General features: G+C 51.3%; 1 protein-coding gene, 1 long non-coding RNA gene and 1 pseudogene across 2 annotated transcripts in view; all 3 read left to right on the top strand.

Annotated features, from left to right (window-relative positions):
• Positions 1 to 35,189: 35,189 nt before the first annotated feature.
• On the top strand, positions 35,190 to 78,291 carry KLF13 (KLF transcription factor 13). The gene is made up of 2 exons (XM_065905860.1): positions 35,190 to 36,248; positions 72,554 to 78,291. Exons 1-2 carry the CDS (start codon positions 35,654 to 35,656, stop codon positions 72,841 to 72,843), a joined length of 885 nt encoding a protein of 294 aa, XP_065761932.1. The 5' UTR covers positions 35,190 to 35,653; the 3' UTR covers positions 72,844 to 78,291.
• Positions 78,292 to 104,807: 26,516 nt separating this feature from the next.
• Positions 104,808 to 104,928, top strand: LOC136147719 (U4 spliceosomal RNA; annotated as a pseudogene).
• Positions 104,929 to 136,715: 31,787 nt separating this feature from the next.
• The window catches only part of LOC136147165 (uncharacterized), an 11,585-nt gene continuing 5,590 nt past the window's right edge, over positions 136,716 to 142,710 (top strand). Inside the window, exon 1 of the long non-coding RNA XR_010659120.1 lies at positions 136,716 to 136,893. This is a non-coding gene — a long non-coding RNA (uncharacterized lncRNA). The remainder of the gene's footprint in view (positions 136,894 to 142,710) is intronic.

The following is a 142,710-nucleotide window of genomic DNA, read 5'->3' on the forward strand; positions in this document are numbered from 1 at the left end:
CCTCCAGACATCAGGGTTCCTGAGATGCTCCAGGGAGGCCTGCTGGCCTTCATGTCTTGGGCTGAATTTGTTTGTCGTGTCTCTCTTCTACAACCAGCAATCTCAAAGCAGTCAGCCCCGACCCGGATCCTAGGTGCCTGACGCCTCCCCCAGGCAGTCGCCAGATCCCTGTCTATCTGCTGTGTCTGGGCTCAACCTTGGTGAAAAGGCTGAGCCCCCCCTTGGCTATGTCACATTCCACCCACTGCCTGTGCTCAGACCCTCTGTGCCAGCCAGTGGCAAGCGATTCCATGCAGGGGATGCACCCCAAAAGTGTCAGGAAGGGAAGAGGGCAGAACAGGGCAGAGGAGAGAGGGACCCAGGATGTCACTGCCTCTGAGGCCTCGGCTGGCCCTATAGGCGTCCCAGGGCCTCTGGAGCCACCCTAGAACAGAAGGGTGCCAGCTTCTGTACCCATGTGACAGCAGGTCTTTGGTGGGGTGGGGGGGCATACATGGTCTTGGGTGGTCTTTTTCACAGGGGGTGGGTGGAGTTGGGGGCTCTCCAGAAGGAATCTGAACAGGACTCTCTGCTGTCTGTTTCCAGGTCAGCACAGCTTTCCCTCTGCCTTGAACTTGATTCTCCCTGCTGGTGTGGCTGCCTCGGGCTGCCTGGGGTAAACGCCTGACCCAGACCCCTCCAGTTCTGCAATGGTTCCCCAGGCAGGGCGCCCAGCACTCTTAGTCTTAGAAAGGCCCCAGTAGACATAGCCAGTTGGGTGTGTGCCACCCCTGCATGGGCCCAGAGCTTAGAAGGGACCACACTTGGGGTGCAAGTTTCTACAGTCATCTTCTTGAAATTCTTAACAGTTTTATTCTTGAATTTGTGTTTTGTGAGTGAAGTCAGTGGAGGATGTCAGGTGCTCACGCCCTGTGGGGCCCAGGCGGGGTGTGGGGAGGGTGAGGCACACACCCACCACACACAGATGTACAGAGTCGGGGCGCCTATGAGGTTCTGCACTCCTCCGCCAGGGGCAAGGTCCGAGGGAGACCAATATTAAAGAGAAAATGCTGGAGAAGGAAATGGCAACCCACTCCAGTATTCTTGCCTGGAAAAGTCCATGGACAGAGGAGTCTGGCGGGCTGAAGTCCATGGGATTACATGACTGAGCATGTGTGCACGAGGGTGGAGGGAAATGGATTGGTAGCAATAAAGTGGTAGAACTAAAAAAACTTTAAAAAAAAATAAAGAGAAAATGCTTAACCATGACAGGTTGACAGAGAGACCATGGAAGAAAGGAAAACACATTTCCACTGCTTTTTGAACAAAGGGCCTGCACTTGGTGGTGGTGGTGGTGATTTTTCTGTGTATTTTGTTCTTTTTTTAACATCTCCACCTAGGTACCAATTACTTATTAGGTCGATACATTTTTGTTTTTAATTGGAGTATAGTTGCTTTACAATGTCATGTTGGTTTCTGTTGTACAAGGAAGTGAGTCGGTTATACGTATACGTATCTCCCCTCCCTCCCTCCCATCCGCCCAGCCCACCCTCTAGGCCATCACAGAGCACCGAGCTGAGCTACCCGTTACACAGCAGCTTCCCCCAGCCATCTGTTTCATACATGGTAGTGCAGGCATATCTGTCCTAATCTCCCGATTCACCCCGCTCTCACCTACCCACACCATATCCACACGTCCATTCTCAGGGCCTGCACTTTGATTTCTCGCTGGCCCCTGCTCTGAGCTCTGCACCCAGATCTGGAAGCCCACACAGCCTTCCTCACCACCCAGGCTCGGTCTGCAAGCTACCAGAGGCAGCCAGCACAGCCCCTACAACTGGCCAGAGAACCTCAGCTTCTTTCCAGGATGTTCTCTTCTTCATGCAGAAAATGTACGGAGCATGTTTATCCTCTGAGCCCCAAACTTACAAAAATGATTCCAGGACCCCATGCTCTTCACCTGGGCAGAGTGGGGCTTAACTTGGGCTCACCAAGGATTTCTGCGCTTTTCTGATATTAATAGTACAGATGACTGATCTGGGAAAACTTGCAGGGAAACCAGTCACATCCCACCCCACCAGTCCTGTTCCTGCAGCTTCAACGGTGACCAGATCATTGATGACGCACACAGGTACATCAACACCCACGTGCAAACCCTACCCACCCCCCCCCAGCCCAGACTTTTGTAAGTGCCAGCTCACAAAAGGTCTATCACTGGCTCCTTGTTCTTGGAATGGTGTGTTTGGAGTTCACAGACTGTAGGTTTTCCTTCGGGGTGTGACAAATGAGATGTAGCCCCCAGTACCAGAAGTCCAAACAGGGTTGGATTGGGAGCTCAGGGGGTCCTGAGGATGCCCGACCCTCTTCCCCATGTACTCAGAGACCCTAGGGCCCCATGTTTGTTTGGGTGAGAGTTCTGTGTTTGTCAGGCGGTGCAACAGCTCTGAGCAGAGAAGGCGGTGCCAAGTGGGTAGCCAGCAACAGCTGGGCACAAGCTCCAGATGACACATGCTAGGCGGGGGTGGGGGCGGGAAGCCCTCCCCCGCTGCCGTCCTGTCCTGGGGGAGCCGCCTCCCTGATAATCCCTCCCGCGGCTCCCCCGGGAGGTGGGAGAACACAGGATGATTGTCACAGATCATGTGCTGGGGAGAGAGCCACGCAGACCTGAGGCGGGGGAAAGGGGGTGATGAAAACAGCCTTTGTCCTGCGCCCGTTCCCTGCACACTGGGCTTGTGTTTCTTGCTTTATGACAATTGGGTGAAACATTAGACCCAGGCATCAATTATTCAGATTTCACCGCGAGGTCAGAACAGCAGCCCTGTCCTGCCCCCTACTCAGAGCGATGGGATGGGAAAGCACAGGCGATTGGTTCCAGGAGGGAGGCTGTGGAGCTTCAGATAGACTGAGGGCCTGAGCCCCTGCACCCCCAGGCCTCAGCTGGCCACCCTATCCTCTCTAACCCTCTTCTGCCAACTCCAGTCAAACCGCCGGTCAGGCTTTTCTAGGCACTTGGGACGCAATGAACTCCAGAAAGCATGACTCCATCCTCATGCCAAGGGCTCAGGCCCCACCCCCACCCCTGCCCACCACCAGGCACCGGCTCACCTCTCTGGCTCCTCTATTTGCTCAGGACCCTCCGTGTTGAACCCCATCACTCTGCCCAACCTGTGTCATCCTTACCCTCTCCCAAAGTTTCAGGAATACAGGTGTCACCCACCCATCTCCCTTCTTTTTTTTTTTAATTTTTTAATTTAATTTTTTTTGGCTGTGCCCTTTGGCAAGTGGGATCTTAGTTACCCAACCAGAGACTGAACCCTTGCCCCCTGCAGTGGAGGCATGGAGTCTTAACCACTGGACCACCAGGGAAGTCCCCACCTGTCTCCTCTCTAATACAAGTCTTTAAAGTCCTCAGTTTCCCTCAAAACACTATTTATCTGTCTCCTAAGATTTTTGATAGGTTGTGTTTTCACTATCATGCTATCCAAATGACTTTTTAATCCTCTTATTTCTTCTTTTTCAGGTGGAAATTTTAGGAGTGTCCTGTGAAACTTTCAAATTTGGGAACTATCCAGACCCTTTCAAGTCATTGATTTCTAGTTAAATTCCACTGTGGTCAGAGTACTGTAGTACTACCTTACTATTTCCAGCTTTTTAAAATGTACTGAGATCTGGCTCATGACCCAAAACACCATCTCTTATGGTGAATGTCCCATGTACACACGAAAATAATGTGCCTTCTCCAGCTGAATGATTAAATGTCAATTAGGTCAAGTAGGTCAAAAGCATTGTTCAGGTGTTCTGTATCTTTAATGCTTTTCTGTGCAGGTGGTGATGAAATCTCCCACGAATAAGAGATTTGTCTGTCTCTCTTTTCAGTTCTATTTGTGTTTGCCTAGTATAGTTTGAGTCACTCAGTGTGTGCATATGCATTGAAGTCTGCCTTAGTCTGCTGGGGCTGCATCACAAAAAGCACAAACTTGGTGCCTTAAACAACAGACATTAAATCTGGAGGCTGGAAAGGCCAAGATCAAACTTCATCAGGGTTTGGTTTCTGGCAAAGACTCTCTCTGCTCAGTCGTGTCCAACTCCTCGTGACCCCATGGTCTGTAGCTCACCAGGCTCCTCTGTCCATGGGATTTCCCAGGGAGGGATCTGGAGTGAGTTGTCATTCCCCTTCGCTAGGCTATCTTCCTGACCCAGGAATCGAACCCATGTCTCCTGCAAGTCTCCTGCATTGCAGGAGGATTCTTTACTGCTGAGCTACTGGGGATGCCCAAAGACTCTATCCTAGCTAGTCTTCCCTCTGGGCACATGAAGATAGAGAAAGAGAGACAGTCCTGATCTCCTCCCCTTCTTACAAGGTCCTAGGGGATCAGGGCCCCATGGTTATGACCTCACTGAAACTTTTTTTAAAGGATTTTTTTGATATCAACAATTTTTAAGGTCTTTATTAAATTTATTTTATTGCTTTTGCTTTATATTTTGATTTTTTGGCCACAAGGCATATGAAATCTTAACTCCCCAACCAGGGATCGAACCCTCAGTCCCTGCATTGGAAGGAGAAGTTTTAACCACTGGATGCCAGAGAAGTCCCCTGACCTCATTGAAATTTAATTGCCTCCTAAAGACAATCTCCAGATACAGTCACACTGGGGGGTTAAGGCTTCGATTTATCCATAGTAGATGATTACATCTTTTTTGGTGAATGGATATTTTTATTAACATGAAATGCTCTTCCTTACTTCTAGTACTATTTTTTTGTATTCCACTTTATCTCATATTAAGGAAGCAATTCAAATTATCTATGATCAGTGTTTGCATAATATATATCTTCCCATGCTTTAACTCTTTGCCTTTCTGGGATTTATATTAAAAGTCTATCTCTTATAGATAACACATTATTTGGGTGTTTTTAAAAATTCGATACAATGTTCTCTGCCTTTTAACTTTGTTCATTTATTTTTTTTCATTACTGATATGGCTGGCTTTAAAATTTTCATCTTGCTATTTGCTTTCCTTTTGTCTACCTGTTCAGGGTTTTTTCCCTCCTTTTTTAGATTTGTATTTCTAAATATTCTATTTAATCTCCTGTGTTGGCTCATTGTTGTTGTGGTTTTATTGTTGTTTAGTTGTATGACTCTTTTACAACCCCATGGACTGTAGCTCACCAGGCTCCTCTGTCCACAGGATTTCCCAGGCAACAATATTGGAGTGGGTTGCCATTTTCTTCAGGGGATCTCCCCAACTCCGGGATTGAACCTGTGTCTCCTGCGTTGCAGGCAGATTCTTTACCACTGAGCCACCAGGAAGCCCTTGTTGGCTCATTAGTTATGTCTATTATCTTTATCCTTTTACAAGTTGCTCTAGATTTACAGTGTCCATTGCTAACTTTCAAGTAACATTCTACTTGCTCAAATAAGATGTAAACCTTAAGGACTTTCCTGGTGGTCCAGTAGTTAAGACTCCATCCTTCCAATGCAGGAGAAGCAGGTTTGATCTCTGGTCAGGAAACTAAAATCCCATGTGCCATGAGGCTCAGCAAAAAGTAAAAAGAAAGAGAGAGAGAGAAAACTAAAAATCACAGACTTTCATCTCCCTCTTCCACCCTTTGTTATCAGATATATTACATTTCCATCAGTAACAAATCCCATAATACATTGATATTATTGTTGAAATTGTCAGCTTCTTCTGAAGAAACGTTTTCTATGTTCCCTGGCCCCCAGCACTTTAAAGACCTTCATTTGACTGTCCTCTGTGCCTTTATTCTGATGAGCATTGTTAACTTTGTTCTCCATACATAGTGTGTCTTTTATTCCTTGTTGATTTTAAGATTTTCTCATTACAGGTTTTTAGTGATTTGAATAAAATGACCTTTGCTGTGACTTTCTTTGCACTGACTCTTCTCAGTTTTCATAGCACTCTTTAGATTTGTGTGTTTATATTTTCCCTTCAGCGTCCTTCTGTTGTCCTGGTCCTGCCCATCCTCCTTCATACAGGTAACGCCCATCCACAGATGAACAGAAACCATGTGCAGGTTTCCAAGTTTCTTTTCTGCCTGGATCCCTCCTACTCAGATCTCTACCCCACAAATTCCAGCTTCCCCAGCCTCCCCAAACTCCAACCTTTGTCTCCTCAGTTCAATGGGACTGCTGTTCTCTGCTGGGGTCCCCTTTCTGCCCTAGTGTCCAGTAAATGCCTATAGGCAAGAAGCCAGGTAGATTATGTGACTCGTTTTATTTGTTTAGCTTCTCTGAGGGATCATATTTCCTCTCTGCTTGTTGTCCAACGTCTGCATACACTGGTTTTATATGTTTTTTTCCTCCAGTTTTCACCTTGTTTATAGCAGGAGGGCTAGCCTGCTACCACATGCTCTGTCATATCTAGAAGTGAAAGTCTATTTATTTCTAGTGGAATGATGGAATTATCTCACTGCTTTGATGCCACGTAGACAAAGCTCTCAACAGTTTTTTTTTTTTAATATTTTATTTATTTGTGGCTGTGCTGGGTCTTTATCGCTGTGCATAGACTTTCTCTAGCTGCAGAGATCTGGGTCTACTCTTCACTAACTACACCAAAACCTTTGACTGTGTGGATCACAACAAACTGTAGAGAATTCTTAAAGAGATGGGAGTACCAGACCACCTTTTCTGCCTCCTGAGAAATCTATATGCAGGTCAAGAAGTAACAGTTAGAACCGGTCATGGAAAAACCAACGGACTGGTTCTAAATTGGGAAAGGAGTACGACAAGGTTGTATATTTAACTTGCTTATTTAACTTATATGGAGAGTACATCACATGAAATGCCAGACTGGATGAAGCACAAACAGGAATCAAGATTGCTGAGAAATATCAATAACCTCAGATATGCAGATGATACCACCCTTATGGCAGAAAGTGAAGAGGAAAGAGTCTTGATGAAAGTGGAAGAGGAGAGTAAAAAGTGGCTTAAAACTCAACAATCAAAAAACTAAGATCATGGCATCCAGTCCCATCACTTCACTGCTCCAAAATCACTGCAGATGGTGACTGCAGCCACGAAATTAAAAGACACTTGCTCCTTGGAAGGAAAGCTATGACAAACCTAGACAGTCTATTAAAAAGCAGAGACATTATTTTGCCAACAAAGGTCCGTCTAGTCAAAGCTATGGTTTTTCTAGTAGTCATGTATGGATGTGAGAGTTGGACTATAAGGAAAGCTGAGTGCCGAAGAATTGATGCTTTTGAACTGTGGTATTGGAGAAGACTCTTGAGAGTCCCTTGGACTGCAAGGAGAGCAAACCAATCAATCCAAAAGGAAATCAATCCTGAATATTTATTGGAAAAACTGATTCTGAAGCTGAAACTCCAATACTTTGACCACCTGATGCAATGAGCTGACTCATTAGAAAAGACCCTGATGCTGGGCAAGATTGAAGGCAGGAGGAGAAGGAGATGACAGAGGATGAGATGGTTGAATGGCATTACCAACTCGATAAACATGAGTTTGAGCAAGTTCTGGGAGTGGGACAGGGAAGCCTGGCGTGCTGCAGTCCATGGGGTCGCAAACAGTTTGACATGACTGAGTGACTGAACTGAACTGAGGGTTACTCTTTAGTTGTGGTGCATGGGCTTCTCATTGTGGTGACTTCTCTTGTTGAAGAGCAGTGGCTCTAGGCACAGTGGCTCAGTAGTTGTGACATGTGGGCTTACTTGCCCCGTGGCATGAGGGATATTCCTGGATCAGGGATCAAACCCATGTCTCTTGCATTGCAATGTGGATTCTCAAATACTGGGATACCAGGGGAGCCCCCTCAACAGCTCTCTTAAATGTTACTCAATGAAGGAGACAGTATCGGAAATTTAACTGAAGTAATTTTTGTGCAGTTGGGTTCCACATAAGAAAACTTTCTGGCTTATCCACATAGAAGTGCCTTATGAAGACCCAGTGAAGCTTTTGGTTAGAAAAAGTTTGCCATGCCCTAAGCAACTGCTCTGTAATAATATTTGCAAAGGGAATGAAGAAAAAACTTGTATTCCTTATTGTTATTACAAAAGTAATACTTATTCATCTCAGAAAACTTAATGGTAATAAAAAAAATGAAAGAATCAGAACTTCTCTGATGGTGGGATAAGAATCTACCTGCCAATGCAGGGGACGTGGGTTCGATCCCTGGTCTGGGAAGATTCCATATGCCTAGGAACAACAAAGCCTGTGTGCCACAACTGCTGAGTCCACACTCTAGAGCCGAGGGCTGAAGCCCACTGCTGAAGCCATGTGCCCTAGAGCCCATGATCCCCAACAAGAGAAGCCACCACAATGAGACGCCCAAAACTGGAGAGTAGTCCCTGCTCTCTGCAACTAGAGAAAAGCCCATGTGCAGCAAGAAAGACCCCGCACCGGCAAAAATAAATACAATTTTAAAAATAACAAAAGAATCAGTCATAGTCCTCATCATTTAGCAACTGTCACCTTATTGTAACGAACAAGCATGTGTACTCTATCATCTATATACCCATACAAATAGGTTTGGTGTTTTGGTTTTTTTTTTTGGCCACACTGTACATCATGTGGGATCTAGTCCCTGAGCAGAGATCAAACCCGCTCCCACTTGCATTTGAAGGCAGAGTCTTAACTGGACCGCCAGGGAAATCCCATCCACACAAATAGTTTTATATTAAAGCTGACTTCCTTTCTATGAATTGTGCAGATATTTTTGAGGTTTTCTAGCAAGATGGATCTGATGGAAGAACTGGGGAGAAGTTTGTCAGCCATGCCAATTTGCCAGCAAGGTATCAACAATGCAAATTTGCCAGCAAGTTATCACACTGACTTGAAGCAGGCTGTGCCTGCATCTGGGTGGTGGCTGGATGCTTGTCAAGAGTGGATGAATTGACTGAAAAGCCACTAGGACTGAGGTCACCGGGATGGCAGGGGAGTGTCTCTCCTGGGCGTGCAGCAAGGCACAGAGACACAATCCTTAATCATGTCAGCCCCACCCCGTCACCACCCGCCAGGAGGCAGGAGGGCAGACGGGGACACTTAGGGACCATCTGTCCCAGCAGTCTCTAGAACCCTCTGGATTCACTCATTTGTGATAAGTTTATACTCATTTTGCCTAAATAACAATGATGTTAAGCAGGTGAAATTCAAATCAAAGATACAAATTTAAGAAAGCTGTAGGGCACAGATAATTTTTTAAAGGCAAGTTGTAAGAAGACATAGGAAATACCAACTCACTCGTGTCCTTGCCTGGGAAATCCCATGGACAGGGGAGCCTGGCAGGCTACAGTCCATGAGGTCACAAAAGAATCACACACTGACTGAGCAATTGAGCATATGCACGTAAGAAGACAGGATAATTCTACTTGGAAGCTTTACACAAAGACTAGCTGCTGTGAATAAGTATAATCACTTAAACCTGACCTTTTTGGCAACCAGGGCAAACAAGAAGGAAAATAAAGCATATTACAAAGTTCCTGCTGTTTATCACAGTTCCACTGCTGCTTATCAGAAGGCTTGGGGCAGAAGACTTTTCTGAATTCAGAACATGTGAATTTTAGAACGGGAATAACATGCATATGCTCTATGTTAAGTTATACCCTTACAAGATTTAAGACAACAACCCATTATGAAGTGCATTTCTATATCTGTGGTGAAATGGGTAAACTCTCACTCTAAGACATTAACAGACCTTACACCTGACCAGGGCAGGTTTTCCCACCAAATGAGTGGCCACTAATTTATGAGGAAAGTCTTGATTTTTCAGAAGTATTTAGACTTTGGAACGGTGCATGAGAGACTATGGGCCTGTGATAGCTGTTAATTAATCTCTAGAGAGAGAGAGGAATGTTTTCCTAGATCAGAATTCTAATTACCCATGGATCTCAAGGATGTTACCTAACAAAACAGGCAGGTTTGCTCATGGGTGTTTTACAAGAAATGCATCCTTCCAGCAAACTCTACTGAACACCTCGGAGGTGTTTGGCCTGCAGCCTGCGCTTGGGGGGCAGGGGTGGGGGAAAGCAGGGCATGGAATAGGTAAGAGATGACCTCCGCCCTAAGGGATGCATTGGGGAGTGGCTTGGGGCTGATCCTGGGAGGGGGCAGAGCTACCTGCTGAGTGTGCCTGGGTTGCAAGTGAACAAGACCCAGGCTCAAGCTGGACACAGCGGCCGGAGACAGACCATTTCATGGCAGGAAGCACAGGGAGAGGAAGGGGTAGCAATGAACAACTTATGCCAAGCCCGGTCCTCCTCAGGGTGTGACTTCAGCCTCAGCTGATAAGAGATGTGACATCCTGACATGGCAAGTTCTGTGAGGCTATTTTAGCAGAGAAGAAGCCTTCCCTGGGGACTCCCAGGAGACCTGCACTCCTATCTTGCTGGCAGGACAGAAAGGGGCTGAGGGTAGGACAGCTGCCATGAACCTCAGGGTTGACCCCCAGGTCACCAGGGAGAGGAAGGGGACCCAGGTCAAAACTGGCCTCAACTGGATGGTAGGCAATCCCTGTGCACTCAAGGGTTGGGGAGGACCAAGAAGGAGGTCACTTCTAAAACTTGAGGACAGTGTGCAAAGGCCTGGGGTTAATGTGCCTGGAGGGCATGTGGCAGGTGCAGGGGCCAGCACCAGGGCCTGGGACTCCAGGCTGGAGCTTCTCCTTCCAAGTGCAGAAGGAGCCTGGTCTGGCCTCAGTGTCAGCACCAGAGGAGGAGGGCTGGGGAGTGCAGCCCACAGCTCAGGCAGCAATGCCCAGGGAGGGGATGGGCTTGCCAGGCAGAGATCCTAGCTAAGCCTGCCTGCTCTGCATCCTAACGTGGAGCGTGACCAGTCAAGCTGGATACACTTTTTTTTTTGGTGGAGGTAGGGGTTATTTTTTAATTAGTTGGCTGCTGGAATCTTAGTTCCATGACCAGGGATAGAGCCTGTGCCCCCTGCCATGGAAGCTCAGTTTTAACCACTGGACCACCAGGGAAGTCCCCAGACACACTGTTGATGAAACACCTTCTAACCACTCACCTTGACATAAAACTGCCTGGATGGTCAGGCCCAAAGGGAGCACCCTGGACACCCAGCTCAGCCCAGGGAAGCAGCCTGGCCTGACCACACCTGCTTCTGATGGCCTGGGAAGCAGGTGGGGATGTCTGGCAGGGAACTTGAAGGTCCCTGGTGCTGATTTCAAGGGGTGCAGGCTCTGGGTGGGTGTGTCCACCGCAGAGAGGGGCTCAGCTGGAGAAGAACTCAGGAACAGGGTCCTCCTGGGGTTCTGGGGGTGTGGGGCACTGACCTCCATAGTGTGTGTGACAGAGCAAAGAACAAGAGGAGGAAGGGTGGGGGGCAGAGGAGGATGCTCCAGGCCAGAAGGAGGGCAGTAGCCTCTTCACCAAGACGGGGTCTTCAGAGACAGAGCTGGGGGTGTATGCTTTTCACATTGGCTTGTATTTGTTTGTAAGTGCTTTTTCAACCGTGCAGTATTCCATGGTGAGAAGGGGTTTCAATACACCAACTGTCCCCTCGTCATTCCAGAGTCTGGAAAGGGAAGGGCTGCTATGGCGGGTGTATTCCCCCTGGGCTCTGGAGGAGCCTCTGCCTTTTGGTTGGAGTATTTGGGGTCAGCTTGCTTTTCAGATGGTGACCACCCCAAGCAGATCTGGGGGCTCCCTGCAGAGGTCAGCAGACACAAGCAGAACTGTCTTACTCTTTTCTGTTGTGTGGAAATCTCATTCCTGGGGGGGTGTCACCTCTGAGGGGGCCCCAAGTTCAGGGGCTCTGTTTCCTTCCTGTCTGCTGAACATGGTGTAGGCTAGAGGACCCGGGTCAAAACCCCTGTGCCCTGGGAATGGGCAGGCTTGTGCCCACAATGGACCCTTGGTGATCCCCAGCCCCGCTTTGTGCCTCAGGTCAAGGCTCTGAGGGTGCTAGATTCAGAGTCCCTCTCATGGAGAAGGCGTCAGGGTCAGAGGTCAAAGGACAAGGCCCAGATGAAGTCCAGGTCCGGGTGCTGGCACCGCAGGAAGAACCCCCGTTCAAAGGCTCTGGACAGAGGCCCTCCCACAGACACAACCCTGGGTTTTCTCCTGTCCCCATGGCCCGCGGCCAGGGCTCCTGCCTCGTGGGGTCAGATGCAAGGAATCAGGGCCCAGACCTGGAGGAAGGCCATGGGGCACAGCCGCCCACCCTCCACCATCACGTGCTCGCCCACCAGGCAGAGGCCCACAATGCGGCTTTGTGTGGCAGCTGGCTCAGTGCACAGGCCGCGTGTCTAGGGCAGCCCTGGCCAGCAGGCGGTGCCAGCCTGAAGGCCAGAAATGCCAGGCTGGGGAGGGAGGGTGTCTCCTGCTCAGTCCTCCAGGGTCCCAGGCCAGGTGCCGCCCAGAAAACACCTGGGCTGGCCTCGCTGCTTCCCCAGACCCTTGGGATCCTGGGACCCCAGGGTGGGGGGGCAGGGGTTGAGGTTGCATCCAGGGAGTGGGCAACCGCAACAGAAGCCTGGTCATCAGTCCCACTACTGGCAGGACCTGCAGGGCACTCTGGCACCACTAGGCCAGCTCAGCCTGCCTTTCGGGCTCCCGACAGAGCTTTCTGGTCTTAGGGGAAGAGAAAACCAGGGCAGCCTGGTCAATTTTTATAAAGCTAAATGTATCTATTAAAAAAATTTTTTTTGTTGTTGTTAGATGTAAGAACATTCTTTTTTAAAAAAATCATCATGGTAGGTAGAGGCTGTTTTTGTCACAATAACTTTAACTGACAACATAAGAATTTGGCAAGGACTTCCCTAGCGGTCCAGTGGTTAAGACTGCACTTCACTGCCGAGGCATGTTCGAACCCTGGTCAGGGAACTAAGATCCCACATGCTGTGCAACACAGCCTAAAAGAAGAAGAGGAAGAAGAAACTGGTGACTATTTTCATGCCTTAAAAAAATAATTTGGTTCACAGAGGCCCCAAATACTGACCCCACAGCACTGGCCAGACCTGGGTCTCCAGAACTGGTACTAGGGCAGGGGAGGGGGGTCTCCTGGGGCCCCGACTTTTCTCCCCTCTTTACCAGGGAGAGGGTTGACTGTTGGGGTTCCTCAGTGACGACTGAATCTCTGAGCAGGGCTGGGTGTAGATAAAATGTGTGCCCAGGGGAGATGGTGCCAGCTCTGCTCCCGTCCCTGCCCTCACCAGCCTCCATCCTGTGTGGGGCAAGTCTGGGAGCCGGTCAGAGCCAGGGCTCAGAGGTCCAGCCAGCCCAGCTCTCAGGAACACCCTGTCCAGTGGGACCCCTTCTCAGTTCTCCCCTTAGAGGACAAAGGCAGTACTGGTGGGCTGCTCACATTGTTCCCCCTCCCCTGACTTGCCTGGCTTCCTCTTTAAGTGGAGCAGGGTTGGGGGGAGGGGGGGGCAATAGGGAGATGCCTCGAGGCTGAGAAACAGCCTGGCTCTGAGAAAAACAGCTGTCCCCCTGCCTGCTGGGTCTGAATCTTCAGGGACTTAATAGGATCAAACCTACCTTATCAGAGCCAGAGAGGGTCCCACTGGAGCAGGCCCTCAGGAGGGATAGTCAAGAGTGCAGGGTTCTCAATAGAAGGCCTGGCAGAAAAAGGGCTTTTCATTCACTGAAATATTCAGGAAAGAAACGCAGGGGCACGTCTGTTCTGGTAACACCTCTCAAATGACATACTCATACGTCAAACTTCATCTAAGAAGGAATACCCTCAGATGTTATTGGATTGGATTTGCAGCAAGCTTTTTAAAAAATGCAAAAAAGGCCTTCCCACCTGGGCCTGAGAACTCATTTCAGTTCTGTGGATGCTTAGGAGGGGGCTGGCTGCTGAGACAGATTTCCCCAGCCCTGAGGGCCCCTCCCCCTAACACACACACACACAGAACAGCATAGCAATCCCCCTAGTCAGGGTGAGGTAAGTGGAGAGGTGCCTCTGGTTTTGAGGCACCCCCACCCATTCCAGACTGTTCTGTGTGCCTGGTGAGGGGGTGGGGGCACTGTGGGGCTGAGGGAGCTGCCATGAGCCCTGAACTGGGACTCCATGCCCAGCCCAGACCCCAGGAAGTCACAGCCTGGGAGGAAACCAGGGAAGCAAATGAACAGAAGACATCCCAGCTTGAAAGTTGCGGCGAGAGGAGTGGGCATAGAAGGCCCCAGAGCAAAAAAATATGCCCAGGTGTGCCATCCTTCCAGGCCTGGAGGAGGGTCCCTCATCCCTCACTGACCCAGTCAGGCTCCAATCCCCAGAGACTAGCCTCTGCAGAGCGAGGTTCACTGGCTCCTCCACGAGTGTGGAGAACCTGGGGGGCAAGAGAATGGGGTGTAGCCAGCAGGTCAAAAGTAGCCAGGGACCCCCTCCCTGAGCCAGTGTTCTCCTCTGTGCCATGGAGACCCCTGGAAGCAGTCATTGGGGTCTCCATTGGGAGGGAGGGGAGAGGTGTCATGCCCTCAGGACCTGGGTGGGAGGTGGGGGGCAGTGGAGAAGAGAAGGAGGAAATGGAGATTCCCCTAGCCGTGGGTGGAGAAGATGGACCTCCAGTGCCTAGCTGAGCTGGGGTCTGAGCCCACTCTCTGGAATCTCAGATAGGGACTGGTATGGCCCAGAGAAATGGAACACTCTTCCCAAAGCTGTGTAGGGTCACACTGCCTGGTGGCATTTAGAATGAAAGGAATATAATCTTTAAACAGGTTCAACTTAAAATAGAATCTTATCTCTAAATGACAGATGCTTCAATACACAGTGTCTCTGTCATTCGCTTGCGGCAGATAGTCTCCATTTGCTCAAGACCACAGGGATGTTTTATGATTGTACAGTGTAAAGGAAATCAATCCTGAATATTCACTGGAGGGACTGATGCTGAGGCTGAAACTCCAATGCTTTGGCCATCTCATGCAAAGAGCCAACTCATTGGAAAAGACTCTGATGCTGAGAAAGATTGAAGGCAGAAGGAGAAGGAGGTGATAGAGGATGAGATAGTTGGATGGCATCACTGATTCAACGGACATGAGTTTAAGCAAACTCCAGGAGATGGTGAAGGAGACAAGGAAGCCTGGCATGCTGCAGTCCTTGGGGGTCACAAAGAGTCAAACACAATTGACAGACTGAACAACAGTAAAAAGGGACCACACCTGAAATGTGACTGTGAGCAGCCCTGGCTCAAAGTCAAGCTCATGGGAATCACCCTCACTCCAGGAGTGTGTTATGCCAACAGCCCAGAGCCCTGTGCCTCACCAGGGCCCACCTGGCTGAGAGAGGGACTTTGGGGTCTGACTCCACCTGGGGGAGGGTGCAGATTGGGGGACCTCAGGTTGCCCCAAAGCCTGGTCATTCAAACCACTCTCCAGGCCAGAAACCCCCTTGAGAAGATAAAACTTTTCCTGCACTGATTGGGGATCATGCACTAGTACCGGTGTCTGTGAAAGACAGATAAGCATCATATCCCACCTTGGAGGCAGGGGTGGGAAGGGGCAGCAGGGAGACTGTTATTCAAATCCACCGTCGCCAAGGGCATCCTGCAAAGCCACCCGCACAAGGTGACACTTGACCTAGAACATAGTGTGAATTTTCCCCATTTCTCATAATCACTGTAGGAGCTGTTGCACACCAGCTGTGACCCACCGTCCCACTACCCTGAAACAGAGCTGGAGATCTAAGCCCCCACCTAATTCCAGCCCTGGTGTCTGTGTGAGTGAAGCACGGTGGGGAGGAGGGTGGACACAGGGTGTGGTGGGGGGATGAAGGCAGACAGTCTTGATAGGCTGTAGGGTGAGACAGCTGTGAAGAAAAGGGACTGGGAGGCGATGTCTGCAGCCAGCCTGCTCCAACCAGGCAGGGGTGGAGGGGATAAGGCACCCCCGCCCCCAGAGACAGAAAAGCTGCATTAGGAGGGAAGTAGACAGGATATCCCCTAAATTCTTGCCTGCTCCTGCCTGCTGTGTTGACCTACGGGGCTTCTCCATGGGGAAAGAATCCTGTGTGTCCTGGAGACAAAGGAAAGGCTGCCCACTGGACTGGGGTCACCATGCCCAGGGGTCAGAGATCCCCTGCAGCCCTTCCCAGCAGGGTCAGGCCTGGGAGATGCTGAAAACCAGAATCAGACCCCCATCCCCACCCCCCATATGGCTCTCGACGTACCAGGGGAGGTTAACTTCAGGCCATCAAGCTAGACAAGAGTGGGGGTGGGGGAAGGGTCACCTACTGGGGAGCCGGGGGCAGGGAGGGGGGTGAGGTGGTAGGATGACTTTGCAAATAGGTAAAAAAATGAAAGGACTAGGGTGGGGGTGGAGGCAAGGGGCTTGGGTTCAGGCAGCAGCCCCTGTGGGCGGCAGGGCCAGGAAGCCCCTGTCCAAAGCCGTTTGCCTTCTTCCTCTCTAGTCCTTATTTATCTGTTAGAGGCTCTGGGGACAGGAACTCAGGGCTGCACGCAGTCCTCTTTCACGAGGGCAATGGGGGACAGAGCGTGGCTGAGCCCTCCCTCTGGGCCTACAGTGGGAGGCTGACAGCCCTTGCATCCATGGAGCCCGCATCTGCTCTCATGCCCACTCCCAGCATTTCCTGAGGTGGCAGAGGCCACACGGGTCAGATCCTCATTTTACAGATGGAGAGTCACACCGCTGTGGCCACATGCACATCCAGGGTAACCCAGAGGCAGCCCTGCTGGGGCCTGCAGCCTCTTCCTGGGCTCAGGGCCTGCCCGCCTTCTGAAAATTACAATTGCCCACTGTTGCCATGGTGACTGGCTGCATCAGCCTAGCACTGCAGAGCTGGGTACGCCACCTTGCCCCCCAAAGAGTCTGTTTCTGCAGGAGAGACTCTCAACCTCTGGGTGTGTGTGTGTGTGTGTGTGTGTGTGTGTGTGCATGCACGCGCGCCTGTGTGTTCACTGTCCTAGCCCTACACGCCACCCTTTCCCGGCTCAGCCGCCCAGCTCCCTGGGCCGGTGGACCCTGGACCCCTGTGATGCTGGGCCCCCTCCTTTCCTAGGGCACTGACTTTGCTGTGCAGGGCGAGTGCTCCTACCAGCACACAAACGCATCCTGGTTCTTATTTCAACTGAAATAAAGTGAAAGTGAAAGTCGCGTCCGACTCTTTGCGACCCCATGGAATATAGTCCATGGAACTCTTCAGGCCAGAATACTGGAGTGGATAGCCTTTTCCTTCTCCAGGGGGTCTTCCCAACCCAGGGATCGAACCCAGGTCTCCCACATTGCAGGTGGATTCTTTACCAGCTGAGCTACAAGGGAAGCCCAAGAATACTGGAACTGAAGGGGACTCTTACAGGACTTCCCTGGTGACCCACTGGTTAGGACTTGCCACTTTCACTGCCCAAGCCCAGGTTCAATCCATGATGGGAAACTAAGATCCGATAGCCATGCCCTGGCCCATCCCCACCAAAAGAGGACGGTTACATGAGTGGACAGATCATAATCCATGTGACCGACCCCTGGAGGTGGACACTTGCATAGTTTCCATTCTCTGACTGCTGCAGACAAATCTGCAAAGAACACTCTTGAATGTGGGTCATTTTGTACACATGAGGACAATCGCAGGATAAATTCCTAGAAGTAGTATTACAGGAAAATGGGTGTTTGCACCTCTAAGTTTGATAAATATTGCCACATGTCTGTCCATCATTATCAGCCACTGCGTGCCTGTTGCGTGCTGGGCAATGAACTCAATATTTTATCTGGATTGTCCAATTTCATTTCACCAGGATTCTGTGATAGAAGCTATTCCCATCCTCATACAACAGGCTCAGAGAAATTTGGAAATTTGTGAACTCACCTTCCAGGCGGTTGTGCGATGGGGCTAGAGGGTCCCCTGACTGTGTCGACCTGGGGTTCAGGCCCCTCCCTGTGGGCATGCAGCCCCAGAGGTAGGGAACCGGCCCTCCTACCACCAGCTGTCTCCTCCTAGGACTGGCCATCCCACATCAGGAGCTTGTCACATGCTGTACCTTTGCCCACAAGGCCACCCACTCCAGATGCTGTCCGAAGGCTGGCCAGTGTGGCCTGAGCCCTGCCTGCACAGAGGAGCCTGGCCTAGTATTTCTGGCCAGTTGTGCAGTTCCCCTGCCTCTACTTTTCTCTGGTCCTGGCACCTCCTGGCTGAACCCAGAATCCCTGAGAGTCAGGGCCCGGGTGCCTCAGGGCTGCGCTGGACAGTGGTCACTAAGCCTGGCCAGCGGGGGTGGGCGGGTGGGAAGGGCAGGAACAACCTGCCTAGCACGGGAGGCCTTGTTTCATCTGCATTACAAAGGGGCAAGGATGGGGGAGGAGAGGGACTGTGTGCTTCCCCCCACCACCGCCACATCTGCATCACAAAAGTGGGGCCCAAAGTGCCCAGCGGCTTTGTTGAAAGCCCACGGCTGAGCCTGGGAGATTGTTCCCTAGCCCAGGTTGTCCTGAGCCTCGCAGCCACCCTGGCTGACAAAAGCCACATTGTGGGGCAAGCGGCAGCTGCCAGCATCTGCTCCTCGCGCCACCACCCAGGGGCCTCCCAGCTTCTCCGTGGGGCGAACACAGCCCGTGCGAGGGACACAGCCAGGGTCAGACCCCAGGCCCAGGGTCGGGGGAGGGGCTGACCTTGCCTGATGAAGTGAGGTCCGGGTCGTATGGTGACTCACAGTAACCTTAGACTCAAAGGAGGGAGGAACACTGCTCTGAGACATGCACCTGCCACACCCAGGCTGGAGCACAGAAGTATCTGGAGCCCCACTCAGAGCAGCCTTTTCAGATGGGGAAGCAGGTTCAGAGAGGTTTGCTAGCCAGCCTAGCGTCACACAGCAGAGCCAGGGACCCAGTCCCTCAGTGGATGGTCCTATCAGCTGCCCCCAAGACTCCGTGCCCCACCTCCTCCTTTCCTGTCCTGACCTCTCAACCTTTTCTCTCCCTCGCTCACCCCTCCCTCCCGAGGGAGTCAGCTGCCTGGGCCAGCCTGTGGACTCCCCTCGGAGCCCCCTCCCGCCCCGACCCCTGCCTGTGTGGACCCCCTAGCTCATGCCTCTCTGCCCTTGCCAAGCTCTCTAGTGCCCTGCCGCCATCAGCAGGCATCCCCTGCCTCCTGGAGTGCTGTTCTCCAGCCAGGCTGAACTTCCTGGCCCCTCAAGTTCCTCTCTCTGGTCCTCAGCTGCCTCTGCCGTCACCCACCAACCTTTCTTCCTTGGTGGACCCACCCGGCCCCTGGACACGTCTAATCTTCCCTGGGGGTCCTCTGGCTCCCCGGAGCTCGGCTGCCTTCTCCCACTCAGGGCCTCCGGGCCAGGCTGTGAGCCTCTGTGCTTTGGCGCCCTTGGTGCTGAGCCCGGAAGCCACACCTCAGTGCCTACCCTCGGCCAACATTCGTGGATCTACATCCGCTTTGCAACTGTATCCAAAGGAGAACATTGCAGCTACTCTGTGGGCGGCTCCAGCTAATCTGGAGGGTCAAGGGGCAGGCTGACCACTGAGGCAAACGCACCCACAAGCCCAGAAGAGTGCATGTGGCCTTGACAAGGACATGGGGCAGGGCATCCCCTTGGGGAAGTAAGAGCAGGCAAGGTCCTCCTGGGGCATGGGCAGTGCCTGGAACCAGGAAACAGCTGGGTGGAGAGGGCCTCCCTCAAAGCCCTGTTGGGGTCTGGCCAGTCTGCATAGACTCCAGGGGAGGGCCCCTCCTCTTCTCTCCCTCTCATTTCCTTCTGGGGATCATCCCCATAGTCCCAAACTGACCAGAAGCCCAAGGAAGGTGGAGGGGGCCTGGGATCCTGGGGCGGGGGGGGGGGGGGAGTGGGGGACCCACTGGAGGAGTCCCAGAACAGGGCCCCCTGTGGAGGCCTGAGCCCAGCACAGCCAACTGGATGACAAAAAGACATGGCCACAAGGGATATAATACCCATTGGTTGGGGAAATCAGGGCTGAGCCCGGGTCTCAGGAGGAGAAATGGGGGCCAGAGAGGAGCAGAGGCAAGAAAGGAGGTGGGCGCGGGGAGGCTGCACACAGAGGCTGCAGGTGGGTTGGGCATGGGAGAGGGCTAGTGGGCTGGGGAGCAGTGGGAGGGACCTGGTCACCCCAAACCTCAGTGTCACAGTGGAAAGGCAGTGTTTTGAGCAGCCTAGTCCCTGGGCCAAGAACTGAACTCTCACCAGGGTGATCCCGTGTAACATCATTCAACTTAGCAGGAGAAGGCAGACTGTGAGGCATAACTGAAGGAAGAAAGACCAGACAGTCCCCCATCCCACCCACGAGGAGGCCCTGAGGGGTTCCAACCACCTTGGCCAAGTCCATGGAGAGCTTGAAAAACCCTCCAACAGGCCAGCAGCTCTCACCATGAAAACCCTGGAACATTTAGAGGCGGGTCAGAGGTGTGGGATGAAAAACCCTCATCCTCTGTTCCCTTCCCACTAGGAAAACAAGCATCACACATCAAAGCAGGCTCATTTGTTAGAGATCCAATTAAACCTTACAGGCACTGTGAATTTCAGTGACTTCCTGGACTGTACCACCTGGTAAACACCCTAAATCAGAAAGCAAGGTCTAAAAAGGTGCTGGGAAGGCGGCGATAGCGACACAGGTGCCCCAGAGAATTGCTTCCTCAGTCTACCTAGAACTGCATGGCTGGCTAAGGTGAAGCAGAAATCCTACAGACCCTGAGGTTCTGCCTTCTTCTGTAGCCCCTTGCCCAACTTCTAGCTCCAACTGTAGACCTAGAGCTTTGACCAGTGCCTCTACAACAGAAGGCCAGCATTTAAGGATGGCGAAGGGGTGGGGAGAAGGCACAGGGTACCCATGGGCACCCTGAGCCACTTCTCCAGCCCTGTCATCTTTTCATGGGATACCCCTGTTTATTTAAGTGACAATTGCCTGGGTTCTGTTACTTATAACTCAAAGTATCTCTAACTGATCAGTTGGGCTTGGAATCCAGACAGGGCCCTGGGTGTTCCTGAGCCTCTGTGCCTCTCTGGGTGGGCTTCCCTGTGCAGCAGAAAGTTACCCTGCCTCCAGGTGTCTGCAGCCATGAAATTAAAAGACTGTTGCTCCTTGGAAGAAAAGGAATTGATGCGTTCAAATTGTAGTGCTAGAAAAGACTCTTGAGAGTCCTTTGGACAGTAATGAGATCAAACCAGTCAATCTTAAAGGAAATCAGACCTGAATATTCACTGGAAGAACTGATGCTGAAGCTGAAGCTCCAATACTTTGGCCACCTTATGTGAAGAGCCTACTCATTGGAAAAGACCATGACACAGGGAAAGATTGAAAACAAGAGAAGGGGACAATAGAGGATAAAATGGTTGGATGGCATGATCAACTCAATGGAAATGAGTTTGAGCAAGCTCCGGGAGATGGTAACAGGCAGGAAAGCCTGGGATACTGCAGTCCATGGGGTTGCAGAGTTGGACACCACTCAGCAACTGAACAACAACAGGCTGTTTCAGTCAACTCCAGCTGCTATAACAAAATACTGTAGGTTAGGTGATTCAGACAGCAAATATGAATTTCTCAAAGTTCTGGAGGCTGGATTTCCTAGGTGGCACAGATTCAAGATCTGGTGGGAATTCTCTTTTTGGTTTGCTGTGTCTTTATGTGGTGGGGAGAAAGAGATCTCTTATGTCTCCCCCTCTTCTTTTAAGGGCAGTAATCCCATCTTGGGAGCCCCACCCATGATCTCCTCTAAACCCAATTACCTCCTACCTCTTAATACATTGAGGTTGGAGCTCCAACAGATGAATGTGGAGGAGACAGAAATACTCAGGCCATACAGTGGAGCCATTTCAGGGACCAGATACAAGTGCATGGTGTTATCTATGAGTGGACAAACATGGACCATTTGCTAGTGATCACTGCTCTCTTCCGTGCATGATCCCCTTTCTTCTGAAGGGGATGCGTGTTCTCTTCTGTATTTGCATGCCTGTGTGTTTAGTCTCTTCGTCATCTCTGACTCTTTTGTGACCCCATGGACTGTAGCCTGCCAGGCTCCTTAGTTCATGGGATTTCCCAGACAAGAATACTAGAGTGGGTTGCCATTTCCTTCCCCAAGCGATCTTCCTGACCCAACAATCAAACCCATATCTCTTGTGTCTACTGCATTGGCAGACAAATTCTTTACCACTGTGCCATCTGGGGAGCTCATGTCTTTATGAGAGAAAATGAGATGGTGACCAGCTGGGGACAGGGGTACAGATGACTAGGGACTAAGGGCAGCCCTGTAGCTTGAGATAGATGAGGGCAAAGTCCCAGGGCTTGAGACCAAGCCAATTAAAGGCAGAAAACCCCACACCTTTATCCAGACTCAACTCCATCCCTTTAGGGCCGGATGAGGATGGCAGGGGGACAATGAGATATCCTGGTCTCTGGTGACTCCCTCATAGCGCCCCCCACCCAATGGGTAGGCTCCATAGAAACACCTGCAGTAGGGTGTGTTTGGGAGGGAGTGCAGCTTTCTCAGTTTGGTAGATAAAGAAGAGAGATGTGGCCAGAAAAGAGATTAAAATCCATTATAAACAATTTAAATATGGTTTGTATATTATGTAATCATCGTTAAAGGATGATGAACATTTTGTGTGCAACTATGGCTTCTTGGCTTCTCAAAGCCAAGAAATATTTGAGAGTAAAGTGTCAACACTGTACTTTCAAATGATTCAGGGAAAAATAGATACAGAAAGATATACAGAGAGAGAAAGAGAGGAAAGGACGGCAAAAACTCAACCACTGGTGAGCTTGCATAAAAAATGCTCATTTCACTTCTCTTTCAGGAAGAAAACTTTCAAAGTTAAGTGTTAGTGAGGAAAGCAAAAGGCATTTGGTCTTCTGCAGTGCCCCCTGAATTAGAGGAAGCCTGGGACACCTTGCCCTTTTGCCCTTCCTGCTACCACCAGGGACATCTCTCATAGGCCAAGCGTCACCCAGAGCCCTTCCTAATACTGAGGTGTTTATAGTGTGATGGAGAAGGATCCTTAGGATTTTAGGATGAGGATGCCAGGTGGTAGAGGTGTTCCAGCTGGGACTCCAACCCAGATAGACCCCACTCCACCCTGCTGGCTGCATGTCCCCGCTAAAACATGATGGGGCTAAGACTCCCTGGCTCCAGCTGCACGCTTCTCCCTATCCTCCCCCTGCAGCAGGCAGGTCTCAGATACTCACCTAGGGCAGCTGCTCTGCAGGCCAGGGCCCTGGGGACAGCTGCTGTGTGAACCACCCACCAGCAGGGCTGTCCCTCTGTCCATCGGGCCTCCTCCTGTTGGATCTGTCTCTGGAGCCTCAGAGGGGCAGCAGAGGGTGCTGAAGCCAAGTCACCTGGAGACAGCTGAGAGAGGAAGCCAAGGTGCAGCAGCTGATGTGCACAGCAAGTGGAGAGAGGCGGCCACAGTGCCTTCAGAAGGAAGAACCCAAAGGATGGACAGATGGCAGCTCTCTTGTCCAAAGATCCCGCTGCCGTGCTTCTCTGGGCCTGGTCCCTCCAGGCCAATACTACAGAGAGCACCCAGGGCCCAGCAGGCTCTGCTTAGGCATCCTCTCCTGGCTGAGGGACCATGCCCGCTCCAAGCTTTGCGGGAGAGAGGCCAGGAGCAGAGAGGCAGGCTGACTACACAGGAGAAAGCCAAGCCTGGCCTGATTCCTCCCCAGGGAAGCAGCCCAGAGGTTGGGGCAGGACAGGCATGGCTGCTCCCAGAGCCCTAGATTCCAGGCAGTGGTACACTGGGAGTGGAAGGCAACAAGTGTCCACATCTACCCATCCTGGAGTTTCCAGGACACCTTATCTCTGTGGTCCCCTTAGATCCCGTTGGTCCAGATGCAGTCAGAGGCATGCCCAGGTCCGAGGGAGGCCGGGAAGACCAGAGACTTCATTTTCCCCTCTAATGCAGAGACCCATCCAGGGCACAGTGGGTCTCTGCTAGAGTCACTCTCAGCACCGACCCTCTGGGAAGTGGCCTTGGAACCATCTCTCGAACTGCTGGAATCTCTCTCCCTCTCCCGCTGAACTCAGATTCCACAGGGACCACAGGTTGTCGTGGAGACCTACCTCTCCTTGACAGTGATAAAATGAGAGTTTATCTTTAAAGGGAAATAACACCTCTTTTTCTTGAAAAAAACTTTGTTTTCCTGGAAGGAAGGAAGGGAAATTGGGCTGCTTTTCAGGCCTCTGCCATGTCCTTCCCAGAGAAGGCAATGGCAACCCACTCCAGTACTCTTGCCTGGAGAATCCCATGGACGGAGGAGCCTTGTAGGCTGCAGTCCATGGGGTCGTGAAGAGTTGGATACGACGGAGTGACTTCACTTTCACTTTTCACTTTCATGCATTGGAGAAGGAAATGGCAACCCACTCCAGTGTTCTTGCCTGGAGAATCCCAGGGACAGAGGAGCCTTGATGGGCTGCCATCTATGGGGTCGCACAGAGTCAGACACAACTGCAGCAACTTAGCAGCAGCCATGTCCTTATGAGCTGCAGAAGAATGAGACACCATCCCACTTCAGCATGGAAACGCCTCTACTCTTGTTCCCAGTGGCAGGTTTCATTTCCGGAAGAATGCCACAGCAATACCTTTCACCCCGTATGCTCTTGGAGAACCTTGCCATTCACGCACCAAGAGCTGTCCTCCCCTTGAAGCAGGGAGGCCTTGTGACTGGCCTGGTACAGAGAGTCCTGTGGAAACACTGCTGTGTGACTTCTGGGTGCCAAGTTTGTTGTTGTTGTTTTGAGTGCGAGTTGCTCTGCCAGGTATTAGTTGTGGCATATGGGAACAATTTCCCTGACCCGGGATTGAACTCAGGTCCCCTGCATTGGGGCTTCCCTGGTGGCTCAGCAGTAAAGAATCTACCTACAATGCAGGAGCCACAGAAGATGCAAGTTCAATCCCTGGGTCTGGAAGATCCCTTGGAGGAGGGCATGGCAACACACTCCAGTGTTCTTGCCTGGAGAATCCCATGGACAGAGGAGCCTGGGCAGGCTACAGTCCACAGGATCCCAAAGAGTTGGACACGACTGAAGCGACTTAGCATGCATGCATGCACACACCCCTGCTTTGGGAGCGTGGAGTCTTAACCATTGGACCACCAAGGAAGTCCCAACAATAAATGTTTATTGCTATCTTGAACAACTGAGTTGTGAGGCATTTTGTTATGCAGCAGTCGTTAAGACAGTAAACAATTATCAATGACTGTCACAATGAGTATGTAGAGAAAACTGGTCTGTCATTGGAAAAGATGGCAGAAAGGAGTGAAGAAGTGATTCTTTTCATGGAGAGAATGGAGATTATTGGCAATGTTTACTTTTTAAGCTTTTGAATATTTTTCAAATCTAATAGTGTTACAATAAGGATGCTACTGAAGCCTGGAATTTTAGAGTGTGTGTCAGAGGAGCCAGGCTTGGGACAGTCATAGCTCTGGTCACCTTCCAGAGGAGGAGGTTGGGCTGCAAAGACCCCCAAATGGGTCAGGTGCCAGACAGAGGTGTGGCATGGATGGGGGTTCACACAATCACCTCCACCTGGCTTGTCAGAGGAGGGTCTGAGGAGGCTGGGAGCTCGCCACTGGGGTCTCTCCCTGACCTATGAGGGGAGTTTCAAGTCAGTCCCTAAGTCAAACACAGGAGAGGTCAAGTCCCTTGAAAATCCCACAGCTCACACATAGAATCCAGACCTCAGACCCAAGCCCACTATCTTGGCTTTTCCCTCACCAAGATGGAAAAAAAACCTTTTCCTTCCTTCTTTCCTCCCTCCCTCCCTCCCTTCCTTTCTCTTTACTGTACAACACAGGGAATACAACCAATATTTTATAATACTATAAATGGAGTATCTTCAAAAATTGTCAATCACTATGGTGTGCATTTACAACTTATATAATATTGTACATCAACTCTACCTCAGTTTAAAAAAAGAATGCAATTCACCTTGAGAATAAAAAAGTAACCAGATCACCACACATAGAGAAATACTTAAATGAATTTGATTTTTCTCATTATGGAATATTATGTTGCTTACAGGATCAAATTTTTATAAAATTTACAACAATAAGAACAACAAAAACCTTTTCTTTGAATGAGCACTAGGTCAGACATTTTGTGGTTTATAGGGGCCGTGTTTATTTCAGCTAACTTATTTTAGTTTCCCCGGTGGCTCAGATGGTAAAGAATCAGCCTGCAATGCAGGAGAATCGGGTTTGATCCCTGGGTTGGGAAGATCCTCTGGAGAAGGGAATGGCAACCCACTCTAGTATTTTTGCCTGGAGAATTCATGGACAGGCCCTGGGGTTGAAAAGAGTCTGACACAACTTTGCTAAAAGCGACTAACACACTTTGCTCCATAACAAATAACCCTGAATGTAATAGCTTACAGTAACAACACTTGATTCCATGGATCAGGAATTTCAAAAGGGCTCGGAAGAGATGGTTCGTTTCTGCACCACTGATACTTGGGCCTCATGGCTGCTAAGACCCTTCTACACTCACACGCTGGCTGCCAGGTCAGGGTGGTAGGACATCTTACATGGAAGCTCAGGGAAGTCACACCACCTCCCTTTCATCGGGCTTTGTGGACTGAAGCAGTCACCAGTGTCAAAATGTTCATGGCCTTTTTTTAAAACTGCGACAACACTGCAACAATATTTTAAAGCGCCTGGCTATCTTGCAACAATTTCTCCCTTGAAGAGAGCTCCCACAGGCAGCGCAGGTAAAGCTACTGTAAGTAGAACTGTGTGTATCACTGGGATGGTTCAGTTGATGAGCCTGGCTCCCTCCCCTTCAACCCACCCACGAGTCTGGGCTGCAGTCTCTGAGTCGGGCCCTCCCACCCCAGGAGTTACTGCTTCATAATGATGCGTGGGCTGATAAAGGTCTCTAAGGTGAGACTTCAAGGACACAGCAGAACCCGTCCCCATTCACTGAGGACTTGTCTGGGAGGGGCTGCACACCCTGAGGCACTGCATATGGCATAGCACTGTCCAGTGGCTGGCCCAGAGAGGTGGGCATCCGTGTCCCCTTGGAAAGGAGTCTTTGGAGGGCCTGCCTCCCAGTGACCTGCCGGAGTCAACACAGACCACTCAAAGGGCCTCTGTCAGCAGTTCCCAGTGGGAACTATTTCTGCTCTTTGAGGAACCGACTTCTGGTTGGAGATGGCAACCTCTTGGATTTACCTGAAATGTAATTAAAACGAATTTATGGGACTTCCCTGGTGGTCCAATGGTTAAGACTCTACACTCCCAATGCAGAGGGCCCAGGTTCAATCTCTGGTAGGGGAACTAGATCCTGCATGCTGCAACTAAGATCCAGTATGGCCAAATAGATAAAAATCAATACATTTAAAAAAAATTCATTTTCAACATCTCCTTTCTTTTTCCTTGGGGGAAAATATTTCTTTTTTTGTCACCCTGAAACATCAATATCCCTGGTTGTGCAGTTCTCTGCTTTACGCACGAAAGAAGTTTCTTACTAAAGACCAAATCCAAATCCCAAACCAGAAAATTCTGGTTCAAAGACCCTCGAATATAAACAACCAGCCCATACTACATTTGGAATATTTTAAATCAACCAGTTTAACTATAAAATCAGGTCTGATTGCTACTGACTCTCTCAATGTATGGCTTCCCTGATGGCTCAGTGATCAAGAATCCGCCTGGCAATGCAGGAGATGCAGGTTTGATCCCTGGTATGGGAAGATCCCTCGGAGAAGCAAATGGCAACCCACTTGGATATTCTTGCCTGAAGAACCCCACAGGCAGAGGAGCCTGGTGGACTACATTCCATGGGGTTGCAAAAGAGTCAGACATGACTGATAGACTGAACAACTACTCTAGATGTACTGTCCTACATAGGAAGCCCACAGTCCAGGAGACTAGATATGCATGTGAGGATGTGAATGATGGATGGATATTAAAGGTGACCACACAACCCTGGTCCCCATACTAAAGAGGCCACCTGACTGAGCATGGCCCCACCCCACTTTCTAACTGCCTTCTGCACTAACAACAAAAAAAATACTGCTTCCCTGTATCCCGTCAACCATCCTTCAGTCCTTCCCTAAGACCTACAAGCAAACAGCCAAGAATTAAGACGTCTTTATCCTACATTGTTCATGGCAAATCCGCCCAACCCTGTTAACAGGAATACTCATTAGGCAGGATTCCCCTGAGAGCCCAGAATGGGCTAACCTGGCTCTTATTTAATTGATCTGATAAATTCTCACATTAATTAGCTAGCTTCCCAGAGGCTGGGGATGCAGGCACCAGGACAGGCCAGAGAACCTGGGCTCTGCCCTTTGCTAGATGTGGCCTCAGGGAAGTCTCTGAACCTGACTGAGGCTTGGTTTTCTTACCTGTAGGGTGGGAAGGCGTGGCCCCTTTCTTGTGCCATCTCCAAGCCAATCAATAAGTCTACATGTCAGCGGAGCTCTGAAGCATTCCCCGGAGGCTGGGACTTACTGACCTTGACGGGTGCTGAGCAAGAACCTCAGAATCAACTCAAAAGGATTAAACGCAGCATTTGACCCAGAGCATCCACCAGGGAGGGGATTGCTGCTGCTGCTGCTGCTAAGTCGCTTCAGTCGTGTCCAACTCTGTGCAACCCCATAGACGGCAGCCCACCAGGCTCCTCTGTCCACGGGATTCTCTAGGCAAGAATACTGGAGTGGGTTGCCATTTCCTTCTCCTGGGGGAGGGGATTACAAGTTATGAATGGACATTTGGGTGTGTGTGTTGGGGGTGGGGGTGGACAGTCCCTGAAAAAACAGACAATCCCCACTGAGACCAGAGACCCTCCCAGATCATCATGTAGGAGGGCAGGTCCCATGTCCCTTGTGCTCAGGCATGGAAGCCATCTGCTCCAGGAGCCTGGAAGAGACCATCCATCATTTTAATGTGCCTTTCTCACACATTGTTGCTGACCCTGTAGATATCTCTTAAGTCTTTGGATAGCGGAGTCCCAGAAGCATTTCTGGTTTTCATCTCTCCCCCGTGTAAACCTGTACCAGATGTGAGGCTAGCTCTCATTGGGTTATTCTGCCTTCCGGCACCACTGGGAAACTGGATGTGAAGACAGTTTTCTGCTCCACCCCCATGTCACACAGTAAAGAATGGTTTGTTCCCCTACTAGCATGGCAAGCCATCAGTGACTCCCTGGTAAAGAGGAATGATGATGCCCAGAGTTGTCACCCCACAGCCTGGCTGCCACCAGGAAGCCAGCCCCAGAGGAGACTGCTATAGAACAAAACACAGACCTCACTCCGCCTGCCACCAAGCTCCTCTCTATAAACCATGTTCTGTTGTTCCCCTTCGGTCACCTCCTCCCACTTTTGTATTCATGAAGGTGGACTAAGTTACAGTAATAGGTAGGCCCTGGATGATTATGGCTCAAACACAGAGACCATCTGAGAGCAACCTTGGCTAGATTTCTGGGTTCCAGGTTGCTCTATTTTGTGACTCCATCATCCCCCATCCCCTAGCGTTTTGTTGACATAAGTATCCACTGGGCAGAGGAAGAAGAGAAGATACAGGAGGAGAGATCACTCTCTAAACGCCCACAGCCCCTCTGCTCACAGTCCCACCCTAGGGACTTAGTCACCTGGTCACACCTCACTGCACAGGTATGTGGGAAGTATGGATGCTCACTGCAGTAGAAAGGGGGGATGGATTTTGTGGATATCTTAGGCCAGTTGGGCTGCTGAAACACAATATCTGGTGTCTTATAAACAACAAATATTTATTTCTCATAGTTCTGGAGGCTGCAAGTCCAAGATCAAGGTTATCAGCATATTCAACGTCTATTAACCAGATTTTTGAGGAACTAATAGGACCAAAGAAACCATGTCCAAGCATTAATAGAGTTTGTGTCTGGAACGTAAGATAACCCTTCATCTCTAACCTCCTACAGGCTGGAAGCAGGATGGGGAAAGTGCTCAGCCCCCTAAGGGAGGCAGATTCCTGTTGCCCACCACCACCACCCCCTACTCCCAGGGCAGCCAAGGAGGATGATGGTGGAGGGGGAGCCGCTCGAAGTGGAGGAGCACCCCATGGTGACCTGGCCTCCCAGGGAGTGGGGCTAGATTGTTCACACACTCACTCCAGGATGAAGGGCAAAATTTGCCCAGCAGTGTTCAGAATCACTGAGAACACCATCTGCTGGGGTTGCCCCCTCCTCCCCTTTCTGAATTGGTCTGTTTGTTGTGTATTCTGTCCCTTTCCATCACTGCACACTGGGGTTGTGTATTGGGGCTGGGGGTGGGGTGCAGCAGCCTACAGAGGTAATGGATCTCCAGCAGATGCTTGAATCTCTGTCTTCCTGCCTGTCTCTGATCTCTGGGTCAGGATTTATAAGGTTTCCCACCAGGGGAGGGGGATAGTGTATTTTGTGTATGGTAAAGAAGGCATGAGGGACACTCTGGGTCCCTCTGCCATGGCAACCAGCAAGTTCTAGACAGAGGCTGATCCGTCAACTTGGGTGTCCCCAGGCAACTCGCGAAGGAAGTGTAGCATTGCCAGAAATTAACATTTGAGATTTATAGGCAGTCTCTCCTGCAGCATGGCCCAGTTTCTCCTGACAGGTATATGGATCTTGTCTACTTCACCTCCTGAAGAAAGTGTCCATGGAGCTTCTGCCCCACTCCAGCCTGGCTTGGTGCCTCTATGCCCCTCCCTTTCCTCCTGTGTTGAATGCCTCTTTCCTGTATCACACGCCTCCTTCTTTCTCGGTTGGCTTCTTTATTTTGGTGAAATAAAAATTTGAGTACTCATTCATCTCAAAGTACTTGATTTATACTTTTGCTGGGTGATGACTGGAGAATAATTTTTCTTTAGATCCCCAAGGCTTTGCCCCTCACCTTCTGACTCCTGACCATCTATCTGAGACCTGCTTCTAATGTCAGGACACTTTTGTCACCATTATCCTGCACTTCAACTGTGATAAGCCTTTGGGAAGAACTATTTTTTCCCTGTTGAGCTTCTTGTGGGCCTTTCAACACATGCTCTTGAGTTTGGGAGATTTTTTTAAAAGATGAATTCATTGATGATTTCCTCCCTTCCACCCCTGCCCCTGTGTTTCTCTGATCACTCTTTTGGGATTCCTATTATTTCATTAATGAACTTTCTGGATGGCCCGCCTTTGTTTTTTCTCTCCTGTTTCCCATTTTGGAGGTTTCTTTTTGTTTTGCTTTCACAGAGATTTCCTCAACTTTATCTTCCAATCCCTCCTGGCAGTATTTTTTTTTTTAATTTTGCATGTGCAGTCGCTAAGTCATGTCTGACTCTTCTGAGACCTCACAGACTGTAGCCCACCAGACTCCTCTGTCCATAGGCTTCTCCAGGCAAGAATGCTGGAGTGGGTTGCCATTTTTTCCTCCAGGGAATCGTCCTGATCCAGGGATGAAACCTGTGTCTCCTGCACTGACAGGCAGATTCTTTATCACTGAGCCACCTGGGAAGCCCTTTATTTCCACTACTTCAAATTTCCATGGACACTTTTTGTTTGTTCACCAAAAATTTCTTTATATATGGCCTCCCTTCATGGGTTGCTGTATTTTCTTTAGTTACTCTGACGACATGACTTCGATTGATGATTACATTGCCGTGTACTTCTCTCTGCACAGTCTCTGTTTCCTCCAAGATGCTGTTAAAAAATCTACTGGGGTTTTACATTTCATGACACAGGATTTCCTGAGATGCTGGATCAGCTTTGGCCACCTGTGAAAGCTGGATTAGAGACTCTGTATCTGTGGGGGCTCGGGAAGTGCAGCCTTCCGTGGAGTGTGGTCTGGTGGGTGGTTCCGCTGGACAGCTGCAGATGTAAGGAAACTAAGGTGTTCCCCTTGGCCTATTTTAATGCCCCAGGAAAGACCCTTCTAGTCTCTTGGCTGCCTGCATTCTGAAAACCCAGAAGGGAAGCTGGAACACGGTCTCAGTATCTAATATCTACAGGTTCATTTAACTCCTCTGTTCCTATTATGGTACCTCTGCCCTTTACTGTGCATGGTATCTCTCAGCCCAAGATGCTTCCATTTACCTTATTTATATTATTATTATTATTTCTAATTTGATTATGCCAGGCAGCATGTGGAATCTTAGTTCCCTGAACAGGGATTGAACCCATGACCCCAGTATTGGAAGCACAGAGTTTTAACTGCTGTACCACCAGAGAAGTCCCCTTTAACCTTCTTTAGATGACAGACATCCCATCTTTGGTCAGGATGGGGAAGGCAGCACAGATCTGCTGAGACAGTCTGGATGCTTCTTAAGCAGTTCAGTTCAGTTCAGTCACTCAGTCGTGTCCGACTTGTTGCAACCCCATGAACTGCATCAAGCCAGGCCTCCCTGTCCATCACCAACTCTCACAGACTTTCAGCCAATTATTATCTTAGCCCTCATTTAAACCCTCATCCAGAGGTGCCTACTGCCATTCATTGGTGGACCTATTTGGGGACTCCAGAGTTTTTTTTCTTGGCTCCCCACACCCTATCCCACACCTATACCATTTCAAGACTTAATTGTCTCAGGTCTGTATAGTATTCCAGCTTCAACAACTGTGTTGCAGTTACTTGTTCCCTTGATTGCCCTATTCTTGCCAATTTCTTTCTGACAACAGGCAAACACTGCTATAAAATGAGGTTCCACAAGTCAGAGTCAACACACACCATCCATCTGCCATCTCCAGTGGAAATCTCAACCCTCTTTCCAGCCCAGCCTCAACACTCTCCAGACACATCCCCATTCACTTGCTCTGGGCTGATCTTTCCCACCCTGAAGTGTGTGCTCAGTCCTGTCTGACTCTTTGCGACCCCATGGACCATATACCCCACCAGGCTCCTCTGTCCATGAGATTTTCCAGGCAAGAATACTGGAGTGGGTAGCCATTTCCTCCTCCAGGGGATCTTCCCAACCCAAAGATTGAACCTGGGTCTCCTGCAGCTCCTGTTTTTGTTTATTCCATTCCTTCCATCTGACACTTGATCCCCACCGACCCTCAGACATACAGAAGCCACATCTGTCAAAATCTGATGAAGCAAGAATAACACAGGCCAGTGGTTATGGTAAGATTTTCCTCTGAGGAAGAGAATGTATGTATCTGGAAAACACTCCCATGTGGGGCTGGGATGAGGGATGCTGGGCCCCAGGACCTCCTTCTATGAACAACCGTTAAAGGCCTGAGAAGCAGGCCAAGGGTGTGAGTTTTGTGCCCAGGATGCCCTGAGAGTGCAGCCAAAACTCTCAGGGGGGCTGCATCCATGCAGAGACCTGGGGACTGGTCTGGGCTGTGGATAGGGGTGGGGTGTGTGTGCCTGCCGAGGACCCTTGACCCAGGCCTACCTCCCTCACCCAGAGCAGAGGATGGTCAGTTGTAGCCCAATGCCTAGAAGGGTGCCTACTCCTAAGAGGTCTGCCAGGGTGTACCCAGGCTGGGGTGTGTCAAGTGGGGTCATGGAGCTAGTGGTACCTTGTAGATTTAGCAGAATCCTGCTTGTTGGACAGAGTGGGGAGGGGGGTGGATGGCTGCTAAGTTAGCACAGGGCCAGCTCCATCCTTAATGAAGTGACTGAGTGTGACATGTGGTGAGATTGCAGGAACATTCTGAACCATTATTTGGTCACAACACAAATCTCTTAAATGTCATCAACACAATTTGGCTGGGAGAAGAGAGATTACTTCCTGCCAGTAGGAGACCCTCTTAGAGGAGGAGTCTGACCCAGTGGCCCAGTACAGAGCCCCACCCCTGCAGAGCACACTGTGTGGTCTTCGCAGGGGGCCCCGACTCCACCAGTGAGCTGGAACTTTAGGGTTTTAATCACAGATTCCCAAGGTGCCCAGACGTCCACACAGGTTTACAGGTCACCACAACATGCAACCCAAAACGCGTTCGTCCTTGGTGACCTGTAAAGTCTTTTCTACCCAGGCCCCAAGATAATTTGGTGTGAAATGGCTGCTCTTAATTTTGTGCGCAGAACGACTCTGTCTCACCCACCCCTCTTCTCTGGTCCGAGGGATCCAGTGCCTGGGCTGCCTTCCTTCCACTCTCCCCGCGCGGGCAGCTAACACGTTTGAATGCCATTAAGGGCTGCAAACCACGGCCGGTCTCTCCGGGCCAGGGGCTTGCTGCGCTCGGCTTCAGCCTCTAACCTCTACGCTGATGGCCTAGGCCTGGAGAAGGGCGGTGGGGAGGCCTCGGAGACAGTGAGGGTGTGCTCGCCGGGGAGAACCAAGGGCAAGTGGGCGGGGCAGGGCAGGGAGCGTTTCCTCAGCGAGGCCAGGCAGTGGGTGGGCGGGGCGCTGTGGGCGGGGCCCGCGCTGTCGGTGGCTTCGGAAGCCTTCCCGGCGGGTGGGAGAGGAGCAGCCTGGAGAAGTTGGCAGCCGGCCTGGGGAGGGGAGGCGGAGGAAGGGGCCCCGCGTTCCATGAGCAGCGGCGCCGGCGCCCCGGCACGTAGTTCACTCCTGCGAGCATGGGACGCGGTGGGCACGTCACCCGCGCTGCCAGGCTAACCACCAGCCTGGTGCCAGTCCGCCTCCGGTTGACCCAGGCTCAAGGGCAGTGCGGCCGGGCCCAGTTCCCGGCTGCCCAGGACGATCGGGAGCTCTGGGTCCCTCCCGTCAGTGCAGCCCCTGCCCCACCCGAGACCCTGCTGGGCCGCGCCGAGCACCGGGCTCGGCAGGAGAGGAGTTTGCAGCGGGCGAGGGGCCTGAGTCTCGGGGCGCGGCCGCCCAGGAACCCAGCTTCGGCGGGGTGCGGCGGGGTTGTTCCGAGCTGGCCGGAGCGGACACGCCTCCTCTCTGGGCACTTCGCTCGGGAGGGGAAAGGGAGAAGCGGAGGCGAGCCCCGCAGGGCGCGCCCACCCGGCGCACGGCAGAGGCGGGGCGGGAGGGACAAAGGGGCGACCCCCTGAGCGCTCCGCGCCGGGGTTCAAGGCTGTCACTGTACAAAAGCTCCAGCAGGAAAATACCCCGCGGGGTCCCAGCCGCGGAGGGGTGGGGGAGCGACCCGCGCGGCCACGCCCCGGCCTGCCGCCCTCGGACGTGGTGCGTCAGCGTGCCCGGCTCACGGCTATAGTTTCCGCCCCTCCTCCCGCCCGCCAAGGGGACACGCCCATTGGCACGCGCAGGCCCCAGGCCGAGTGGGAGTCTCTCACTGTGAGGATTGGCCGGGCCCCGTACCCGCGAACCAATGGCGCCTGCCTTTGTCCTCGGCCACGCCCCTTCCCCAGAGGCGGGCGCGCCACCGCTCCAGCCCGCCGGTGCGCGCTCTGGGATCCCCGCCCCCTCCGCGTGCGCGGCTCCCAGCGGCCGCCGCCGCCGCCTGTAACCTGCGCCGCCAGGATGTGGCTGGGGGCTGACGTCGGGTCCAGATGTGGCCCCGGCCCCGCCCACCCCCGGGGCCGGGCCGCCCACACCGAGCCGCGGCGCGCACGGCTGCTGTCCCGCCTGCCACAATGCGCGGCGAGGCTGCGGCCGCGACTTGGCGCGGTCGTCCCTAACGTCGCCGCTCGGCATCCTTAGGACAGGCCGCCCCTGACGTCGCGCGGGGATCCCACTCGCCCGCGCCCCCCATGCGTTCACTCTTCGGAGCCCAGCCGGGCGGGCGCCTAGCAGACGCGGAGCCGCGCGGGTGACGGCAGAGGCGGCTGCGCGCCCAGCCCAGCCCGCGGAGAGGGCGCGCCTCGCCCCCGCCCCCCGCCCGCTCTCCGGAGGCCGTGGGTGCGGATGCGCCGCTGACGACTCGCAGCGACCAGCAGTGCCGCCCGTCCGCCGGCTGGATCCCGCAGCATGGCAGCCGCCGCCTATGTGGACCACTTCGCCGCCGAGTGCCTCGTGTCCATGTCGAACCGCGCGGTCGTGCACGGGCCGCGGGAGGGGCCGGAGCCCGGACCCGAGGGCGCGGCCGCTGTCGCCGCCACGCTGCCCCGCGTCGAAGAACGCCGCGACGGCAAGGACAGTGCCTCGCTCTTCGTAGTGGCGCGGATCCTAGCGGACCTTAACCAGCAAGCGCCGGCGCCCGCCCCAGCGGAGCGCAGAGAAGGCGCCACGGCCCGGAAGGCGAGGACCCCCTGCCGCCTGCCGCCCGCGCCGCCACCCGCCCCCGAGCCCACCTCCCCCGGCGCCAGTGGCGCGGCGGCCGCGCCCCTCAGCCCGGCGTGGAGCGAGCCCGAGCCCGAGCCCGAACCCGAGGCGGGGCTGGAGCCCGAGCGAGAGCCGGGGCCCGCGGGGAGCGGCGAGCCCGGCCTCAGACAAAGGGGCCGGCGGGGCCGAAGTCGCACCGACCTCGAGTCCCCGCAGAGAAAGCACAAGTGCCACTACGCGGGCTGCGAGAAAGTTTACGGGAAATCCTCGCACCTCAAGGCGCACCTGAGAACTCACACAGGTCAGTGGGGCGGCCCGGGAGTCCCGGGCAAGCGACCCGGGGCCAGTGCTAGTCTCCCGGCCACGCCCCCGGAGCCGCCAGCTGGGTGCGAGGGCGATCGGGCCGGGAACGGTCGGGGCCTCGCCCCTTTCCCCGCGGCTCCGGGCTGCGGGCGACCCTGCGCGCCGCGCGAGGCGGGTCCGTGCGCTGGTAGCCGGCGCCCGCCCCGCGACCGCGCCCCCGCCGGGCACGCCCCCTCATCCGGCGCGCTCGGGCGGGGCCGCGGGGGCGAGTGTCGTCATCGGGCCCGGGGGCGGGGACCCCGCCCAGCCCCGGGGGCGCGCGGGCAGGTGCGGGCGAACTGGGTGGGGGTCGCGGGTGGCACCCAGGGAGATTGGCGGCCGGGACGCCCGGGAGCCGTAGGGAACGAGTGTCCTCGCCCGGCCCCTCCCCCGCCGGCCGGGCGCGCGCTCAGCAGGGGCGGGCCCGGCCCGGGTGCGCGGCGGGCGAAGTTCACGCGGGGACAGGGCTTTCTCCAGCCACTCGGCACATTCTTCGGTCTCCTCTTCCTGTAATTTTTCCAGCGCTCTAAGGTTTAATTTGTCGAAACTGGAGCCAGCGGCTGCCGACGGGGGGGGGGTGGGGGGGGCGGTCCCGGGTCTTCGCCCGGGGCTCTTTGTGGGAGCCCCGCCCATCCGGTCGGCGGGGGCGCGCCGGACCCGAGGGGCTCTTTGGGGCCTCGGCGCTTTCTCCCCAAAGGAGCGCCCTGCCTTCTGGCCGCGGATCTGCGCCGCCTTCCTCCCGGCCTCGCTCTCACCTGCCGGGGCCGGATGCGGGCGGGCAGCACCTTCACGGGGGCGGGCGGCGGGAGTCGACATTCTGGGAGCCCCGAACCGCCGCCCGCCCCCCACCCCAGGGCAGCATTTTCCTCTCGCGGGCCCAGGACTTTGTCGTAGATTTCTCTGTGGTTGTTTTTTGTCTTTAAACACAAAAGTAGAAACAGTCTTTCAGTGGATGGCATGCTTTCTCTCCCAGTTTGGTTAAAGAATTGTGTATTTCCTTCGAGCCCACGCGAACTCTTATGGACCCAAGTCTTCCACTTTGGGGACCGGTTCAAAACTCTCATACAGTTAACTTTGTTTCAAAAGTTGAGGCGTCTCATTTGTCAAAGAGTTCATAAGCTGATTAAATGACTGATTTAAAAGCCGCAGTTTTCAAGAACCTAGAACTGAAAAGCTTTTTATCCCGAAAAATTTGCAAATGAAACGCCCCACGGTCTCCAGGTGTCAGGAACCGCGGATCTCACAAACTGCATCCCCGACGCGCGGCCCCGCATTTCTGGTCCCGCGCTGTGGCGGCTCAAACCGCTTGGCAGGTGGTGGGGTCGCGAGTGAAGGCGGGGCCATTTCTAGGCTGAGTCAGAATTCGGGCTGTGTGGACTCAGGGGGGTGGGGACGTTGCTGCAAGAGTGGGTGTGGTCGTGGGGGAGGGGCCACGCTGGATTCCGAGCAAGGCGTACCCGGTCCCCCAGTAGCGGGGCTGCGTTTGGTTTGTGGCTGGAGTTGAGCACTCGGTTGAGAGCCAGGCCAGTACCGAACAGGGGACTGTATTGGAATAGCTTTCTGAATCCTGTGTTACTGTGGCCTCCCAACCCGGTAAAGATTCTACCTGCAGTGCGGGAGACCCGGGTTCGATCCCTGGATCGGGAAGATCCCCTGGAGAAGGAAATGGCACCCCACTCCAGTATTCTTGTCTGGGAAATCCCATGGACGGAGGAGCCTGGTCAGCTACAGTCCATGGGGTCGCAAACAATCGGATGCGACTGAGCGACTTCTCTTTCTTTCTTTCCTAACCCCGCAGCACCCGGTCGAAAGATTCGCGAATTGCGGAGGGACCAGCCCCGGGGCGGGGCTCGCCCGGGCCTCCTGCTGGGGCTGCCTTCCGGATTGCCTCAACTCCCCTGCTCCAGGCTGCCTGTGCCCTGAGCGGCACGGGGCAAGATGGCTAGATGTTTAGGGCAGGGGCGCTGGGAACCCGCGCCTTCGCAGTGGGGCGGAAGCCAGCCTCTCCGGGGTGCCTGGAAGCCAGAACAGGATGAATCCATTCTTTGGCCTGCAGTGTGCTAGTCTGTTCATTCTCAGAGCAGGGAGCCGGCCCCGCCTTCCAGGTGTGTAGAAACTCGAATCTCTGCCTTCAGAGCAGATCTCCAAGTCTGGAGTGCACAGGGTCCCTTGGGGCCCTTGGAAATGTAGGTTCCCAGGTCCCAGAGGCTGACTGCAGTTTAAGGGGTCCCTTCAGGTGCATCTGCTTATGAACTAAGGATCTACCTGTGGCCCAGGGCCCTGGCCTCCTGAGCCCAGGAAGCCTGAGCCCAGGTGTGCAGAGCATAAGTAACTGGTGATCATAGAGGGTATGGGGGCAGCCCGCAGAAGGGAGAGGCTAGGCAAGCACTGGCTGCAAGGGCTGACCCAGAGGCGATTTGCGAAGACTCTGGAGGCAGACCCTGTTTGTGGGCTCCCAGAGTGTTCTGGTGGGGAGGGTCTCTGCAGGCAGTGACTCAGGTCATGCCAGGCCTTTCAAACTGTTAGGGACACCACCCCCCCCCGCCCGCCCCCCCCTTCCCCCCGCATAGTGATTGTATGGTGGGGGGCGTGAATACTAATATGATTTTTGCCAAGGAGGCAGTTGGAAGCTTGCTTTGCCTAGCTCTGTGACCAGGGACTGATTCCCATGCCTCCCTTGTCAACCTGGAAGGTCTGCAGGAAATGGGTGTGCATACGTGAAAATCCTTTGGGAGGTCCTGAGGTCAGCTTTGACTTCGATCTCCCACCACCACCCCTCCCCCCACTCCCACTAACTGCATGCAAAGAGCCACCTGTCCTGGTTAGCTGTGTAGCAGTGTGGTCCCCTGTTATATCCACCACTGGTCATCCACCGGACTGATGATCCTCTGTCACCTTTAGGTAACTGGTGTTAGAGCACGTGTATGATAGAATAAAACACACGATCATGTTTGCAATTGAATCCCCTTACTGTTTGGTTGATCATAACTTCCCAGCTCAGACTTGGGAAGTTTGCTTAACCTTGCTCTGGGGACTCCCTAGACCTGGAGCAGATTTTCTTGGAGGCTGAAGGGCTTTGATTTGAAAATTCAAGGACTTGGAGAAGGGAAGCACTGGATCCCTCTGAGGACACTCCCAAGCCCCCCTACCTGGCAAAATCCCCCATATAAGGGTTCCTGCCTGCTGGGCTTGGTGGAGCTCTGGCAGAGTGGGCCCAGGCTTTCTTGGCAGACACATCCCGGATCCATTCTTCCCTGTGGATTCTCACAAACAATTGTTTTCAGATTACCTTTGTACCCTATTCGCCCTCCAGCTCCAGCAGCCAGAACCTCTCCTTGCACCCTGGGCTGGGCCGTCTCAGCAGGTCTGGGGGCCTGGCTGGAAAGGTGGATCCAGCCCCGCCTCCTGCAGTCCCGGAGTTAATTGCTCCTGCGCACCTGCCCTGTGTGGGGTGGAAAGTAGAGAAGGTTGCATTGTCTCAGCCATTTCCTGTGATCACTTGGGGCAGGGTTTGTTTAAAATTTATCTTGACCCCTGAACAAGGGATTTGATCCCCAAGGTGGTTATGGGGGCCAGGATTTATTCCTAACTCTCCCCCGACTTGAGCTCTGGCATTAGAACCTGGTGTTCCAAGCACACTGCCCGCCTAGACCCCTGGCAGGTGCGCCCCAGGCAGCTGTGTTGGGAAGGCAGCCGTCAGTGTGGAGGGTGGCTGCCAGGATCTCCTTCACCCAGAGCAAGCCGCGCTGGCAGAGGGCCAGCACTTTGTCTGGGCCACAGCCAGGCCAGAGTCTCCCGCCCCTGCTCCCCCACAGTCCTAGCCTGCCAGTCGGCCTGGTTGTGAAACTCTTCAAACAATGCAGAAGTGTGCAGGCTGAATTCACGAGCCCTCCCCTCCCCCAGCTAGCCACTGTTACTCTATGTTATAGATACATCTCTTTCCAGACTCTTTTAATGCATTTTTGTGTGTACACACATGCATGTTTATCCACGGAGTAGGTGATTTAAAAACACACATGTAGGATCCACAGAACACATCCAGTCAAGGCTTTTGTCCTGTATGTTTACTTAGGGAGGCAGCTTCATTCTTTTTCCTGGCTGCCTCATACTCCAGGGTGCAGCTCTGTGGCGCTACTGTCAGTCACCCAGCCTCTTACCTGCTGCAGGCTCAGCTGTGCTGCTTTTCTCATTTGTTTGCTGTTGGAAACCTTGTAGCAGGGGACTCCGGTGTGTGTCTTGGTGTCCACCTGGCATTTGTGGGGGATCGAGACCTAGGTATTAGTGATGGCATAGGTGGCGCATGTGTGGTGGAGCTACTCTGTTGACCTAAAGGACAGGTTGTGTCTTGAAAGGAAACAGACCAAAAGATATTGGTCTCCCCAGGACTAAGGGTCTTGCTGTATTGCTGACTGCCCTTTCTTTTTTTCTAAAAACAAACTCCTTCCAGTTCTCCTTTTGTACGTGTGAAAGCATCACATCGAGAACATTTTTTGAAGCAACCTCAACAAAGCCATGTTAGCCATGCCTCACAGCCAGCCATCCTGCCATCCTGCCATGGCTTACCCACTGGTGTTCAGCCCCTGCTGCAGTGAGGTATGCCCCGTGGGCCGCCCAGCACACAGCCTGCACTGGTGGGGGAGTGTCATGTGAACTATTTGCTCCCCATTCCCCTGCCTGAAAGCAGACTGGAACCATACCCCCCGCCCCCCTGCCAACACACACACACCCGCTTCCATGTGAGCGGCTGGTAGGACCAGGTTTCACTTAATCAGAGGCCCTGTCTGTGTGTGGCCTTTGGAACCAACAGGATTGGGGGAGTTCCCCCTTCAGAGCAGGTGCTGTTGCCAGGTTCACTCATTGAAGGGGGCTAATGGGGACCCCTGGCTCTCAGGGCCTGTCTGCCCCAACATGACTTCGAATGCCGGTGGTTGTCTAACTCCTGGATGTAGTGCATCAGAAGGGCAAGGGTGAGATGCACTGCTGGTGGCTAAAAGCCTGGGAGAAAGGAAACAAAGGCTTATTCACATGTAGTAGTAATGTGTTTAAATGCATAACTTGAGAAACCCCACGAACCCCACAGCATTAGAGCAGACAGACCCGGGGTGTCTGCAGAAGCCATGCCATCCTCCCCACCACGGGCCTGCGCTCCGTGACACCTGATCTTCCCAACAGAGGTCTGGAGCTTTCAGGTCATAGTTAAGGTGTGTCTGATTTGGGCTGAAAGAAGGCAACGAAAAGAGTTTTTAAAATAAAAAACCTGTAGAATGACACACTCAGCTCTGAGGTTGTGTCCAGCGTATCCACACTGCTCACCAGGGGCCAGGCCTTCCATTTGCAATAGGACCCTATGGAACAGGCACTGCCATTGCTACTCCTTTTTAAAGGACAGCCAGGCTCAGACTGGTTAAGAAATATGCCGGAGGGAATTCCCTGGTGGTCCAGTGGCTAAGACTCAGTGCTTCTGATACAGGGGGCTGGGTTCAATCCCTGGTCAGGGAACTAGATCCCACGTGTCACAACTAAGACTCTATGCAGCCAAATAAATACAAATAAATTTAAAAAAAGAAATATGCCGGAGGTTGCAGAGCAGGTGAGGGTAGAGCTGGGACCTATGCCAGGCAGCCCCGCTCCAGAGTGTGGGTGTGTCTGCATGTGTGACAGCTGCACCCATATGAACCCTGGGATGGCGGGTGAGCAGGGCCTCAGGATGTCAGAACCCCATGTGCCCCTTGCACACTGCTTCCCCCGCAAGTCCTTATTACTTCTGAAACATTAAGAGGTGGTACAGTATACTTGCATATATTCTCCTAGTTGGTAGTTAATATTCTCTCCCAGTTTAAAAAAAAAGTCTTTCTTCCCTCCTTCCTGCCTCCTCTCTCTAAATATTATATTTTCTGCCTTCTTTGCCTCTCAAAATACTATTTACTATGTAACATACAGTCCATATTCAGTTTCCCTGATAACCGCCCCCCCCCCCCCCCCCCCCGGTGGCCCACACAAGAGCCAGGATGTGGTTAATCACACATTGCATTTGGTTGTCTTCATTCTTCAGCATCCCTCAGTCTGAAAGCACCCCACCTCCCCGCATCATTGGGTCTTTAGTTCATTGGCATTTTAGGACCCAGGCCAGTTGCCTTGCAGAAAAATCCCTCCATCTGCACTTGTCTCGTCGTTTTTCTCATGATCAGATCCCATGTAAACCATCTTTGGTCAAAACTATAGCACAGGTAGTGCTGGTGCCCCAGAGGGGGACATGCAGTGCTATATCGCGAATGAAGGGGTGTTTGCCAGGCTGCCCCACTCTACAGGAATGTCCTGCTCTCAACAATAAGTACCACTCTGAGACCGTGGCTTGCCAGAGGGTCCCGCTGGTCCTGCGTAGAGCCAGGTGCCATGCTGGGGCGCCATCTGCTCACCTGCACTCAGCCCCTGCTGCCCAGTCCACCTGCCTGGCTTCTGTGCATCCCCCAGTCTCCTTGCCTGGACCAGTGCTGGTTTTTCAGGTTTGTTGTTGGAAGTCTTTTTTAAAGTCAGAGGACAACTCAAGAGTCTTAGGAGCTCCCTTCCCCAAACAGACCAGATCCCTTAATGTTAGGTTGAATCAGATGTTCCTGGATAGTCTTCGTCGTGGTTTAGGAGGTGGTCATGGATGTATTCTTCACGGTCGGTGCACCCACACCCAGCTGTGTGCCCACAGTGACCCGTCTCCCAGACCGGGGTGGGTGGGTCCTGCAGCCCATGGTACCCTTAATGCCCTAGTAGATCTCGACATACTTTCCAGAGAAAAACCAAATCTGGATCTGAGTCCACACTCCTAAACCTGCTTTCCGTTCCTTTCACAGCCCCAAGTTGGAAGTCAATGTCCTGTCAAGATGGGAATAAACTTGTTAGTTAAGTTAGGAGCACCTGCTCCTGTGTGACTGGAAGCCGGTGGAGAGGACAGAGTCCCCTGAAGCCAAGCACTGGGCTCAGAGGCCTCGGTCCCTGCCCTGGGCCAAGACAATGGAGGCTGGACCTCTGAGTTTTTACTCTGAGGGCAGTGATCTAACATGAGGCACTTAGGACAGGAGAACCCCTCACCCAACCCCGAGTTCTGCCATTTACAAGGTATTCTGTCCCTTGTAGCTGGCCTAAGTATCCCAGCTTGCAGCATGTTTCCATGGAACCTGTTTCTATGGAACCCATGACTTCTGGTCCTGGTCGTCTGTTTTACATGTTGGGGCCCACACCCGCCCCCAGCCCTTTTCCAGCAAGGAGGCTCTGCAGTGGGCGAGTGGGCCCTGGAGGGAAAACTGGTCCTCCAGTGGCCTGGCTGTCCCGTGTCCTCCATCTGCTCCCTGTCCCCACTGAGTCAGGTGGGGCAGGGCATCCACCCCATTCACTGTGGGCCTTGTGTGTGCAGGGAGGGCAACCTGGCCCAGTGCAGCATCTGCATGACATCATTCTGAACCCTGCAGCATGGATTGGGGAGCCATACTCCAGGTTTTTTACTATATGCAGAGGGGGTGGGGGTGGGAGTGATCTGTTGATTGTTCTCCTTTTCTCAAGTTCATCACGCAAAAACACTTGCTAACCAGGAACTTGGCCGCCCTCCGTGGCCATCGGCCAGTCTGTCCCAAGGTGACCTGTTTGGAAAAGTGCTGAGACTTGAGGCCTTGGATTAAACGTCCCTAAAAAAAAAAAAGTCCCTGTGCCATGGCCTGTCCTGCACAGGTGGGTGGCCCATGGTTCCTGAGCACAGGCCTGCCTCCTGGAGCCGGAGAAAGAGCTTTGCAAGAAATAGTTTGGGGCCCAAATTGGCGGTCACTCACTGGGGGGTAGGAGGCTTGGCCTGTGCCAGGTCCTGTCTTGAAAGCAGCTTCTGGCAAGGCCCGTGTCTTGCAGACGCGGCCAGCTGGAAGGAAGCACAGGTGTGGGAGAGGGAGGGGGCTTAGGAGTTCGGGGGGCTTTCTGGCCCCCACCTGGGGCCCCAGCAGGGTGACAGCTAGGCAGCTTGGCAGAGGATCTGGGGCCCAGGACAGGGCTCCTTACACCCTTGGGTTAAGTTGGAGGTCGTCCTCCTCCGATGGGAGCAGGACAGGAACTTCCTTCCCCTGTACATTCCTTCTCTGAGCTCTTCATTTGTTAACACTCACTAAAAAATAGAGAAGGAAATGGAAGCCCATTCCAGTTATTCTAGCCTGGGAAATACCATGGACAGACGAGCCTGGTGGGCTACAGTCCACGGGGTTGCAGAGTTGGACACAACTGAGCAACTAACACACTTTCACTTAATAAAAAAGGATAAAGTGTTTGGGGGCTAGAGGAAGAAGCTAAAATTAATGGCAGATCAAGAGTGGAGGTTTTTGCAAGAAAGTGTTGGGAAACAGAGAGGAACCATAAAAGGCGCACATAAACCTCAGTACTCAGCCGCCAGGAGGGGCCAACTGGGGCCTGGGAGGCCCAGGCATGTCCTTGGCGGACAGTGGTGTTTTGCCTAGGCCTTTGGCTGGCTGAGCTGTTCATCTGAGATGGGGGGAGGGTCTGGGAGCTGGGGGGTTAGCATCTCATAGTAACAAACCTTACAGGTTTTCACTAGGGGGAGAGATAATAAGTGTGGATTAATTACACAGTTGCCACTGATACTAATCTGAACTGTATGGTGAGTGATAGGCAGTCTGGCCACTTAGGGGCCCTGCCTGCTTCCCTGACTTCTGCTGTTTGTCCTCCTTCCCTCTTTGGGCCACTCTGGTTTGTCCACTGTTCATGGGTAATCCTCTCCCACTGGGCATGAGCACGGTGGGGCAGGCAGGTGGGGCTCAGGCAGGTCTCCATCCATCACTGAGGTCTCACCCAATTCCCATTCTGGAAGGACTTCCCCATGTTTTTTCATCAGTTGTCATTTTTGTCCCCGAGGACAGGGAGTAGAGGGTCAGGAGGACCTCTTAGGACTCTCGCTCCTGCAGCCCTGGATGCTCAGGGCCATTACCCCCATTTCCTTGTCTTTTCTAGAGAACCCCTTTGGGCCGCTTGCCTGCAAATCCTGTGAACTTTGGAATTCCCTGGCAGCCCAGTGGTTATGGCTGTGCACTTCCACTGCAGGGGTTGCAGGTTCAATCCCAGATCAGGGGACTAAGATCCCATAAGCCTCATGGAGCAGCTAAAAAATAAGAAATAATAATGTTGCTTTGTTGTTTGGCCTAATGCACCAGGGTATTCCTTGGGATAGTCTGAGGGACTTTGCAGGATGCCACCTTTTATGATCATGAAATGTCATTCAGTGTTTTCTCTGAGCCCTCTTCCGTGTGGGGCCTGAGCATTCGCTGCATAGGCGTCATGCTGTTGTGTTGGTGATCGCTGTTGTGTTGGTGATCGAGGTGGTTGCCCTGAGTTACCATCAGGCCTCTGGGGTTTGCAGGAAATTCAGCCTTGTCTTCTTTGTTGTTGTTCAGTTGCTAAGTTGTGTCTTACTCTCTGCGACCCCATGGACTGCAGCACGCCAGGCTTCCCTGTCCTTCACCATCTCCCAGAGTTTGCTTAAACTCATGTTCATTGAATCAATGATTCCATCCAGCCATCTCATCCTCTCGTCTCCTTCTCCTTCTGCCTTCAGTCTTTTCCAGCATCAGGGTCAACTCTTCACATCAGGTGGCCGAAGTATTAGAGCTTCAGCTTTCAGCATCAGTCCTTCCAATGAGTATCCGGGGTTGATTTCCTTGATATGCCCTGCTTCCTGAACACTGGACTGGGTGTTACCTGCTCGCATCCTGCTTTGGACAGGTGACATCAACCTTCAGTTCACTCACTTGAGCCTTTGAGAAATGTCAGTCTTGATCTCCCTTCCCCTGATCATCTCCCTAACTTGTGACCTAGTTGTCTTAACTTCTTCCATGTTCAGCTCCTCCCATCATGTGTTCAGCTCTGCACAGGGCCTTGGGAGATAGACACTGACACACGTGTGCACGTGCTGTGCATGCTTATGTGTGTGAATGTGGTCAGCTTCCTGTCAAAGCTCAGGGCAGTTGTTTCTTTGGAAGGAAGCCTGTCAGGAGGCCTCTGGCCAGGTGGCTCCGGCTGCAGCAGGTGTGTCATCACGCCCCGCGTCACCCTGCAGGAGCCTGGGGAAGGCACAGTGTGTCCAGAGTGGCTGCAGGGGCAGCAGGGATCCTGGAGCTGTGCTGGAGGGTGTGACTCCCTGAGCACCAGTAGGTCACTTGTTCTGGGCTGTTCTGCCCTGATCTGGGCCAGCAACCTGGTATGGGGGTCTGGCTGTGGCTGACCTGAGCTAAGCAGCAAGTCCAGCTTGGTCCTCATGTTTCCTCCTGCTTTCTCTCCTCCCTTTCCTTCACCTCCTCCAGCCCTTTCTTTCCCCCAACCTGGGATCTACGCACACTGCCAGGCATTCCAGTCCTGGGCAGAGGCGGGTGGGTGCACTGGGGAACAGGCCCAGGACGCTGAAGAAGCCCTTCCTTTGTGCTGTGGCCTGGCTCAGCCTGGGAGAGTGGCAGAGGGGGGGTGGGGCTGTAGCTTCCTCCTCAGTCTTCTGGGCCCCTGGGGACACCCAGGCGGCCTTTCCTGTGAGGTGTTGGAGGTGGCAGCCTAGCTGTTCCCAGTCAATGGTCAGCATCCTCCTACACAGGGGAGGGAGAGGTAAACACTGGGTTGCCTTGGCAACCGGCTGAGCCAGGGCTCAGAGTGCTTGTGGTGAGAGAAGCTCTCATTGTCTCAAGTTTCTGGGATGGGCTTCTATTTTGATTTTTTTTTTTTTCCCCTTTAATTAGCTGGAGTGACTAAGATACCAAGATGCCTGACCTGGTTCCTAGAATTTCTTAATAAACATTTATATTCCTTTTATAGGAGGCATGTTTCTTCCCATGATTCATAGGCTTTTTGTTTTAAACCGTGGAGAGGCCCTGTCATGGCCAGGGAAGGGGCGGGGATGTGCGATGGCCAAGTCCTGGCCCGCGAGTGCTTACTTCAGCACTGCCCAAGGACTGTGTTGACTTTGGGGTTGATGAAGCTCCCTGGAGAGATTCGGGGAGATACTTCTCTCATCTCAGGGTGTTCAGAGCCCCATAACATGCGTACAGAAGTCTGTCTAAGCCCAAATAGTGCCTCCCCCCCCACCCCCCAGATGCCAGGCTCTCCTGGGAGGCCAAGATAGAGCTCATGTACACCTCGATACAAGGTGTACTTTGGTGTTTGCTCTTAAACCTTGCTGCTCTCAGAGGTGGCTGGGCTGGGTATCCCTGGGCTCGAGAGAGTCTGGCCAGGAGGGGGCACCTCGCTGGTGACACTCAGTGACAGGCTCTCCTACAGGCCTCTCCCTTGACCTGACACTGCCCTGCTCCATCCACCCCCACTGAGGAGGTGCCAGGTGAATCTGCAAGGAGCCTGACCTTGTTGGTTTTATCACACATAGAGCAGACCCATGTGGCCATCTACAGAGTCGGGCCAGGCCTGTGTCCAGGGCCAGTCTTTGTAGTTGGTATGCAGGCCTCTTGGCTCCCTTCCCTCAGCACAAGACAGGGCTGCCTCGTGGGCCCCCCACCCCTAGCTTTCCTGCATGAGAAGCAGCTCCCTACAGAGGTGACTCTTGGGGTTGCAGGGACAGTGTGTTGGGGATCCTGCCATCTGTAAGTCCTGACCATCTGGGCTGTGGACTTGGAGCCACGTTGTTGCTATATCTCTGGTTCCAGCCCCACAGAAGCGTCACTGCACATGCGCTGTGTCTTAGTAACCTTGGTCAAGAGCCTCTCAATGCTTTGTTTTCATCAGAGGAAAGGTTTTTTTGTCTGATTATGTGCTGTCGTTTTAACGGACGCAAAGTGCGGTGCGGTGTTGGCCTGGGAGGGAGAACAGATGGAGCTTGGCTCCAGGTTCTCAACTGGGCAGCAGGTTGGGCCGTGCTGACCACTGACCCCTGAGAGTGTGCACAAGGCACGTGGTGTAGGGGGGGTGTGTGTGTGTGTGTGAGTGTGTGTGTCTGTGAGCTCATGTGTATCTGCAAGTGTGTGTATGAGTGCATGTATGTCTACGAGTGTTTGCTAGTGTGTGTGTGTCTATGAGTGTGTATGTGTCCACAAGTACGTGTGTGTCTACCCCATGAGAGCAGGATTCCCCTCACTGCTGCATTGCTTTTGGGTACCTGAATTAACAGACATTTTTGCTAACTTCTCTTTTGAGGAGAGACGGATGACTTAGAATGACTTTTTGAAGTAGGTTCCAGCTCGTGCATCACAGCCTCCCAGAACCACCCCGGGGCTCATCTTGTGGGTGAGCTGTGTCCCAGCCTCAGCTTGGGTCTGTCAAGGGCCCCTCCATCCATTCCGGGCCACAGAAAGGTGGTGGAGATCCTGTTGCTATGGAGATGCGCTACCCAGAGTCTGTGCTCAGGCTGGGGAGTGGCACCCCTGCAGGTGAGCCTCACTGGTTACTGGTTACCAGGCACTCAGCCCTGACCACACACTGTAGGACAGGAGCCGCCGAACTGGAGCCTTGAGGTAGAAGCCCAGGTCCCCATCCCCAGAGCAGCTCTGAACACGCCCAGGCTAGGGGTGGGAGCAGGGATGGCATCCTCCGCCTCCCTGCTGCTGGGTATCACTGGTCTTGACCATCTCAAGGTGATGAGTAGCAGTGCCAGTCCTGCCAGGGCACTCCACCTGGATGGACAGGCCCTCTGGACTTCCAGAAGCTGGCTGTGTTGGGAGAGGAGCTCGCCTTGGGGAGGCCCCCTTGTAAACCGCAGCCTCTTCAGTTGGAAGGACAGAGGTCTCGTTGGCAGTGGCCGTGGCACCTTCAGGTGGAGGGCTCTGTCCCCACGGCCAGGGGAGCCCCTCAGGACCACGGACTTCCTGACCCCTTGGTCTGAGCAGCACCCGGGGTGTTTTCCGCAGTGACTGTTCTCATGGACTCCGGGCAATCTGGGGATTTTCTCCACTTTCTTCTCTCTTTTGGGGCTGCAGTTCTCAGTTTGCAGATTCAAGAGTTGTGTCCTAGAGGGAAGTGTGGAAACTTGTTGAGGCCAGCTCATCAGCTGCAGAACCACAGTTCTGTCCTTCTCCTCGAGGCTCTCGCCCTCGCATCAGTGTGTTTGGCATTGAGGTGCTTCCTGTGCGGTCTGAGGGGCCACGTGGAAGGAGCACCTCTGTGCCGAGTGACACCTGGGCACCTGTGTGGCTGTCCTTTCTCTGTCCTGCATCTAATTGTTTCAGAGAACATTTGTGGGCGTCCAGGTGGGGCAGGGGCTGTTCCACGGGGTTGCTGGACAGAGGAGGATGCTGAGTGACCAGGCCGTCGGTGTGTGAGGTCCCCGAGCCAGATGCCTCCAGCAGCCCTGTACCTGCATGACCCCGCCCCACCCCTTCCTCCACCCTCGGGATGCTCGCCTGCTTGGAGGTGGTGAGGAGGCCAAGTGGGGTCCAACCTTCTGCGGGCCCACAGCAGGAAGCTCCTTGTGTCAGCAGCACCCTGGGCCACAATGATGCCAACCGGGTTTCTTGTGTTAGGGTACGATTTCTCAGCACAGGAAACGACTGGGAACCATTTACTGCTCACACAGTTCAGAGCTTCTGGGAACTGGCCAGCCGGGTCCTGGGACACACTCTGGTTTGCAGGCTCAAATGATGGCCCCGTGAACCCCATGGAGGATGGAGTCTTGCAAACCCTGGGTCAGGTGGCCAGAGGGCGCCTTGGCTCCCAGGCCGGGTCTGCTGTCTCCTGGTCCCAGTTCCTGAATCACTTGGGGAGGGGAGAGGTGTCTGCTTCTCCATCTTCCTGGAGGCTGGAGTCATCCATCCCTCAGGGGCCCCCATCCACTGTGCCTGGAGCCTATCACTTCTGTCTGGAGGCTGGCCTCACCCCCTCCCTCCTCTGCATACGGGACCAGTCTGTGCTGACCTCTGGTCCCCCCTTTCATATGTGCGGCAGGGCTGGGGGGTCAGCAAAATGGTCTCCTGAGCGTCTTCATCACCGCCCTCACCCCTGTTATCAGGCCAGGGTCAAAACGTGTCCCTGAGTCCAGCCAGGGGTGCTGGGGCGCTGGGAACTGGGAACAGCCGGGCGCTCGGCTGTTGGGGTGACCTACCCCTGCCCCACCGACATGGGCCTAGCTTGTGGGGAGTCACCCCGCACTCGGGAGCCTAGGTTGGGGGGCCTGTTTCCAGAGGTCGACAGGGAGAGCTCAGGGAGGCCTGATCTGTCCTTCCACCCCTCCCTGGGGCCAAACCCGGTCATCACAGGATCTGTCCTAAGAATGTGGAGAACAAATCCACATTTTAGGTTTAAGGTTTAGAGGTTTAAGGATTTTTTTTTTCCCTAAAAGCAGTAGAACCTTTCTGTCAACAATATCTCAGTGGATTCCAGGACAGAAAAGAGCCTAAAGGACAGCTGGCAGGACAGGGGTTGGGGGTGGTGAGAGGGGCTGCGGCCCGGAGCGCTCCACACCCCTGGAGGACAGTGCTAGCCTCCCCAATGCTGGGCAGGCTCCTGCCTCCACACAGCGGACACCCAGATGACAGGCTTCAACCCCCGAGGCCATGAGTGGGGTGCACCGATCCTTGGGGCCAGGCCGGGGGTTGGGGCCTGTGGTCTTGGGAAGATGCTTCTGGGCTGGGGATCTGCGTCCTCCCAGGCCTTCACAGACTTGGCTAGGGTGATGGGTCTGGAGGAGGCAGCGCTGAGAACCCAACCACACCGAGGGGCAGAGTGGGCCAGTCAGGAGTCATGTGAGGTCCCACGTCCTCAGGCAGTGGGGTCCCAGCCACACTGTAGCCAAGGTCAAGGCAACAGGGCTGAAGCTAGGGGCTGGCCTGGCCAGTGGCACACACAGACCCAAGTATAAAGCCACCTGTGCGGGGTGTGCCCCACGGGACGGTGCCAGGGCAGGGGGGTCTTTGCTGTCTTTTGAGTGCCGCGAAGGCCCTGGCTCCTGCTGGTGAGGGAGGCCTGCACCCCCCCCAACATCCTCCCTCCCCAACAGTGGGGCCCTGTGCACGTGCGTGGTGACAGGACCCTTGGGGGTGAAAGGAGGCACTGGGGGAGGATGAGGAGCGGATGGAGTCTGGAAAGTGGGGAAGCTGAGCGGGGCTGATGTCCCTGCTGGGCAGTACCTGCCTGGCTGGGGGTGTCACCGCCATGAGGCCATACTGAGACCCTGGGTGGGGATGGGTTGGCGCCTCCCATCACGGACACTGCTGACCTGGGGCATCTGTGACAGGCTCCGTGCTCAGTAGGTATGATTATTTGGAGGCTGAGAAACTGGCCAGGGAGGCGTGGAGCTGGGGTTTGGTGTCCCCCTCCCCCAGCATCACAGGCACCCCCCTGGAGCTCCGCTGGCAGCATCAAGGCTCCTGAGGAGAAGGCTCCTGCGGCCCACTCTGGGGTCCACCTGGGAGGCCAGGGTCATGGGCACTGGCCCCTGTGCCTAGACCTTGCTGGGCTGATGGCCGTTTGGGAAGTGCACTTCCTGGCGCTTGTGGGTGGGGAGAGGGGAAAGGCGGGTCTTTCCAAAGCTGTGAACCAGTCTCCTGTAAGGCGGGGTTAGGGGGCTTGAGTTTGGACTGTGGGGTTGTGGGAGCAGAGAGGCACTGCCCTGTCTCTGGGGGGTAGTCCAGAGGCAAGTCTGGGCCGGAGGGGCGTTGCCTTGGTGATGAGAGCCAGGCTCAGGGTGTGGGCATCCAGGAGCCAAGAAGGGGTGGTGGGAAGGGGGAGTCTTGTGGGGGTCTTCATCAGCAGAGTGGATGGGGGTCCTGAGGGAAGGGCTGGGTGACTCTGGAGGCCAGGGAAGAAGAAAGGAGAAGTGGGTGTCACAATGCCCTTCATGTCCCCCAGGGCTGGGCCCCAGGGCTGTATGCATACCCCTCCCTTCCAAGGGTATCTTTGGAAGAATGCACAGGAGGAGGGAAGGCTCTGGCAGCTTCTTCCTACTCTTTCTGGGTGCCCCTCGTCTATTTCTGAAGACAGGACCCAAACCCTAGGTTTCCTGCTGATGGAGGAAAGTGGAAAATGCATAGGACGTGGCGGGATGTCAGGCTGTCCACGGAAGGGTCCAATTGAGAAAAGAGACAAGGACACGATGGACATATATGGGAGCAGCTGGCAGTCCCTTCTATCATCTCTGACTTGGCTTTGTGCTCAAGTGACAGCAGAGCCCAAGGTCTGGCTATGTCAGCCCAGCCTGGTGCTCTCTGAGAAGAGGAGGGCCACACGTGGCATGTGCACATGCGTGTGCACACACACGTTTTTATTGAAAATGATACATTAACTGCAAACAATTTTGGAAAATTTAGAAAAACTCAAAAAAGAGATTATGTGATACCAAATTTTACGTCTTCAGAGCAGTTGTCTGGCTCTGTCCTCACCTTTAGGTCTCTTTTCCAAGACTGGGGATGGTGGACAGCCAAGCGGAGGAACTCCACAGCATCTCCCGGAAAGACGAGTCTTTTCAGATGACCCAGGCCCACCATTTGTGAACCCGAGGGCAGCTTCTGAGTCGGGTCCTATCGACAGTTGGAGAATGTGTGCTCCATCCATTTATGACTTGCTGCTGGTGCTCTGGGATTGGGTCAGATGTGTTCCTGTTTCTTGTAAGAAGTAGCTTTACTGGAAACTGTGATTTCAGCGCATTGCACTTGTTTTTATTTCTGATTATAAAAGCCAAGTGTGTCCATGAAAGAGGATTTGGGAAATGGAAAAGCATTAAGAGAAAAAGAGGAAAAGCAGTAACTTTAATCCCACCTCCCACGAGACACTGTGTTAACACATCTGCCTGTATCTATTTTAACATGAAACGTGGGATCGTCCCATACAGTCATTTTACGTTTGGCCCTTTCCCACTGTGACATTCTGTGGTGGTCACGTCTCCGAAGTGCCAGCAGGCCCCTGGACCTGGCTTCTCATGGTTGCCCTGCGCATCCTCGTCTCTTTGTCCCTTGTGTCCTTACTAGGCCCTGGGTCTCAGGCTGTGATACCTCGTGACTTGCTTTCCTGGAAAGCCTGTAACTGACTGTCACCCATGGTGGGCTTGTCCTTGTTATCATCCTGGGAGCAAGCACAGAAATGCGCACTTAGGGGCAGATTGCCTTCTAGAAAGGAAGAATGAGTGACCCTACCAGTGATGCATGAGAGCACCCAGCCCAGCACCCTGGCAGGAAGAAGGGTGCTCTTAGATGTCCAAGGACTTTGCAGTGAGCTGAGCTGGCTGGTAGGGAAGGCCCCAGACTTGCTCTCTGCCCCAGGCCCCTCAGACTGCTCTGCTGTACACCCCACTTCTGGGCCCTCAGTGCTGGAGGGCATGTGGTTTGACCTCGGACGCCGAGATCTCCTGGCCCTGGGAAGCGGCCATGGAAGCTGTGTTCATCATTGACTCAGGCCACACCCACAACTCTCTATCTCTTCTCAGCACTGGACCCTCCACCTGGACTCCAGTTCCACCCCTCGAATTACCCGGGCTCCCTGCTCTGTACATGTAGACCTGGTGGCCCAGGTAATGGCCAGCAGAGCCCTGGTCAGTTTCCGGAGATGTAAATGGCGCTGAGGTCAGTGCTAGGCGAGTGTGGGTCTAGGCCAGCCTGGCTAGGTGTGGGCCAGCACTCACCCTGTGGCGGCTTCAAGGACTGAAATGTGCACACGTGTGGTGGTGGAGTCACCTGTGGTGCCTCAAGCTCATGGCCCTGGGCTGGCCCCGGGGAAGGGCTTCCAGCAGCCACTCTGACTTGGGAATGGGCGTCCTATCCTTGGGGCCACAGCCACCCCATGGCCTCTGTGTTCCAGGCCAAGCCGAGCACTGTTAGGAGCGAAGGGGGGCTTTACTTCCCCCTTCCTAGGAGCGCTGGGCATGACTTCTAGGGGAGCAGAGCTCCCTGTCCACCAAGCGGCAACAAGGCCGGGCCCCCTCCCTTGTCTGTCTGCAGCCACTGTGCAGCTGGCCCCTCTCAGGGCAATCAGGAGTCACAGTGCCCTCCTCCCAGCCATGCCTGTGTGCTGAGGGCCTCTGCCTGCCCAACCGTGTGACCCAGCATGTCACAGACCCTTGGGCCTGGTTTCCTCGTGTGTCACCGGCATTCCCCATGGAACCAGGGCAGGGGCTCGTAGGCCTGGTTTCAGGGCATAGTCACAGGGGTTTATGCCAGCCCTCCCTGGAGCAGAAGTCAGCCAGGCTAGTGCCAGGGAGGCCATCCCTGCGGCCGTGGGAGAAAAGGCCAGCTCGCAGGGCAGCAGCAGCAGGAAGTCCCTGTGGGCGGGAGGAGGGGAGCCCCAGGAGGGGCCAGGCTGGGCACTGTCATCTGGCCGCCCACCCCCGGGTGCCCCCTGTCTGGCTGGTCCCAGCAGAGCTTGGGTGGCGTCCAGATTTGTTTTCATTTTCAATTCCCTTTATTGCTCAAACCACCTCAGGGCCACAGAAAACAAAACCGTTATCCTCAGCCGACCTCAGTTCCCTGGCCTCAATTGTTTGCCGTTTGCTAATTTTAGCTTCTGATCATTTCCACCCTCATCCTCCCCCCCAAAGGGAGACACACACCAAGAATAGCGCCTGGAAGGGGGGCGGTGTCTGCGGCCAGAGTTCCCACAGCCATCTGGCCACAAGCGGGGGTGGCCGGGGCCTGCAGTAGGACCCCCAGGTCCTTTTGGTGGGGATCCTGCATCCACAGGGCTTGGATGTGAGGAAGAGGAGGAGGACTCTTCTGAGTCTGTTTCTCCTTTTAAACAGAAACCAGGCTCTTTCTGGGAAGTCCCCCTCCCCCATGGCCTGACCTGGCTCTTGGACCCCTGGAGACAGCAACTCCATAGCACTCCCCACTTCCGGACCGAGGGGGCTCGCACAATCCAGGGGCCCATGTGGCGCTTGGCAGGGAAGGCTCAACCCCCGCCCCAGCGCCAGGGCTTCTGCCCAGCCTGTAGGCCGCCACCCTGGCCTCCGTAGGGTGGAGCTGGAGCCGCTAACCAAAGCCCAAGCCTAGGGTGCGGCAAGTAGGCCTCAGGCACTGGAGGAAGGACGGGGTCCAGTGAGCAGGTTAGCCTCTGAGCCAGGTGTGCTGGAGGAGAGAGCAGAGCCTTCAGCCTTTGATTCTCTGCAGGGTCTCCAGGCACCCCTAACATGTCAGGGCCCTGACTTGGATACCAGAGTCTGGCATGTCTTGGGCTAGAGTAGTGCTCAGTAAGATGGAATAAAGACACAGAAGGCCAAAGCCCCCCATCCTCCGGTGACCACAGAGCTGGGGAATGGGGAGCCCCCCACCCCGCACCCACTGACAGAGCTGCATGGGGGGAGCAAGCAGCTCCCAAGACAAGCACACTGTCAGAGCTGCTCTGGACACAGAGTTTTACAGAAATCAGGAGCAATGACTGAAACAGCCGAGAGCTCGTGGGGTGATGCTGGCTGGCAGGGATATTTTCTGGTGGGGCGGGGCAGGCACCGCGTCCACCCACCTGGTGTCCTCCATGGCTTTTGCAAACGGGTGATGAGGCCAGCACAGCAACTCTCCGAGGAAAGGCTGGGCTGCCAGGAATGCTGGACCTGTCCCTCCAGTATTATCAGAGTCACTCGGAGGTGGGGGGCGGCAGGCAGGACTCGAGGCCTGCATCCATGTTCTGGCTGTGACCCATCCAGAGGCAGCCATGTGGCCTCTTTGGTGGTGACCACCTTGCCCCACTTCCAGGTCACAGTTTGGGGTGTTATCCCGCTCACCTTCAGAGGTGTTCAGGACTAAGAGACGCAGGCTGCAGGTATTGCTCACAGTTCTTTCCTGAGAACTAAAGTTGCCCTTCTGAGAAAGAAGGTAAAAAAACAAAAAATAATAAAGTTGCCCTTCTGCCTGGTTTTCTCAGCGCTGCTATTACTGCCCCATCCCTTTGCCCTTTCGTCCCCTCGTGGCTCTCCCCACAGGGTGGGACATGCAGCCTGTCCTCTGGGGGCCTCTTCAGCTACCTGAGGCTGTGGACTGGTGGTGCTGCTGTCCTGGGACCTGCCGCCATCTAGGCCCTGTTTCTTGGAGCCTCTGCTCCTCAGTGGAGCCTAGACAGGCTCAGGAGGCTGTTTCTGTAGACCTGTGTGTCTGCAGTGTTTTGCTCCTGGCCTCGCACCTGAGTCCTCTGGGCTGGATGTCTGGTCCTGGGTCTCCTAGTCAGCTTGGGATTTGGGGGGGGCCTTGCTTTGCAGTCTTGGGCCTTTGCTGTGGTTTCTGGCAAGGTCGAGGCTGCTCGACTCCTGGTACCTGACACGCTTCCCTGTCCTTGGAACTGTGGGTGTGGTTTTTGTCAGGGGTCTCTACTGGGGGGGAGAGTGCACCTGGCGCACCCTCCCCACCCCCATCCCCCCCAATAGGCTCTCTTCCTGAACTTGGCCTCATTCTTGCCCACCCCAGGTGACAGCCCACCCCTCTGTCCTCCAGCTGTCTGGGCTCCATAACTGGATCTTTCCTTTTCTTACCTTTGCCTTCTTGTCATCCGTTTTCTCATCTTTTGCTCTTTGTCTGTGGTGCTGTCTCCATGTTCTCTGACAACTCTGAGATTGGATTTTAATCTCTGCTATATCCCCGTATTGTGTGTCTTTGCTTTCAGACTCAGTTTCTGGGTCTCTTCTCTTTAAGGAACATCTTGTTTTTGCTTCACAGATGTCATATCTTACCTCTGAGCACCAGTGACAGCTCTGGGAGTTGCTTCTCCTCACCTCTGCATCCACCAGGCTGCCTTTTTCCTCTGACCTGCCTGCCCACGCACATCAGAGGTTCTTCTCATGTGTCTGGTGGCCAGTGGTGATTCTGCCCAGAGACTGGGAGCTGCCTGGGGGTGTACCTGCCACACCACTGGGCAGGACAACCCCTTCCCCTCACAGGCGCCACTGCTGCCTTGGGCCGCAGTGTCCAGCTGGTCAGCTAGGGCCCTCCTTCTACTCTTGTCCAGAGATGTTATCCAGGAGGGACAGCTAGAGCCCCAGCCAGAAGTCTTCTCAGGGTGCATAAGGAGGCAGCCATTCAGGGAGAGGAGAGTGCTGCCCCTGAGGCCAGTGACGGTGTGACTCTGGTGGTCCTGCAATGTTGGAACCCACATTGTGGGTGGGGAGGACTCATTCCATGTAGGGAGGACATGGTCCAGCCAAGTATGAAAGGCAGAGTGCATATAGACATCTCTATCATGAAAATGCACCCAGTGGTTTAATTAGAACTCAATCACCAGAAATCAACCCTGAATATTCATTGAAAGGACTGATGTCAAAGCTGAAGCGCCAATACTTTGGCCACCTGATGCGAAGAGCCAACTCACTGGAAAAGACCCTGATGCTGGGAAAGACTGAGGGCAGGAGGAGAAGGGGGTGACAGAAAATGAAATGGTTGGATGGCATGACTAACTCAATGGACATGAGTTTGACCAAACTCAGGGAGGTAGTGAAGGACAGGGAAGCCTGGTCTGCTGCAGTCCATGGGGTCACAAAGAGTTGGACATGACTTAAGTGACTTAACAACTACAGCAAATTGGGCAGAATCAGTTCCCAAAGCCCATTGTAGCTGCAAGGGAGTCAGGCAGGAAGCATTTTCCCCTGGTGCATTGTTGCTACAGAAGCTAAAGTCATGTCATCTAGAAAAAAAAAGACCCAGGTAGCAGGTGCTGGGATATTGGGCACTTGGCTGTTTCTGCCGCAGTCACCACTGGACAGTTACTGCACATTCATCCTTGGAGTGGGCAAGCATTCAGCAGGGAAGTACCTGGCTGGCAGAGGTAGCCACTGTGTGAGCCAGTCCTCCAAACACATCTGAGGAACCTTGGAAATCTCTCACTTTCACCAGCATTTATTTTTTTCCCCAACAAATGGGGCTGTGTTAGCCCTTTGCACTATCTAAGAAGAACTGACTGACTTCTCAGAAATAAGCCAGGTAGCCTGGATGAGAGGGGAATTTGGGTGAGAATGCATACATGTATATGTATGGCTGAGTCCCTTTGCTGTCCACCTGAAGCTATCACAACGTTGTTAATCAGCCATAGTCTAATACAGAATAAAAAGTTAGAAAGAAGCCACATGGTCAGTGCTGTCATGATCCCACAATGTGACTGCAGAGTTTTCTGTAATTCACTGTCTGACTACTATAGTAGTCAGCTCTCCTGGGCTTCTCTCGACTGGGACAGGTTCCCAGACTTTCCTTGTTTCCCTTGACCTTGACCATTGTGAGGGGTGGTGGCCAGGGATGTGTAGACTGTCCCTCAGTTTGCATTTGTCTGATGTTTTTCTTGGAGTGAGACTGGGTTTATGGCTTTGGGGGAAAAACCCCATAGAGGAGAAGTGCTCTTCTGTGCTTAGTCACTCGTGTCTGACTCTTTGCAACTCCATGGACTGTAGCCCTCCAGGCTCAGACTGTCCATGGGATTTCCCAGGCAAGAATACCGGAGTGGGCTGCCGCTTCCTGGAAGGGTTCTTCTAGTCACTTTAATCGGTAGGAGAGCGACAGCTGGTATATACTTTGTTACTCAAACATTCCAGCCTTGGCCAGGGCCAGGTCAGGTTGGTTTCTGGGTCCCTTGCCCCTGTCACGCTGACTTCTGTGCACTTCTTCACTGTCTGGCATTACAAGCTGCTTCTGGCTCATCTTGTATGTGTACCACTCCAGTCCCAGAGTGAGCCATGTCTCCAAGGATTCCCATTTATGTTTGTTGTAAAGTGGTATTTAGAGACCAAGATCTAGGTGCCGCAGGTGTTCCTTGTTCCTGGGGGTGTCACTGCTTCTTGCTCTTCCTGGTGGACAAAGCCAGGATGCGTCCTCTCCCACAGTCTTCACTCACTTAACTCTCTATGTGAACACAGGACTCAGCATGAGTTCACACCATCTCAGATTTGGAGGCATCCCTCCCCCACCCCCAGGAAGGACTCACTGCCTCCCCTGGTCCAGAGGCTGTTGCCTCTCTGACAGCAAGACCTAGGCTCCCTCCCCCTGCCTTGCATCCACTTGTTTGTTCAGCCCTGGAGCACATGTGAAGGACTTTGGGATGGTCTGCCCTGGATTCTCCTCTAAGAAGCTGGAACTCTGTTGAGGTGCAGGCTTCTTCCCTGTCCCTGTCTCCCCACCCACCCAGATACCATGTCATGTGTTTGTAATATGGCTGGTGTCTACTGTCCCAGCCAGCCCCCATCCTGGGATCTGCAGCCTTCTCTCCAGGCTAAGCATTTGCAAACATTCCAGTACATTCTTGGTGAAGTCCAGTCTATAGGTTTTGGCAAAGCAGAGAGTCTGTAACCACCCTCCCAGTACCAGGCAGAAGAGTTCCATCACCATAAAAATTAAGCTCTGTGGTCAGCCACAGCCCTCCAACCCCTGGTGCATTTTTCTGTCCTTACAGTTTTGCCTTTGACGGAATGTCACATGAGTAATCATACAATGTATAGACTTAGGGATCTAGCTTCTTCTTCGTAGCAAGATGCATTTCAGATGCATTCACTTGGGTGTGCGGGAACCAGTAGTTCCTTCTGTTTTGTGGCTGAACTGTGCTCCACTGTGTGGACGTAGCTCATGTTCACCCCCTCACCCACAGAAAGTGCTGACTGCCAGTGTTGGCTGATGGTGAATTCCCTTGATGAATGCCTAGGAGTGGGACTGCTGCCTTGTCTAGTGAGTCTGTGTTTAACTTCTTAAGAAACTTCCCAGCCATCTTGTAAAATGACCATCCCACGTTGCATTGTCACCAGCAGCAAATAAGAATTTCAGCTGCTCCACCAGCAGGGTCAGTTTTTTTGGATTTTAGCTGCTTTCACGTGTGTATGGGCTTCCCAGGTGGGGCTAGTGGTCAAGAACCCACCTGCAAATGCAGAAGACATAAGAGATGCAGGAAGATCCCCTGGAGAAGGGCATGGCAACCCACTCCAGTATTCTTGCCTGGAGAATTGCCATGGACAGAGGAGCCTGGAGGGCTACGGTCCGTGGGGGTTGCAAAGAGTCGGACACGACTAAACACACACACACTTGTGTAGGGTGCCATCCTCTTGTTTTACTTTCGTTTCCTTGATGACAAATGATATTGAGCACTTTTCACATAGCATTTACCATCTGTGCATCTTTGATAGTTGTGTTTGGGTCTCTCATCGGTATTATTATACAATCAAGTGTTTGCTTATTGTTGAGATTTTTAAATTCTTTGTATATTTTGGATATGAGTTCCCTTTACTCACTTTTAATTTTTATTTACTTTCGGGGGTGCACTAGGGTCTTCATTGCTGCGAGTGGGTTTTCTCTAGTTGCGGCAAGCGGAGGCTTCTCTTGTTATGGAGCACAGGCTCTAGGCACACAGGCTCAGTAACTGTGAGTCACGGGCTTAGGTGCACCACAGCATGTGGGATCTTCCTGGACCCGGGATTGAGCACGTGTCCCCTGTATTGGCAAGCGGACTCTTAACCACTGGACCACCAGGGAAGCCCCAGTCCCACTTTGTTTTTGATTAGTCTTACATGAAGAATATTTTTATCAAATGAGTAAAGCTGGGTCTTTACTTGTGGATCCTAAACTCGTGTCCCCACCTTTCTGGAGTGTTTGAGAAGATCTCCAATGAAACTGACTGAAATGTGATTCCCGGGCTGTCTGGGTTGGGGTGCCACCAATCACAGACTCCGAGAGAGGCTGTTGACGGCACACTGCTCCTGAGGCGGGAGGATTCTCCTGAGACAGCCGGGAGAGGGCCGGGCCCTAGCGGGCCTGCTCCCCTCAGCTCAGGGAAGACACTGTTGGGTTCCCTTTGGAGGCAGTTAGTGATGTGACCACCAGAACAGAGAGCAAAGAGATGGAACCATCTGTTCTTGGGGTTCAGCTCACATGAGTTGTTCATGGCAGTACATCCCCTGGAGGAGATCCCCTGTGTGGAGCAGTCTGGGGTCTGGAAGCATTTGGGGGAGTGGGAGAGGCGACACACCTCACCTCGCCTGTCCCTTCAGGAAAAGTACGGGGATGTGAGTCGACTGTGTGTGTGTGACAGAGATGGCCTCAAACCCTTGTTTGGAGTGGCTGCTGACCGCCTGCTGGCAGGAACCACTGGTATTTTATTCTCGCTCTTAGAAAGGGGACCTTGGGTACAGAAATTTTCAAATGTGTTTTGAAACCCTTAGCAAAAGCAGGAAAAAGACCTTTCTGAAATGCTTGGTGTGTAGTCCTTCTGACCACCACAGGCATGTGCACCCATGCGTGTCGGTGAGCACTGCTCCCTCAGCAGAGGCCTGGGTACTGGCTTCCACAGAGACAGGCCCAAGTCTGAGATATCTGTTAAGTTTGTTGATCCCCTGTGGTTCAGCGGGTTAAGAATCTGCCTGCAGTACTGGAAATGGAGAAGACCTGGGTTGGATCTCTGGGTTAGGAAGATCCCCTGGAGGAGGAAATGGCAACCCACTCCAGTATTCTAGCCTGGAGAATTTCATGGACAGAGGAGCCTGGCTGGCTACAGTCCATACAGTGGCAAAGAGTCAGACAAGAGTGAGCGGCTGAGCACGCACACACATGTAGATAAGTGTAAATGTGTGTGTACATCACCATCGTGTTGCGTTCTGACTGTAGAAAGCAATGCAGCTGAAAACAGTAGGGATGGCAGGATGAGGTCACCCCAGATAGCTGTGGGTCCTCCCTGCAATGGCAGCTCTGGGGCACGTTCGTCTCCCCCACACACGGGACAGTGGGGCTGACTGCTCAGGGGTCTGTGTTCCTGGTTGGCCAGTGGGGATAAAAGTGTGTGAGTGGATCACCTCTGTGGTTTGTGAGAGCATCCGAGAGACAGCCAGGCTGGCTCCACACCTACCTGCCCCACCCAACACATGGATCCTGCTTGTGGTGACCTTGGGGGGTGACTCCAAGGAGTGCCACCTTGAGGCAGTTCTCACTAGCCATCCTCAGCGTCAGTCCCCTGCCAAGCCATAGAGGAAGGGGGCACCCCAGCCCAAGGCTTCTGGGGACAGTGCCGGGAGTAGGGGCTGCAGAGTGGCTTCTGCCCTCCTTCCTGGCCCAGGTCCCTTGGAAACCTGCTCCAGGCTGGGCCAGAGAAAGGCAGAGGGCCAGGCAGGGTATGTGGAGAAGGGCCAGCCTTTGTCCCTGGACCTGGAAGGCTCCCAGGAGGGCACTTCTCCCCAGACAGCATGAATATCTGCAGGGAGGGAGAAGGCCAGGGGAGTGGGGGGCGGGCAGCGGGTGGCCTCCGACTCTGTGTGTGCAGCCTGATGTGCTGACTAGCACCCAGGCTTGCGGCAGGGCGATGCTAGAGTCTGCTCCAATAAACAGAATCGGGTGTAACTACCCCATGTGGCCCAGGCCAACCAGACACTGGCGAGTCTGGTGACCTGGGCTCCTTCCTGAGCATCTTGGGTAGGTCCTCTGCGTCTCCCAACTGTTGTAGCAGAAGTAGGTCAGTGACAGGATTTTTTTTTTTTTTTTTGCATCTGCTCCCTCAAAAACCAAAAGCATTTTCAGACGATAGTGAAATAAATGGCTTACTTGTTTTTATTCTGATTTACTTGTTTTATGAAAAGCTCTGAAAAGTCCACCATTTGGCTTTGTTCTGTTCGAGCCTCATGACTTTTTTTTCTCTAAGGGAAATGGCCTACTTCTTGTCCCTGGAGTAGGCCGGCTGTAGGCACCAGACCTGGAGGCAGAGCCCGGGCTCAGGTTTTGAGGGTGCAGCCTCTGGGCGCTCAGGCCTTGAAGACAGACAGGCCAGCCTCGCAGGGAAGAGAGCGGCCTGGCTCCTTCCGCATGGTGGTTGCCGACAGGGACGCCCTTGCCGGGGGTTGGGGGTCTGCCAGCCCTACCCTGAGGAGCCGGGGGGGGGGGGTGGGCTTGTGACTCTGCACTGGGGCAGGTGTGGCTCCCCAGGCTGTCTGGATGATGGGCGGTAGCTTCCAGGATTCCTCTCCTGCTGTTACCCCAGATGTTAGTGGTCAAGGTCAGCCTGGGTGGCTGGCCATAGTCGAGCCTGATCCATAGTGGGGAGGGAGGAGTTCCTGACAGGCCATCCCCTCGTGTGAGCTGGGTGAGGCCATTCTGACATTTGACCTCAGGTCCCAACTTACAGATGGTTCATACTGCACCCACCTGCCTCTTGGGGTGGGTGCAGTCCTGAATAGCGCACCCACGCCCATGCACCATAGGGACTGGTTCCCTGCCTGCGAGGCCCACCCGGGAGACAGGGGGAGGAACCTGAGGGCTGGGGGAGGGGACACAGGAAGAGGAAGTGGGGCCAGAGTGCTTGCATAGCCTCTGCCTGAGAGCAGGGGGTGGCATGCCCCGCCCCCTGGGCCAGGCCCTCTCCCGGGGGCCCTGGTAGCCCTGCTGACCACATAGAGCTGGCTTTTTTGGGACGGGGGTAGTGTGGGGCCCCAGCTTGGCCAAGGACTCATCTGTATCAAGGAGCAGTCTGGCCCCCGTGGGAGTCTCCAAGGACTTCTTTGCAGCTACTGGTGACTATCGTCACCCCAAGGTCTCCCCCACCTCCTAACCTCAGAGGCTTTTCCATGCCATTCCTGCTCCCCCATCCCGCATACACCTTGCCCTCATCCTGTCTTTTTTGGTCCAGGAGGAAAGCCTTTCCCAGGAGCCTGCACAGGACACCCAGTCCCTCCCTCTTTCCTGGCCCTGCCAGAGGACTCCCATTCTCCTGCCTTGAACTTGGGGTTTTCATCCTTGCAGTGGGATGAACTCTCCTGGGTTGCAAGAGGAGGATGGGTGGCAGCCGGTGCTTGCCGCATCCACTCAGGCTGGTGCTAAATGGTCCATCGTAGGAGAGTGGACAGAGCGACTTTTATGGCAGGAACCTGGGGGGCCTCCAGGCATGATTGCAGCCCCGGGTCTGCTGCTGTTGGAATGCGTCTCTGCTGTCTTTTAAGTCATACCAGGTCTGTCACACTGTTTATCAGGGAGAGGCCTCCATCCAGCCGTTTGCAGTGTGAGTGGGGCTGTGGAGTCTGGGTAGAGTCCCAGTCCTGCCCTGGGAACTTGTAGAAAGGTAGAATTTGTGGCTGCCATTTCCGAGTTTGCTTTGGATTTGTGTTTTTAATTTTTAGGTAAACACATTGTATGTTTCAAAATCCAGGGCATTTAAGTCCCTTTCCAAGGAAAGTTCTCCGAGTCCTTATCCTCCAGGGGCCTAGCTCTCTGCCCCCACCGACTACTGGTCCTGTGTCCTCAGGTGCCCACCCGGAGCATCTCAGATCCAGGCAGATCTGCACGCACGTGAAACTTGGCCTCCAGACTGAGCGTCCTGCTTGGGAGCTCGCTTTTCTGTCAGTGCCATCCCCCAGAGATCTTTCCATCTCAGTTCAGAAAGAAACTGTTCAGCTCCTCCTTCATAGGAGTCTGTGGTGTGAGGGTCTAAGTGTATGTAACAAAGCCTAGAAGAGCATGAGTTGTTTTGAGGCGTTCGCCACACTGCCACTCACATCCCATTTTGTAGGTGTGCGGGTATAGTCTGCAGCATAGCTCCCCCAGGTTGCATTGTGAGTTCAGAGGATTCACAGGTCTGTCATTTGAGTAGTCATTGCCAGGCTGTCCTCTGCAGAGCTGGTGGCAGTAAAGAGTGGGCGTGCCAGCTCCCAGCATCTCAGCTCCCTCATAGGTAAGAAGGGGAGTGTCTGTGGGGTTTCGCGTCTATCTGTCTCCTGATGGGCAGTATTGAGCATCTTTTTGGATGTTCAAGAGTCACTGTACCTCCCATTTATGAACTGTCAGTTAGAGCCCTCGCCCATTTTTCTAATGGGTGTTATGTTTTCCTTTTAATTTCTGTCATCTCTTCTGGTATTGAAAATTAGTCCTTTGTAACAAGAGCTACGGATATATTTTCCTCAGTTTGTTACTTATTTTTTGCCTTTCCTTGACTTTGTTTATGGGGATGTATTTTATACATTTGTAGTCAAATTTATCAGTCTTTTATGGCATCTAGACTTTGATTCATAGAAAGAACTTCTAGCATTTAAAAGGAATGTTCTCTCATGTTTTCCCCTAAAACATCTGTGGTTTTACTTTTCCCATTTAAATCTTTGACCCTTTCAGAGTTTATCCTGGTTTACGGTATGAAGCTAGAGGCAATTGTTACTTAGTTGTCCTGACATTTTTGGACCCTATCCCTTGAACCCTGCCTTAGATGTCCTTTTCTGCTTCATAATTTCCATGGTCCTAGAATCTGGTCCAGGCATTTCTGCTGTGCTCTACTGCCAGTCAGCAGCCTGTGCAATGAATGGCATGGTAGACCTGGTGGTCAGTCCCCCACTTCAATATTATTTTTCAGAGGGTTTTTTTTTTTTTTTTTTGCTGTTTCTATTTATTTTTCTACATGAATTTTAGGACCAAATTACCCTATTCCAAAACAAAGCAAGGCAAAGCAACAACCCAGAACGCCTACTTTAAAAATAACCTGCATCGGGAGTTCCTTGGGAGTCTAGTGGTTAAGAATCCACTGTCCAATGCAGGGGGGACAGGTTCAATCCCTGGTCAGGGAACTAAGATCCCACATGCCAAGCCTTCGAGCTGCAGCTAAGACCCAACACAGCCAAATACATATTTTTTAAAAAATACACCTGCACCCACTGTACAAACATGGAGATACACAGGTCTCCAGAAGGCAGATTTGCTTGTTTAACTCAAGCCCCCAGGCTGTGTGTAGCAGTCTCCAGCCAGGTACCTCCTCCCTTCATGTCCTGCCAGCCCTGGCATGTGCAAGAGTGCACAGGAGCTTGTGATGAGCCACATGCATGCCCCACAGCACCGCTGAAGGAGAGCACCCCGGGCAGGGCCAGGCAGTTTCAGCAGAAATGAGCACTGGCTGGTGTCTAGCCAGGGACGCTCCCAGGAGCTCCGCCCGTGATAACCGCCTATCTCCTCTGAACACCTGTGTGTTCTCACACTAAACCTTCACAGTTACTGTGAGATGCAGCCAAGACAAATGAACAGGAGTGCAGGTGCGGGAGAGGGGCAGGCTGTGACCTCTGCAGGGGCGGCTTCCAGGCAGAAATCACTGCTTCTGCCCGCTGAGTCCCAGGGCAAGGGGGATCCCACCAGGTGGCAGGTCTCTCTCCAGGGCCTCACCTCCCTCACCTGTACAGTGGTGGGTAAGAGCTTCCAGCCTGGACTCCCCAGAACACAGGCATCCAAGTGTCAGCTCCATGTGGGTTTGTAAGTCACCAGCAGAGGAGCCGAATGGTCTCCTAAAGAAAATAGAAAAGTCAGCTTCCCCCTTAGAAAACAGGTGTTTCTGTTGACCCTGAGGCTGCCAGTCTGGCTTTCTTCGGAGGCTGGCAATTGATCGGCGTCAGTGGTCAGCCATCTGCCGAGATGCGCGGAGTGGGAGGGAAAGCAGGCCTCCAGGGAGTGAAGAACGTGGCCGTTTTGAGGTTAGGAACTGGAAGCGGACGCATGCCGGAGACCACAGATTGGAGCGATCTATTGATGAATGGCAGGCCGCTTGCTGGCAGCCAGTAACTGGAGCCTGGGAGCAGCTGTTTCTCTATGAAGGCCTCTGCCTGTGCCTCCCTCTGACTGGACCAGCCTTGCCCCTCCCCCATCATCCTCCACACACCCGCACGGATGCCGTGTGCTCACCGAGGTGTGCTCTTGTGGTTCTGGGCACCCCTGGACCACCTGCTTTTCTGTTCCGGGGCCCCAGGTCAGACTTCTCCCTTCTCCCTTCCCCAGGCTTCCCGGAGCTGGGGCCGGTAGAGCCCAGCACTCATTGCAGGTCTGCAGGCGCGGCGCCAGTCCTGGCTCGGCACCACCACTGCCTCAACTGCCCACCAGGGGCTCACACACAGAAAAGAACCACGACGTAGTTGCTCTTGGAGCCAATACCTCCCTCACGCCGTGGAGGCTGGCAAGTTTGGCCGAGGCTGGATGGGCCGAGTCAGGTCACGCGGAGCACACGCCCTTGACGGAGGGCAAACGAGAGGCGGTCTCTGGACCGGTCTGAGCGGAGCATGCGCACTAGTGAGCGCGGCTGCACCTGCGCGAGGCGGGCCCCGGGGCGGGGCGCCGTTGCGGGGGTTGGGCGAGGAGAGCCCTGGGCTCCCGCCCGGTCTCTTGTGGCTTCTCAGAAAGAACACGCTGTCCCCGCCCAGGCCTGCGGCTTGGGCAAGAGTGTGGGACGCCCTGTTCCCTGATAAGATGAGGCAACCGCTCTCGGCTGCCTCTCAGGGCGCCAGGGAACATTTATGTAACCCCCGCCCCGCGTGCCCCTACCCCACCCCCACGACCCGCTCCCTGCGGGACCGTGTTCCCCGCAACTGTACACCGCCAGGCCCGCCCCCCCCCCCCCCCCCCCGCCCCTTGTCCCCACACTACATCCCCAAGGATCAGCACCCGTAGGTCCTCAACCTGCCTCCACCGTTAACCGCATCCCTCAGTCCTGGCTCCTTGGGGCCTAGCGTTCACTGGCTGGTACCCACTCCTCCAGCGTGGCAGGCCCCTACCCCAGTCCTTGGGTCTCCAAGGCCCGTCACTGTGACCCTGGCCCTCCTCCAGTTTACTTCCCTCCTCCCTGAGCATCCAGTCCCTTTGCTGTCATCCTGCCTCTCTTCACAAGGTCTCATCATCCTGTCCTATGGCCCCCCTCGGCCCACACATCTGCCGCCCTCCTGGCTTCTGAAGTGGGAGGCGGTGGGCAGGGAGGCTGTAGGAGACCTGGACTCCTTCAGGGGTCTGGGGTCTGAGTCCTTTCTGCGCTGGGCCGAGCGCCCTCCGGTGGTAGCTCGTGGTACCGCTCCTGTGTCTTGATTACATCCTAGGAAGAGGCAGGTGCAGAACTTGAGCTTGGTTTCCTCTCGGCTTTACTTAGTGCATGGGTGGACCCCTCCCGCCCGACCTAGGCCTGCTGGCCTCCCGCCCGATTCTGGGTACACCCCGCGCGCGCGCGCGCGCACACACACACACACACACACACACACACACACACACACACACACTCTCTATCTCTCTCTCTCTCTCTCTCTCAGCTCAGCCACCATGCCACCTGGGGCCAGTCTCCGGAGCCCCACCCTCTAGAGGTTTTCAAAGTGAGGCCCAGAGACACCTGCAGGTACGGCTGGCCCTTCCAGGGAGTCGTAAGGTCAGAACTATTTTCCTAACAGTAACATTATTGGTTCTTTATTCTCTCAAAAGAATACAATGGAATATCCCAGAGGCTGTGTGATGTATGGTGACATCACCCCTCTGACAGCTACTGGAATGTGTGCTTGAGTTGAAATTTTTTGTTTTAATTTCTGTGATAAATGTTGATGGACATAACTCAGGTGAACAAAAGCTCCCTCCCTGGGAGGGAAGCTCCCTCCCACCCTTCCTAAAAGGGTGAGCAGCGCTGTTGGGGAGTACAACCCTGTTGGGGAGGGTTGTCTTTGCCTTTGCCCCATGCTTCTGGTTCACCTCCTGGGTGCCACTTGAATGTCACCACTCAGAGGCCAGCTGAGCCAGACCCAGTGCCGCTCGTTGCCAGCATGAATCATAACTTCTGAATGGTTTATCCGTCTGTCTATGGACCGGCTTATTGGCCACTGGGAATAGGCTGCTGGAGGAATAGAGAAGGGAGCAGGGAGAGCTCTGTCTGCCGGCATCACACCCACGTCCCCAGAGCCAAGCATTATGTTTATACCCCATAAAAGAGTCATGCTGCTGATGCCTGGGCAGGCTGAGGGCTGCTGGCTGGCTGAGTGGTGATGCTGGACCCTCCCACCTGCTGCCACCAAGCTGCCAGGCACCAGCACTCTGTCCTGTTGAATGTTACCCCTCCCTGCTGACCTGGGATCATGCAACCCTCTCTAATTATATCCACCTAAGGAGCCTCCCAGAGTTGCAAGCAGAAGGACCCTGAAAAGGACAAGCTCCCAGTGATGACACGGGCTTATTAGGAAGCAAGGCTGAGTGTGACTTTGGATTGGTTCTGTGCCCCCCACCCCTGGCTCCTCCAAGCAGGCCAAATCTGAGAAGACTAGTTGATAAGAATAATAGATAGAAGTGACAACAGCATCTCAGGAGTCATCACTGGGCATGAACCAGACCCAGTGCCAAGGGCTGCTTGAGTGCAGTCCTGTAGAATCACCACCTCACTATGAAGATGGGGCACTGTGTTCATTTCCTGTGGCTGTTGTAACCAGTTACCACAAACTGGGTAGCTTGAACACCCACAACAGAAGTGTGCTTTCTCACTGTGGAGAGCAGCAGTCTGAAATCAAGGTGTCGGCAGTGTCAGTTCTCTCCCCCTGTGTCTGGTGGCCACCCCAGATACTGACTCCCTTGGCTTATGGGCCCATCATTCTCTGGAGCCCTTTTCCTTCTCTTCTAGTCTTTGTGATCTCTTCCCATGATCTGTACCTTATCGTATCTGGAAAGACATTTTTCCAAAATAAGGTCACATTGCCATCTTCCAGGGGTAAGGACTTGGATATATCTTTGGTGGGGCCACTCTTTACCACATGGCGGGCAGTGAGGCACTTGTCTGAGGCCTTAAGTCAGTACACAGTGGAAAGAGGGGCTGAGCCTCACCTTGAGGCTCAGCACTGGTCCTGTGAAAGGACACCACCACATCCTGTTCTGGACCTTTCCAAGTACTTTATAACAACTGTGTGCTGTAATTCTGCTAGGATGAAATTTGAACCTTTTTTTTTCAATAGTTAAAAACGTTTTCGCCATGTGTCATATGGGATTTTAGTTCCCTGACCAGGGATCAAAGCTGCATTCCCTGCAGTGGAAGCACTGAGTTTTAACCACTAGACCACCAGGGAAGTCCCCTCGTTTGGTATTTTAGTTTACTTCTAATTTAGACAATTTTCTTGCATGCCTTCTGTTTTTCCTGGAGTTTCTAATTGCCTCTTTTTTCTTTTAACCAAAGAATACTATGTGCTTTCACTGCATCCTGAAATTCATTCAGCTTCTTGACTATACTCTGGTGTGTGGAACTTCCTTTCTTATAAACCTCCCTGTGTGATTCCTGGTCCACAGCTCCAGTGCCCCATCAGGTCTCTTCCTTCACTCCTGTCCAGAGATGACCCTTCATTGTTCACTCACTTCCCTGGCTTCTCCTTTTCTTCTTATTTTTGCTAGTGTGTGAGAGGTACTCTTGGGAGGATCTGTTGCTCTGTCATCTAGTGTGGCTTAGAAGACGGCTGCTGTCAGTTCCAGCCTCTTTCCCTCTTGGATGACCTGCTTCTCCCCTTTCTCTCAAGTAAGTTCTGCAGTCTCTTCTAGTGTTCTAACATTGCAGATACTCTTGGCAGGAGCCTTTATTCACTACTCCGCCCACCTCTATGCTAACCCTTTCCATGTTAGTTTCCTGTCTCCTTTTTTTACTGTAAGAGATTGCTGTGGTTATTCAGTCGCTCATTAGTGCCCGACACTTTACAACCCCATGAACTGCAGCACAGTAGGCTTCCCTGTCCTTCACCATCTCCCGGAGTTTGCTCAAACTCACATGTATTGAGTTGATGATGCCATCCAACCATCTCATCCTCTGTTGCCCCGTTTTCCTCCTGCCCTCAGTCTTTCCCAGCATCAGGGTCTTTTCCAGTGAGTTGGCTCTTCGCATCAGCTGACAGATCCTATTCTGTTATTTCTTTGGTAATTTCCTCTCCTCCATTTTTTTCTGTTCTTTTACTCAGTAGTGTCTTCTGTTAGATGTTGCACCCACAGGATCAATTCCCTGTGACTCTGAACTGTGACCTTCTGCTGTTTGTAACTATCAGGTGGGAAGTGGTTTGCTTGCCTGCTTGATTGTGAAACCCCCCTTCTACCCAAAACAAAGTCAGTAAGGAGAGCATACAGAGAGCCATACAGAGCTCTTAACTTCAGCATTGCTAGGAGACAGAGAACAGCACAACATTCACATATTTTTTAGAGCTGTTTCTGTTTTTCTGTTTTCCTGGGATATTTCCTTGAGTATGTTTTTAGTTTTTCTATGGGAGTTTTGTTTGGGCAACAATACTCTCAATCTTTAAACACTTATTCTCTGTACTCTGAACTTCCTTTTTATGGTATCCTGTTTACACATAAAATTTTGTCTGAAATTTCTTGAGAATGCTAGTCAGAATTTTTAGGTTAATATTTTCTTCTGTTTCCTGGCTTCACTCTTTTTCCTCTGGAGTCAGTGGTTTTGTTGCTCTTGGCCTTGCCCTTTCGTGCCACTGGTTTTCCTTGGCTGCCTGACCATCTTTGGGTGTCTGTTTGTATTTAAGGTTGATGGCCTCATTGGGGGTGGGCAGCATCGATTTCCTCTGCTGGGCCCTGATGGACATGCTTCAAAGACCAGCTCTCAGCTTGAGGGCCAGAGTCTGGGAGGGAGGGGGAGAAATGCGGCAGGAAGGGGAACTCTGGCCACCCCCAGTGCCAGAGGCTGCCCTCTAGGGTGCAGGAATTCCCTGCTGGTTCTCCCCGTGCAGCTAATGTCTTTTGTGTGTATGGTTCAGAGTTTGCCTGGGTGAAGGCTGGCCTGCCTCTTGCTCTAAGCTGTCCTCACCTTCCTCTCTTGGGTGTCACCCCCAGTCTTCTCTGCTGTTAGCCATGTTGGAACTTCTCAGAGAGGAACAGCAGTAGATGCTAGTTGGAGCTGCAGTCAAACAGACTCTTGGTCAGTGCCTGCATGCTCAGCCATGCCCGACTCTTTGCAGCCTCATGGACTGTAGCCCACCAGGCTCCTCTGTCCATGGAATGTTCCAGGCAAGAATACTGGAGTGGGTTGTCATTTCCTCCTTCAAGGGATCTTCCTGACCCAGGGATCTAACCTGCATCTCTTGCATCTCCTGCATTGGCAGGCAGACTCTTTACCACTGCAGCACCTGGGAAGCCCATAAACAGACTCTTAGTCCCAGAAAATTGTCTGTCCTGACCTGTTCATAATACAGATGAGGAGACTGCAGAGGGTCTGAATGGCTGGGTGCTGGGGTCGGCAAACTGTCTGCAGATCCTGCAGGATTTGAGGCTCTGGAGTTAGGGCTTCCGTGGGGTTAGGGTTATCTGTGGGGTCAGGGTGATGTGGCCAAACTTGCTGGCTTGCGAGCTCTTCCGGCGCCTTCCCCGATCCCATCTCCCATTCTTAGAGCCCAGGGACCAGCCTGTGCTTCCCGCCGCTCAGGCACAGCTGACCCAGCACAGGCTGCTGGGTAGCACGCACCTGAGGGGGCCGCAGCACCTGGGATCTTGTCATTTCCTCCCGAGAGGGGTCGGATGGAAGCAGATGGGGAGTGACAGGAGGGTGCTGGCGCCCACACGGAGGTTGGCGGAGATGGGGCGCCAACGAAGGGGCGCAGGGAGGGCGGGGCAGCCTAGGGTGTGTGCTGAGACTGACCCTAAGCCCTCTCGCCCGCAGGAGAGCGCCCCTTCGCCTGCAGCTGGCAGGACTGCAACAAGAAGTTCGCGCGCTCTGACGAGTTGGCGCGGCACTACCGCACACACACGGGGGAAAAGAAGTTCAGCTGCCCCATCTGCGACAAGCGCTTCATGCGCAGCGACCACCTGACCAAGCACGCGCGCCGCCACGCCAACTTCCACCCCGGGATGCTGCAGCGGCGCGGCGGGGGTTCGCGAACCGGCTCGCTTAGCGACTACAGCCGCTCGGACGCCAGCAGCCCCACCATCAGCCCAGCCAGCTCGCCCTGAGCGCCTGCGCGCGGGGCGGGGCCTGTGGCAAGCCACACCCCACCCAGGCCATGCCACGCCCTGAGGCCCCACCTCCTTACCACAGCCATGAGCAGATGCTCTCACTTCTCGTGATTCCGTGTCTTTTCCTTTTGTAATAAGAAGAGAGAAGAAAAAAAGAAAGAGAACTTTATGAAGTCGACGACAACAACAACAACAAAAAAACCAATTTTCTTCACCTCAGGTGTCAAATTTGTAAAAAACAAAAAAAACCACAATGAAAAAAAATTCCAAAAAACACCATCCACAATTGCACAAGAGACATACCCACGCAGGTGAGATTCAGTGGTGTTGAGCCCCCCCCCCTTTCTCAGGGATGGACATGTTCCATGAGGTCAGTGAGGACACCCCCTTCCTGCCGCCTTATTCTGTACATAGATTTCCACTCTGAAGTTTCCTTTAAGGTTTGGGCACACACTGGGGTCGGAGCAGTGCAGGTGGAACTCCCCGCGGGCGGCAGATGGAGCGGTAGTCACCAGCCTTGTGCTTTTAGGGCAGACCCCTGAGCAGGGCCCATGGCTCCCTCTTCCTGCCCCCTGCCCAGCCTCAGGCTCGCCCCAGCGGCAGTGGGCTAAGAATCCAGAGGGCTATGAGGGACACCTCAAGCCGTGATGGGCAAGGGGAACAGTTCTCACCTCGGGGACCCTGCCCAGGTCCCTCTCAAGCGCTGGAAGCAGAGATGCAATCCTGGGTTGGGCAGACCAATGCACCGTCTGATGTCCACACGGCTGTGCGATGCTGTGTCCCCGCAGAAGGCGCCAGGACCTTCCACTATTATACCACATCCTCTGACTGGCCTCCTACAAGGATGTCCAAAGGTGTCACCGGTGCATCCAGTTCCTACATTTTCCCCGACTGACCCTGCTCGTGAGACGCCTTTGTTTGACACGGTGGGTAAAGCCGGGCTCTGTGCATGTGGCCTGCAGTGGCAGTGCGTAGCACTCCATGGAGACTGTTCGGTAGCAAGAGACCGGAACATTGTGACTTGGAACTTTGGGGGGTAGCAAGGCGGACGCTATGGGAAATGCAGTTGGAGAACATACATTCTGTTTCCTCCCCAGGGAGCACCGGACAGAAGTTGTGGGAAGTGCTTTTTTTCAGACCCACCGTGTCCCCAGCTGAGACTCAGCGAACGCTCAGCTTCTCCGTGAGCTGTGTCCCCTGGACTCCTCCCTCCCTGGTCTCCCCCTCCCACCTGGGAGGCCCCAGCCCACCCCCAGCCTTGGGGCACTGGGGTGTAGGGTCCCCATTGCCAGCCTTCCCGAGCAGAGAGCTGGGGACATCTCTCCGGGAGCCCCGACCCGGGCAGGTGGGTCAGGCAGGCTCCAGCATGCTCCGCTGTGGAGAGCTGGGGCAGCCCCCGCCCAGGCACCTCCCTGGCCTTCTTCCAGGGAGTCAGGGCCTGTAAATACAAGTCCCCAGGACAGTGTGTGTATGTGTGTGTGTGTGTGTATGTGTGTGTGTGTTGGGGCAGGGGTATGGGTTTGGGAAGGACTTGGGGTATCTTGCAGAGACCTCTGTTCATTTCGATGAGGAGGAATGACCCTTGGGACCTCAGAGGGCCGTAGAGGGGCTGCCCTGAGCCCAGAGTGCCTTGGTTGTGACCGTCTTGCTTCTGCCCCCACCCGATCACAATGAGGGGTACAGCACGGAGGAGGTCCGGAGACCCAGCCCCAGCTGGTGCTCATGGGCCCTGGGCGGCTCCAGAGCACATGGGCGCCCCCATGTCCTTAGCAACTGCCATCCTCTGCGCTCCGGGTGCCCATTTCTAACTCTGCTGTGTCAGCTGGGGTCAGCCAGTGGTGTGATGGTGGCTTCTGAGAGCATGGCAGGTACGAGGTGGGCAGGTGCGTCGCTCTTGCTGTGCATGGGAACCGGGCAGAAGCGGCATAGGGGTGAGGCCTCGCCCTGGCCTCTGTTGGGGCTCGGTGGCAGCCCTGCTCGCATTTGGTCCAGGACAGAGAACAGAATGTGCTGGACACCTGGACAGAGCAGTGCCCTGAGCACCAGGGGTGAGAGCTTTTCATGCCCAGTCCCCAAGTGAGGCCGGCAGGGCCCTCAGAGGTCCCTCCCAAGGCCGTTTCTATGTGGGGCCGAGAAAGCCACACTCCGAATACATTTCATGTCTCAGGAACTCACATTCCAGGTTCAGGAATTTTATTCCAAAGTCCTTTGGTGCGCTCACTGCCCACGCGGTCCCCAAAGTCAGGGAGGGGGGCCACGTGCCCCGCGGGAGCCTGGAGTCTCCTCGCGACCTGGCTGTGGCATTGCCGAGGAAAGAGGGTTTCAGAGCCCACATCTCTCTGCACATAGGAAGAGGGGAAAGGACTCTAAACCCAGTCATCTTGGAATAAAAGAAGAGCTGGTTTGTTTTGGGGGGGGTTGGGGGAGGGAGGGAAAGCGGGCGTTTGCTGTTCCCAAAGAGAGCACTTAATTTAATTTTTCCTCTAAGTGACCCAGGGCTGTTCCGTCTGCTAGATGGAAGGGTAACATTGCCTTAAAACAGAAATATGCAGGCGCGGGCTATTTTTGGCAGATGAGTGTGTCCTCGTTCCCAAAGCAGTTTTGGTCTAATGGCAGGGTGCGGACCTTCCGAAGTGGGCCTGGCCCAGGACACAGGCTGCTGCTTCTCTGCCTTCGGGCATCTGGAGAGAACTGGCTGGCACCCGGAGCACTCGGCCTGGAGCTCCAGCCAGCAGGCCATCCTGGCTCATCTGAGGCTAAAATTCATCTCACTTGAAGGGTGGGGGAAATCCATGCATCTCAGGCTAGGTTCAAGTGGGCTTTTGCTAGCATCTCATCATCACGACATATGGAAGGAGGGAGTGCAGGCCCTCCCTCATTCAGACCCCCATGGGAAGTGGTTGCATGGTGGTGGGGGTGGGCGGAGGACCCTGCTGAACACCCTGCATTTTTTTTCTAAGTAGAATGTCTTCCTGGCCCAGGTCTGTTTCAGGGTCTTTCATTTTTCTGGTTTATGGCCATGCTTGCTGGCTTCAGTGTGACAACTCCTAGAAACAGTAGTGAAAACTCCAACCTTTATTGTGTGCTGACTAGTTCTTGTAGGCCAAGGGGGCAGAGATCTCAAAATGAAGATTGCCTGAGTGAAGGGAGAGGTTCCCCTCCAAGAAGGCCTGCAGGCGACCCTGGGCTCAACCTGGGGGCTGGTGTTTGGCCCTTGTCCCAAACAAGGAAGCCCTCAGCATCAGCCATAGTTAGGGTTGTCAGCACCCCAAACGCCTACCCTGTTCTATAGCTATGAGGAAAGATGAGCCCCTTCCACAGCAGGCCATGGGGTGCTGTGTGGGGATGGGCAGTGATGCCCTTGATGGGGATGTGACCCTGCGGGTGCCCACCTTGCACCCTGCTGCAGCCCATGCACCGCACTGAAGGTGCAGGGTGACCACTTTACTGAGGCCAGGCATCCCGGCAGGTGCAGGATTTGCCAGGGTGCAGCCTCCAGGTGCACACTTCAGCAGCTGCACGGGGCTCCCCAGACCTTCCCCTGCTCTTGGTCACAGCTTAGACCAGGGTGGCAGGGTGGGAGGCAACTTAGAGGCAGGGACAGACAGCAGGCCACCAGTGCCCCCCAGCCCATTTGTTGGGACATAAGGACAGGGCTGGCGGCTTTCTGGGGTCCAAGTGAAGTGCGGCAGGAGCGGGGTCTCCATTCAAGTCTCCTGCCCTCCAGCCCACTGTCCCCAGAAAATGTGGCCGCTTTTCTTGCCAGAAGCAGGGCTAAGGTGGCTGCAGGGTCAGAGCGCCCCAAGGGACTCGCTCCTTGAGCTCAGCGAGCAAAGGACCACCCAGCAGGAAAGCATGACCTGAGCAATAGCGTCCCCTTGATGCTCATCTCCTGGTTTCAGCTGTGTTTACAAGGCTACCTGATTTTTTTTTTCTTCTAACAGCTGTCACTTTTTTTTTTTTTTTTTAATTTTCTTAACCCGTTTACAAAGTCATTCAAAGCCTCAGTGCTGAAGGGTTTGAAGACTGATGGGTTGGTCACACTGCAGCCAGTAAGAAATGCTCTACAGGTCACCCACATCTTTGCTGTCCAAAGATCCCACATTCAATTCTGGTGACCGTTTATCTTCCAAAGCTAAAACCAAGGGTGTGGGCCGAGACGTTTCTTGAATTCAGGATTGCCCTGCGGAAAGCCAGGTCCTGTAACTGACTCTCCTGACTCCAAGACTTGAGCTTCAAAGGTTTGTCTCAGACACATTCCAGAGAATTTTGTATCAGAACTCAGATGCATCGTCCAGCTTACTACTGATAAATGCCTGAACACCCGTTCAGGGAGAAGCCCTTCCTCCCGCCCGCTACTCTGTCTCATCAGTTAGAAGAGTTGGATGTGGTGGGAGGCAGTAGCCCAGGGCTGTACTTGGTTTCTACTGAACCCTTCTTGCCATTTGGGACTTGCAGTGTGCCCCCTGGCCCCGCCCAGCCTCTCCCCTTCTCGTGCAGCTTTAAATTTACTTTTATTTAATGAGGAACGGATGAGAGCAAGTTGCTTCCCCTGCCCTGAACACCTTGCATTCCCTGTGGGGGACACAGATGACATGGGGGGCGGGGGAGGGGTGCATGAGCAGCCTTCTCCCAGGGCTCCAGGATGTCTTCCTGGTGATATGACAGGCTGCTGCACATGTTTGTTTGGAAACCAAGCCAAATGCCTGCCAGGCAACCAGAGGTCTGGGTGAAGGTTGTCTCCCCTACTCAGCCCAGCAGCGCCTGTCCCAGGCCAGCCTGCCATCCCTGGAGCAGAGGGCCACCTCCCAGGGTCCATTCCTGGGTCAGGGTGCCTGGCTCTGGGCATGTGGGCAGGAGGCTCACCTTGGAATGTCCCTGTGGCAAGCACCAAGGACCCTGAGGGCTGGAGGGTAGCTGAGCAGCTGTGCATTGTTGGGGGCAGGGCCATTATGGCTCCCACAGGCCAGGAATCCGCTCGGGAATCTCTGTGCTGGGTGCACTAGGGGTCTCAGCCACCCTGGACTTCACAGACGGCCCCTCTTCCCAAAGCCATTGATGGAGCTTCTCTGGGATTGTTTGCCAAACCCCACAGTAGACTCCAAGGGTCCAAGACCATTTCCATCGAGCACACTTTTCTTTTCTGTAGGAACTTTTGGTTTTGTTTTGTTTTGTTTTTTTAACCAGCACCACACCATGCTTCCGAAGGCCACGTCTCGTCTCCCGGATCACTACAGTGAAGTATTACAGTTGTACAGTTCCCAATCTGGCCTTGGCTTGCTCGGATAAAACTTTGTATGTATTTTGTAAGGCATAGATTCTATATTGTAATGATGTCCTATGCAAAAAGAAAAAAAAATTAACGAAACTGTAAATTTTATTGTTTTAACGTGTATGCATGTTTAGTGACGTTTACATTTTGAAATAAAATTTATGATTCATTATTTGCCAGAACTGCTTCTTTGATGGGCAAAGCCCTGGAAGGGGAGGGAACCGAAATGGCCCAGTTTAAGAAGTTGGATATAACTGGCCCAAGGGGTAGACACCAGCTCAGAACTGGCAGGCTTTACATGGGGGAGGGGGAGACGGCTTTGCAGGGGATGAGTACTTTGGTTACCTGATGCGAAGAGCCAACTCATTGGGAAAAGACTCTTAACACTGGGAAAGATTGAAACTAAGGAGAAGGGAGCAACAGAGGATGAGATGGTTGGATGGCATCACCAACTCAATGGACATTAATTTGAGCAAACTCCGGGAGATGGTCAAAGACAGGGAAGGCTGGTGTGCTGCAATCCATGGTGTCACAGAGTCAGACACAACTGAGTGACTGAACAACAAGCACAGATTGTTCTGGTGGCCCACTGCCCTTATGCCCTTGGCTCATCACCTTCCTCACACCCCAGAAAGCTCAGCCTCACCAATTCAGTCCCCAGGAGCTCTGAGAAGGCAGGTTCCTGTTGCAGGGTATAGTGCTTGTTCCAGAAAATGCTCTGTATACAGCCAGCTCGGCCTCTAGGTCAGCGTGGAAGCTGACCCTGAAGTACATGGAGGGGGCTGGCCTAGGACCATGGGGACAGGGACAGGGATCCTGGAATATGGGGTGCAGGGTGATGTCTGTTGATGCCAGTGAAAGTCGCTTAGTCGTGTCCAATTCTTGGCGACCCCAGGGAATTCTCCATGCCAGAATACTGGAGGGGGTAGCCTATCCCTTCTCCAGGGGATTTTCCTGACCCAGGAATCGAACCAGGGTCCCCTGCATTGCAAGTGAATTCTTCACTAACTGAGCTATCAGGGAAGCCCTGATGCCCAGTTGATGCCAGAGCCCACTTGAATCTGCAGTCATGAACTGCCCAGCTGCTCTCTGCAGCAGGGCTGGTCCGTGCCAGGCAGGAGCGGGGTAGGGTCCTGGACCACAGTTGGTGCTTCCAACCCACGGTCACAGCCCACCAGGCGCAGACCCAGAACTGGGGCTCTTCCATGATCACCTCTTGTTCTCCATAGGCTACATGCAAACCATGAACAAACGTAAAGTAGCAATAACAAAGGAAGGCCTTGCAGGTGACCAAAGATGCCTTTTCCTAAAGCTCCATCCACATTCGCCAGGCGTTTCCTGATGACAGCTTGTTTTCTGTGTCATAGAGGAGGAGGACGGGTGGGGAAGGAAGCACCCCCCCCCCCCCCCCCCCCCGCCAATACACTGAACTGTTAGGAAAACATGTACACATTTTCAAACAAAAGTCTTTCTGGAGCCCAGTCTCTGTGGGAGGGAACATGTTCCCTGTACGGCTGTGGTTGTGCCTTACGGAGACAGTTCCTGGTTGCTCACAGCTCCCCAGACAACAGCAAGCAAGATGGAGCCACTTCCATAAATAATGGTGTGCTAAGAGCCTGAAAGCTTCAAAAATATCGATGGGAAAAAAGCAGCCATAGGTTGTGACATCGGTCCTTTCCAAACAGGGCCTGGCATTCAGATAACCCCCATCTCAGGAACCTGGGATCCCCGCAGACCCCCAAGAAATCTCCAGTGGTGAAGAAGGGGGAAAAAAAAAGAAAAACCAATAGGTTTTCCCAGTTGCTTGAAAAGCAAATGTAGTAGTAGCCTGTGGCCACAAACACAGCACATCAACCATCAGGGAAGGGGCTGTACAGATGGGACCTCAGCACTGGGTCCCACTCCCTCTGCATTTTTATCAGGTGAAAAGATCAAACTGAAGGCAGTCAGGTGCAGTGCTGAGGGTGTGGAGAAGTGTGCACATCGGTGTGCACTGGGCAATGACTTGGTTACCAGAGTGAGAATTCTAGCACCAGCAGGCCAACAGGATGTCAGCGAGAATGTGACCGCAGCTGAGCCTACTGCATGTGCCACTCCGGACTGGGACAGACCCATCTCACCCAACCAAATACTGGGGGAACCCAGCCTGGCCTGCAGCGGATCTCTGGTGCAGGGGGTTGACCAGAGAGCTGTCTTTGAGCAGGTGGGGGTGTGTCTGGTGGAGGGAGTGTTGACGGGGAGAACAGAGGCTGGCCAAGTATTTCCCATCTCCTGGCACTGGCCTGCAGTAGCACCCCACTGGCAGGGGGAGGGGGTTTCCCAGCATAGGCAGAGCCTGCCAGGACTGCCAGGTAGGGATCTGCATTCTGCAGGGGAGTCTGATCGGGAGACAAAATGAGGACACAGTGTATTTCGGGGGAAATCCGAAATTATCTCCTCGTGGCCTTGGCAATCCTGATCGGGTGTGGACTGGCCTTTGCTGAGTTGGGCTCAAGGCAGAGGGCCTTGAGGTGCAGGCTAGACTGTGCAACTTATTCCAGGCACATGGGTAGCTCAAGCAGCCCCCCAAGTCAAGCCTCTTCTGTCCTCTGGGGAACTTTCTGCCATTAGCACCACTCCTAGGGCCTTCCAGGAGGAAAGCATATTGACCTGGTAACAACTAGGATTGGAGATCCTGCAGTAGCGGCCCCCGGATCAGCAGGTGTTGGCATGGGGACCACTGTAGTTTCACATCATGGTCACCCTCATTTAGGAACGCAGCTCCATAGGAGTGAGTGGCCCCTGGGGTGAGTCCTCTACCCCTGCCCCCATCAGGGTGTCTTCCATTCCCAACATCTATTAATACAATGGGGCAACGAGCTATCTGTGAATTCCACAGGAGTCCTGTGTGAGTACCAGCAATAATTATCAATATGGTTTACACAGTCAATAGACGTTTCCTTGGACCTCCCAGGAAGAGTCATCAGCACACACACCAGCCACACAAGGGCTGCTGTTTGGTGATCCGTTTGTTCTGGGAAAATGAGTACCAAACGCTGGCCCTGATGAATGTAAGCCACTCCCCTCTCTCTGTCTCCTGCTCTTCCTTTCTTTCCTTTATGCTAACTTTTTATTGGTGTATAGTTATTTTACAATGTTGTTAGTTTCTGCTGTACCGCAAAGTGATTCAGTTATACATATACGTATATCCACTCTTTTTTAGATTCTTTTCCATGTAGGTCATTACAGAGTATTGAGTATAGTTCCCTGTGCTATGCAGTATGTCCTTGTTGGTTATCTGTTTTATATATAATGCATGGGTCCTCAGTTGTGTCTGACTCTTTGCAACCCCATGGACTGTAGCCCTCCAGGCTCTTCTGTCCATGGAATTCTCCAGGTCAGAATAGTAGAGTGGGTTCTCATTTCCTATTCCAGGGGATCTTCCCGACCCAGGGATCGAACCCAAGTGTCCTACATCTTCTGCATTGGCAGGCATATTCTTTACCTGCTGAACCACCTGGGAAGCCCCATCTTATGTATAGTACTGTATATATGTCAATCCCAATCTCCTAATTTATCCCTCCCCCCTTTGATAACCATGTTTGTTTTTTACATCTGTGACTCTATTTCTATTTTATAAATAAGTTCATTTGATCTACTTAAACATCTACTTGTTTAAGATTCCACATACAAATGATAGCATATATTTGTCTTTCTCTGTCTGACTTACTGAACACTTGATGACAATCTCTAGGTCCATCCATGATGCTGCAAATGGCATTACTTAATTATTTTTTATGGCTGAGTAATATTCCATTGTATATGTACCACATCTTCTTTATCCATTCCTCTGCTGATGGACATTTAGGTTGCTTCCATGTCCTGGGCTATTATAAACAGTGCTGCAATAAACATTGGGTTATGTGTATCTTTTTGAATTATGGTTTTCTCCAGTTATATACCCACGAGTGGGATTCCTGAGACATAGGGGCTCTATTTCTAGGTTTTTGAGGAACCTCCATACTTCTCTACATAGTGGCTATACCAATTTACATTCCCACAAACAGTGTAGGAGGGTTCCCTTTCCTCTACGCAGCCTCCAGCATTTATTATTTGTAGATTTTTTAGCTGGCCATTCATCTCCTGCTCTTTGCAACTGTAAGCACATTCCAGAGGGTTAACTGCCTGGACCCAGAGCTGGGAGGGTGGCTCATCCAGGACTCCGCTGCTCTCTCCCAGCCACAGTCTGGGGGATTTCTTCTGTGAACTTTCCATTCGGGAACACAGCTGCTAGTGTTCCACTTTGACTGCAGTGGAAGCACACACCCCCAAATCCTCTGTGGTGGGGGACATGGGGTAGGGAGGAACACACAGCAAGTGTCAGAGATGTGATCTCGCTGGGTTGGGGGTCGAAGCTTCCAATATATATATATTCCTTTTTTTTTTTTTTGGCTGTGATAAGTCTTCATTGCTATATGGGCTTTCTCTAGTTGTGGTGAACAGGAGCTACTCTCTAGCTGTGGTACCCAGGCTTCTCATTGCCATGACTTCGATTCTTTTGTTGTGGAGGACGGGCTCTAGAGCACAGGCTCAGTAGTTGTGGCACACAGGCTTAGTTGCTCCAAGACGTGTGGGATCTTCCTGGACTAGGGATCAAACCAATATCCCTTGCATTGGCACACAGATTCTTAACCACTGGACTGCCAGGAAAGTCCCCTCTATTACACATACTTTTATGAATGCAGCAAATGTTAAATAATAAAAAAGCTTAAGTTATTTGTTAAAATCACCAAAATGTTTTAAATAGCATAAATAGGAATGGGGGTTAGTTAAACGAACCATGTAACATCCAGTATGTTCCATATCTTATATTATTATTAAGTGAAAAGGCAGGTTATAAAGCAACATGCAAAGTATAATCACATTTTTCTTTTTGGCCATGCCATGTAGCTTGTGGGATCTTAGTTCCCCAACCAGGGACTGAACCTAGACCCCAGGAGTGAAAGTATAATCTTAGCTCCTGGACCACCAGGGAAGTCCCCACATTTTATTTTTTAAAAATGTTCTCTATGGCTATGTAATTGTGATTACATATTTATAAGCACAGAAAAAAAACACTGGTAAAAGACAAAGCTCAAGCACTTGCTATCTTTAAGTAGTGGAAAGCATAGGTTACTTTTGCTTACTTATTTTGGCTAATTCTCTAAATTTCAAAACTACTCAGGTATAATGTTTGGAATGAAAGACATATAAATACCGATGACTGACTCGTGTTGATGTATGGCAGAAACTAACAGGATATTATAAGGCAATTATCCTCCAATTAAAATCATAATTAAAAATATTTCAATAGCAGTTTTGTGAGGCTAAAAACTTGCCCAAGCTAACTTGGGGGCACCTACCCCATCCCCAGGAGATGTCCACCAACTTTCATAGCAGTGCCTTCTAGGAAAGCAAAACCTGGACACACCCAAAGGCCCCCTCATGCATCCACATAAGGAGGGACACGTCCAGTGGCTGTCTGTGCATCTGTGCAGTGACCAATGCAGAATCGAGGACATTAACCTTACGATATCCAAAAACACTGCTGCACAAAGAAGGCAAGCTGCAAACAGGAAGACTGCTGTAGCGGCCGGCTTGTGAAATCAGAAAGCACCTGAAGCCATGATCCTGTTCCTTGAGCATCAACATTGGTACCCATATCCTAGAGTCCAGAGGACATGGGGAGGGAAGGCTCAGGTGGCTTAGAAGGACCCAAGGGGCTTTCATAGATACCTTCAACACAGCATTTATTTAGGATTCGAGCTGGGTGGTGAGAGTTTTGGGGTTGTCTCCTTCTCCATATTTGCTTCAGGTGTGAAATGCTGGACAATTTTGCATTGTCCATAGATGGGGCCCGTGTGTGTCATTTGGGCTCCTCCAGCAGGTCAGCAGGCTATGCCTGTCCCAGGAGGAGCTCTGCTCCTGAAATACGGGTGCTGCCAGGGGGTCTGGCACCCGGAGCACAGTCACTGACTGGGACACAAGCCATATGCAGTGACCAAAAATAAAATAAAACCGTGAGGAGAGGAGGCAAGCACTGGGATCCTCAGAAACAAGAGAAAGATTCATTGATATGAAACTATAGAGGATGCGGCCCAAGGGCAGGAAGGGGACCTGTTACCTGCTCTGGTACCTTGAAGCATCCACCTGGGGGATGGGGGGAGCTGTTATACCTATCATTATTCTTATTCTTCACCCATCCCACCCCCAGCCCCACTGTGCCCTTAGGTAAATATTTGAAACTGGTCTTTTTTCCCCTTCTCGTATACAATAGGGTATACAGGATGCATGCTCCTTACACACAGGCTGTAAAACTAATTGCAAAAGTTCCAGTGAAAATGCTTTACAAAGTAAAACAGCAAACTGTATTTACTCTGTGGATCGTGGCGTGGTGAACTTTGGAAGTCATGTGATCATAACTTTCCTGTTTAACAGTTATGAATTTTAATAAAAGTAATACATATGAACAAGATTAAACATCCAAATGTGCATGTGTGTGTGTGTGCGCGTGTGCATGCATAATGTCATGTCTGACACTTGGTGAGCCCATGGACTCTAGCCCTCCAGGTTCCTCTGTCCATGCGATTTCCCAGGCAAGAATACTGGAGTGGGTTGCCATTCCCTTTTCTAGGGGATTTTCTCAACCAATCAAATCTAACATCTCTTGTGTCTCCTGCATTGGCAGGAGGATTCTTTACCACTGAGCCACCTAAACAACCAAATAATACCCTCCCAAAGCAGGGATAAAATGTTTCTCTCTTCCCCACTCAGCCCTGACCCTCCCCCCGAAAGTTCCACCACTCCAGGGATAAGCCTTTTATATCATTTCTGTTTTTAAATATCTTGTTGGTTATTCCCTAAAGCCTCAGGGGAACACTTATCTGTCCTCGGGTTTTGTGATTAACAGGCTTCCTGATATGAAGGCAGAGTCTTCTCTGTGAACCTACGGTCATCCTCATCTTGGCCCATTCCAGGAAGATATTTTTAGCATCCAGGGCAAATTGGGTGAGCACATTTTACACACCAACAGTGGTTAAAAATCATATCTCGTTTTAGTTTGTCTTGTATCTGGAGCTTAATTTTGTAGTTTACCCGTTTTTCTCTGTAATTTTTTTTTTTAATTAACTTATTTACTTAATTTTTGGCTGTGCTGGGTCTTTGTTGCTCATGCAGTCTCACTCTCTGTTGCTGAAAGCGGGAGCTACTGTTTGTGGAAGAGCTCAGGCTCTAGAGCTCGGGCTCAGTAATCATGGTGCACAGGCTTTGTTGCTCTGTGGCTTGTGGAATCTTCCTGAACCAGGGATCAAACCCGTATCCCCTGCATTGACAGGCAGGTGCTTAACCACTGGACCACCAGGGAAGTCCCTCTCTGTAGTGTTTAATGCCTTTCTTCCTTCTTGTTAGCAAACTAATAAGGTGCCTCGGCCTGAGCCTCGGTTTCTTTCCTGCCCCAGAACAGTAATTTTGGAGTCCAAATACCATGTGTTTCTGTTTTCTTTATCACTTTGCTGAAAAACATCCTCTAGTAACTGTCTAAGAAAGGATGTGTGGGAGGCTTGTTTTTGAATCCTCGAAGGTGTGACAATACTGACATTCTGCCGCATACGTGACTGGTAATTTGGCCGAGTACAAGCAGACTTCATTTTATTGCATCTCAAAGACATTTTGATTTTCACAAGTTGAAGGTCTGTGGCAATGCTGCATTTGTCAGATGACAGCATTTTTTTAGCAATAAAGTATTTTTAATTATGGAAGAAGAAATGTCAGCCCACTGCAGTATTCTTATTGGGAAAATCCCATGGACAGAGGATCCTGGCAGACTACAGTCTGTTCATAGGGTTGCACAGAGTTGGACACAATTGAGCAACTAAACAACAGACAATTTTTAATTAATGTGTGTACAATTTTAGACAACGCTACTGCACACTTCCTAAAGTATAAACATAAATTTTATATATACCGGGAAATCCCCAAATTCATGTGACTCATTTAATTGCAGTAATTACTGTGGTGGTTGGGTCTGAATGCTCAGCCTTTCCGAGGTCTGCCTATATGGAAAACTGGGTTCAAAATACTTACTATCTTCTTACACCCAGTGCTTCTGATGGGAAGTCTGGTCCCTCTGTGATTCTTGCTCCTTTGCAGCCAACATTTTACTTTTACCCTCTGGAATCCCACTCAAATCATGTTCATTATGTCCCAGACACTGTTCTACACCCCTGACCTGTGCCGACAAGCTTGATTCCCACAATAGCCGGTTTACAGACAAGAAGATAGAGTTGTCTTTGGACAGTCAAACACCATCTGCGAGGCTGAAAGGAGAGCAAGCCTGTTCCGTGGCCACAGTGGAGACAGCACACTCAGATCAGAGCACCTCCCCTGGGGAATCAAGCCACAGGCAGGCCTGGGTGTTCACCCCCACCAGGGAGTACTGTGCACCCATCAAAAAGCAGGGCACAGGGACTTCCCCAGTGGTCCAGTGGTTAAGACGCTGCCTTCCAATGCAGGGGGGCGAAGGTTCAATCCCTGGTCAGGGAACTAAGATCCCATATGCCTTGCGGTGCAGCCAAAAAAATAAACAATTAAAAAAAAAAAAAGAAAAAGCAGGGCACAGATGGGAACAGCCAGCATTAGAGGGTCCTAAGTTTTGTGTTTTTTTTTTTTTTAAAGGTAAAATGTCAAATAGTACCTACAAGATACTACCACTTGTGTAAAAAAGTAGGGGATATTAAAAATTGTTTTGTATATCAGTTTTTGCAAAAAGAAGTCATGTGGCTGTGGACAGAGGGGATTCGAGTGGTAGCAAGATTTCTCTAGGTGTACTTTTTTTCCTATAACAACTTTATTGAAATGTAATCTATATATCATACAATTCACCTATTTGATGTACACAATTCATTGGATTTTAGTATATTCCCAGACACATGCAACCATCACTACAAGGTTAGATCATTTTCATTCAGTCAGAAGGTGCCCCCTGAATCTACTTTTCCTTCTCTCCTCACTGCCATTGCCCTTCTCTTTTCTCTCTTTGATGTTCCCTGCCTCCACCATTGGGCTTCCCTGGTAGCTCAGCTGGTAAAGAATCCGCCTGCAATGCAGGAGACCCTGGTTCAATTCCTGGGTCGGGAAGATTCAGGAAGGGATAGGATACCCACTCCAGTATTCCCGGGCTTCCCGCTGGCTCAGTCAGTAAAGAATCCTCCCACAATCCAGGAGACCTGGGTTTGATCTCTGGGTTGGGAAGATCCCCTGGAGGAGGGCATGGCAACCCACTCCAGTATTCCTGACTTAAAAACCCCATGGACAGAGGAGCTTGGTGTGCTACAGTTCATGGGGTCTCAAAGACACAAAGGAGTGACTAAGCGCAGCCCAGCCTCCTGCCGAGTGTCTGCAGATGGCTTCTGGGTGTCTGGGGCAGCGTCTGATACAGGAGTAAGTTGTTATTGTTGCTCAGTCGCTAAGTCGAGTTCGACTCTTTGCAACCCCATGGATTGCAGAACGCCAGGCTTCTCTGTTCTCCACTATCTCCCAGAGTTTGCTGAAACTGTGGGAATAAGTGCCTAATACAAATTCACCCAAGTTCACCGAGTGCACGTATGAGTTAAGGACGGTGTTGGAAGCATCGTTTGACACGTGAGAAAACAGGCTCCTGAGCTCACTTGGCCAGTGTCACCCTCCCCCCACCCCCCACCCCCACCTTGTGAACCCACTGCGCCTCCTCCTTCCTCCTGTCCATGTCTTGCCTTTGACCCTGCCGCCCAGACAGCCCGGGGTCATTTCCCACGGAGTCGAAATTGAGAAGTTGCCTGGGGTGGGGGAGGGTGTTGAGGGAGGCCAGGGCCTAGAGGTCAGGTTAGGGCAGTGGTGTGTTTGGCGGACAGGTAGGTCACCTGGCGCTGGGCCCAGGTCACGCCCGGCGTAATTACGCAATTACCGTAATTACCAGACAGGAGCCAAGCGAGCTGCTGGACCGCGCCCACGGGGACTGGATGAGCAAGGCCTGGGGCGCGGCGCCTCCGCTCCCCCTGGGACGCCGCGTTGGCTTCGGGGCTGAGAAGTCCAGCAGGCCGGAAGCCTGGCGGCCCGGCCCTCCAGGGAGGGGCACTGGGTCGGCCCCAAGGCCACATCCCACATCCCACTCGCTTGTCTGTTCTGGTTCTGGCAGGTTCTTGCGCCTGGCTCCCCTTCCCGGCAGGCGCTGCTTCTGGGTTCCCGGCTCTGACAGCTAACTAGGCAGTCACTCGACCTCCCCAGGGCTCGGACTCCTCATCTTTATGGGTTCGTTGCCAGGATTAAATGAACTGATCTGTGTGCAGCTGGAAGCCAGTTTTCTTAGTAACATTATTAGGGACCTAACTCGGTTCTTTTGGCAACTCATACACGCAGAGGGATGAACTTGACAGATGAGGAAGGCGGGGCAGAGTTTGGGGATCAGTGTGGGGTCTGCAGACTCCTCGACTCTTCCTGGGGTCCCCACCCCCTCTTCCGTCTGTCTCCCTCCTGCCTTTGGCAAGACTCCTCCCAAGGCAACCACCACCTTAGATCTGCCATCCTGGCTAGCACCGAGATTGTCTTCGTTTCGTGCTGTAGGGGGCCGCAGAGCCGTAATTAGCCTAATAAGGAGCCTGCTGCACGCACGTCTGCGCTTGGGCTCCGCTCCGACAGCTACCCGGTAATTTGCCAGACCGCTCGACCAAGGCCTTTGCCTGGACAGGTCCCGCCACTAACCAGGCCAGGTTCGGGCGGGGCGGTAATGATGTTATTTTCCAGGCTTCCCGCCCCCACCCGTGTGAGAGCCCAGCCCCAGGTGCAGGGCCGTTTCCGCCAGGGCATAAGCTTCAGGGCACACGGCTGCGAGGACCTATGACAAGCTGAGGGGAGAAACCGCCCCCCTAACGCGGAGCCAGCTGCTGGCTTTGGTCTGCTCAGGTGGGGAGGTGGGATGGATAGTGGGGAGGCGCCCGGTGTGGGGACCAGCCCTTCAGCCGGCACCCGGACTCCCATCCAGTGCTTGTTCTGGGCACGTGCTCAGGGTGGTTTCCCCTCTTCCCACAATGGTGCAGGAATGGCCTTGGAGGAAGTGGCCAGTGCCTCTGGGGGCTGCTCACTTCCCCACGGCCCACCCAGGACCCTCTGAGTCACCTTTGCCCTGGGCTCACAGTGTTAGGTACGTTGCCCGCAGTCTCCAGACACTGAAGAGACCAAGCAGAAAGCCCAAGTTTTAGAAGCCACGAGTCAGGAGGTAGAGGACTCACCATGGCACCCTACTCCCCACCTGCCCAGGGCAGCCACACATGCCCCCGTGGGCAGAAGGGTCCTGTAGCCAAGCCTGGGAAGCACCGGGCGAGCCCAGATACCTACAAAATGCTCCCTCTCTCGGCTCTCCGATCCGCCCCATTGGGCGGGCCTGCATCAGCAGAGAGGTTTCCATGGAGACGGTGCCGAGGGAGACAGTCCCACCCCCACCCCCAGCCCTACCCGGAGCATCCTGTGTGTCCTGGGCAGAGCCCTGCTCGCTCCCCTGCGCAGCCTTCCTGGAGGAGGTGGCACCCCCCCCCTCGCCTGGCTTACCCAATCCCCCCAAACGGGGCAGGGCTCCCTTTGGAAATGGAAGGGGTCCCTCAGCCCAGCCCCTCCAGTGAAGGAAAGCGCACCAGGCTGGGTATCTGCTCCTCTGCATTTTCTGGAGTCCATGTGCCAAACCATCAGAGAAGTGGGCCCACGCAGGTGCCGGGCTGGCCCCAGGAGGTCCTGGACGCCTGCTGCTCCAGGTCCAGGCCCAGACCTGCTGCCTTTATACCCAGACCTGGCCCAAGGTGCTGAAGACTAACTGCCGTCCACGGGCTGGGTGCCAGACAGGGGTGAGCTCTGAGTCAGAGTGGCTCGCCTGTGAGTATGTGCGGGGTGTGCCTGCTGCACAGCCCAGGGGCACCGGCCACTGGAAGGGGAGGGTCCTGTGGCCCAGGCAATCGTCGGGCCTCAGGCCTGGCCTGTCACAGCACACCAGGCAGGGAGGAGCTGAGAGCCTGGCTCTGAGCCCCGTACCTCCCTGCCTGGTCCTCTCAAGGGGCCTTTTCCTGGATGACCTTCACAGCTTTCATGATCCCTTTGTTCTACTGTGCTGCTTGTGGAGAGGGTGGTTCAGACCACCGAGCATCCATCAGTGTGACCTGGACCCACAGGTCGCTCAAGTGGTTCTCAGTACCTACCAAGGGTGGTCCTACTCCCAGGCCACCCTCCCCTCCCTCTGCCTGCGGTTTCTCACTGGGCGAGGGATGTCTTCACAGTCATTCTCTTCCAGCATTGCTGGAGTGAGGGCCACCTTCACTTTTTAAAAAATTGTTCCCATTACTTTTTTTCTTAAGATTTTTTTTAAAAATATGAACCTTTTTAAAAGTTTTATTGAATTCATTACAGTATTGCTTCTGTTTTATGGTTTTTGTTTTGTTTTGTTTTTGGTCACAAGGCATGTAGGATCTTTGCTCCCGCCAGGGATTGAAACCCCACCCCCTGCCTTGGAAGGTAAAAAGTTTTTAACCACTAGACCACTGGGAAAGTCCTCCACCTCCACTTTCATGCTTGTATTTTAATTGGGGAAGGGGCAGTAAGCCTCTAAGCCCGCATGTCAGGTGGTGATTAGGATGAAAAGAAAACAATAATGAAGAGAAGGGAACCTGAGTGGAGGGGGCTCAGCAGCCATAAAGGGGTTGATCAGAAAGGCCTCCATCAACAGGTGATGTTTAAATAAGGACCTGGACCAGGTGAGCTAAGGAGCCTAGCAGATACCTGAGCAGAGTTTCCAAATAGAGAAGGGCAAAGGCAAGCTGCAGAGGTTGATGAGGCTGGTGAGAGGAGGGCAGAGGGTGACGAGGCCCATGGGCTAAGAAGAAATGTATCTGGTCTTAGGGTTAGGGAATGGATAAAGAAGATGTGGTGCATACATACAATGGACTGTTACTTAACCATAAAAAAGGATCAAAACTGGGTCATTTGTAGAGACTTGTGACTTAGTCTCTGTGGATAGAGACTATCATACGGAGTGAAGTTAAGTCAGAAAGAGAAAAACAAATAATGTATATTTAACCCATATATGTGGAATCTGGAAAAATGGTACTGATGAACCTATTTGTAAAACAGAAATAGAGATGCAGACATAGAAAATAGACGTGAACATGGGCAGGGAGGTGACTGTCGGATAAACTGGGGGAATAGCATTGACATATATACATCACCATGTGTAAAATAAGTAGTGGGAAGCTGCTATATAACACAGAGAGCTCAGCTCAGTGCTCTCCAATGACCTAGAGGGATGGGATGATGGGGGATGGGGAGTAGGAAGAAGGTTGGAAACAACATTATCATCTATATGTGTTGTTGTTATTTAGTTACTAAGTCGTATCCAACTCTTTTGTGACCCGGTGGACAAAAGCATGCCAGGCTCCTCTGTCCATGGGATTTCCCAGGTAAGAATACTGGAGTGGGTTGCCATTTCCTTCTCCAGGGGATCTTCCTGACTCAGAGATCGAACCCACGTCTCCTGCATTGGCAGGTGGATTCTTTACCACTGGGCCACCAGGGGAGTGGGAGGGAGGCTCAAGAGGGAGGGCATGTATGTATACATATAGCTGACTCATGTTGCTGTACAGAAACTAACACCACATTGTAAAGCAATTTTACTCCAATGATAATAATCATAAGAATAATGAAAAAAGGAGAAGACATGTATGTAATCTTGCCCAGGGCCCGGCAGAGCTCCTAAACCTTTGGAATGTCCTGAGTGGTGAGTATCTTCCGTTCTTCATCATAAGCCCTTGGAGTCCAGCTGAATTTATGCTAATGGGGTGATTGAAGATGGGGTCAGCATCAAAACCAAAAATAACCTCTTGGTTACTTGGAACTTGCAGCCCCACCCGCTGACCCCTGGGAAGGGGTTTAGTGAAAGTCACTCAGTAGTGTCTGACTCTTTGAGACCCCATAGACTATACAGTCCATGGAATTGTCCAGGCCAGAATACTGGGGTGGGTAGCCGTTTCCTTCTCCAGGGGATCTTCCCACCAGGGATCGAACCCAGGTCTCCCTCATTGAATGCAGGTTCTTTATGAGCTGAGCCACAAGGAAAGTCCAAGGATACTGGAGTGGGTAGCCTGTTTCTTCTCCAGAGGATCTTCCTAACCCAGGAATCAAATCAGGGTCTCCTGCATTGCAGGTGGATTATTTACCAACTGAGCTATCAGGAAAGCCTGGGAAGGGGGTTTGGGCTACAGAGTAAGCTCTATAAAAACTCTTTAACGAGATGGGATGAGCTTCAGGGTGAGTGAGCATGTCCACCTGTCAGGGTGTGACACAGCTCAGCTCCACAGGGACAGAAACACTGGCTCTTGGACCCCTCCAGACCTCTCCCAATGTACCTCCTCACCTGTGTCCTTTAAACACCATTTACATTAAACTGGTGCTTGTAAGTCAGTGTTCCTCTGAATTCTGTGAGCAGCTGTAGCAAATTAATTGAACCTGAAGAACAGGTTTCAAGACCCTCCAATTTATAGCTAGTTGGTCAGAAGCACAGGTGACAACCTGGGCTTGGGACTGTCTGAAGTAGGGGCTGTCTTGCAGGACTGAACCCCTAACTTGTGGCATCTGGTGCTCTCTCCTGGTAGATGATGTCAGGAGGGAATTAAATTTGTTGTGGGAAGGGGGACCCCTTCCAGGGCCCAAGAGTAGGCTGTTGTCTAACACTCGGAAATGAATTGTCTGAGGAGATACACATGCTGACAACGCAAGAGACTTTATTGGGAAGAGGCTCCTGGGCAGAAAGAAGGAGGTTAAGAGAACCCAGGAGGACTGCTCTGCCAGGTGGCTCCCAGTCTTAAGTTTTATGGTGATGGGATTAGGGTCTGGGTTGTCTCTGGCTAATCATCTTGCTTGGCACATGGGAGGGGACCTTGGGCTTGGGACTGAGTCCTCTGAAGAGTTGACTGCCTCACATGCCTCTGGGACAGTCCTGTGCATGCGTGCTAAGTCGTTTCAGTCATGTCCGACTGTTTGTGACCCCATGAACTGTAGCCCGTCAGGCTCCCCTGTCCACGGGATTCTCTAGGCGAGAATACTGGAGTGGGCTGCCATTTCCTTCCCCAGGGGATCTTCCCAACCCAGGGATCAAGCCTGGGTCTCCTGCATTGCAGGCGGGTTCTTTACTGTCTGAGCCACCAGGGAAGTGGAACAGACAGAGATGCTGGGCAGACAATGTGGGCCCAGGTTCCCCAGGTAGCCACAGATAACAAAGGCCCTGGAAAGGCAGCTTCAGTCAGGGGAGGCGGAAAGGCTCAATGAGGAGTGGGGGGTAGTGGGGGATGGAGGGAGCTGAGCACAAAGCCAGCAGGACCCAGTGCTTCCCTCCCCCAGCCAGCAAGCACTTGTTCCAGACAACCAGCCTGGGATGGGAGCTATACCCCCAAGGCAGGAAGCCCAGGGTGGAGCTGGGGAAGCAGATACCAGACAGCTTGTTATCTGGAATTCTCTGCAGGGCAGGCCTCCCAGGGAAGGAAGAAATGCTCTGGCCCAGCCCACAGCATTGACAGGGCCTCATCCAAACAGGGGACGGGAAATGTGGGGAAGTTGCTGTGGAAAAAGCTTGGACTGGGGGGTTGGGCCAGCGTCCCCGTGACCCATCCCTCCTTTCTTGGGGGCCCTTGCAAGCCCAGCTCCTTCCACCAGAACCAAGGTACAGGGCCCAGGACCCAAGGACTGGAGGAAGGGTGGCTGTGTGCGGTTTTCTGTTTACTTTCTCTGCATAGCACTGTCGTCAGCTCCAGGGGACGGCCTCCCCCAGCCCCCGTGATGTCTGGGGACACAGAAGTCCCTGATTTTCTTAGGGCTTCTTCTGCTGGGAAACACCCTGGGGGAGAGCCTCCACTCTAGGCTTGGTAACGTCTTCAAAGCTTCAAATGCTGCTATGAAACCTGGTGCCTGGCAAGTGATGACTCATTAACTCTGGCCCCATAATAATTATTATTTTTTAATTAACTTATTTATTTTGATTGGGCTGGGTCTTCATTGCTGTGCAGGCTTTTTTCTAATTGCTGAGATCTAGGGCTACTCTCTGGTTGTGGTGCGTGGGTTTCTCATTGTGGTGGCTTCTCTTGTTGCAGAGCATGGGTTCTAAGTCACACGGGCCTCAGTAGTTGTGGTTCCTGGGCTCTAGAGCACAGGCTCAGCAGCTATGGCACCCGGGCTTACTTGCTCTTCATCGTGTGTGATCTTCCTGGATCCAGGATTGAACACACCCATGTCTCCTGCACTGGCAGGTGGATTCTTTACCACTGAGCCACCAGGGAAGACCCTGGCCCCAGAATTCTTGTCTCCAGACAGAGAATGACAGACCCAGAAAGGGTGTCATCATGCTTTCCGACTGCTATAACAAAGCAGCACAGACTGGGTTGTTTGTGAACAATAGAAATATACTTCTCACTGCCTGGAGGCTGGAAGTCTGAGATTGAGATGCCTATAGAGTTGGATGAGGGCCCTCTTCTGGGTGGCAGACTTCTCATGTGTCCTCACAAAGGCAGAAGGGACAGACTAAGGAGCTCCACGTCTCTTATAATTTCTAATGAATAATCTTTAAACCCATTGATAAGGTCTTCACGACCCACCAATAAACCATCACACTGAGTGTATAGATTCCAACATGTGAATTTGAGGGGGGGACACGATGCTCAGACCATAGCAAAGGATGTGGGGAGTGACTGGGCCACCTGAGCTACGGACAGTGAACTGGCTGTCTTCCCAAGTGCCTGGGGCATGCAGGCCACTGGGAGAGTAAACTCAGGGTGGTGATGTGTTACCTGCCTGGGTTCCCTCAGTGGGCCCCACTATATCTACTCTTTCCTTAATAATGGAACCCTTGATTTTGATAGTGGCACATGGCTATCTGAACCAATTCTGACCAGTGGGGTATGAGTGGCATCACCAAGAATAACTTCTATTCCAGGAATTAGGTGTTTTTTCTTTTAAATTTAATTCAATTTTATTTTCCAGAAAATAGTTTTAAAAGGATAGGGCAAGTCCTTCCTCTCTTTTTATCCTTCTGCTGCTAGCATGTCAACATGATGGCTGGAGCTGAAGCAGTCACCTTGGGCCATGAGGTAATCCTAGGACTGGAACCTGCACATAAGTGAGAATGGGAGTGGTGGAGCCAGAGCCTCAATATGCTGCAGCCTCCTTAACAGACCTTCCTCCTCACACACTGGTGTCTTGTTTAAGTCACTGTTGTTTTAGGATATCTTTCACTCACAGCTGAAGATAGTCCTAGCTGCTATACCACTCTCAGAGGTTTTAGAGTGAATTACATTTCTCGTGAAAAAAGTCAGCCAGTGATTACAAGAGGTCTCACCACACAGGAGCACCGTAGCTAAGCTCAGGCAATTTACTTAGGGATGACCCTGCTCTTGTCAGGGACGAGGCCTCCTACAAGTGGCCATGTTACCATGACTGTGGTGACAATGGTGTGTGTCTGTGACTTGTTCAGTCACTCAGTCGTATCTGACTCTTTGTGACCCCGTGGACTGCAGCACCCCAGGCTTCCCTGTCCTTCACTATCTCCCAGAGTTTGTTCAAACTCTTGTCCTTGGAATCGATGATGCCATCCAACCCTCTTGTCCTCTGTCACCTGCTTCTCCTCCTGCCCTCAATCTTTGTCAGCATCAGGGTCTTTTCCAATGAGTTGGCTCTTCGCATCAGGTGGTCAAAGTATTGGAGCTTCAGCTTCAGCATCAGTCTTTCCAATGAATATTCAAGACTGATTTCCTTCAGGATTGACTGATTTGATCTCCTTGCAGTCCAAGGGACTCTCAAGAGTATTCTCCAGCACCACAGTTCAAAAGCATCGATTCTTTGGCACCCAGCCTTCTTTACGGTTCAACTCTGGGACTTACAGACGTGCAAGAGAAGGAAACCAGCTCAGGTGTCCAGGGGCAGAAGCAACACCCTTTTACTCTCCTCCCTGCTCTAACCCCCCTGGAAATGGCAACTGAGCACCATCCCAAGCAGACCCGAGGTATGGATGAGGGGCACAGGTGAGTAACAGTGGGCTCCTGCCTGACATACTTCCAGAAAATAAAAACAGGCATGACTGTATAGATTTGTAAGCCAAGGTAGCGGAGGCTGCAGCTCAGCCTGTGTGCAGGAGACAGCCTGGGTAGAGGTACTAGGCTCCCCAGCACCTGGGGAGGCTTCGAGCTCAGAGTCTGCAGTTGATGAACAGCTGGGAGCTTTCCTGCAGGGAAGGGGAGTGATGGTGGAGGAACTGTCCGCAGAGCCTTGGGGTGAGCACTCTGCTTGCTTAGAAGCTCCACCAGAAGGCTGGCATTGTTCGGTTTGGACTTGGAAGTGACCCTGGGGGTATCACTGGCCAGGTCTCTGGGGTGAAGAGGCCCCGCCCCTTCCACTGAAGGCTATGGATAACTTATTACCAATGAGTCACTCTTTGGACGGAACTGGAGCCAGCCTTCTCGGGAAGGTGCGAGGCCTGCTGAGGAAACAGCCCCAGACCACAGAGGGAGCCTTGCTGGTTGTCCAAATGCCTCAGTTTCAGATGTGCAAACTGGCAACTGAGAGAAATAGTCACCACAAGAGAGAAGGACCCGGATTAACCAAGTAAGAGCCATCCCAGGAAAACAGATAATAAAGGCGATGAGCAGAACTTAGAAATCATAGTTAACATCTCAGAGGTGTTTGAGGAGGTACTGCATTCACAAAACAAGAACAGGTAGCCAGAAAAAGGAAAAGTCAGGGAACAAGAAAAAGTTCAGAGAGATTAAAAATGTGTTTGTCATACAAAAAATCAGGAAAAGGACTGGAAAACAGAGTCAAGGAAACTTCCCAGGGCAAAAAGATGAAAAATATGAGAGACAGTTAAGAGTTGTGTGGTGTCAGTCCAGGATGTCCAAAATATATCTAATAGACGTTCAGAAACTAACAGAATTCAGCTTAAGCAGTGCTTAGGGAGAAATTTATAGCTTTAAATGCCTACATTAAGAAAGAGAGGGATTTCCCTGGTGGTACAGTGGTTAAGATTTTGTGCTTCCAATGCAGGAGGCACAGGTTCTGTCCCTGGTTGGAGAATTAGATCCCACATGCCATGAGGCCAAAAAAAAAGAAAGAGGAAAACCCTCCAAATCAATAATCTAACATCTAATCTTCCAGCTAAAAACACTGGGGGAAGAAAGGAGCAAAATAAATCTTAACAAGGCAGAAGGAAAAAAATAATAAAAATTACAACAGAAATTAGTGAAACAGAATCTAAAAACAATAGAAAATTCAGTGAAACCAAAAGCTGGTTCTTTGAAAAGTTCAACAAAATGATAAACCTTTAACTAGATTGACTAAAAGAAGAAGAGAAGATTCAAATTACTAGAATCAGAAAGGAAAGAGAGGACATTACTACCAACTTTATGAAAATAAAAAGGATCATAAAGGAATACTATGAACAGCAGTATGTCAGCATGTTAGAAAACGTAGATGAAATCAACCAACTCCGAGAAAGATACCAATTACCAAAACTGACTTAAAAAGAAATAGATGGGGCTTCCCTGAGGGCTCAGTGGTTAAGAATCTGCCTGTCAATGCAGGATACACAGGTCCAATCACTGGTCTGGGAAGATCCCACATGCCTCAGGGCAAGTAAGGTGCCCACAACTGCTGAGCTCTGAAACAAGAGAAACCACCATAATGAGAAGCCCCAGCACGGCAACAAAGAGTAGTCCTGGCTCGCCACAACTAGAGAAAAGCCCTCACAGCAACGAAGACCTAGCACAGCCAAAAAATAAACAAACAAAATTATTAAAAAATCATTTGCCAAAATCCAACACCCCTTCATGATAAAAATTACTCAAAAGGCTAAGAAACAGAAGGAAACATCCTCCACCCAATAAAGGCATCTGTGAATCACCCACAGGTAGCATTGTACTTGGTGAAAGACTGGACCCTTCCTTCTCAGATCAGGACCAAGACTGCTTTTGCCATGTTTATTCAAAGTGTGCTGGAGACTAAGCTGTCATCACTGGATGTAAGAATGCCTGGTCAACCATAAATCCACTTCAAGAAGTGCTTCCTGGGAATGCCAGGGGCAGAAATCCAGGGGACGGGGGCCAGAAATCCAGGGAGGGAGGAGGGACTGCTGGGATGCATCTGACTGGTGTTGAAAGCTAATTGTTTTTTGTTTGTTTTGTTTTGGGGTTATTTTTTGGCCATGTGGCATGTGGGATCTTAGTTAGCCAACCAGAGATTGAATATGTGCCCCCTGCAGTGGAAGCTTTTAGTCTTAATCACTGGATCACCAGGGAAGTCCTTGAGCAGTTAAGTTTTAAGCGTTTTTCTGGATGTTATATTCACAATAAAGAGAGAAAATAGGAGGAGAGAGATGAGAGCAAGTGTGAAACCCTTCCTTGCCATGCTATTGGAGGCAGATGTGGACGTTTTTCCCTGGTTCATCGTCACCAGCCCACCTTCATCATCCCCCAGGAGAGGGGACCCTCTTGAGCATTGCTCGTACATCGCTGCCACCCAGGCAGACACAGCCTCTGACCCAAACAAGACGTTCTGTGCTGGCCAGCCAACCATGCCCAGCTGTCCTCCTTAGACATATGTCTTCCTGCCTCTTCTCAGGCAAAGTCATCCTATTTTTTGTTTGTTTGTTTGTTTTTAATTTTTTTCCCTTGGTTTTTAAAATTGAAAAAATTTTTTCTGCAAGTTCATCTTAATTGGATGTTAGGTAGTGTGGATTTTACCAGATTGGAGGCTTGATATTTTTGTATTTTGGGAAATATTCTTGAGGTTTTTATTCTAAGATGCAATTAAGTTACTCAGAAGCTTTTTGATCTTTTGTGATCTTGCTTTTGTGATTTGTCAGGTGAGTTTGGAGCTGAGCTCAGTCTAGACCGGAGAGTCTGGTTTAACCCTGAGCACCCCCCACGCCCGCTACTCAGTGAATGTGAGGTTCCAGTCTGGCTGGTGGAGGTGGAGCCCCATGTGAACACCCAGCACTGGTCTCTTCTCCTTACAGTGCTCTTCACAGGCATGTGCAAGTGCCCCCAGGGAGCCCTCTGCACACCCCCACAACTCTGTCTCAGCAGCAGTCTCCTTGGGGTCCTCTGTCCTAAAGACTCTAGCTGCCTTTATCTCCTTGGACGTCCAGCTCCATCTTCTGAATTTGGGGAGCCCTCTCTATTTATCCAGGAAGCCCCTTGTGTGCTCCGCAGCCCATAAACCTCTCAGGCAGTGAGTGGGGCCACCACGGGGCTCACCCATCCATTTCCCATCTCCCAGGGACCACCGTCCCTCCTTGACCAATGTCCTGTTGTTCACGAGCTTGTCTGGTTGTGTTGGTAGTTTTGGGAGGAAGGGTAAATCTGGCCCCTGCAACTCCATCCTAGGTGCATCTGTGGGGGGTGGGCTGTACCACCAGTGGGACAGGAGAGAAGGTTCTGAGCACAGGGCAGGCAGGGGTCTCAGAATTTCTCTCTGCTGCCTTTTTTCACAGGCAGGAGCTGGGGAGGGAGAAGGCCTGAGGAGAGAAGAGAGTGCAGGGGAGAGAGGAGAGCCAGAGGACCAGGGGACCCTGCGTGATGTCAGCAGCACAGAGGCCCAGAAGCACCTCAACCAGAGGGCCGGGTGAGCCCCAGCACAGCTTTGACATTCAGGCTGTGGTTCATGCCTAGGTGGGGTGACCAGGTCCTCACTTTTGATTGCCAGGGAAACATGATTCCCTCGGTCGACTCCACTGAGATTTCCTTCCATAACCCTTCTTTCAAAGGCACCCCTCTTCTCAGGCCCCAGGGCTGGGTCAATCCATCCAAGGCCAACCTCTCGGCCTTGGTCCTGCCGGCCTCTCTAGTTCACAAGCCTGAGAACAGTCCGTTTGTTTGGGTAAAGCCAGGAAACCTCAACAATTCTCTGTCCTGAAATTCTCAAGAACAACTTGTTTGTTTTTAACTTGAGCCTCTGCCTGGAAAATCTGAGTGACTTCAGCAACGAAACCCTCGACACCAGTGCATGTGTGCATGCTAAGTCACTTCAGTTGTGTCCAACTCTTTGTGATCCCATGGACTGTAGCCTGCCAGGCTCCTCTGTCCCTGGGATTCTCCAGGCAAGGATGCTGGAGTGGGCAACCATTCCCTTCTCTGGAGGAATCTTTCCTACCCAGGGATCAAACTCGGGTCTCTTATGTCTCCTGCATTGCAGGTAGGTTCTTTACCACTAGGGAAGCCCCCCAGCACCATTAGGATATTCAAATGAACCACACAGACCACTGGCCCTCACCTTTCTCTGAACTTAATCAGGACATGCAGAGCTGTCTGTGCTGAGGCAGAACACTGGCCCACAGGGAAATTCAGCCTCTGTTGGTGGTGGCCTGGCTTTTTGTCCTAGTGCTTCCACAACATGGGACAGGGCCCAGCCCCTATTCTCCCTGGATGGGTGTGTCTGGCTATTGGTCTCCTTAGACCACATGGCAGGCCCAGTCACCCCACGCCAGGCCGAGACTGCCTCCCTCTTGGGGTCTCCCTCGGCTTGAGCATACTGCAGGGCCCGAGAATGCCGGCCTTCCATCCTCCTTCCTTCGCTGGCCTCCAGAGGACGAAGACAAGCATCCAGGCTCCTCTGCCAATAGTGGCCTCCCCCTGTTCATTGGGCTGTGACAGCCCCGTACCCCATTCAGCACTGGCCTCTGCAGGTGAGTATGCTCAGTTTCTCCCTGCTGGTGGGGAATGCTTGGATTCCAGAGTCCTTAAGGGCCCCAGGGATCATCAACTAAGACACACCCACACTGGACGCTCAGTCTGCGAGGTCTTCCCAAGCCCTCAGTCTGGACGCAGGCTGGCCTGGCTGAACGAGGGCCGACGCTGATTGCCATCTTTGGCCCTGAGCCAGTCTCTCAAGGACACAGCCACCCCAGCTGCTCCTGCCCATTCTGTGGAGGGTGCTATTCACCATGATCTGTCTCTCAGATGCCCTCCACCCTGCAAGCCCAGGCCCCAGACAGCCAGGAGACACAGCTCCTCTCCTTTCTCTTTTGAGCGGCTGCTGCATGCAGGGAAGGTGCTATAGGCACTAAGAGAAGATGGAATGAGGATCAGTGAGTCCTACTGCAGGAGATTATGCCTGTCAGAGGATGGAAGGCCAGCATCCTCCTGATGGCTGGTACTGGAGCCTGTACCATGCATCGGCTCAGTGCCTTGCAGCCATGATCTTGTCCCAGCTGGCATTTTGATCATCCCCATTCTGCAGATGCGGAAGGAGGCTCAGAGGGCTTGTCTGCTTGCTCAGACTCACACAGCCAGACAGGCGCCAGCCGACACGGTAAAATGCCAGATCAGTCCCAGCAAGAGACAGGGAGAGTACACAGAGGAGGTGGCCTTGACCTAGGCTCCAGGGATGGGCTTGTGGACAGAAAACGGAGAGGAAGGGCAGAGAACAAAGGGCATAGACAAATTAGGGTGCTGGCCATCCACTGAGCCTGGCCTTGGGGTGTGTGGCAGCGGTGGGACAGGCTCAGATCTGGGTGTCCCCCCCCACCCCAGGTCACAGGGGTGTGGAAGGTATTCTACTAGGCAGTGACTCCCTCCATAGGGCTAGACCTGCCGGGGCCTGAAGCTGGATATGAAGAGAAATCAAAAACAGGTTTGTGGGTGAGTCAGTAGCTAGGAGCACACAGAGAAACAAGCCTCTTGGAGGTCTTCCCTCAGCCCTTGCAGACCGGGTGGCTGCCCACGCCTGCTTGCTGGACGGCCAGGACCACAGTGACCCAAGGACCAGCGGGAGCAGGTTTGCTGGGCTGCAGGGTGCCTTCCTGCAGGACCTGGCCTCACTGTTTTGTCTACAGTGCTGGAGGGGGTGGGGGAAGGAACGCTGGCCAAGGCTACATCTGAGACCTTGTTCCCAACCACAGACGGGGTGGGTTGGTCGGAAAATATTCCTTTCCTGAGACATCGAAGCTCAGCCACTTTGAATCACTCGGCCACTTCCTTCCTGTGTGTGTCTTACGCACACTGGCTGGGGGACCGGGCGGGTTCAGGGTGTGTTGTTGTTGCTTGTTTTTAAGTTTATGTCTACCGTCTTGTTCCTTTTCGAGTTGCACGCGAGAGGGGTGGGGTTGGTCCTAAGAGGCCTTTGTCACTGAAGCGGATGTCGGAGATGACTTGGGTTTTCTCTGCAAGTGAAAAACCTCTGCTTGTGAGAATGAAAAGGAAGGAGGGTCTCCTTAGGGCCACAGGTAAGGACCTTCACAGGTGACATCATGCTTAGTCTCAAATCGGCCTCAAGATGCAGGTAAGACAGGTAAAGAATGTGAGAACCAGGGAAGCTGTGGCCGCATCTTGGAGCCACTGTTTCCTGCATCTTAAGTCCAAGCTGTTCCTGGACATCCATGGGCCATGTCAACATTCCCTCCAGTGTCTGGGCCACCGGGCACCCAGTCTTCTCCCACCCCTTGGCCCCACTCCGCTAAATGTGTCTGCTAATGGTTTCCTGAGATCAAGGGAACTTTGGCTTGCTAGTGTTCCTTTCTCTTTAGATAAACAGAATACAAAGGAGTTTCTCCAACATCCTTGGCTGTGACTCACAGGAGATGACACAATTCACGTGGCAACCCCATACACACACATACACACACACACACACACACACACGATTGTACACATGTACATATGCATGTGTGTATAAATGTGTGTACATGTGTAGACAAATGTCTATCTATAATGAAGACAATTTTCGTAAGAAACACTGGCTGTATGTGCCCCGCACTCACCCTGTCTGTGATACATGCACATTTTCTGTATAGTTGCACACACACAAACATAAATGTGAAACTGATGCAAAATTTAGGAAACATCAACTCAACCTGTGTGTGATACACTTGATGTGCGATCCACACCATTTTCTGCCAGCTGTCTCCCACTGAACTGTGTCCATGCATCAGTGATCACAATTGATGTGTCGATGGTTGGCAAGCATTGAAAGGGAAGGGGTTGTGTTGGTGGGCCTCATAGTCCCGCACCCGATCCCCTGGCACCTGCACTCCATGCAGTCAGGCATACCTCCTTGCCAATACTTGTAATTTGATTTTTATTCTAGCTGGCTCTAGTTTAGTGAGTGTGAACTAGTATCCAATTGTGGATTTGATTTGTCTTCCCTGTCAGTTAATGATGTTGAACATCTTATGACTTCTTTGTTGAAATATCTATTCAGATCCTTTGCCCACTTTAAATTGGGTTATTTGAGTTTTTGTTGTTGAGATGTCATGGTTCTTTGTATATTCTGAATGCAAGTTCCTTATCAGATACACGATTTGCAGTTTTTTCCCTCCCATTCTGTGGGTTGTCTTCTTACTTTTGTGGCCTTTGCTTTTAGTGCTGTATCTAGTCTAACCCAAGGTAATGAAGATTTATTTCTGTTTCCTTCTAAGAGTTTTATAGTCTTAGGTATTTCATTTGGATTTATGTTTCATTTGGAGTTAATTTTTGTATATCCTGTGACACCTCAACAACCAAAGGGTCTTCAACTGATTGGGTGAGCCCCACCTGTTTTCCAGAGGATAATCTGCTTTACTCAAAGTGTCCTGATTCAAATGTTAATTACAGCTAAACAATATATTCACATATATATCCATATATACATGTGTGTGTGTGCTTAGTCACTCAGTAGTGTCCAGCTCTTTGCAACCCTTTGGACTGTAGCCTGCCGGGCTCCTCTATCCATGGGATTCTCCAGGCAAGAATACTGGAATGAGTTGCCATGCCCTCCTCCAGGGGATCTTCACAACCCAGGGATCGAACTGTGTCTGCTGTGTCTGTTGCCTTGCAGGTGGATTTTTTACCCATTGGGCCATCAGAGAAGCATATATATATATATCTCAAGCCCCCATACATATATATTACACACACACATATGCATCAGTTCAGTTCAGTCGCTCAGTCATGTCCGACTCTTTGCAACCCCGTGAATCGCAGCACACCAGGCCTCCCTGTCCATCACCAGCTCCCGGAGTTTACTCAAACTCATGCCCATAGAGTCGGCGATGCGATCCAGCCATCTCATCCTCTGTCATCCCCTTCTCCTCCTGCACCCAATCCCTCCCAGCATCAGGGTCTTTTCCAATAAGTCAGCTCTTCGCATGAGGTGGCCAAAGTACTGGAGTTTCAGCTTCAGCATCAGTCCTTCCAATGAACACCCAGGACTGATCTCCTTTAGGATGGACTGGTTGGATCTCCTTGCAGTCCAAGGGACTCTCAAGAGTCTTCTCCAACACCATAGTTCAAAAGCATCAATTTTTCGGCACTCAGCTTTCTTCACAGTCCAACTCTCACATCCATACATGACCACTGGAAAAACCATAGCCTTGACCAGACAGACCTTTGTTGGCAAAGGAATGTCTCTGCTTTTTAATATGTTATCTAGGTTGCTCATAACTTTCCTTCCAAGGAGTAAGCATCTTTTAATTTTATGGCTGCAGTCACCATCTGCAGTGATTTTGGAGCCCAAAAAAATAAAGTCTGTCACTGTTTCCACCGTCTCCCCATCTATTTCCCATGAGGTGATGGGACCAGATGCCATGATCTTAGTTTTCTGAATGATCTTAGTTTTATTAGTTTTCACTTTCATCAAGAGGCTTTTTAGTAGCTTTGCGCAGTGGCAGTATCGTAGCCAATGAGGTTTATCCGAGGCGCGATTATTGCTAATTGAAAAAAAAAAAAAAAAGAGGCTTTTTAGTTCCTCTTCACTCTCTGCCATAAGGGTGGTGTCATCTGCATATCTGAGGTTATTGATATTTCTCCCGGCAATCTTGATTCCAACTTGTGCTTCTTCCAGCCCAGCGTTTCTCATGATGTACTCTGCATATGTTTAAATAAGCAGGGTGGCAATATGTAGCCTTGACGTACTCCTTTTCCCATTTAGAACCAGTCTGTTGTTCCATGTCCAGTTCTAACTGTTGCTTCCTGACCTGCATACAGGTTTCTCAAGAGGCAGGTCAGGTGGTATGGTATTCCCATCTCCTTCAGAATTTCCCACAGTTTATTATGATCTACGCAGTCGAAGGCTTTGGTGTAGTCAATAAAGCAAAAATAGATGTTTTTCTGGAATTCTCTTGCTTTTTTGATGATCCTGCAGATATTGGCAATTTGATCTCTGGTTCCTCTGCCTTTTCTAAAACCAGCTTGAACATCTGGAAGTTCATGGTTCACATATTGCTGAAACCTGGCTTGGAGAATTTTCAGCATTACTTTACTAGCGTGTGAGATGAGTGCAATTGTGCGGTAGTTTGAGCATTCTTTGGGATCGCCTTTCTTTGGGATTGGAATGAAAACGGACCTTTTCCAGTCCTGTGGCCACTGCTGAGTTTTCCAAATTTGCTGGCATATTGAGTGCAGCACTTTCACAGCATCATCTTTCAGGATTTGAAATAGCTCAACTGGAATTCCATCACCTCCACTAGCTTTGTTCGTAGTGATACTTTCTAAGGCCCACTTGACTTCACATTCCAGGATGTCTGGCTCTAGGTGAGTGATCACACCATTGTGATTATCTGGGTCTTGAAGACATATGCATACATACACATATACTGTGTGCCTGAGCAGTTGGGGCAAATTATGGACAACAGATAAGATATAAAAAACAAAAAGCCCAACTGCCACTTCTGAAGAGCCTGGAGCAAAGCAGGGTACTGCACATGCCCCCTGCACACACAGCACCACTCCAGCCCCACCCCTGGACCCACCCTGACCCTCACCCCATATAAGAAACCAGTTCACCACCACCCACACCTCAGGGAGCAAGTAAGGGAACCTGTTGTCTATTCTCACTGCCCCCCCCACCCCCCTGCCGCTGTAGCAGAGACCCCAATAAAGCCTTGCCTAAATTTCTTGTCTGGCCTCTAATCAATTTCTATTGATTAACAAGGCCAAGATCCCTGGTTGGTAGTTGGGAGGAGTCTACCCATTGGCCCCGAGGCAGCAGAAGGCATTCTGGTCCTGGCTGGAGTCCTCCGCAACCTTCTAGGTCTGCAGGTGGGTCCCATACCCTGATGGCCTAGGACCCCCACTCATGGCCACCCCTGTCCTGGGTGTCTTGGCCCAGGCATAGGTATGGAACATGAGACACGGTTGGTTTTGGGCCCACTTTGGGAAGGATGAAGCAAAGCTCAAGGGGAAAAAAGACAGAGGCTGAAGAATCACACTTGAACCAGGCCCTACATTGACTCTGATTGGCTTCTAAGTGCAGGGACATGCTGCTTTTCCCACCCTAAGCAGCTGCATCCTCCTGGGGCTGGTGGGTCAGCATGGAGATGAGACCCAGTTCCTTTCCAGTCCTTTCAGCCTAGTCCCAGCTGAGCAGAGCCCAGTGGGCACCAACATGACCTCATCCAGATGCCGAGTGCCTCTCCCCCCGCCCCCAGAGGTATGGGGACACTTGTCACTTCTCAGGGCACACTGGCACTTCTCCTCTGGTCCCCGCTGGAGCATGTGGCTGAGGTCAGCGGCTGTGTGGCTGGTGTCCAGCCACTCTTGGCTCTGCCCACCTCCACGTCCTGTGGCACCAGCAGCATCACTCAACAGCTGTTTGCACACACCTGATGCAGTGCTTCTTTCCTGAGGATGTGATCCTGCAAAGGGACTCAAAACAGTGAAGGCAAGTGATGAAGGAGGACTTATGACCAAAGAAACACCTACCGCTCATCAAGAAGCACAATTTCAGGCTAGGGCTGTCCACTCACACAGTGGGCTATGTCTGCTGCCGGAAAGCAGGATTCTGCTTCATTTTCTTAATGATATTTTTTTTTTATGTAGACCATTTTAGAAGTTTTTGTTGAACTTGTTGCAATATTTTCTGCATGTGAGACTTTAGTTCCATGACCATGGATCGAATCTGCACCCCATGCATTGAAAGGTGAAGTCTTTTTACATTTTATTTATTTTTTATTTTTGGCTGCGCTCGATCTTCATTGCTATTCAGGCTTTTCTCTAGTTGCAGAAAGGAGGGACTACTCTCTAGTTGTGGTGCATGGGCTTCTCTTGTTGCAGAGCTCAGGCTCTAGAGCACAGGCTTAGTTGTGGCACACAGGTTTAGTTGCTCTGCTGCATATGGGATCTTCCTGTACCAGGGATTAAACCCATATTCCCTGAATGGCAGGCGAATTCTTTACTACTGAGCCACCAGGGATGCCCAGAAGGCAGTCTTAACCAATGAGCCCCCAGGGGGTTCCCAGAATTCTGCTTTTGATGTTGTATTTGATATGCACACAGTCAACTCACATGGGCGCAGAAGTTCTCACCTGGCATCTTCATCCAGACTCACACCAGCCAGGACACCCAAACAACACACACACTCCGCAGGCGGGAGGATGCTCCCTTGGAGTGTGGGTGACCAGACCCCAATTCCCCTCACTGTTCCCTTTATCTAAATCTGGTTTCCACCCCTTTTCAGATTGCTTTCCACGTCCTTCTATTATGCATGTGTAAAATCTATTCACAACTTTATCAAAACATCTCTTTGGGGAAAAGTGAGCTGGGGAAGAAAGTGTGAACATTGAGTCCTGCTTTTCCAAGAGACTCTCCATCTGCACCCCCACTGGACGCAGAATCATTTTCATGAGCTGCTTGGGAATTTCCTGTTTATTTACCGGGGCTTCCAGACAAACCGGGACTCCGGACCCGCCTCCCCCCACGGCAGTCAACTTGGCACAAGGAGACGTCTGGGCCCGGGAGCTAAGAGTGACTCACCTCAAACCTTCCCACCTAGCGGCCCCTGCCCACCATGGGTTGCAGCAGATGGAGGCTCCGAGCACCTGGGACCAGAGAGAAACCCCCGCAGGACACCTTCCAGCAAGAGAGAGGAGACAACCAGATCTCAGCCTGGAACGGAGCAGGCTTGTCGCCCCTCTATCCTCCCTCCAGCAGAATTGGGGAGTAGCTGTGGAGGAAGGACTGTGCCCTCCTTTGAATAGCTAAGTCGGAGGTCTCTCTTGGTAACAGTCACATTGCACTTGAAAATATGTGGGTTATTTTCAAATATCTTTTGGTATTAATTTCTAATGTAATTCCACTGTGATAAGAGAACAGACTGTATGATCTCATCACCTTTAGACCAGGAAATTTTTGCACCTTGTTTTACCCCTGGATATGTTCCAGTGTCTCCTGATTTATAGTCTATGGGAACTTGAATAGAATTTGTATCCTGCTGTTGTGTGAAAATTGTATAGATCTTTATTATATTGATTTAGTTCATGGTGCTTTTCAGATTTAACTATATACTTCTACTTCTCTGTCTATTCTATTAATTTTTTGTGACTCTGCTATTGAAACTCCAGTTAAAAATCTTAATTTATTTACTTAAAAAATAATTGTAATATGTAATGGAACTATATGTGACTTTGTTCTGTATTCTCCAAGTTTCCTGTAAATGTTATCATACTTTCATAAATTAAAAAAGAAAAAAAAAAGAAAAATGTGCCCCTGAGATGGGCATAATGTGTACACAGGAGATCCCCAGAGAAACCAGAGACACCTCCCTGGGCAGACATGCTACCAGGCATGGACATGCACATGCGCACACACATGTGCGCGCGCACACATGCGCACTCACGCACATGCTCACAGAGGCACTCATTCCCCTCAGCCAAGGCCTCCTGTACACTCACTTCCTTTTCCTTCCGTGAAGGCCACATCACAGCCAGGCTTGCGGCTGCCCTGCCAGGCCTGACACTGGGAGTCTTGTCTCTCGGAGGCTTGCAGGCAAGACCATTAGACATGCCAGCCTCACCCCTACATCCACCCTGGGGGCAGGGAGAGGGTTGCAGGGAGGGTTGGTCCCTTATCTGCTGCTGCCCCTCCCCTTGCCTGTGGCCTCTGAGCCCATTTTGAGCCCCGCCTGCTCTGCTCAGCTATTTCTCAGACTTCAGCAGGTAGTTCCACAGCCAGGAGGGAGCAGCCTCCATGGTCCAGGGCTGCAGAGGCCAGGAGGTAGATGGTCCCTCGGAGCAGGGAGCCACAGGGCCCTCAGCCAGCGTGTCCTGGGTCCCCCATGCCCCCAGCCCCACCAAGCTCACCCCGCCCACAGGCCTGTGGCTGGCCGAGCAGTCCAGTGACAGGTGATCAGCAGTGGCAGGTTCTCTTCAATTCTTTCCTTTCTACCAGGTTGATTTCCATCTCAAGAGAAGTCCTAAGATTCAGAGGACTCAGACAGGAAAAGAGATGAATTCTAGGAATGGAGTTTTCATGATGGCTTAATGTCAACATAAGTGGAAATGGTCCTTCTCCCACCTCTGTGTCTGGGTAGTTGAAGGGGACACGTGTCCCTCAGGTCACTAAGCTGCGCTTGCCAAAGAAAATCCTGATGCCTGCATGCTCTGCACTCAGTTTCTATGTGACAACCCTGCACCCACAATTCCTACCTTAAGCCCTAATCTCCTAGGTTATGGGATGAAGAGGGGGCCTTTGGGAGGTCATGAGGGTGGGGTCTTCATGAATGTGATTGGTGTCCTTTAAGGACAGCCCAGAGGAACTTCCTTGGTGGTCCAGTGGGTAAGAGTCTGGCTCCCAGTGCAGAGACTGTGGGTTTGATCCAACATGACAGGTGTCGTGTGGCATGACCAAGAATAAATAAATAAATAAAATACTAGGAAGTGGGCTCTCACCACACATGAAACTGCTAGCATGTTGATCGTGGGACTTAACCGGTCTCCAAAACAATGAGAAACAAATCTCTGCTGTTTATAAGCTGCTCAGGCTCTCAAATTCTGTTCTAGCAGCCCCAACAGACTCCTACACCAGCTAAATTTGAGTGGAAAGTCAACGGAAAGTTGTTGTTAGCATAAGTATGTTCTAAATATTGTCTTCATCATTGATCAGAAATTCAGATTCAACTGGGTATCCTACATTTTATTTTTTCTTTCTAATCTGGCCACCCTACCCAGATCTTCTGTTTGAAGCTCATTTCTCCTCCAAGAAGCAGCTGACTGGGGGATGCGTGCAGGTCTCTTCCCGCAGGCCCTCTACCCTGCCAGGGGTCGCTCCTGGTGGGCCCTCCCACTTCGTCAGTCTCCCAGCCCTGCTGTTCATTCTGCCCAGCTGGCCCTTCCCACCCCCTCCCGCCCTGAGCCTCCGGGGACTGGCCTCCAGTGCTCCTGAAAGGTGTGCACCCTAGCCGTCCCTCTGTCCTCGCTGTCCCCTGGCCTTGCCTCCAGCTCCTCCATCCTCTCTGGGCCTCTCAGAGGTTCACCGAGCACTTTCTCACCTCCAGGCCAGGTGGAACCGGGAACAGTAGGGGGAAGCAGGACTCGAGGGCCCAGGCCATCTACAGGGTTTGCAGAGGGCCTTCTCTTTGCGGTGTTCTCATATGGGGGGAGGAGGGAGGTGGAGGGAGGTGGAAGGAGAGAGAGAGAAGAAGCTCTGGCCTCTTATAAGGACATTAATCCCACCACAAGCTCCCCACCCCCATGACCTAATCACCCCAGAGGTCCCACCTCCAAATGCCACCATATTGGGGCATAGAATTTCCACATATGAATTTTGATGGGGACCCAAATTATTCTGTTCATCACCATCTGTAACAGAAAGCAAAGACAAAGGAGCATCGCAACTATTACCCAACCACTTTCAGGGGACAGGGATCCCCAGCAAACATTCTTCACAGTCAGGTTCTGCCCAGGGACCCGCTGCCCTCTCCTGAGGCATGATTTTCACCATCCACCCTTGGGCATCTGGGAGCCCAGGGCATCCACAGGAGATGAAACCCAATGGGTTTCATCCATGTTCACAAAGCACCTGCCATGTGGCTGCCAGAATCACAATACCTGCAACAGGAAATAAGCACAAGCATTGACCAAGTGGAAAGGGGCCCTATGGGTTTTTTTGGAGGGTGGAAGTGGTGGACAGGAGCCTTCAAAAAATATTCAAAGGTTAAATCTACTTTTAAAGCATTTTTCGTTTAGAGCCAGTGATTTGTGATTATATCTATTGCATCTCTTTTTCAGGCACCCAGAGAAGAACTTTTTAACACATGGTATCAAAAAATCTAACTGATGGTGTTGATCATTTTTAAATAAAAATTTGTTTTTGAAGTGGATTGCTTAGTGTCATTATTCATTTTGTTTCTCGGCAGGGAAATGAATGAATCGGGCATATCCCCAACCCTCTTGTTGGTGGCAAAGAGATTGGTCTTTGTTTTGTCATAAACAAAACATTGAGGACTTCCCTGGTGGTCCAGTGGTTAAGACTTCACCTTCTATTGCAGAGAGTAGGGGTTTGATCCCTGGTCAGGGAGCTAAGATCTCATATGTTTTGCAACTAAAAAACCAAAACATAAAACAGAAGCAAAAAGAGACAACTCATTGGAAAAGACCCTGATGCTGGGAAAGACTGAAGGCAGGAGGAGAAGGGGATGGCAGAGGATGAGATAGCTAGATAGCATCACTGACTCAATGGACCTGAATTTGAACAAACTCCAGGAGATAGTGGAGGACAGGGAACCCTGGCGTGCTACAGTCCCTGGGGTCGCAGAGTCGGGCATGACTTACAGACTGAACAACAATTGTAACAAATTTGATAAAGACTTTAAAAACAACACACATCAAAAAAAAATCTTTAAAAAATTTGTGTGCTGAGTCCAAACTTCTGATTTAATTACTGTTGGGTGTACCACAATCCGTTACACATTTCAGATCACGGAGCACAAACAGCAGCAAAATCTAGACCTACAGAATTAACCAGTCAAAAGATTAGGTTTGAAAGAAGTGCATGGTTGGTTTCCTAAAGACAACTTGCAGAGGTTTTTGTCCCCCTCTGTGTATAGGAAACAAAAGGATGAAAACCCTGCTGTGGATCTTCTGGCAGGCCTGATGTCTCAGGAAAGGGGACTTTGCCTGAGGGACCCTCCTTTACAGCCTCCCAGGAGCCTCAGGTCCTGGCCACGAGGGGGCAGAGCTGGGCATGCTGTGGTGCCTGAGTGGCCACCTAGTCTGTCCCCATGGAGGCTGGCAGCTTACCTTCCCTCTTTCCTAGAAGCAAATACAAAACTCACATGTAATCTCCAGCTGGGTCACCTGTGAAGGGCAGAATGAATACATTTACTACTGTAGATGTTTAAAATGATTAATCAACAGATTTAGAATTAGTCACCAATCCAAAGGACACCTTAGCCCCCAGTTGGGACAGTGTCATTTACACTTCCCAGGACTCTTTCCAGGTGGCACTGGTGATAAAGAATCTGCCTGCCAATTCAGGAGACGTGAGGGATAAGGGTTCAATCCCTGGGTTGGAAGGATCCCCTGGAGGAGAGGAAATGGCAACTCACTTCAGTATTCTTGCCTGGAGAATCCCATGGACAGAGGAGCCTCGTGGGCTACAGTCCATGGGGTCGTGAAGGGTCTGACACAACTGAAGCAATTTAGCACAGCACACATAGGACCCATCACCTTCTCTGAGTCACTTGTTTGTTCTTTGGGCTCTCCGTCCTCTCCTCCCAACCCCCCTCCTCAGGTGACCAGGCTTCTAGAGGCAAAGGGCACACACAAACCCCATACATTCCTGAGTCCCACACACTCCTAACCCTGTTTCCACATTGAGCAGTCATTCCACCAGCTGTGCTGCTTTTAGTGAGATCGCAAGTCCAAGTGTTCAGACCACACATTTGGACCTACTGGATATCAGGGCTCTGCCAGAGTGGAGGGGGACCTAGGAAGGCAGGACAATCCCCATCACTTTGCCAGGGTGCCTTGACCACTTCCCTGGGGCTTGTTATAAGGCACCTCTTCTGCCAGAATGGGACCATGTGCCAGCCCTTGGTAGGGAATGCAGACAGCGCTATGCATAGTCATGTGTGTTCCACTCGGACAGGCAAGGGGCAGAGACAGCCAAATGCAGCAGAGGGTGGGCCATGCTGTCTTCCTGGGGGCAGCCTGGGCTGGGGCGAGGACTTGCCTTTGGGGCCTCCAAGCAGGTGTGTCATCGACAGGTGGAGATTCATCAGCCCAGAGAGGATGCTCCTCTTGGCCCCCCACCTCCAGTGCAGGCCAGCACCACCAGCTGCTGGACACATGGCCTTCTTGAGACCCCCAACTTCCCCTCTCCCTGCGGGCACATCTGGGTCAAATGTGGAACACAGGGCCAGTGGATGGTGCTGTGTAGAGCCCAAGGTGGATGTTGTTACTCTCACTGGGCCATGGTTTCTTGATCCACAAGCTGCCATTATGATCCTCTGTGGTGGTGTAAGAGTGGCCAGGCCATGCCAGGACATCCCTAAGCCTCCTGCAGGGGCTCCCTGAAGCCTCCCCCGGTCCTGGGACCCAGGGTGGAAGTGGCCACTGCCATGAGGCAATTGTCATTGTCCATCCACTTGCCAGGAGCTTCTACAGTAATCGGTCAGTGCCCCTTTCCTGACCACAGGGGTAGGAAACTGGTCTGTCTTCTTCCCAGGTAGGTCCCCAGTGTGGGCATGCCCAGCACAGTCTCCTGGTCAGGTCAGGTCAGTGTTTCTGTAAGGAATGCTCACTCCATCTGCCAGAACACCCTTAACCCCTTCTCCATTTGATGCAACTCTCCACTCCTTATCCAGAGATTCCTGCTTGGAGCCCAACCGGGTACTGGGAAATGCAGAGCGGGTCCTCAGCCCTATTCCCTTGGCAGTTGCCTGCTGGGCTCACCTGGCACACAGGGGAGAGTTCCTCTTCCACATGGAGGGGAAAGGTGCCATCACACCCATGGGTTGTGCCCCCTGGGCATCAGGCGAAATCAGATAGAAGTCCCGATGTCCCAGAGTCAAACATACAAGCAAGGAGATGAACTTGTGTGAGTGTGGCCAGGGCAGAGAACAGACGGAGCTCAGCTTCCAGGGGAAAGGGAGCCATGGCGAGAGGGCAGAGGCAGGAAAAAGAGATGGTACAGCTCTGTGCAAACACACCACGGGGCCTGCCCAGCCCTGTGCTTCTACACACATGCCCACTCAGGTGTGTAAAAGTCTGTATATACCAGGAATTCATGTCCACTCGGGCTGCTCCAGGGATGGGGGGGTGGTTGGAAGGTCGAGGGGGCTATTGCACAGGGAGCCAGTAAAGATGGACAGGGTATGCTCATGTCTCAAGTAACCAAAACCATTGCTGGTGGGACTGGAAATCCAATAAACGCATTTAGAAACACGGTTTGGAATTTTTTTCTTTTTTTGGCCTTGCAACATGTGGAATCTTAGTTTCCACATGGGATTGAGCCCATTTCCAACAAGGGATTGAGCCCACACTCCCTGCATTGGAGGCATGGAGTCTTAATCACTGGATTACCAGGTAAGTCCCTGGAAATTTCTAATAAAGTGAAAAATATACTTATTCTGTGGGCCAGGAATTTTGCTTCTTTTGTATTCATCCAGAAGAAATGAAACCTAGTGTCCACAAAATATTCACAAAGGCTCACGGTGGCTTTATTAATAATATCCCAAACTGGGAGCAACCTGTTCACTAACAGAAATCTGGATATACAAATTGTGGTACAGTCACATTGTCCAGCAAAAAAACAGCTACAAATGACCAAGGCCCACACCAATCTGGGTGAATCCCCAAAACCTGTGCAACAAATGAGAACTGGCCCCAAACAGGGCATATTTGGATTCCCTTAAGCAGAAGCGCGCCAGCTGTGATGGACCGCGCAGAAGCGTGGCCATGAGGAGCTACCCCTCGCCCAAGGTCAGGGGTAGCGACCGAGAGCGCCAGCTGGCGACAGCGCAGGAGCGGCGGCCTAGAGGAGCTTCCCCACGCCTGAGGTCGGGGCGGCGGCTGAGAAGAGCTACCACACGCCCGAGGTCAGGGGCGGTGGCCGAGAGAAACTACCCCATCCCGGCGGTCAGGGGCCCCGCCCGAAAGGAGCTACCCCATGGCCAAGGAGCGGCTGCTGCGCGCGCGCACGAGGGCCGAGAGGAGCTACTCTATTTCAAGGTCAGGAGGGGCGGCCGTGAAGATACCCCTCGTCCAAGGTAAGGAACAGCGGCTGCGCTTTGCTGGAGCAGCTGTGAAGAAATACCCCACGTCCAAGGTAAGAGAAACCCAAGTAAGACGATAGGTGTTGCGAGAGGGCATCAGAGGGCAGACACACTAAAACCATAAACACAGAAAACTAGCCAATCTGATCACAGGACCATAGTCTTCTCTAACTCAATGAAACTAAGCCATGCCCTGTGGGGCCACCCAAGATGGTCGGGTCATGGTGGAGAGATCTGACAGAATGTGATCCACTGGAGAAGGGAATGGCAAACCACTTCAGTATTCTTGCCTTGAGAACCCCATGAACAGTATGAGAAGGCAAAATGATAGGTACTGAAAGAGGAACTCCCCAGGTTGGTAGGTGCCCAATATACTGCTGGAGATCAGTGGAGAAATAACTCCAGAAAGAATGAAGAGATGGAGCCAAAGCAAAAACAATACCCAGTTGTGGATGAGACTGGTGATAGAAGCAAGGTCTGATGCTGTAAAGAGCAGTATTACATAGGAACCTGGAATGTTAGGTCCATGAATCAAGGCAAATTGGAAGTGGTCAAACAGAAAATGACAAGAGTGAACATCGACATTCTAGGAATCAGTGAACTAAAATAGACTGGAATGGGTGAATTTAACTCAGATGACCATTATATCTACTACTGTGGGCAGGAATCCCTTAGAAGAAGTGGAGTAGCCATCATAGTCAACAAAAGAATCCGAAATACAGTACTTGGATGCAATCTCAAAAATGACAGAATGATCTCTGTTCGTTTCCAAGGCAAACTATCCAATATCACGGTAATCCAAGCCTATGCTCCAACCAGTAATGCTGAAGAAGCTGAAGGTGAATGGTTCTATGAAGACCTACAGGACCTTTTAGAACTAACACCCAAAAAAGATGTCCTTTTCATTATAGGGGACTGGAATGCAAAAGTAGGAAGTCAAGAAACACCTGGAGTAACAGGCAAATTTGGCCATGGAGTATGGAATGAAGCAGGGCAAAGGCTAATAGAGTTTTGCCAAGAGAATGCACTGGTCATAGCAAACACCCTCTTCCAACAACACAAGAGAAGACTCTACACATGGATAACACCAGATGGTCAACACCGAAATCTGATTATATTCTTTGCAGCCGAAGATGGAGAAGCTTTATACAGTCAGCAAAAACAAGACCGGGAGGTGACTGTGGCTCAGTTCATGAACTCCTTATTGCCAAATTTAGAGTTAAGTTGAAGAAAGTAGGGAAAACCACTAGACCATTCAGGTATGACCTAAATCAAATCCCTTATGATTATACAGTAGAAGTGAGAGAGCCTGATGAACTATGGACAGAGTTTCGTGGCGTTGTATAGGAGACAGGGATCAAGACCATCCCCATGGAAAAGAAATGCAAAAAGGCAAAATGGTTGTCTGAGAAGGCCTTACAAATAGCTGTGAAATGAAGAGAAGTGAAAAGCAAAGGAAAAAAGGAAAGATATTCCCATTTGAATGCAGAGTTCCAAAGAATAGCCAGGAGAGATAAGAAGCCTTCCTCAGCCATCAATGCAATAGAGGATCAATGCAATGAAATAGAGGAAAACAACAGAATGGGAAAGACTAGAGATCTCTTCAAGAAAATTAGAGATACCAAGGGAACTTGTCATGCAAAAATGGGCTCAATAAAGGACAGAAGTGGTATGGACCTAACAGAAGCAGAAGATATTAAGAAGAGGTGGCAAGAATACACAGAAGAACTGTACAAAAAAGATCTTCATGACCCAGATAATCACAATGGTGTGATCACTCACCTAGAGCCAGACATCCTGGAATGTGAAGTCAGGTGGGCCTTAGAAAGTATCACTACGAACAAAGCTAGTGGAGGTGATGGAATTCCAGTTGAGCTATTTCAAATCCTGAAAGATGATGCTGTGAAAGTGCTACACTCAATATGCCAGCAAATTTGGAAAACTCAGCAGTGGCCACAGGACTGGAAAAGGTCCGTTTTCATTCCAATCCCAAAGAAAGGCGATCCCAAAGAATGCTCAAACTACCGCACAATTGCACTCATCTCACACGCTAGTAAAGTAATGCTGAAAATTCTCCAAGCCAGGTTTCAGCAATATGTGAACCATGAACTTCCAGATGTTCAAGCTGGTTTTAGAAAAGGCAGAGGAACCAGAGATCAAATTGCCAATATCTGCAGGATCATCAAAAAAGCAAGAGAATTCCAGAAAAGCATCTATTTTTGCTTTATTGACTACACCAAAGCCTTCGACTGTGTAGATCATAATAAACTGTGGGAAATTCTGAAGGAGATGGGAATACCATACCACCTGACCTGCCTCTTGAGAAACCTGTATGCAGGTCAGGAAGCAACAGTTAGAACTGGACATGGAACAATAGACTGGTTCTAAATAGGAAAAGGAGTACGTCAAGGCTATATATTGTCACCCTGCTTATTTAACTTATATGCAGAGTACATCATGAGAAACGCTGGGCTGGAAGAAGCACAAGTTGGAATCAAGATTGCCGGGAGAAATATCAATAACCTCAGATATGCAGATGACACCACCCTTATGGCAGAGAGTAAAGAGGAACTAAAAAGCCTCTTGATGAAAGTGAAAGAGGAGAGTGAAAAAGTTGGCTTAAAGCTCAACACTCAGAAAACTAAGATCATGTCATCCGGTCCCAACGCTTCATGGCAAATAGATGGGGAGACAGTGGAAACAGTGTCAGACTTTATTTTTTTGGGCTAAAATTACTGCAGATGGTGACTGCAGCCATAAAATTAAAAGATGCTTACTCCTTGGAAGGAAGGTTATGAGCAACCTAGATAGCATATTAAAAAGCAGAGACATTCCTTTGCCAACAAAGGTCTGTCTGGTCAAGGCTATGGTTTTTCCAGTGGTCATGTATGGATGTGAGAGTTGGACTGTGGAGAAAGCTGAGTGCTGAAAAATTGACGCTTTTGAACTATGGTGTTGGAGAAGACTCTTGAGAGTCCCTTGGACTGCAAGGAGATCCAACCAGTCCATCCTAAAGGAGATCAGTCCTGGGTGTTCATTGGAAGGACTGATGCTGAAGCTGAAACTCCAGTACTTTGGCCACCTCATGCGAAGAGTTGACTTATTGGAAAAGACCCTGATGCTGGGAGGGATTGGGTGCAGGAGGAGAAGGGGACGACAGAGGATGAGATGGCTGGATGGCTTCACCAACTCTATGGGCATGAATTTGAGTAAACTCCGGGAGTTGGTGATGGACAGGGAGACCTGGTGTGCTGTGATTCTTGGGGTCGCAAATAGTTGGAGACGACTGAGCGACCGAACTGAACTGAACTGAACTGAAGGACAGAGTAAATCTAGAAAGGCCTGTATAAGAGCTTATCCAGGTAGTGTCCAGGGAGTAGACATTTGTCAAAATGTGCCCAACTGAAGTTGAATTTGTTTCAATATTGCTTCTGTTTTTTGTTTTGGTTTTTCTGGCCCTGAGGCATGTGGGATCTTAACTCCCTGACCAGGGATCTAACCTGCACCTCCTGTATTGGAAGGTGAAGTCTCAGCCACTGGACCACCAGGGAAGTCCCCATGTTTTGGATTTTGAAGGCAACCTGTGAGCCATTTGGGCTCCCCAGGTGGCGCTAGTGGTAAAGAATCTGCCTGCCAATGCAGCAGGTTCGATTCTTGGGTCGGGAATGTCCCCTGAAGGAGGGCAAGGCAACCCACTCCAGTATTCTTGCTTGGAGAATCCCATGGACAGAGGAGCCTGGCAAGCTACAGTCCGTGGGGTTGCGAAGAATCGGACACAACTGAAGCAATTTAGCACATACACATGCATGTGGGCCATTTGGCTGTGCCCCCCCAAAGCCTTTACCAAGGAACCTGTAAAGCCACCAGGTATGGGTGGGGGCCCCTGACCTCATCTCCTAACAGACCCAATGACACTCAGTGTTTGAGGCCAATAGCAAAGCTACAGAGAGCCCAGGGGGCAGACCACAAAGCAGAGAGCCAGGGTTCTGGATAAAGCCAAGCCCTCCTCTCTGCACATGGCAATTCCTCTTTCCAAGAAACAGCTCCTGACTACTACTGGGTCTTGGTGGGGACTGTATGCCTGGTTGGGATGTCAGCAAAATGCAGTCCTGAGATCAGTGCATGATGGACTGAGTGTGAGCTGGCCTACCCTTCCATGAAGTCGGGTCTACATGGATGCATTCTATCATCTCACGGAGGTGATGCGTGGGAGCCTGAGAAAGCCCAGAAGGCACATGTCAGTTGAGTGAACAGGTGGCTCAGACCCTGCAACATGTCCTCTTGCTTGTGAACTCCTTTCCCTCCATTGACATCTCCTGGGACGTTCCCAGGGACCAGATGGTCAAGGCAGCCTGATTTCAGATTGTTCTCCGTGATGCACTGACTCTGCTGAGAACGGGCTATGAGGGCATGACAGCTCCAATGTCAAGTGTCTCTGGAAGACAGCGGGGAAGGGAAACCATCCCCATGGATGGCACTTGAGCAGAATGACTGATTATTGCTTTTCTGGATTGAAAGATGTCCAGAAGAGTTCACCTACACGAGTGATTCTTCCCCTACCACTTTGGGGACCTTTGGCAATGTCTGGCAACACATTTGTTGGACATATTTAGGTGGAAGGAGCTACTGGCCTCTACGGGGTAGAGGTCAGTGAGGGACGTCACTGCACTTCTTGTAATGCACACAAGACTTTCCCCTAAAAAAAAGGATGGTCTAACCCCAAATGTGATTAACGCCACTGTAGAGAAATCTCAATCCAACATATATATGTATGGTTGAGCCCCTTCACTGTTCACCTAAAACTAACTCAACATTGTTAATTGGCTATACCCCAATACAAAATGTTTTTGGTGTTTAAAAAAAATATAAGATTTTAAAAAAGAGAGAGAGAGAGAGAAAAGAAATCCCAATTCACACCGAATTATGGGCAGGGGCAAACAGTTTATTGGATGGTCAGGAACTTGAAAAGAACAGGATTCAAAGATCTGTGACCAGGAGATGTGGTGACAAAGGAAGATGTCTGTAGACAGCTCTCTTAACGTATGGACATATCGTGTCCCATGTTTATTAGAACATGGGACATTAGAAATACCTCATTCAGGGACTTCCCTGGTGGTCCAGTGGTTAAGACTCCAGACTTCCAGTGCAGGGGGCTCAGGCTCCATCCCTGGTCAGGGAACAAAGATTCCACAAGCCCAGGTGGCCAACTGCTTTTCTTTTTTTAAAGAAAGAAATGCAGAGATCTCAGGCTGCCCCACACCTAAGTCAGAATCTGCTTTAAAGATTCCAGGGGACTTGTGTGCATCTTACAGTTTGAGAGGCCTTCAACCTGAGAGTAGGCTGTCTGGAGGTACCCATTCTGCAGCCGCTGGCAGTTCTGATGGTGTCTGAATGTCGCTGTTGAGTTGAGAGTGTGGGAGGAGGTTTTGCTTATGAGATGGAACCCAGTGCTCCTAAAGGGGCCAGCGGGACCACCAGGGCCCTAGTGGGCATCCAAGCACCCTCTCCTCAAGGGGCTGGGGGAGAGGGATGGGGGCACAGGTGGGAGGCCAGGGTAGAGCCGCCACCGGCATCCCAGGGAGGCAAGTTCGCTTCAAAAGTGGGCCCTGAGTGGGCCTGATGGCACGCAGGTGACCACTCCATGGAAGAGGTCAGTTGTCAAGGTTAGGGGGAAAAAGCCCCTCCCCAGAAGCATGTTAAACATACCCATCAAAAAGCAAAAGGCTGTAAATGTCTTTATTTCTCTACCCATTCAATGGCTGTTGAGTTCCCACAGGCAGGAGGCAGACGCCAGCTAACATACCACTTTCCGGAGCATGACTTGCGTCCTATCTGTGTACTTACTACCTGGGTGGCTGGCATCAGTGCAGGTTCCGGCACCACTAGGAACCTGTGACCAAATGCATACACAGCACGGACGGAGGATCACTGGCCTCCGGGTGGACCAGACCGCAGAGGAGACACTGACCGCGTGGAGAGAACAGCCGGGCAGGCGGGGCCGCGGCGCGTGCCCAGCATCCAGGCCGCAGGCTCCTCGTGCCGCCGCCGCCGCTCCCCGCGGTACCAGTGCGAGTAGCAGCGCTGGATCTCGGGCGCCAGTAGAATGAGCAATTCTCGCCCTGGCAGCGCCGCTGATCCGGCCTCGCATCCCCGCCACCCTCACCGTTCAAGTGCGAGGCCCGCGCGTTGGCATTGGCGAACTACAGGCCGGCCAGCGCCCGGCCAAAGCCGGCGGTGTAGCTCTGTGACTTGGGTTCTTCCTTCCCCGCCGCCCCCGCCCGGGTGCCTGGCGGAAAGCGGTTCTGCTGCCGGTACGTGGCGCACGGCCGCAGCGCGCCCACCGCCTGCACCTGAGGGACGCTCTGGCTCCCGGCGCCCGGAGGCTGCGATGGGAGCCTGGCCGTCGCCGCCCAAATGCCCGCCGCCGGTCCGAGGCTCGCGCGCTCCTTGAGCTTGAGCACCGGCTCGGTGGGTAGCCGGCCCCGCGGGCCTCGCGAGCCCTCGGCCTCTGGCCTACCCGGCGGCCGCTTGATCTTGGAGGCAGCGGGGGAGGCTTCGCGGCGCCGCTGCTCCTGAAGTGCTCCTGCTCGCGGATCAGGTAGTAGCCGATCACCTCCTCGTGGAATTGGTGCCGGTGGCTGGTGAGCAGCAGGCCCGCGAAGATGAACCTTTGCTCGCCCTGCACGGCGGCGTGCAGGATGTTGAGCTCAGCTTCACGTCCACGCTGTACTTCCAGCTGTCGCCGCGGAGCCTGCCACCTTGTAGTGGGCGACGGCGTGGTCTTCTCTAAGGACACCCACGACCACGTCACAATATAGCCCAGGATCTGGACTCTGGAGCCATACTGCCACCGACTGACACTTGTGCCATCAGTAACACGGGGACCTGCCTTTGTAGTGTGAAGATGAGATACACGAAAATGCTGAAGGAGGAAAGCGCCCCGGGGAAGTACCAACCTGTCCTGGGTACTGGCTGTGTGCCAGCCGTGCCCCTCACTTGCTTTCCTCTTGAAACTTAAAAAGTACTGGTTACGGGACTTCCCTGGTGGTCCAGTGGCTAAAACTTCGAGCTCCCAGTGCAGGGGTCCCAGGTTGGATCCCTGGACAGGGAACTAGATCTCGCCTGCTGCAACTAAGATTCGGTGCAGTTAGTGCAGTCGCTCAGTCGTGTCCGACTCTTTGCGACCCAGTGGACTGCAGCACCGCCAGGCTTCCCTGTCCATCACAGACTCCCGGAGCTTGCTCACACTCATGTCCGTAGAGTTGGTGATGCCATCCAACCATCTCATCATCTCATTTATATTTAACACGGTGCAGCCAAATATAAAATATTTTTTAAAACATTGGATAGGAGACCAATTATTTGTAAGCTACTTCTTCTTCTTCTTCTTCTTTTAAAGTAAATCCCTTTTCATGGGACTTTACTATTGAGATCCCACGCGCGCACACACAGAATCAGTCAGATACTTAGAGCATCCGGAGGCAGATCGAACATGGGTTCTCCCTGAGGAAACGGGGGTGGCGGTGCAGGGGGGTGGGAGGCACCTTTCTCACTGCCCTCCTCTCCCGGGAGGAGAAGAGAAGGAGGTGTGCCCAAGAATTACTCCCTCGGTTCCCAGCTTTTTCCAAGGACCCACACAGAGTTATAATTAATTCCTCTTCGTGGCAGCATATCGTGTTCCGATCTCGGCAGAGAGACTTTTGTGTTATGACTTGCCTACGGTTTGTTTTCTGCGTAGGCATGTTTATGCCTCTCCTTCTGGAGAAACTAAAGGGACAAAAACTCCCCTAGCCGGAGCACGCGCCTACGTCCAGACCCGCCGGCACACACGCGCACAGGCACGCGTTCCAGACAGAGCTCGGGCGGCGGCGGCCGAGGGCAGGCCTGGGAGGCCCGGAGTGGAGGAGGATGCGCCCCGCCCGCCGGTCCGTCCCTGCGCGCGCCAGGCTTTCCCCGGTCTCGGGAGGGATCCATAACCGCGTCACATTCATGCATCTGCGAAGAAAGACCATCTTAGCTTCTAGCGACAGGATCAGGATTGGTGTTTGTAGAGAGGCACACCGAATGAGATGGAGCCCAGCTCTCCCGCGTGTACCCCGCCCGCCCGCAGGCGGGCCAGCCCCAGGCACCGCCCCCAGCCTCTCCCCGGAAACGGGTGACAGTCTGCCGCCCTGTACGGCGCTCGGGGAGGCGGCAAAGGGTAGGATCTTACTAGGCCCGCCTGGCGGGCGTTATCCCACCCCCAGTCCTTCCCAGGGTCCACTGCAAAGTGCAGAGTCCCTCAGAGGAATCTCGGCTGGAACGCAAAAGAGAGAGACCTGTGCCAGGTGACCCAGGAGGAGACGGAGGCTCAGAGCCCCTGCAACCCTCACTGAGGACAGGAAAGGGCCACAGAGACCAGATGTCTCCGTGATTAAAGAAACTGTATGGATGGCTTCCCGGAGGAAGCTCTAAGGCAGGAGTCAGCTTCAATCCCTGGGTGGGGAAGATCCCCTGGAGGAGGAAACGGCAACCCACTCCAGTATTCTTGCCTGGGAAATCCCATTGACAGAGGAGTCTGGTGGACCACAGTCCAGGGATTCCTAGAGTCAGAGATGACTGAGCATGCGCGCGCGCACACACACACACATACACACACACACACATACACTAATTTAAAGGGAAATTTCATTAAGTGATGCTAGGTTTCCAATTGAATGATTGCTTAATCTCAGAAGATAAGAATACCCAGAAAGGGCCTCTGTGTTGGCTCAGTGGTAAAGAATCTGTCTGCCAATGCAGGAAACACAGGTTCGATTCCTGATCTGGGAAAATCCCACATGCAGTAGAGCAACTAAGCCCAAAACTGCAGCTTTTGAGTGTGTGCTCTAGAACCAGTATTCTGCAACAAGAGAAGCCACCACAATGACAGGCCCTTCCACCACAAGTAGAGAGTAGCCCCTGCTCACCACAACTAGAGAAAAAACCTGTGCAACAAGGAAGAACCAGCACAGCCAATAAAAAGAATAAGAAGGAAACCAAATGGAGGTGTACACAGAACCTCTGCACCTGTAGGGGCATTATGGCTGGAGCTTTCAAAACCACCACTAACCGCTTTAAGTATTTCCTCTCTACTGTGGACACTAAACAACAGTTGGAGACATGACCTGGCTGAGACGTGGGTGAAAAGCAGGTGCCCTCCTTGGGCAGCAGACCAAAAAAGCTTTTACTGCTGCTGCAGTTTCTGAGGAAGGACCTGGGTCAGATGGGGCACCACACATGGTCACCCAGGAGGGGTCTTGGGGTCAAGCCTGCCCATCTCCTCCCAGAGAAGGGGAGAGAGGGCTGGCGGCCCACCTGCTCCTACATTCATTCATTCAGCAAATGTGTGTTGGTGCGGGACCCAGGGATCTGGGGACCCTGGCCAGAGAAGCTCACATTCTGTACCCAGGACAGGATAGACAGGTGACAACTGCTCAGCTGTCAGGTGGTGAACTGCAGACCTAGGGAGCTTTGGCAAGCCTTTCTAGAGCAGGCGGCCAGCAAGCCTTCCCATGAGAGAATGTGTAGGTGGACAAGGCTCTGAAGATGAAAGATGGGCCCCTCTCTGCCCTGATGGATTGATTTAGGTTGGGGGGAGGAACCTGGGCCCACATCAGAAAGGCTGGGGCGGAGGCCCGTGTTTGCAGGTTTGTCTGGGCGCTTCTGGGCCTGGTGAGATCAGCACCCTAGTGATGTGCTGACCCCTGTTGTCAGGGGCAGAGAGAATGGGGAGAGAGAGTGGGAGTCACCCCATTTCTGCCCTCGAACAGAGCAGCAGCCTCACTGGGGGGTGGGAGGGAGGCTGCACTAAGATGCCCTGCAGACCTCCTGCATGGCAGGCCCAGCAGAGCAGCACAGCCTGGGGCCTGGCCAGGCCACCGCTTGGTTTGCTGGAGGCGGGCTTCCCGGCTCTGTTTCAGCCACTGGTGGAGAACTGGGTGTGAAGTTCTGCTGGGGATGGTACATGTGGGTGCAGGGTCTTGTTGCAGCCTCACACAGACCCTGCCAGGACCTCCACCAAGAGGTCTCACCTCTGCTGTCCCACTGGCTCAGGTGGCAGGTGTGGCTGGGTCCCTTCATCACTGGGGAAGTGGATGAGGAGCTGACAGCTGGTGAGGGGAGGGGACCTCCCTGTTTCGGGCTCACCCTCACCTGTTCCTGCCCAGGAGCACCTCTCTCCCATCCTGCCTGAGCACCTGGGGTTTCCTGCATGCTGCTTCCTTTGGCACCAAGAACCTCATCTCTGACACTGAGCCCCCGGGCACCACTCTAGGAAGCGGGGGACAGGGCTCCTGCCGAGGTTTACCTGACGACCTCTTCCTTACTCCTCCTCCCCTTCCCCATCCCCAGGTGTTGGCCTTGAGTCTGGTGTCATTTCCCCAAGATTCATGGCAAGGGTGTCATAGCATAAAAAGAAAGGCAAATCAATAATTAATACATAAAAATCCAAGATCGAATACCATGAATAGTGGATTTTCTTGTAAATCGGAAACACTGGCTCAGTGCTGCCCTCTAGTATTGACAAAGTTACACAGACAATCCTCTTCACCAACTCCATCCAACTCATCCCCACCCCCACACCCCTCCCCCCATAAGGGAAAAACCGGTTTGCCCCCGGATTTTCCTTTTCAGGTGGATGGAGTTGGGCGGCACTGTGCTCAGGTTTGGGAGATAAGGGAGGCTTGCCCTGCCTCGGCCGCAGACTGGCTAGGTCCTGCCTTGGTGTGGCGTGACACACAGGCCGCCCCTCCCAGGGCTGAGCTGCGGCGAGTCAACGCCCAGGGAGACTGCGGGCTGGCTCCCAAACAGCCGCCCTTGGACCACACCCAGGAGCTACTCCCAAAGTTCCAAGAGTCACCACGACAACAGAGAGGGTTGGCCCAGCATCCCACCCATGGGTGGGGGCAGGGGGTAGAGGCTTGCTCTGTAGATGGGGCGCATGGCTCCCTGAACGCTTGGTAAAGGCGCCCACTGCAGGCCCCCACGCAGCAGGCAACCCAACCAGAGTGTCTAGGAAACGGACCCAAGGACTCTATTTGTTTCTTTTGAACTTTTTATTTTGTATTGGGGTCTAGCCGATTAACAGTGTTATGACAGTTTCAGGTGAACAGCAAAGGGACTTAGCCTTACATATACATGTATCCATTCTCCTCCAAACTCCCCTCCCATCCAAGCTGCCATATAATTTTGAGCAGAGTTCCATGCCAAGTACTCTAAATAAGCATCCTCCATGGATCTTCAAATCAAGCCAATCTGGGAAACGTTGTTCTAGAACAGTCATCTGTTAGTAGCAGTTTCTGTGGGTTCCACATGGCTTTGTGACTGTCATGCATGGCAGGTGATCCAGGGGCAGCAGGTACAGGTTTTACCCTCTAGCACAGTTTGCTAGTGACGTGTTTTAAACTTCTAATTCATTTTAGTTTACTTTGTAATGTCTTTAAAGGAACATCAAGTGGGGTTCGACCCCAAGTTAAACAGTGTGTTTTGCTTTGTCTCTCAAAGGGGTATATCATGCTTTAATTTAGCACTAAAGCATCCCATCCATGAAGGAAAACCTTGAAGCAGAGACATATGAGCCCACAGGGAGATGTGAAACAAGAGTTGACTAAACTCAGGGGAAAAACAAACAAAAAAATAGGTTAAAATAATTTCAGAGATGAAATTCAGTTATAAGGGAGCAGAGAGAGAACAGGGACAGCCAGTATAGTAAGGACGGTAAAAAAGGAAAATTAGTAAAGTGAACAAAATAGAAGAGTAATAAACTGAAGACTACAATCAAATGGCACAGACGAGACTAGCGGTAAAGAAGGGCTTCCTAGGTGTCTGCCTATGAGGGCAGGAGAGGCAAGAGACACAGAGATAGGGGTTCAATCCCTGGGTCAGGAAGCTCCCCTGAAGGAGGACGTGGTAACCCACTCCAGTATTCTTGTCTGGGAAATCCCATGGACACAGAAGCCTGGTGGGCTACAGTCCATGGGGTTGCAAAGAGTTGAACGTGACTTAACAACTAAACAACAGCAACAATCACCATGCACATACATTCGGCTTTATCTCATCATTTCAGAAAAAAACTGCTTGCACACAAATGTAAATACTAAAAGAATTTAAAATGTACAATCCCCTTAATATCCTTTCATTAATTAAGAAGAAACAAAATGAGGGATATATGTAAAGATAGCTGATATACACTGTTGTACAGCAGAAGCTAACACAATATTATGAAGCAAGTATACTCCAACAGTAAAATTTTTTAAAATAATTAAAAGAATAACATAAAAATATATGATGTCTGTGTTGGAAACGAAGAGACAACAACGGTTAGCCATCGTAGAGTGATCTTGGGTATTCAATCAGGGAAGAGTGGAGGAGAATCAAGAGCAGAGGAGACAGCAGTTTAAAAGAGAAATCTAAGACTGGCACCCACAGATGTAGCCTTTCCAAAGAGAGAATTTCTGATGTAAACACTCGATCTACACATTGAAAGGGCACACTGTACATAAGGAAGCTGTCCTAACATAATCGACACCACGATATAGCCTCATAACATTATTAAGTTTTAAAGATAAAGAGAATTATTTGAATATGTTAGCTACAAAGAAAGTTAGGCTGGCAACATACTTCTTGGCAACCAAATTCAATGCCTGAAGACACAGGGAGCCACCTTTACAAGATACTGAAAGAAATAAAGAAGTGTGAGCTGAGAAATGTTTATACCCATCTAGGCTATTTCTTCATGGATAAAGGGTACTGACACATCATTTAAAAACATGTATGAGTTCTGGAAATACTAGTCAAATGGATGGATCTTTCATGAGAAGATGACTAGAAAATGAGTTCCAGTGGGTCAAGAACAAATGGAGTTTTGGTAAAAGGCAGTTGAGGCAAAGGGTGCATCCAATCACAGGGGCCAGAATGGGCAATGCACCCATGCCCCCACAAGAGGGAGGCAGATGGCCAGGCATAGTCTGAGAACAGCATGAACAAAAAGGATGTAAAATTGACATACATGAAAAATAGCCTTCATGCAGAAACGAAAGTCGGATGCTTTTGAATTGTGGTGCTGGAGAAGCCTCTTGAGAGTCCCTTGAACTAGCAAGGAGATCAAACCAGTTAATCCTAAAGGAAATCAACCCTGAATATTCTTTGGAAAGACTGATGCTAAAGGACTCATTGGCCAATACTTTGGCCACCTGATGCAAAGAGCAGGGTCTCATTGGAAAAGACCCTGATGCTGGGAAAGATTGAGGGAAGGAGGAGAAGGGGGTGACAGAGGATGAGATGGTTGGATGGCATCACCAACTCAACGGACATAGTTTGCAAACTCTAGGAGATGGTGAAGGACATGAAGGATATGGGCATGCTGCAGTCCATGGGGTCACAAAGAGTAGGATACGACTTCATGACTGAACAACGACAAGAAACAAAAGGAAGTTAGAAGACATAATGAAAGAGCATATTTCATTTATAATGTTAATTAAAGTAAAAGTATTGAGAAGTGAACTTGAGATGTGTGAAACACATATATGGGGAAATGATACTATTGCCAAAAGGCACACAAGTAGAACCTCACCCCTATGTCCTAAATGTGGAAGACTTTGTACTCATTGTTTCTTCCTAAGTTCATTTGTAGATTTAACAAGATCCCATAAGAAATAGAAGCACTTTTTTTCTTCTTGCAGTCAGACAAGATGATTTAATGGTCACTTGGAAAACTAATGAGAAGCTCTATATGGTAAAAGATGCTTCCCTAGTAGCTCAGATGGTAAAGAATCTGCCTACAATGAGAAGACCCAGGTTCGATTCCTGGGTCAGGAAGATCCCCTAAAGGGAATGGCTATTCACTTCAATGTTCTTGCCCGGAGAATGCCATGGACAGAGGAGCCTGGTGAGCCCATGGAGTCTCAAAGAGTCGGACACAACTGACTAACACTTTCACTTTCATACTGTAGAAAAGAAAAGGATAAAAGTGTCAATAACACATACACTATGAATTTCAGACACAAGAGATCAAATTGACACTATTATGAGAAATACTGGCCACAGAGACAAAGGGTGAGAGGTTCAGAATAACCCCCTGGGACACGGGCACATGAGGCTGGACTCTAGACTTGACTCTGTGTTGGCAGCCATTATGGGAGGTCCCGCCGGTGATGAGGTCATGAAGAAAATACCGGGCAGGCAAGGCCATCTGGGACCCCATCCATGACGAGGTCACGAGGAAAAAACCTGACAGGCAAGGCCGTCTAGGATAAGGCACCCTCCAGGTTGGCCTCGGCCTCTACCCTACCCTGTATCCTCCCCCCTTTTCTGCTGTTGTTCTTATTTGCCCTGCTGCAGATTCTTGTGTTGTCTGCTGAGAGCTCTCCTGCTCCTCTTTCACTGAATAAAGAGCAACTTAAAACCCTAATTAATAAATCTCCTGGACGCTGGTACCCTATGAAGGGGCCAGGGATGAAGTAAATGCTTCAGTTCAAACCCTTTAGCTGGCATTCTGGCTTGTTTGATAAATGTGTGCTCTCATTGCACAAAATGCTCATGATTGTTCTAAACATCCTAAGCACAGTATGCTAACAAAGGAAACTATTAAGCATTGGCCCCTTCGCGGGGTGAGAAAAGTTCCACAAATATTATAGTCACAATTGTGCCTATAGAAAATAGTTTAGATAGAGATTAGCTGGTGACTTCTTGCAGGTAATTAACTTTTAGACTAAGAGCCTGTTTTGTGCCATATCTGCTGTTTTTCCAATCCTTAGCATTTCTGTTCTGTAAAAAATGTAATCCTATCTAGTTCCCATGGAGATGACACCTAGTAGAAAGAAAATAGATTAACGACAAAAAAGACAGAGTCGGCTACTGAAGTTGCTAAAAGTTGCACCAGGTGCAGGCCATAAATTGTCAACAGTCCTGAAGGCCAAAAGATATTATACATAGAAGTTAACCATAAAAAAAGACCCTAATAGACACAGAGCCTTTTGGAGGGTGAAGAAGCCCTATTAGAGAATACAAAAAATATTGTTTTAAAAGTGGCTATTAGATCAACGTTTGATTGATGTTAATGTGCTGAGGTTGTGCAGTGGAAACTATTGTTAATATAGTTGGAGATCTAGTAAAATAAGAGTTTAGCCCTAGTGTAAAAACAATAAGATATTTGTTAATTTTAACCAGGAGTACTACACAGGGGCTGCCTCACCAGAGCCACAGAGTCTTTGTGTGTTAAACTTTTTAGATAAATTTAGCTGAGAATTTCTGCAGAAAGACTGACTTTATGTTAACAGGATTGTATTTCTATTATGTTGCGACTTGCTGTACCATGAGACTGCCAATTTTCTGTTTTCTGCTAACCTCAAGGCCAGAAGATAATGTACAAAAAATCTATGGGAAAAGACTCTCATAAACAAAAAATATACAGAGCACACCTGGTTTCGTGAAGGACAAGCTGATATAATGTTAAACTAAGTCTGTATGCTTATCTGCCCCTTAGAAATGTACCGACTTAGGGTATAAAGGCTATGGTGAAAAATAAAGCAACTGCCAGACTCTGCTGCACATTCCTGGTCTGGTCTCTCTCTCTCTCTCTCTCTCCCCCTAGCAGACTTGGCCCTATCAAGGCCAGTCCTACGTGTCTCTCTCTCGCCGATGCCGTTCATCCTGAGGGTTCCCCTGGATCCTGCTGGGGCTGGACCCCGGCAACTCTGCACTCACTATTGCCACCTGCTGCCATCCCATCACTGCCTGAGCCACCACTCCCATTATGTCCTAGCCTGGCATCTTGGTCTGACCCACCAAATCAGATGTTAATTCTTTGAAGACTGGGGGACTCAGGGTGGGAAGTGCTGGCTGCCAGGGAGGGGTGTCTTAGTGACAGGCATGGGGCACCTGGTCTCACCCTTGGTGGCAGGACTCTTCCCACCAAATCAGACAGCAGGAGGGCATGGAGGCCTGTCCCCACCCACTGATCCCATCCTGCAAGCTTCAGGGACTGACTCAGTCCACTCCGGAGGTGAAGACTGGCAGTCTGAAGGTTACAAGTGACCCTCAAGTGGGTTTTGTTCAGCCGACACATCTTGGCACCTTAAGAGGTGTTAACATTGGTAAATCAGGTCTTTCAGCTTAAAATCCAGATTTCTGGTTCCTTTTTACATAAAGCCGGAAGAGCTGGTGGTGCTGGGCCTGCCTACCCGGCAGCGGCTCCCCTGAGGTCAGACCTCTAGTCTCTCAGGTAGCCCTGGTTCCTTCACATGTCTGCCTGGCTCTGGAGCACCAAGCCCTTCCAATGATACTTAATTCCTTTTCAGCCAACCAAGACAGGACAATGCTGGGCCATCATCTCTGGACCTCCCATCTCTCACAGTGTCTTTAAACATTAACTGTGAGGAACTTCCCTGGCAGTCCAGTGGTTAAGACTCTACACTCCCACTTCAGGGGCTGTGGGTTTGATCCCTGGTTGGGGAACTAAGATCCTGCATGCTGAGTAGCATGACGAAGAAAAAAAGAAGAAAAGCAAAAAGTGCACGTGGCATCCTGGAAGCTTGAAAGTCCACTGGGCTTTGCTCTTTCTAGCCCAATGTGGCTGCAGCATCTAGTGCATGAGGGGATGGGTAATCAAGACCAGAGAGGCAGACTGAAGCAAGATCAGGCCAGGACCAGACAGGTCCTTGTTAAGCTGTTTGCACCTGGGGCTTGATCCTGAGGCAGTGGACAACCTTGGAGAGTTTTAAGGGAAATAGCAGAAAGATGGTGCCGGCTACAAAGATCTCCCCAGACCACTAAGGAGTGGGGTTTAGCTTCGACTAGTACACCCAGAGGGAGGAGAAAAGAAGACAGGAGTACCAGGGTCTTCAGAGTGCTCATCTCAGTCATCTCCATGGTGACACTGGAAGACGCTAGTTCCTCTCAAGGCAATTTCCTTATTACAATCTCAAGAGTGTTTGGATTGCAGACACGCCTCAACCCTGGCTTCACCCTCTTCTTCTGAATACAGACAGGCAAACTGAGAATTGGAGGGAGGAGAGGAGGAAATGCTGGACCGGGATGCAGTGAAGCAGAGGGGTCCCAGTCATGCCGCCAGGCAGCTGGTGCAACCTTGGCCACCCATCCTCCACCCTCTAACTCTAGGGGTCCCCAGGCCCAATATCCAGTGGAAATCAAGTTGTGCCTTTTTGTAATAAGGAAAGCTTTCCTCCTTACACTCAGTGAGACTCAAGGAAGGGTGACCAGTATGTTTGTGGTGGCTCAGACGGTAAAGAATCTGCCTGTAATATAGGAAACCTGGATTCAATCTCTGAATCAGTAAGATCCACTGGAGGAGGAAATGGCAATCCACTCCACTATTCTTGTCTGGGAAATCCCATGGACAGAGGAGCCTGGTGGGCTACAATCCATGGAGTCACAAAGAGTCGGATATGACTGAACGACTAGCACTTTCACTTCACTTTCCCAGGTGTTCACGAATTCCTGAGCTTCTTGGACCTCCTTAAGTCATGCCTTATCTCAGTCTCCCCTCTAATTTCATCTTTCCCCTCCATCTCATATTTTGTAGAAGAAGAGACAGAGCCCAGCAGGAGGTGACTTACAATAGAGGGGAAAGTTCCAAAGGAACTTCCTCCAAAGATTACACAGAGAATTGCCACGTGATCCAGCAATTCCGTTTCTGCATAGACACCCAAGGGAACTTAAAGCAGGGAATCGACTGGTTATCTGTACACCAAATTCAGAGCTGCATGATTCACTGGAGTCAAAAGATGGAAGCAGGGGGACTTCTCTGGTGGTCCAGTGGCTAAGACTACATGCTGACAATGCAGGGGACCTGGGTTCAACCCCTGGTCAGGGAACTACATCTGACATGTCAAAACAAAGATGGAAGATCTTGCGTTCCTTGACTAAGACCTGGCACAGCCAGATAGGCGGTGATGGTTTTAGTTGCTCGGTCATGTCCGACTCTTTGTGACCCTATGGACTGTAGCCTGCCAGACTCCTCTATCCATGGAATTCTCCAGGCAAAAAACCTGGAGTGCCTTGCCATTTACTTCTCCAGGGGCTCTTCCCAACCCAGGGATTGAATCCAGGTCTTCTGCATTGCAGGTGGGTTCTTTACTGCTGAACCACCAGGAAAGCCCTGGGTGCAGCCAAACAAATAAATATTAAATAAATATTTAAAAAGCAGAATGGTGGTTACTAGGGACAGAGGGGGAATAGGGAGATGTTTAATGTTTAAGAATCCACCTGAAATGTGGGAGAACTGGGTTCAATCCCTGGGTTGGGAAGATGCCCTGGAGAAGGGAACAGCTCCCCACTCCAGTATTTTGGCCTGAAGAAGTCCATGGAATGTATTGTCTGTGGATTCGCAAAGAGCCTGACATGACTGAGCAACTTTCACTTTTTCAATGACTTTAAAATATTTTGTATTCAAAATGTTAAAAACAAGACATGCACCTCAGAGTTTTGGTATGGTGGTGGGGTTGCAAGAAGGCCCCTGCCTCTTTCTTCGATATTCTCAGGAACAGTGCAGAGCAGATGCTGTACAGAAAAAGGGAGTGAGGGTTCTTTGTGGGGTTCTGTGGCCAGAGAAGTGGTTGTATTAAGGGAAAGTTGAAGGAGAAACTGGAGTCAGATAAATGAAGAGGGGTCTGGAATTCACGGGGTGCACAGCCCATTCACAGGAGGGTTTAGAAAGCTGTGAGGACAAGAATAAAGCCTGGAGGGAGACTTGGGGGCTGTTTGGACTTCAAACGCCAAGGTAAGGACTTTGGGATGTGTCCTCCTTAACCGTTTGTTGAGAACCAGTTCATCATTCAGCCTGTCTGTGCAATTCTCACAGGAAACTGACGGGAAAGTAGTCATTCTCCCCATTCTGCAGCTGAGCAAACTAAGGACTTTGTGAACAGGTGAACGACAGGAGAAAATTTCCTTTAAATTCTGTGTATATTCAACAGTGCTCAGTCTCTCAGTCATGTGCGACTCTCTGCGACCCCATGGTCTGCAGCCCATCAGGCTCCTCCATCCATGGAATTCTCCAGGCAAGAATACTGCGGTGGGCTGCCATTTCCTTCTTCAGGGGATATTCCCCACCCAAGGAGTGAACCTGTGGGTCGTGCTTGTCCTGCATTGCAGGTGGACTTATGTATCTTCAATAACAGCACCTGTCCCCTAATAACAATTAAGTGACAAAAAATTGCACAAGTAAGACAGGTACAGAACCCCGATGTCAGTATCACGTAGTGTTATTCACAGTTGCCTCTTTTGGCGGTGGGCAGAGCTCCATCATCTCAAAAAGCCAAAGGCTGACCCCTCAGCCTGCCCAGTGTCGCCCACTTCGTCCCATTTCCGCAGGACCCTGGTGGAGAAGGGAAGGCACAGGACCCCACAGATGGCCGTCAGTCACACCAAATAAACTGGCAGTGAGCTTGCTGAATGATGAAACACCCAGAGGCAGACTCCATGACCTACCCCCTTTCTGGCCAGATTGCTGACCCTGAAGCTTCCCTGTGCAGAAGCTGCTCAAAATGCTATTGACAAGGGGCTTCAGAAGCTGCTATTTCTCTCTGGCCATTCTCAAGTCTACAGTGTTGTAGTCGTATATTGCCTATAGACCTCTGCAACTGGGTCTTTCCCCTACTTTTGTGTGGGTTAGGCAAAGCCTCGCTTTCCCTTGCCCTGACAATAATGTAAAATCAAGTCTAGGCTGTAATTAGAGATACCAAGGGAAAGTTTCATGCAAAGATGGGCACAATAAAGGACAGAAATGGTATGCACCTAACAGAAGCAAAAGATATTAAGAAAAGGTGGCAAGAATACACAGAAGAACTACATTAAAAAAGATCTTTATGACACAGATAACCACAGTGGTGTGATGACTCACCTAGAGCCAGACATCCAGGAATGCGAAGTCAAGTGGGCCTTAGGAAGCATCATTACGAACAAAGTTAGTGGAGGTGATGGAATTCCAGTTGAGCTATTTCAAAACCTAAAAGATGATGCTGTGAAAGTGCTGCACTCAATATGCCAGCAAATTTGGAAAACTCAGCAGTGGCCACAGGACTGGAAAAGCTCAGTTTTCATTCCAATCCCAAAGAAGGGCAACACCAAAGAATGTTCAAACTACCACACAATTACACTCATCTCACAGCTAGCAAAGTAATGCTCAAAATTCTCTAAGCTAGGCTTCAACAGTACATGAACCATGAATTTCCAGATGTCCAAGCTGGATTTAGGAAAGGCAGAGGAATCAGAGAACAAATTGCCAACATCCTTTGGATCATTGAAAAAGCAAAATAATTCCAGAAAAACATCTACTTCTGCTTTACTGATTACACCAAAGCCCTTGAGTGTGTACATCACAACATATTCTGGAAAATTCTTCAAGAGATGGGAATACCAGACCACCTTACCTGCCTCCTCAGATCAGTATGCAGGTCAAGAAGCAACAGTTAGAACTCGACATGGAAAAATGGACTGGTTCCGAATTGGGAAAGGAGCATGTCAAGGCTGTATATTGTCACCCTGGTTATTTGACTTATATACCGAGTACATCATGTTAAATGCCAGGCTGGATGAAGCACAAGCTGGAATCAAGATTGCTGGGAGAAATATCAATAACCTCAGATACACAGCTGATATCACCCTTTTGGCAGAAAGTGAAGAGGAACTAACAAGCCTCTAATGAAAGTGAATGAGGAGAGTGGAAAAACTGGCTTAAAGCTAAACATTCAAAAAAGGAAGATCATGGCATCCAGTCCCATCACTTCATGGCAAATAGATGGGGAAACAATGGAAACAGTGACAGACTTTCTTTTCTTGGGCTCCAAAATCACTGCAGATGAAATTAAAAGACGCTTGCTCCTTGGAAGAAAAGTTATGACCAACCTAGACAGCATATTAAAAAGCAGAGACGTTATTTTGTCAACAGTGGTCCTTCTAGTCAAAGCTATGGTTTGTCCAGTAGTCATGTATGGATGTGAGAGTTGGACTATAAAGCTGAGCAATGAAGAGCTGATGCTCTTGAAGTGGTGTTGGGGAAGACTCTTGAGAGTCCCCTGGGAAGTAAGGAGCTCAAACCAGTCAATCCTAAAGGAAATCAGTCCTGAATATTCAATGGAAGGACTGATGTTGAAACTGAAACTCCAAAACTTTGGCCACCTGATGCAAAGAACTGACTCAGTGGAAAAGACCCCGATGCTGGGAAAAATTGAAGGCAGGAGGAGAAGGGGACTACAGAGGATGAGATGGTTGGATGGCATCACTGACTCCATAGTCTGAGCAAGCTCTGGGAGTTGGAGATGGACTGGGAAGCCTGGTGTGCTGCAGTCCACGGGGGTCACAGAGTTGGACAGGATTGAGCGATTGAACGGAACTGAACTGAAAAACGCCGGCGCCTCGGCGGCGGGGGTGGAGGTTGGGCATTAAGGGCGGAGGAGGGGGAAAGGCCTCCGACCTGCCCGCGCCCCCCGGGGCGCCTTGAGGGCGTGGGAACTACCAATCCCGGCGTGCCCCGGGTCGGCGCGGGCGCGCGGTGGGCAGCTGTTGGTTAGACCAGTTGTTGCCTGGTTGCGGAGATGGGCTCTGCGGGCGGTGGCAAATCTGGCGGTGCCTGATGGCGCCTCTGACACGAAGCTGGGTGGGGTAAAGAGTAGAGGGCGGTAGTTGCGGCAGGTGGGAGAAGGAAGAGGCGGCGGTGAATCACTTATAAATGACTCCGAAGCAGGACCTGGAGACTAAATTCCAGGAGGGTGAGTCTGAACCCCCGGGGAAAGGCATCTAACGACTCCGGGGAGAGAGACAGGGCCGGGGATGGCGGGGGTCGCGACCTGGGGACCTGGTGGGCAGGGCTTGGTGCGGGGGAAGCGCATCGCGGCGGGGTATTGCTGTGCGTCGCGGGGATAAAAATATTTTGGGAGGCGGAAGCGTTAGGCAGGCGTTAGGGTGGGAGAGGGAGCCCTTGCCACGTGGCACAGCCTTGGTACCGTGATTGTCCTTGAGAGGAAGCGGGCGCGGAGAAGGTACCCTATTGTAGGGAGGCGGCGGGCGCGCCTCGGCGGCCGTTAGGGGAAGTGATGTGGCGCGCGGGAGAGGAGGCGGCGGCGGCTGCTTCGGGCGCCGTGCGGGGCTCGCTCGTCCGCGTGGGCGCCCGAAGGTTGGCGCTCCGGGGCGACCGGGGCCGGGAGGTGGGGTACCTCGCGGAGAGCATGAGCTTTGCGCCTCAGGGTGGGAGAACTGCGTTTTAAGATGGCCGCCCCCTCACAGGCGCCTGCGCCTGGGTTCCCGGCTCGCGGCCGCACGCGCGGCTTTAGGGCAGAGGAGCGCCTCCTCCTTCCCCTGCCTCGGAGCGGGAACCGGTTCGTCGCAGTGGCCGGGGCGGGGGGAACGTGGGTGGGGACAGGAGAAAAAAGCGCGAGCATCCGAGTCGGCTTTCTGACGCCCGAAGGTATCCTTTTGCCGTCCGAAAAGCCGAGTGCCAAGGTCCTATGGGAACGTGCGCGCGCTATGGGCGCGCGGTGGCTTGTAGAACAGTAGCTGAAAACTGCCTTAATGTATTTTCATTTAGAAGTCCCCTCGCCTTGATGGCAGCCCTTTAAGTACGGCAGTGGTTTGGCTAATTGCGGTAATATTTGATTAACAGTGATTTGAGTTTTTACTGTCTCCGATCAACGTGGAGATTGACTGTAGAGAGCTTGATTTCCAGGGGAACACAGCTCTGTAATTTTCACAATTACTGCATCTATTAATTTACGTTGAAGTGGAGACTTTACAGTAAACTAAAGTGAAAGTAAAGTTTTGTAAGGCGAGCAACTTTAAAATTCTCCTTCATTATTATGGCTGTACGTGTTAGTTACCACGGATGTCGAGATGTCTTCAAAAATTGTAGGGATTTTCAAACTTTGATGTGCGTTAAAATTACTTTTAATCATATACACCAAATCCAAGCGTATTGTTAACTATGGAGTATTTAAGAGGTTGCCGGAGTCAGTTTCCTCCGTAACTGACTCTTAATACCTGCTTTCTCCTACTCAGAGAAGCTATGTGACTACTTCTGTGGATTGCTTTTTTTAAGCCAGATGTTTTAGAGCAAGGATTCTTGATGTAGGGTGTTTATAATTCACAACACCTCTTGAACTTGGACGGGAGAGGTTTTTTTTTTTCCTATTTTCTAACTAAAATTTGTAGTTCAGTTATGACTAGGTTTTCTCCCCCACAAAAAAGCAAAACAACTCTCCCACAGTAGTATTAACTGTCTGTTTTCACATCCCAGCATAAAGTTGTGGGAGATACATTCAGATGTAATGTATGCTGTTCATCATTTCAGAACTGTGGTAGTTCGTGGATCAGCAGCTAAATGTTTGTTGTAGCAATTAAGGAGCTCATAGAATACCACAGCACATGATATTCTAAATGTTTTTATGACTCTTTCAATACAGTTGGTTTCTTTTGTAGTACTGTTTTACATGTTTGTAGAAAAATTCTGGGTAAATGCCGAAAGACAACCCGACTGTGAAGGATCCATGGCACAAAAAATTAATCCTCACTGTAGGACATCAAAGGAAAATGACCCAGATTTGGGATAGTTACGGATGGCTTTCTGGAGGAAGTGCTTCACTTCTAAACTGGCGGAAAGATAGTGGGAGAGGAGATAGAGTAAAGGTGTGTCCACGTGCTGCTGCAGCAGTGAATTAGAGAAGAGGGCCACCGAGGATGAGATGGTTAGATAGCATCAGAGACTTCAGTGGACATGAATTTGAGCCAACTCTAGGAGATAGTGAAGAACAGGGAGGCTTGGCCATGCTGCAATCCATGGGGTCGCAAAGTTAGTTCCTTTCTCATAAGGAAAAAGGAATATTCTTTTGGAACTAACAATTTTATTAAAACACTGAAGAAGAATTGAGCTTCTGTAATCGTGAAGATATGAATGATGGGAAAGCTTTTTTCATGATTCTTTTTTAAACTTGAAAGTTTCTCTTGTTAAACAATGGTACAACATATATAAGCATGGAATCAAGATTGCTGGGAGAAATATCAATAGCTTCAGATACGCAGATGACACCAGCATTATGGCAGAAAGTGAAGAACTAAAGAGCCTCTTGATGAAAGTGAAAGAGGAGTGAAAAAGTTGGCTTAAACTCAGCATTCAAAAAACTAGGATGCTGGCATCCAGTCCCATCACTTCATGACAAATAGATGGGGAAACAATGGAAACAGTGACAGACTTTTATTTTAGGGGGCTGCAAGATCACTGCAGATAGTGACTGCAGCCATGAAATTAAAAGACCCTTGCTCATTGGAAGAAAAGCTATGACCAATCTGGACAACACATTCAAAAGCAGAGACATTACTTTGTCAATAAAGGTCCGCCTAGTCAAAACTGTAGTTTTTTCTAGTAGTCATGTATGGATGTTAAGGGTTGGACTATAAAGAAAACTGAGCGCTGAATAATTGATGCTTTCAAACTGTGGTGTTGCAGAAGACTCCCTTGAACTGCAAGGAGATCAAACCAGTCAGTCCTAAAGGAAATCAGTCCTGAATATTCATTTATTCATTGGAAGGACTGATACTGAAGCTCCAATACTTTGGCCACCTGATGCAAAGAACTGACTCATTGAAAAAGACCCTGATACTGGGAAAGATTGAAGGCAGGAGAAGGGGACGACAGAGGATGAGATGGTTGGATGGCATTACAGACTCGAAGGACATGAGTTTGAGCAAGCTCTGGGAGTTGGTGATGCACTGGAAAGCCTGGTGTGCTGTAGTCCATGGGGTCACAAAGAGTTGGACACGACTGAGTGACTGAACTGACTTTACTGATAATTTGCTGAGTAAGCACTGAGTAATTACATTAAAGATAAAGCTAACATTTAAAATTAGTACATTTAACTTTTATTTGTTGGATTGTCTGGCAAAGTTTGAATCCTGGAGGGTTCCTTTTCTGTGTATTGATGTTATGTTCAGGTAATAAAAACTGATTTTACATTTAGCCAGAGATAAATGGGATGATGCTTTAATATTCTTAGTATTTTGTTTCTCTTAACTTTTAGCACAGATATTTGAGACGTGTCAACTATATTTGACAGTTGTAGTTCTTAAAAAAATAAGCGGTATAATAAATGGTGTAATATTTAGTTAAAGACAATTTCTATGTGTGTTCTTGGTGAATAGTTTTTGTCTGTGAAAAATAGTCTTAATTGTAAAGTGTCAATGTTGCTAACCATTTTACTTATTTAGAATACATAATAGATGTATGTTTTTAAAGTTCTAAAATGGCTGAAATTGGATTCATGGAGATGGTCAAGAACTTTATGTGTGTGTACATATATCTTATGGTATACTATCAATACAGTTTATAAATGCATTTTAAGTCCTATTGATCATTTATGTTGTTAAAAGTTGTTTCTGTTGTTGCCAGCTCTTGGCAGGCTCTACTAAACTGGTAGCCATTTCTGCTCTGGCAGCAGAAACACACTGGGGAACAATTTTAAATGGCGATTGGAATAACTTAAACTATTGTGGTTCTCTTGGTTTGTCTCTGATAAAAACTTTTCAAATCCAAAACCAGATGGTCATCACTTTTTTGTGATTAATGACTTCCTCTGTTAATTTAGTTTAATTTGTTTGGCTGCTTTTAAGAACATGGAGCTTCCCAGGTGGTGCTAGTGGTAAAGAGCCTGCTTGCCAGTGCAGGAGATATAAGAGACGTAGTTTGATCCCTGGGTTGGGAAGGCCCCCTGGAGAACTGCGTGACAACCCACTCCAGTATTCTTATCTTGAGAATTCCATGGACAGAGGAGCCTGGCAGGCTGTGATCCATAGGGTCACAAAGAGTAGAACACAACTGAAATGACTTAGCCCACAAGAAGAACATAAGATGTTTTTCATCTGTCACTTTGCTAGTTGCTGATAATCTGCAGCAGAATAGCTTATTGCCTTGTGTAAACTAATAAACTTTTAAAATAATGTGGTATAAGTATTTTTCTTTAACTGAATTTGTTTCTGCAGTGTAGCTTTTGACTAGTTGGACTTTGAGAAAGCACAACTACAACTTTTGTTAGCTATTCTTGGATAGCTTATCTAGCCCATTGATTTAAGGTTTAGGGTGAGCTTCTGTACTTAAGGTTCTTCAGATTAGTTGGACTAACTCCCAACAGGTGACATTATGACTGTTCGGCAGTATAACTTTGAATACTTAAGTGGTCCAAAGGCTTAAATGATGTTCTTTTCAAGAGGCTCATTAGGTTCATTTTGGCCACAAAAGAGTTTCTGTGTAGAGGTTGTCTTTGAAAGATAACTGTACTCAGGTAGTCTTTTTTTTTTTCTTCAGTATTTCTAAGTTAATTTTTTCTTTTTTATTTCAGTTTGTAAAGGTTACTGTAAAGGAGAAACAAGTGAAATACTCTTTAAATTTCAGTGGTTGGAATAAAAAGTACTAGATTTTTAAAAGCAATTTTTATTTATAATTTACAAGGTGGCTTGTGTCATAAAATGATAGAAGCATATGTTTCTTAGTTCTTGCACAGTTGTAATGTAAATACAAATTGGAGCAAAGCTGAACCTTTTGTAGTATGATGAAAATATTATAGAAACTAGGGTATACTGCTGTTTTGTTTTACATTCTTTGGCATATTTCTTCTGTTCTGATATAACTATTCAGTTCAGTTGCTCAGTCGTGTCCGACTCTTTGTGACCCCATGGACTGCAGCATGCCAGGCTTCCCTGTCCATCACCAGCTCCCGGAGCTTGCTCAGACTCATGACTAATAAGCCATTAGCCCAGCTATTTTCTGGTTTTGGTACATTTTATGACAGCTTGAGTTTTTTGCCTTAACACAAAGTGACTAAAAATGGTATTTCAAGCAGTTTATACTCAAACCTCAGTGGGTTTTTCTACCAAGAAAAGGAGGAAAGATTTAAAAATTGCCTGATTTGGTTGACAGACGTATTGATCAACGAGGTTTTGAACTATGGAAGCATAATTAAATACTAACAAAGTGAATTTACATGGTTCACTCTTAGCATATGGTTTAACTAACACAGGTACAGAAATTTAATTCCAGACCTAATTTTCCACTCCAGAGAGCTTTTTTTTTTTTTAAAATAAAGCAGTGGTGTATCAATGTTGCTGGGCGTGGACAGTGATTGTAGACTGAACATATTCTAGAATATTCAGCTTGTGGAGCTTTTTGTCTGTGATGGGCCTTTCTTCTTGCGACCCACAAATACCACATTTGATCATTTACTCATTTTTGGTGTTTGTAATTGAGTGACCTGTAATATTTACTGTGAGAGACTTTTATGTATATGTGTGAGTCCTCTGCTGTTCACCTGAAACTATCACAGCGTTGTTAATTGGCTATACCTCGATACAAAAGAAAAGTTCAAAGTTGGAAAAAGAAATGTTGTGTAGTTTTCCCAGGTTGGTCTGTCAAAGTCTTGGAAAGATCCATTGTTTGGAAACTAGGAGACCTGTTCACTGAGCCAATGCCTGTGTTTAGCAGTGATGGATTTCTCAACCCACCCCACCCCACCCCCAGTGGGCAGCAAGGGTGCACGTTGCTCCAATGA

This window comes from Muntiacus reevesi, chromosome 15, assembly GCF_963930625.1.
Source record: "Muntiacus reevesi chromosome 15, mMunRee1.1, whole genome shotgun sequence".
Classification (NCBI taxonomy): Eukaryota; Metazoa; Chordata; class Mammalia; order Artiodactyla; family Cervidae; genus Muntiacus; species Muntiacus reevesi.

What these genes read in the sequence shown, in the direction of transcription:
- KLF13 (XM_065905860.1), top strand. Translation starts at nt 35,654, where the DNA reads ATGGCAGCCGCCGCCTATGTGGACCACTTCGCCGCCGAGTGCCTCGTG. An exon ending in GCACCTGAGAACTCACACAG is followed by an intron (nt 36,249 to 72,553) that starts GTCAGTGGGGCG and finishes TCTCGCCCGCAG; the next exon opens with GAGAGCGCCCCTTCGCCTGC.